We start from the raw sequence: 144,179 nt of genomic DNA on the forward strand, positions 1-144,179 counted from the left end.
AGGAGAGGGGCAGAGAGAGCGGGACACAGAATCCAAAGCAGGCAGACATGGGGCTCAGACTCACAAATCACAAGATCATGACCTGAGCCGAAGTCAGACACTTAACCAACTGAGCCACCCAAGTGCCCATAAAGAACCATTTTGTTTTTTACTTTATGAATTCCCTTTTCTGTACCTTTCTGCATGTTACTTTTTTTTCTTTCCATCTTCTCTTTCTTCCTCTCATCTCATTCTCTCTCTCCTCCTTGCCACACTTCTTTCTTTTTTTTAAGGGGAGTAAAACAAGAAGCATAATGGGAGAAAACACACAAGTCAGATGCATTCAATCTGATGATTTATCCCTAATTTAGGACACAGTATAACTGTAATACAAGCAAAGAAATAAGAAAACAGCATTTAAGAAAGGACATTGTGCTCTTCACAAGAGCCCCTTAGCTAAGCCTATGGTCCCTCACTTTATGCGAATGGACTTGGGTGGAATTCTTCACCTTGCTTCTGTCCTTCGGCTTTGCCCTCAGGGCAGTACCGCTCACTTCTTGGGAATTCTTCTGAACTAAACTTGGCTCCTCCTTCAGTAGTTTAATCTCATATTTTATAACAGGACACACCCTTGGTGAGCCATGCACATTTGTAAAGCCAGTGATAACTCAAGAAGAGTTTCTTCAGCAGGTGAAATTTCCTCACAGACATAATGGTGCAAGTACAGCTATTACTGCTTGTTACTAAAGGTAATATTTTATTTTTTTTAAGTTTATTTATTTTGAGAAAAAGAGAGGGAGAGTGGGAGCAGAAGAAAGGTGGAGATAGAGAGGGAGAGAGAATCCCAGCTCGGTGATGTCAACACAGAGCCTTATGCAGGGCTCAATCCCATGAACCATGAGATCATGACCTGAGCCAAAATCAAGAGTCAGATGCTCAACCAACTAAACCACCCAGGCACCCCTACAATTAATATTTTAATCTTAAGAGAGGCTGAACAGTACAGTTCTTTGGGGAAAAATATAAGAATCTCTGGATCAACACTTCAAGGTTTGAGTGGAAGCTGCACCACATATTCTTTGGATAAATATCTACAAATCGTGTTCTTACACTTCAATTTTCTGGCCTCTAAAATATGAGCAATAATAGTAATGACTGAGGGTTGTTGTATGGATTCAGTTAATGGATATAAAGCAAATACAATAGTGTGTGAAATGTAAGCTACATAGAAGTATTTGCTATTATTACGAAATTAGTTTTATTTAAAATACATTTAAGTCCTTTGATGCTGAAAAATACTTTATGCAAAGACAATAGTAATCTAACTAAACCTGTAGTAGATTAATGAGTAACTACAATAATTGTTTTTATTTAATGTTCTGATTGACTCATAAAAGGGTTTTTCTTTGTATAAAACTGTTATGATTGGATTTGTCATCTTTTGTCAATTACAGATTGAAAGTGCTGACTTTGGTTTTAATAAGTTGTCATTAAAATGTTTTCTTAGAAAAGCATTGTCAGAAATCAGAAAGCTAAAGTGAACCTATGACTACATAAATGACAGCATGACATAAAATTGTCTTTTTAAGACTATAGGCTTTTCTCTTTAATGCTACTAGTTTGCTTTTGAAATGCTTAAAACACATCAAACCTTTTTTTTTTCAGGGAATAAGTTTAAAAATAAAAAATTATATTGCATCTGCCTCATTTCTCAGCAATTATTTATACTATGTCATTGAATTTTTCAGACTAGAAGTAAGCAAAGCATCAAATATAGAATAATAAAATACTTATCACTTAACAAAATGAAATATAAATTTTAAAATATAGTTTTGAACGTCTGTCCTAGTTCAAGTGCAAGAGTTGTCTATGTTGGCTCACATAAATAATTTTGAAATGTGAGTGAGCTACAGTGAGTCAATAATATGTAAATAATTATGTTTTTTGTCCTGAATATTTCCATATGGTGCTTATTATTGCATGTTATACATGACTCTACTCCACACTCCTGACTTATTTTCTAGAAGTAATAAGAATTCAAAAAGAATCAGAAAATGGATGGCTTTACTAAGTATATAAAATAAATGCAGGTGCTCTCCCTCTCTTTATACAGATACTTAGTGCAATATGTCTAAACATCTTATTTCTTCTTATTGCTCATTTCACAGAATCAAAATAACTTCCCCTTTTAAAAAAGCATGTTTCTTTATTTTTGAGAGAAAGAGAGCATGCGCATTAAGGGAGCAAAGGAAGGGCAGAGAAAGGGAGACCGAATCGCAAAGCCGGCTCTGTGATGACAGCAGAGCCCTTGATTCTGGGTTTTATCTCGGGAACTGTGAGATCATGACCTGGGCTTAACCAACTGAGCCACCCAGGCGCCGAATTTCCACTTTATTTTCTAAAAGTAAGACACATCTAAATCATTTGGGCCCAACCAAGAAATCATCAAAAGTGGTGATAACTGGGCATTTTATATAGCACAAAGTAAACTGTTATTTTAATAATGGAGTGCCTTTTGAGCTATGATATTTGACTCACAAGTGGCATTTGTTTGTGTGTGTGTGTGTGTGTTTAAACTGAACTTAGAATTTCAGAATTTGATTGACAATACTGATTTTTATGAAACAATTTTAGTCTGGCTTAAAAAATGTAGAATTTCAATTAAGCGACTAGGTAACAGAACTTAGGGAAAACCACCTTTGGTCAAAATCTAGACCTAACAATTATTAGTTAGAATTTGTACCATGTTTTATAACAAGTTCAGAAATTCTATCTCATTCTTATATAAATATATGGACATATATATTTACATATATTTATAATAATGTGTTAATTTTTTTGAACAATGTGACAGGAAGTGAGATGAAGGGAGAGATGACAGAATATATTTTTAAATAACCAGAGAGCAAAGAAACCATTCTTTTTATTAACTATGATTTATAAAAACAATAAACAATGGTTTTATTCTATTTCTCAATGCTTGGGATAACCAAAAGGAAAAGTATAAAATAAAATAAGTGACTTAGGTCATTATAATTGATTTGCAAGTCTAAACTTCTACAAATTTAGGGGGCGCCTAGGTGGCTCAGTCGGTTAAGCCTCCAATTTCGGCTCAGGTCAGATCTCACGTTCATGGGTTCGAGCCCTGCGTCAGGCTGTGTGCTGACAGCTTAGCTCAGAGCCTGGAGGCTGTTTCCGGGTTCCATGTCTCCATCTCTCTCTGACCTTTCCCCTCTCATGCTCTGTCTCTCTCTGTATCAAAAATAAATAAAACATTAAAAAATTTAAAAAATAAACTTCTACAAATTTAGCTTACTATTTCCAAATGAAAGACACATTTTTTTGTCACTTGGGAACATAGTATCAAATATTACAGTGTAAAATGCCATCATTTTATCAGCAATCACTTTGGAATATGTAATTTCTTTCAAACACAAATACAAAATAATAATAGGATAGGTAGCCCTTACTGTAAGTAAATGCTGATTATACTGATATCTGACAAACTTGAGTTACTCTGATTTCAAATGTAGGGAAACTTTTCAGACCTGAAGATTCTCTTCACTTGTGATGTCTAAGAAAGAGAAACTTTGCCTTACCCAAATGCAAAGGGAGAACTAGAAGAATGAAAATCTGAAACCTAAACAGAAACCTACAGCTTTTCACTTCTTGCTGTTTAATATTAACATGTATATTTGAGAAGACAGGTTATAGATTATAAAACTAATTAAGTAATGTCTAGATTATTAACCAGCTTTCATTCCACTGGATTCCTCCAGTTTTGCATAATAAAGGTAGATTACTAATTATAGTAATAATATATGATTTTAAACTTTTTTAAACATTTTATTTATTTTTGCGAGACACAGAGAGAGGGACAGAGCATGAGCAGGGGAGGGGCAGAAAGAGAAGGAAACACAGAATCTGAAGCAGGCTCCAGGCTCTGAGCTGTCAGCCCAGAGCTGGATGAGGGGCTCAAACCCATGAACTGTGAGATCATGACCTGAGCCGAAGTCAGATGCTTAACCGACTGAGCCACCCAGGTGCCCCAACATATGATTTTAAAAACCAATCTAGTAAGACACAGAAAGGGGTCTTCCAGGTAGCTCTTCTTTACTGTATGTCCTTTATGTATGTACATAATAGAAGCATAAGAGATTATTAGGGAAAAAAATCTGTGGAGAGCATCCATGATGTAGATAACTTAATTTTAATTAGTTACAAAAAAAAGAAAAACTTGAGAAATAAACAAAAATATTCCTGATGTTCAGTGAATAAGTATCTTCCATTTCTGGGTAATTCACTTGACTTGTACATATGGAAGTCAAGGGCACAGAGATACCCAATTTCTTAAAGTTTCCAGGGTTACCAATGTTACAGGTTTTGAAATAATAAAATAATAAATTGTTCTCCTACTGTTCAGTTTATTTATAATTATTGGGCTAATAATAAAAATCTGACAGGTGTAAGTTCACCCTCAGATATCTTTCCCTAAAGTAAAAATAGCTACCTAACCATAGCTAAGCATTGGGATTTGAAAAATATAAAAAGAAAAAATTACTTATGAGAATCTTCCCCAGAAATGTAATAATTAACACCTAATAATTTATACTTGAAACTAATCAGCATCTTTTCTTTAACAAAGTTACTGTCCCAGAGATAAAATATTTTACTGATATAGCCAAGCTTATACCTAATTAGCTCTTCACTTTTTTGGGTTCTAATAAATTATTTATTTTCTCTGAACTTATTAAGGTATGACTTACATAAAATAAGGGCTATTTTATGTAAGAATATTGTTTGATAAATTTTAGCAATTGTATAAAATTGTATAATCTTCACCAAAATGACACAGAATTTTTCCTTTGATGATTTGCCATCAATCTCTTCTTCATTGCTTTTTAATAAATTTAATTAATTATCTATAAATGGAATAATATTATCTAATCTTTGGCTTTGACTACTTTTGCATAGCATAATATTGTTGAGATTCAGCCATATTGTTGCTGTATAAATAGCCCATTGGTTTATACTGACAAGAAGTATTCCATAGTATGTGTATAGCACAGTTTGTTTTCTTTATCCATTCACAATTTGATGAACACTGCATTACTTTCTTAAGAATTATGAATATTGTTTCTACAAGCATTCACATAAAAGTTTTTGTGTTAAAATAAGCTTTAATTTCTTTGAAAATGTCCTAAGAGTGAGAATGCTGAGCTATATAATAAATGATTATTTAACATGCAAAGGACGTCCAAAGTGACCGTACAGGGGAACCTGGGTGATTCTGTTGGTTAAGCGTCACATTCTTAATTGCAGCTCAGGTCATGATCTCACTTTTCTTGAGACAGAGCCCCATACTGGGCTCTGCAGTGACAGTGAGGAGTCTGCTTGGAATCTTCTTTCTCCCTCTACCTCTATCCTTTCCCCGCTCTTGCTCCCTCTCAAAATAAATAAATAAGGGACACTTGGGAGGCTCAGTTGGTTAAGAATCTGAGTTCAGCTGAGGTCATGGTCTTGCAGTTTGTGGGTCCAAGCCCTTTGTCAGGCTCTGTGCTGACAGCTCAGAGCTTGGAGCCTACTTCTGATTCTCTCTTTGACCCTCCCCTCTTCATGCTCTGTCTCTCTTTCCCTCCAAAATAAATAAATACTTTAAAAGTGAATAAAAAGAAACATTTTTAAACAATGGCTGTACAATTTTGTATTCCAAACAACAATGTACAAGGATTATATTTGTCTCATATTAAAGAAAGTAAAAAACAATCTATATATTAGCAGAAATATTTGAAAATTATATATGTGATAAGGGTCTATTATCTACAATATGTAAAGAACTTTTACAACTCAACAGAAAAGACAAGGCAAATAAAAAAATGGGCAGAGAACTTGTATAGATGTTTTTTCTAATAAAATATACAAATAGCCAACAAGAACAAGAAAAGATTCTCAGCATCATTAATCATTAGTGAAATGAAAATCCAAATGGCAGCAAGACACTCCTTCATATCCACTTGAGTAACTATTTAATAATAACAATAATTTAAATGGAAAATGACAAACCTAGCAAGGGTGCGGAGGAACAGATTGCAACCCAGTATGTACCAGTATAAAATGGTGTAAATGATGACAGAGCATAAAGTAAGCTGACTGGCGGCAAGCAACCTCACCCCCACCCCCAGGGGGGATATGTGTGACAGTCCTTGTGCACTCCTGGCTGCCCAAGAACAAAAGAAAGAGGGAAAACAAAGGGTTAATTGATAAAGCTCATAGTCCTGCAGGAACTGAGTCTCCATCTATTTACAAATATTTTCATAAATTACAAGAAAAAGGCAATCTTATCAACAGCTTTATCTCCAGAAACCTATACACTCAGTTTGCTGGAGCCCCAACATCACCCCTCCATAGTGATGTGGGAAACAAAGGCAGAAGGAAATGGCAGATAAAATTAAATTTCCTTATACTCTGCAACCCATTGACAAATACTTGAGGCAGGCAGAGTAAAATGTTTCTCCAAGAACTCCCTACTATCTTAATGCTAGATAATACTTTGTAGAGGGAAAAACAACCTTAGCTTGACAATAGCTAGCCCTCCAGTATCCTGTGTCTTCTTTTCAGCATATGAAAATCTCATTGGAAACTTCCCTTGGACTTTACCTCTTCCAACTCCATAGTATACAACCAATCTGTCCTCATGGTCTCTGGGCAGATCTTTCTGCCCAGCCATCCTGTCCTTGTACTTTTTTAATAAAATCACCTTTTTGCACAAAAGACTTCTTTGAAAATTCTTTCTTGACTGTCAGACCTGGACCCCATGAACTCCACTATCATCCCCAAAATCTAACCACAAATATTGTTGGGAGCTATCTGAACTTAGCAGTAGAGTGAAAATTCCTGGTGAGGGTATGGCAAGTTTGCATGGTCTCTTGCCCCTGGACAGCTCCCAAAATCTACCCTCTTGAAACTTTCATTTCTGCTTGGGCACCAAACCTCCAAGTGCTTTGCTGACTAGTGTCAGGAGTGGCCTGTCCCCATGCCTTGTCCCTGAGGTGTGATTGCACCCAGTCAAGAAAAAGATGAGTAAACTAGACACACCCTAATGCAACGTATAATTTCCCCCTGAGCAATCAGCTGGTTAACTGACTACCTTCTGGGCCTGAATGCCTTTGTAAGTCACTACTGCAATAAAATGTATCAATCATCTTTGGGATTGTGAGAGCAGGCATTATGTCTCCTAAGAATCCAGTTTTCTGGGAACTTTCTCTTAGAGTTATAAACAGCCTAATGACCCTTACTCATAAAAAACTGACCTTTACTAAACAGTGCTGTTGTCTCTTGGCTAAAGGTTGCTTCCTTAAGACTAGACCTGAGGTTTTGTAAAAAGTACCTATGATAACATGCATGCCTGTAGCTAGTTTTTTATGACAATCATTACTACTAGATTTGTAAGTTCTTCAGAACCCATGTCCTGGAAAATTGTAAAAATTATCTATGAGAAATCATTTACTGCTCTTTCCTTGTACCTTTTGCCATAAATAAATCTTGAGAACCAGACAGGGCAGAGATACCTACCAGAATGGCAGAGACACTTGCCAGAAGGGCAGGGGTGCCCACCTGGTGATCAGAAGGAAACTCGAGGCTCTCTCACTCTCTGTCACCAACACTGTCCATCCTTCAGGGGAACCCTGGACCTGCTGGAGCTGGACTCCAGCAAAACACTGTTGAAACAGTTTGGCAGTTCTTAAAAAAAAATAAACATGGTATTACATCTACCTCTGCAATTGTACAACTAAAAAAGAATTAAAAACAAGCACTCAAATACTTGTACATCAATGGTCATAGCAGCACTATTCATTGTAGCCAAAGGTGAAAACAATCCAAATCTGCATCTACAGATAAATGGATAAATAAAATGTGGTAAATGGGGTACCTGGGTGGCTCAGTTGGTTAGGCTTCCAACTTTGGCTCAGGTCATGATCTCCCCATGCATGAGTTCAAGCCTTGCATGGTCTCTGTGCAGAGAGGTCAGACCTGGATCCTGCTTTGGATTCTGTGTCTCCCTCTGTCTGTCCCTTCCTTGATCACACTCTGTTTCTCTCTTTCTCTCTTTCAAAAATAAATAAATTTTTAAAAATGTGGTAAATGCATACAGTGGAATGTTATTCAGTGTAAAAAGGAATGAAGCATGGATACGTGCAAACATGTACATGAGTGTTGAAAACATTTTGCTAATCTCAAAAAAAAAAGACATAAAAGAGCACGTATCACATAATTATATGAATATACAAAAGAGTTAAATCTGTAGAGACAGAAAGCAGTTGTTGTCAGAAGCTCAGGAAAGAAGAATTGGTGAGGGACTGCTTAATAGGTAAGGTTTTCTCTGGAGGTGATGAAAAGGTTTGGGAACTTGATAGAGCAGGTGACTGTACACTACTGTGAATACACGAAATGCCACTGAACTGTGTACTTTAAAATGACCAGCTGGATTTTTTTTCACAGAGTGTTGGTCTCAAAGTTTGCCACAGTAAGATAAGGCAAGTGCAGATGCTCAAGAACATTTGCATCCCATGATGGGATCCTCTTTTCTAACATCTTGTTGGAAAATGCAAACCACTTGAGCAGCTTACATTCAAAAGATGAGGAACTAGGCTCCATACCTGATGGATGAAACTGTGAACTCGCTTTGCAATGGTGCATGAATACAGGAATGTGAGGAAGCACTGTGGCCATTTTTTAAAAATCCACCCACTACCGTAAAATGGTTTTCCCAAAATAAATATTATAGTTGCAATGAAAATAAAATAAATGTTCATAGTATACTGTATAGAGAACTTGAATCGCTGTGTTGTACACCTGAAACTAATGGAACTTTGTGTGTCAGTTACATTCAAAATTTTAAAAATACAGGGCACCTAAGTGACTCAGTTGGTTGAGCATCTGACTCTTGATCTCAGCTCTGGTCATGATCTCTGGGTTCTGGGATCCAGCCCCGTATTGGGCTCCATGCTGAGTGTAGAATCTGCTTGGGATTCTCTCTCTTTCTCCCTTTTCCTCTGCCCCTACCTTGCTCACACTAGCTTGCTCTCTCTCTCTCTCTCTTTCTCTCTCTCTCTCTCTCTCTCTCTCTTTCTCTCTCTCTCTCTCTCTCTCTCTCTCTCACTCAAATAAAGATAATACAATGTTGTAAAGTAAATATCTCCTATTTATATATTATTTTACACATCACACACAAAGTGGACAAATAGTTGTTATTTGAGTAATTTTACTCATACATATTATATATAAATGAATCCAACAAATAGAATCTCCTCTTAATTTAAGTAATTTACTCAAGCCAATTCAGTATTAATTTTATTCCTCGACCTAGCTTCTCCTTTCTACACATCATATGTATAAATATCCATAAAGAAGTGGATCAATAACTCTGGAAAATAATCAGAAGCTAGGTTAACGATATAACAGTTGTGCTGGTTGATTTTATATGTCCACTCAATTGGGCCACGTGGTGCAAAGATTAAACATTGTTTCTGTATGTGTCTGTAAGCATGTTTCCAAATGAGATCAACATTTGAATTGCTAATATAAATTATTTTCCAGGGGATGGATGGGCATCATCAAATTCCTTGAAGGCCTGAATAGAACAAAAAAAAAAAAAAGGAAAAAGGATTCTGCTTCCAGCCTGCCTCCTAGAGCAGGGATACCGGCTTTCTGTCTTTGTCCTGGGATTTATACCATGAGTTCCCCCTCGCCCAACCCAGATTCTCAGACCTTCTGACTCCCCCTAAATTACACCACCAGATTTCCTGGGGCTCCAGCTTGGAGATAGCAGATCATGGGATTCATATATTATGTATATATACATATGATGTTTGTCATACATCAAATGTATATCTCCTATTGGTTGTTTCTCTGGAAAACCTTAACTAATACAATAGTTAAGGCCATTTCTGCCTCTTAGCTTATGGAGTTCAAAAACTGTTCCTAGTAAAGCTACAAATGAGAACTAAAGCGCCTGAGAATTAAGTAACTGCTCAGATCTTTTAGCATTTAATGGGTGGAACAGTTCCCTGAGAAGCCATGTGTGGAAGCCAGTTTGTCTTTTTCTCCCAGACTTTTTTATGCTTAGAGCTTTGAAAATTTCTCCAGGCAGCCTCTTGAGCCCTGAGTGAAGGTGGCATTTCCTGGAACTTAGTCTGTTGCCAGATATCTATTTTCAATCTTGCATCAAATAGCAGTTTATGGGGGGGTTTCGTTGTTTTATTTTTGCATGATTTTTATTTCGTTGGTTGGTTTCTGCCGTTTTTGTTTGGTTTGGTTTGCCTTGCTCTTTTGTTTGTTTGTTTTGCTTTCCCAAAGGCATTTTAGTGAGTTCAGAAGGGATTATACATTGTTTAGAAAATTCTACCTCAATGAGGGGATATTTATATGACTAAGCCCCCAAATACCTCCTTCTATAATTTCAGGGCCACTTTTGCTTCTTTCCAAGAACTCAGGGAAAAACAATAGAATCATTGCAGACAGAGGCTGAATCACTTCCATTTTCTTCTCCATCTCCTCATAGGGGTCTTTGAATAAGTATGCAAATGACATCACACAAATATTTAAAAATGTTTCTAATTGTAGAATTTTGTAGAGTACTCTATGACAAAGTGTGCTCTTGTATGCAAGTAGAACTCCTTGTCACCAATCTCTACATCATCCAGCCATATGGTTAGTCAATGCCCATAGACAGACATGGATCGATATCCCTTGTCTCCTTCTGGTCAAAGTAAACAGGCATAGACAATGCTTAAAGTTTTAGAAATTGGAAGGATTTCCCTCTCTCCTTTTCCTTCTGACCGCTCCTGAGGGAGTTAGATGTCTACTGCCACAAATTTGGCAGGTGCCAATATATGTCGCAGAGTCAACTAAGCTTGAGGTTTTCTTAGTCATTCATACTGTTCACTGGGAAATACGAATAAAGCTGTGGATGACAGCTCAGAGCAAGGTGGCAATATCAGCAGAAGGAAAGTCACTGGACTATGAACTGTCAGCTCAGCAAGGTACCTGTGCATTCAGGAACCCTAGGAGCCCTACGCTTTATGTAGCTCTACCACTTTTGCTTGGTAATGGGATGTTGATGGATGTGCATAACTTTATGGCTTAAAGGTCCAAAGAAATGCAGTTTATGAAGAGCAGCTCAGATTTTCAGACTTTCAGGCCTTATAGAAGGCCATCAAAGAGGAAGGCAAGTATCCTCAAAGGGAAAATAGTTATTTGAGAAAAGGGGCAGGTTTGTGCTCCAAAACCATGGGACAAGTGAAGAGACTTTCTCAACTCTATGATCACTCAAAAAAAACCAGGCAAGCTTATTATTTCCTACAATAAATGGGTTGGGGAGGTAATTTCTAAATGTGCTAAATTATTTCTTGTATTTCTTTGTACACACACACACACACACACACACACACACATACACACGGTAAAGCCTTGGATTACAAGTAACTTGTTCTGCAAATGTTCTGCAAGATGAGCAAACATTTCTAATAAATTTTGACCTGATAAATAAGCGATGTCTTGCAATAGATGTAGGACATAATGCAGAATATCACATGATCACAACTGAGCCAATGGCTCTTGAAATTCACTTTAATATACAATGCAATATACAGTGAAACCTTGGTTTGTGAGCATAATTCATTCCAGAAACATGCTTGTAACCAAAACACTTGTATGTCTTGTGGCTTTGAACAGGTCTCTAACTTTCCCCTATAGTGGGCCATGACTTCCCCATGGCTGACCTCTGGGCATTCTGTTAAAGCCTAACTAAGTGTCTAGTCTAACACTTTTATCCATTTTACTGTGCATAAATATTTGGACTTTTTCTCCACTTGGCTCTAAACATGGCCCCCTTTCCCATCTTATGGGGAAGAAACAATGTAGGAATTTATTGTGGGATCATAGGATTCAACATCATCAACTTTACTAGTTATTGCCAAAAGGTAGATGCAATTTATAGTTATTCTACATCCTATACAGCTTCTATTGGTTTTGGAAATTATAGTGTTTACTTATGTGATGGTTGTGAAATGGCATGACATTGTAGATTTGGTTTGTTTTCTCAGTATAAGTTTCAGTGAAATTTCAAATATTAATGAAGTTTATTGTTTATCTTCTGTGAAATGTCATATTAATCCTTGTGCTTTTGTTTATTAAAACATTGTTTGTTACATCTGTTTATAAAAACATTGTTCTGTTTATTAAATGAGTTTTATTCCCCATATCTTTTTCATGGTATTCCTTAAAGTTATATGTTCAGATACTTTCACCCATCTCCCAGTGATGCTTACTTGGCTTTTGATCAGCGTGAAGACTTATTTTAAGAAATCAATTGTTTCTTTAACCATTTGCACTGTCTAGTTGAAGAAATTCTTCCTTACTCTGCAATCATAAAGACATTCTCCCACATTACCTTCCAAATGTTTTAGAGATTTGAATTTTATACTTAAGCCTTCAATCCTCCTGGAATTGATTTTTGAGTATGGTGGTATGATGTAAGTTTTCAATTTCATTTTTTTTTCATATTGTTAACTACTTGTCCTAGAATCCTTTACTGAATACTTAGTCTACACCAGGACCTGGGTACCTTCTTTCATAATTCAAGTTCCCATACATTCCAGGACCAGGGAATGATTTTGATTCATTATGTTTCATTTGTCTATTTGTTGATCCTGGAATATGACCATATAATCTTCACTACTAATTCTTTATAATGAGTTTCTTTAGGAGCTTGTCAAAAAATAGTCTTGATTTTTCTTTTCTGGATAAGCTTTAAATTCTTGTATAATTAATAATTCCTGTTGTGTTTCTGTGTGAAACTGCAATGATCTAAAGAGTTTTTCATAGAACAGGCATTTAATAGTATTGAAACTTCTAGTCCAGAAATGGTATATTTCTTCATTTGCAATATTTTTAATGACCATGTCTTCCATAATCATTTTGCTATATTGAGAAACACATTTTATAGATATTTAGTAACATTTTTCTAGGGTTATGACATATATACATTTATACAATGTATATTTATATACACACATTTATATAATATAAGTAGGTATGTGTCTATCTAAATATGTTTTTCAAATGGTCTTTTATAAATTTTACTTACAAATTGTTACTGGCATATAGAATTACAAGTCTATTTAATCTTCTTTTTTTTTAAGTTTTATTATTTTTGAGAAGGAGCATGAGTGGGGAGGCACAGAGGGAGGGAACACAGGATTTGAATCCAGCTCTGTGGTGACAACAGTGAGCCCAATATGGCATCTAAACTTGAACTGTGAGCTCATGATCTGAACTGAAGTAGGACATTCAACCGACTAAGTGACCCAAGTGACCCTACTCAATCTATATTTAATTATAGATTTTGTATTCAGCAATACACTAATCATTATGATTAGTTCCAGTTTTTTAAACATGTTTTTCTTTTTAGTTTTTATGTAGTTTTATCAAATGCATATAATGAATATACGTTTATTTATCTTTTCAATTATTAAGACTTTTTTTTATCTATTATTACAGTTTACTGGCCAAATTTGAGCCAAACTATAAATATAGGTGCTGATTTATTGAATCATTATCCTTTTTGAAATCTTAAGAATGTGCTTTGGACATTTCCTTTAAGTATGCTATGACGTAGGGGTTTTATGGATAAACATTATTTGAATAATTTTTGTTTATTTATAATTGTTATTATGATAGGTTGTTGAATCTTATTAAAAGTTTTAATCCTATTTAATAAAGTTAATGTAGTGACTATAGTAACAGATTTTCTAGTGCTGAAATACCAATACATACTAGGAGAAAATCTATATTTTTAAGATATACACTCTTTTTGTATTGTTATTTTGGTTAAAAAAGCTTGTTCATGATTTGAACATCTGTGTTTAAGTATATTTAATTTTTAATATTTCTTTCCCATAATGTCTTTAATGGTTTTGATACTAGGCATGCTACCCTTATAAAGTAACTTGAGAGGATACATTGCTTTCCTTTGTAAGAGTTTGTGTACAACTAGAATAAGCCATTCCTTAAGTATTTGATGTGATATGTTTATAAGTCCTTCTGGAACCTTGATATTTTTAGAGAGTTTTTAACTACTACCTCTATTTGTTTAGTTATTATGTTTGTTCAGATTCTAAATTTTTTCTTGAATTAGTTTATTAAATTATAATATTAGTAATTTTTCCATCTATTTTACTTACATTTTAAAATTTATTGCCTAGGGGCCCCTGGGTGGCTCAGTCAGTTGAGTGTCCAATTTTGGCTCAGGTCATGATCTCACAGTTCATGAATTCAAGCACCATGTTGGGCACTGTGCTGACAGCTCAGAGACTGGAGCCTGCTTCAGATTGTTTCTCTCTCTCTCTCTGCCTCTCCTCCACTCGTGCTCTCTCTCTCTCTTTCCCTCTTTCTCTCAAAAGTAAATAAACATTAAATAATAAAATAAAATGTATTGCATAAATAATTGTTCATAATATTCACTTCTCTATTTAGGTTTGTAGCATCTGTAGTCATATCCCCTATTTTGTTCATAAAAGTTGTACATTTGTTTTCTTTCCTTTAATTGCTTTGGCAGGGGTTTGCCTCTATAAATACTTTTATAAAATAACTACATTTTCGCTTAATTTTTATTATTTTTTCCACTTTCTGTTACCATATTCTGCCTTAATCATTTTAACTTTGTAACTAATATGCTTAGCTAGTTATCTTTATCCTTTCTTCTTTTAAAATTAAGTATTTAAGGTTATAAAACTCCATATATAATGTTTCAGCTGTATCCTTCAAGTTTTAATACCAATTGTGATTTTTAGCTTTCTATGACAAATCAGTTACAAAAATTGCTATCATTTATTTCTAAATTGATTTCAGTAGATATTAAAACATTTTGCTATCATGGTGAGTATGTCTACTTCATTCATCAAACATTTATAGTGCCTCTAATGGACTAGATTCTGAGCAACAACAGTGAACCAACACGGGAGGACAATGATCCTTGCACTCATGGGATTATTATGATGAACAGAAATATAAAATAAAAATACTACAAGAATAAAATATATCATTTTTTATGATACCTACTTTGAGTTAAATAAATAGATAAAGTGAGTGGCCAAGAAGATGGGTTGTAATTACTGTACTCAGAGCAGATTTTCCTAAGAAAATGATAAGATCTGTGAAGATGACAGAATAAGCCATTGGGTTAAATGAGCAAAAGACATTTCAGTCAAATAAAAACAGTGCATAGGTCCTGAGGCTTGAGTATACCAGGCATATTTGAAGGATAATAAGAAGGCCACCGTAACTAAAATAACAGTCAAGATGGAAAGTAATAAGAAACTTGCAGGTCAGCCGGGAGCAGGGGATGGAAAGAGGATATAGTTGGCCCAAAATATTTGTGCATTTTTTTAGCATAGAATGGCACTCAATGACAAAATAGATGAAAAGCCCCAGCATGGAACCTAACCAGACACTTGAAGATAGAATACCTGTGGAAATATAGAAAAAATGATCATTTGAAAGAAATTCTGGGAGCCCCAAAGTTTTTAGCAATACAAAGGGTTTGTTTTGTTTTGTTTTTAAATAGATCTGAAAAACTTGAAATTTTGAGAGAGAGCTGGAGACAAAAAACAGTAGTCCCTTTTTTCTGAATCTTATATCTGAAAGTCATTTGTTTTTGTGTCACCACCATCACATGGTGTCTTGCCCACATGCAATCAGTATAAATTATTTTATTACATTGGCCATTTGTTGAGAATTGTTTTGGAGAGTTGAATTCCTTGTCAATTATATGGTGCTCTGAAGAGAAATATTAGCTTGTGGTATCTGGAATGAATGGAAAATCATACACAATTATTAAATCATATACGTTATATTGCACAAATAGTGTAAACAGAAGTCAAGTTACTAAGAGTTCTTAACTTTAGATTTCTCATTTTTTTATTGGAATTTAAGTGATTTCAAAGCTTTCAAAACTGTTTAGGGCATCATATAAATAATGTGAAGGGGTTTTATGTTTAAAAAATTTTTATAGTTATTTATTTATTTTGAGAGAGAGAGAGAGTGAGGGAGGGCCAGAGAGGAAGAGAAAGAGGATCCCAAGCAGGTTCCATATTGTCAATGCAGAGCCCAACTCAAGGGTCAAACCTATGAACTGTGAGATCATGGTCTGTGCCAAAATCAAGAGTCAGACACTTAACTGATTAAGCCACCCAGGTGTCCCAATGTGAAAGAGTTTTGTTATTATCTATTATATGTTATTTTTTTAGATGTTGGCAATTTTTTTTAATATTTATTTTTTTCTCTCCATAATATTTTATTGTCAAATTGTTTTCCATACAACACCCAGTGCTCTTCCCCTTAAGTGTCCTCCACCATCACCACCACCTCTTTTCCCCCCTCCCCCTTCCCCCTCAACCCTCAGTTCAATATTTTTATATAAAAACATTTTAAAGTATGTTTGAATCTGATCACCACTTTTAATACCAATGTATGTGGTGTCTAGAACTTTATTGGTCTTATTAATATGATAATCACAGAATTTATAACACTCTTTTTCTCAGTGTTTATTTCAGATAATTACTGTGGTAATTTTTTAAATAAAGAAATTGCTTCAAATTTGACTTTATAATCTATATCTATATATCTATATATACATGTATATAAAGATATATACATTATATCTGTATTGTATAAAGACAGAGCATATTGTATGCAAATTTGAAAACAGGAAAGAAAAAAGGTATAATGTTGATATAAAATCAGGACTAGAAAAAAAGATTAAACTAAAAATTGAATTGAGGAGTCTTTCAAGAGCTCATTATTTTCCATAATCACAGCCTAGTCTGTTTCCAACTGACTGCTCAGACTAGATTCTTAAGTTTGCTTGCTCTTGGACCTGCAGGTAGATTCTACTGAAAGGAGGCCCTGGGCAGAGATTGCAAACAAATAAAGGGAGAGGAAAAACTTTATACCAAGCCCTCTTCACATACATGCCTATGTCTTTCCTCCCAACATGGTCTGACTTTGTCATGTGGCTGTTTTCTTTACCCAGGGCCAAGTTTTCTCTCTTGAAGGCTCTCTCCTGGCTACAGGGCTTGCCAGGCGATATTAATACCCCTCCCTCCCTGTGCCCTGACAAACTTGAGGAACTAACAATTTCCTGATGTTGCTGATCCCATCAGTTTTTATTTTCTGAACTCTGTCCACATCTTTGTTAAAAGATCTCTGCTATTAAATGTTCCATCTATTTCCCATCAGTATCTTGACATACACTTGGATCAACGATTCCCTAGTATAGCTGTTATCTGAAACACTTTATATGCTTTGAAATAATACAGAGTTTAAAATATATATTTAAAAAAATTTCTTACTCCCAGACCAATTAAATCAGAATCTCTAGGGCTACTTATACATAGATATATTTTAAAGTTTCTCCATGCACTATCAAGACTGAGAAAAGTTGTTCTCAAGTCTGGAATCTCAAGTAGACACTTTGTGTATTAAACTCTGAAGAGAGAGTGGAAATCAAATGTCCTTCTCTTGCTACTCGTTTTATCAATTGAAAAGGGTGTTGCTTCATTGTCACTGAGTAAATATGAATGTGTGAATTGATTATCAGTAGATATACAGAGGATAAAAGTATAAAGATATATAAGTAAGATTTGACCTCATTTATCATGGAGTACTATAGCTAAATATTAGAATGATGAAAATGTTGCAGAATCTTCTTTTTTAATATTTACTTATTTTTGAGAGAGAGAGAGAGAGAGAGAGATAGAGAGAGAGCAGGGGAAGGGCAAAGAGAGTGAGACACAGAATTCAAAGCCGGCTTCAGACTCTGAGCTGTCAGCACAGAGCCCAATGCAAGGCTCGAACCCACAACTGTGAGATCATGACCTGAGCTGAAGTCAGACTCTTAACTGACTAAGCCACCCAGGTGCCCCCAAAATGTTGCAGATTCTATGCTGAATAAAGTATAAGATAGAGGCTGTATGGGTAGCAAGCACTGGAATGTGTTTTTTTTAATAATAATTTATTGTCAAGTTTGTTTCCATATAACATCCAGTGTTTCTCCCCATAAGTGCCCCCCTCCATGGCCATCACCCCTTTTTCTCTCCCCCTCCCACTTCAGCCCTTGGTTCATTTTCAATATTCAATAGTCTCATGATTTGTGTCCCTCTCTCTCTCTCTCCAATTCTCTTACCCCCCTCCCCCTCCCTATGGTCCTCTGTTAGGTTTCTCCTGTTAGACCTATGAGTGCAAACATATGGTATCTGTCCTTCTCCGACTAACTTATTTTGCTTAGCATGACACCCTTGAGGTCCATCCACTTTGCTACAAATGGCCATATTTCATTCTTTCTCATTGCCATGTAGTACTCCATTGTGTATATATACCACATCTTCTTGATTCACTCATCAGGTGATAGACATTTATGCTCTTTCCATGTTTTGGCTATTGTTGACAGTGTTGCTATGAACATTGGGGTACATGTGTCCATATGCATCAGCACTTCTGTATCCCTTGGATGAATCCCTAGCAGTGCTATTGCTGGGTCATAGGGGAGTTCTACTGGTAGTTTTTTGAGGAACCTCCACACTGTTTTCCAGAGCGGCTGCACCAGTTTACATTCCCACCAACAGTGTAGGAGGGTGCCCGTTTCTCCACATCCTCGCCAGCATCTATATTCTCTTGATTTGTTCATTTTAGCCACTCTGACTGGTGTGAGTTGGTATCTCAGTGTGGTTTAATGTGTATTTCCCTGATGATGAGTGATGCTGAGCATTGTTTCATGTGGCTGATGGCCATCTGGATGGCCTCTTTGGCGAAGTGTCTGTTCAGATCTTCTACCCATTTCTTCACTGGATTATTCGTTTTTTGGTTATGGAGTTTAGTGAGTTTCTTGTAGATTTTGGATACTAACCCTTTATCTGAAATGCCATTGGCCACTATCTTTTCCTATTCTATCAGTTGCCTATGAGTTTTTTTTTTTTTTTATCATTTCCTTTGCATTGCAGAATCTTTTTATCTTGATGAGGTCCTAATAGTTCATTTTTGTTCTTGACTCCCTTGCCTTTGGGGATGTGTCAAGGAGGAAATTGCTGCAATTGAGGTCAAGGAGGCTGCTTCCTGCTTTTTCCTTGAGAGTTTTAATGGTTTCCTGTCTCACATTCAGGTCCTTTATCCATTTAAATTTATTTTTGCATGGTGTAAGAAAGTGGTCTAATTTCATTCTTCTACATGTTACTGTCCAGCTCTCCCAACACCACCTGTTGAAGAGGCTGTCTTTTTTCCATTGGATACTCTTTCCCATTTTGTCAAAGATTAATTGGCCATACACTTGTGGGTCCAGTTCTGGGCTCTCTATTCTATTTCATTGGTCCATATGTCTGTTTTTGTGCCAATACCATACTGTCTTGGTAATGACAGCTTTGTAGTATAAGCTAAAGTCTGGTATTGTGATGTCTCCCATTTTGGTTTTCTTCTTCAATATTACTTTGGCTATTCGGGGTTTTTTGTGGTTCCATATGAATTTTAAGATAGTTTGTTCTAGCTTTGAGAAGAATGCTGGTGCAACTTTGATGGGGATTGCATTGAATGTATAAATTGCTTTGGGTAGTAATGACATTTTAACAATGTTTATTCTACTGATCCATGAGCATGGAATGTTTTTCCATTTCTTTGTGTCTCCTTCAATTTCCTTCATAAGTCTTCTATAGTGTTCAGCATACAGGTCTTTTACATCTTTGGTTAGGTTTATTCCTAGGTATTTTATGGTTTTTCATGCAATTATGAATGGGATCCATTTCTTGATTTCTCTTTCTGCTGCTTCATTTTTGGTGTATAAGAATGCAACCGATTTCTGTTCATTGATTTTGTACCCTGCAACTTTACTGAATTCATTGATCAGTTCTAGAAGGCTTCTGGCAGAATCGATCGAGTTTTCCATGAAGAGTATCATGTCATCTGTGAAAAGGGAAAGTTTGACTTCTTCTTTGTCAAATCTGATGCCTTTTATTTCCTTTTGTTGTCTTATTGCTGATTCTAGGACTTCTAACACTATATTAAACAACAGTGGTGAGAGTGGACATCCCTGTCATGTCTCTGATTTCAGGGGGAATGCTCTCAGTTTTTCCCCATTGAGAATAACATTAGGTATGGGATTTTCATAAATGGCTTTTTTAAAGTAAGTTTCTTCTATCCCGACTTTCTCGAGGGTTTTTATTAAGAAGGGAGGTTATATTTTGTCAAATGCTTTTTCTGCATCTATCAGCAGGATTATGTTTTTTTTTCCTTTCTTTTGTTAATGTGATGTATTACATTGATGGATTTGTGAATATTGAACCGGCCTTGTAACCCAGGAATGAATCCCACTTGATCATAATGGATAATTGTTTTTACCTGCTGCTGAATTCGATTTGCTAGGATCTTGTTGAGTATTTTTGCATCTGTATTCATTAAGGATATTGGCCTGTAGTTCTCTTCTTTTGTTGGATCCCTGTCTGGCTTAGGAATCAAAGTGATATGTGCTTTGTAGGATGAGTCCGGAAGTCTTCCTTCCATTTCTATTTTTTGGAATAACTTGAGAATGATCAGTGTTAACTCTGCTTTAAATGTCTGGTAGAATTTCTCTGGGAATCCTTCCACCTTGGGCTTTTATTCTTTGAGTGATTTTTGATAACTGATTCGATGTCTTCACTGGTTATGCGTCTGTTCAGATTTTCTATCTCTTCCCATTTGAATTTTGGTAATGCATGTGCATTTAGGAATTTGTCCATTTCTTCTAGATTGTCCAGATTGTTGGCGTATAATTTTTCATAGTTATCGCTGATGATTGTTTGTATTTCCAAGGAATTTGTTTTCCTTCATGATTTTGTCTATTTGAGTGTTCTCTCTTTTCTTTCTGAGGAGCCTAGCTAGAGGTTTATCAATTTTGTTTATTTTTTCAAAAAACTAACTCTTGGATTCATTGATCTGTTCAATTGTTTTTGTGGATTCTATCTTGTTTAATTCTGCCCTGGTCTTTATTATTTCTCTTCTTTTGCTGGGTTTGGGGTGTTCTTGCTTCTCCCTTTCTAGTTTCCTTAGGTGCTCTGTTAGGTTTTGAGTTTGCACTTCTTCTAGTTTGTTGAAATAGGCCTGGCTTCCAATGAACTTTCCTCTTAGGACTGCCTTTGCTGCAACCCAGAGAGTTTGGATTGTTGTATTTTCATTTTCATTTGTTTCCATATATTTTTTAATTTCCTCTCTAATTGTCTTGTTTGCCCAATCATTCTTCAGTAAGTTAGTTTTTAACCTTCACATTTTGGAGGTTTTCCAGACTTCTTACTGTGGTTGATTTCAAGTTTCATAGCATTGTGACCTGAAAGTGTGCATGGTATGATCACAGTTCTTTTATATTTATGGAGGGCTGTTTTATGATTCAGTATGTGATCAGTGTAGGAGAATGTGCCATGTGCACTTGAGAAAGAAAGTGAATTCCCTAGCAGAGTTCTAAATATATCTATTAATTCCATCTGTTCCAGTGCACCATTCAGGTCCATTGTTTCTTTAGTGATTTTTTATCTCATTGACCTATCCACTGTTGTAAGTGGGGTATTAAAGTCCCTTGTAATTAGCACATTCTTATCAATAAGATTGCTTCTGTTTGTGATTAGTTGTTTTATGTATTTGGGAGCTCCTGAATTCAGCAGAGAGATGTTTATAATTGTTAGCTCTTCCTGATACAGAGACCCTGTAATTATTATATAATGTCCTTCTCATCTTTTGTTACTGCCTTTATTTTAAAGTCCAGTTTGCCCGATATAAGTATGGCTACTCCAGCTTTCTTTTGTCATCCAGTCACATGGCAGATATTTCTCCATCCCCTTACTTTCAAACTTAAGCTGCGTTCAGGTCTAAGGTGAGTCTCTTGTAGACAGCAAATAGATGGATTTTGGCTTTTGATTCATTCTGCTACCCTGTGTCTTTGACTGGAGCATTCAATGCATTTACATTCAGTGTTATTATTGAAAAATGTGGGTTTAAATTCACTCTGTTCTCTGTAGGTTTCATGTTTGTATTGATGTCTCTGGTGACTTATATTCCTTGCTACCTTTCTCTCATAGAATCCCTCTTAGGATTTCTTATAGGGCTGGTATGGTGGTGATAAATTTTCTCAACTTTTGTTTATTTGGGAAAACCTTTATCTCTCCTTCTATTTTGAATGACAGGCTCACTGGATAAAGAATTCTTGGTTGCATATTTTTCCTGTTCATCACATTGAAGATTTCCTGTCATTCCTTTCTGGCCTGCCAAGTTTCAGTAGATAGGTCTGTAGCCACTCTGATAGGTTTCCCTTTGTATGTTAAGGCCCTTTTATCCCTAGCTGCTTTAAGAATTCTCTCTTTATATTTTGCCAGTTTCACTATGATATGTTCGTGCTGAAGGTTGGTTTACGTTACATCTTAGGGGAGTTCAGTATGTCTCTTGAATTTCAATGTCTTTCTCTTTCCCCAGATTGGGGAAATTTTTGTGTATAATTTGGTCCAGCACCCCTTCAGGACCTTCCTTTTTTTCTTCCTCTTCAGGAACTGCTATGATACAGATATTGTTCCATGTGATTGTATCACTCAGGTCTCTGATTCTCCTTTCATGCTCCTGTATCAATTTCTCTCTCTTTTTCTCAGCCTCTTCTTTTGCTATAACTGTGTCTTATAATTCACCTATTCTCCTCTCTGCTTCTTCAGTCTGTGCATTGGTAGCCTCCATCTTATTATTCACCTCATTTATAGCCCTTTTTTTTTTTAACTTATCACAGCTATTTTGAAGGTTCTTAGTCTCTGTATCAATATCTTCTCTGACAGCTTCTATGCTTTTTTCAAGTCCAGCGATTAATTTTATGATAATTGTTCTAAATTCTTGTTCAGTTAAGTTGCTTGTGTCTATTTTGAACAGTTCTGTCGCTGTGATTTCTTCCTGTAATTTCTTTAGAGAAGAGTTCTTTCATTTCATCATTTTGGCTAGCTTTCTATCTCTTATCAGTTTTAAAAGCTCTTTCTGCATTGTGTGCCTGTTAGTATGGCTCTATTAAAGGAGGCTCTTTGATTGTCCAGGGCCTGTCATTTCAGGAGATGTTTTTTTAATGGTGTCTCTCAGTTTCTCTTGTTGTACCTGTAATTAATATGTTTCCTTACTCAGGGATATTTGAGACTTTCCACTATGCATGCTTTGACCTGTTTCTTGAAATAGCCCTGAAGATGCAAACAGACAGACAAACACACAGGGAACACAAGCATGCAAATGTATGACAGATCCGGTAAACAAGCAAACCAAATGGGAAAGGGAAAAAAAGGAGCAGGAAAGAAAAGGGAGGACAGGAAAGGAGGGGGGAAAAAAGCCGGGGGCACAGAGACAACCAGGGATAAAGGATAATCTAAGAGCCTAAAACCTGAGAAGGAGAGAGATTAGAATGGATAAAAGGAAAATATCTGGATGGTAAGGGTTGATCTAATCACAGCAGTGCTTAAACATTGGTCTTTCCCAGACTCCAGGGGGGAAAGGGAGAAAAGGAGGAAATAGGAAAATAGAAAAGAGAAAACAAGGGAAAAAAATAATAACAAATTAAAACTTAAAAATAACTAGGAAATAAAAAATTGAAAAAATAAAGTAAAAAAATTAACATGAAAAGAGGAATCCAGCTCTCCAGCGCGGATGGGCTTGGTTGGATGTAAGTATGTCTGGTCTCCAGGCCTGGTCTCTGAGGCCCCACCTTAGTGGATGCAGGGAGAAGAATGGCGGTGCCTCAAGTCCCTCTCAGACTGAGAGTTAGTTGCTAGCCATTCTCTTGTGTCCAACACCCCATGCCACGGGCAGGTCAAATTGTTTCGGTTTTCTAAGTTCCGCTCTGCCTTCAAATCTTTGTCCACCCACTTTAGTGTTTCCGCCACCATTAAAATAACCCCTAGCAGCCAGGGGGCTTTCTGGTCGGGACTGCACAGGGGGATTGGAGAGCCAGCTCTTCCCTGGCTCCACCTGAGGTCTTTGGGCTGCCGGCTGCCAGGCCCACCGAATAACAAGCCCGCTGAGGGGGTCGGATTTCTCTCCCTGTGTTCAGGGGCTGCGAATGGAAATTTTGTCCCTCTACCGCCGTGCCACAGGCTGAGGTCTCCTCTCCCCCTAGGCTCTGTACCTCCCTGGGGGACAGTTCATGCCCAGCGTCTTGCGCTGCCAACTTGCGTACAGCATGGCTGTCTCACGTTCAGCGCTGCCAGCTCGTGTGCAGCTCTCAATATTCTGTGCCAACCTGATGGCCGTCCAGTGTGCTGCGGCCCAGCTCGGTGCTGTGCAGCCTCTGGACCCACACTCTCTGTGGCCTGGGGCTACATCTCTGGGCACTCTCTTTCACAGCTCCTCTTCGAGCTGGCACTCCCTCCCTCAGAGTTTCCGCTTCCAGTTTGCACTCACTCACTCAGGCATGGGTGAGGCTGATATCAATAAGGAGTCAGTGTGCGCACTTCCGCTCCTGGAGATCAGAAAGTTGTGGCTCTTCATTCCTTTCAGTCTGATGGTTGCAGGCCTGCGGAAGTAACAGTGTTCCCTACTTTTCTGCCATCTTACCACCTCTGGAATGTGTTTTTACAAATGATTGAAAGCTAAAAAGCATGTGAAGATTAAAAATTGTTAGTCACTATTGGGCCCCTTATTTAATAAGTTTATTTACTTAATTACACTCAGAAAGATATCAAAACATAACATACAGATAGTGTGTCGGGCTATCATTTTAACAGCAAATCCCTTTGGGCTCCTCACCCTTCAAATGCCCAGTTTCCAGGCTTAGGCATGTACACAGATATTATGTGTGGATCTAGTAATGCAGCAGTCCACTCATGTTTGTGTTTAACCTGTGCGTTGGTATGGTACTTCCCTTTCTTTTTAAACTATCAGTGTTAATAGGAGGATTTCGTATTATATGCTCATTGGAGACAAAATTATGCTTGTTTTTGTTGCTTTGCACATTGCTTTGCAGTGTGTGAAATACATGAAATGCAAACATCAGTTACTTATCAATCTTATTTTAACTGACTTATTTCTTGTACCTGAAGTGGAATAACTATAACAGCCAGTATGTATATTAGCTTAATGTATAGATTTACATGTATTATATAGCACAATATATATTATGTAGCATTAATATATATGTTTTATATGTTATGGATTAGCAATAATTAGCATTAGCAACAATATACATATTTTAGGTACACATACCATAAAATACATCTTACAAAGAAGTGTCTTTGAGTAAAATAGTAATTAAATTATCATTTTTAATTTGAAGTATTTTAAACAGTTTCATAAAAGAAGAATACAGCAACATTGAATTAGAAGTGCCCTTGAGAGAGTATAGTATGCTTTAATGCCTGAAGTTTCATATTATAGTCAAATGTCCTAAGAATCAAAAAGAAAATTCATTTCCTAAAAATATTTCAGAAAAAAAATAACAGTATGTATGTCGGATCTTTTCTGGCTGGATCAAAATTAAGTTTTCTAAATGTACAAAAGTAATTTAAAGATAAAAATAAATTGTTGAAAGATTGATATGATGAATGAATGGATGTTTGTACTAATCAGGAGAATGTGTATACAGGACTCTAAAATTCAGGTCACCATATAGGGCTATAGACCCATGTATCAGTTACAGACATACAAATAGAAAGATTCATATTAACATCCAGGATGAGATTCCAAGGATAAAGAGTATAAAGTACAAAATTACAGAAAGAAAAGAAAAGAAAAGAAAGAAAAGAAAAGAAAAGAAAAGAAAAGAAAAGAAAAGAAAAGAATAAAAGGAGCCTAGGAGCAATTATTCTCTGAGACAAACTATATATAGAAGTTAAGAAAAGAAATAGAATTTAAAAAATTGAATTCAGAAGGACATAATGGTAAGGCAGAAAGAATACCAGGAGTCAATAAGTATCAAAGAAGGCCAGAGAAGTTAGAATTTGAAGAAGGAAAGGGTGTTTGATGTTTTCAATGTCTCTGAGAGAGTCTGTAAGGCGAGGAGACTCAGGACTATTGTTCTTCAAAACAGGGAAGTCACCGGTGATGGATACACGAACAGCCTTACTAGAGTGCTGATGCAGAAGTTCAGCACAAAAAAGACATTCATAAAGGTAAAATACATTATTATGCACAGTGCTTTGTGAAAAAAGATAAGACAAATACCTGAAGGTAGATACAACCAAGAGATGTGGAGAGAGAGAAGGAGAGAGAGAGAGAGAGAGAGAGAGAATTTAATAGGACTTATGTCTAGGTTTCACAATAATTACACATTTTAAATCACATATCTGGAAGAAGCTCATTTTATTTAATCACTATTAATTAATAAATGACATCAAATTCCTTTACTCTGTTATAAAAAGGAAAATTATTATGTGGTGGAAAATGCAAGCTATGAGTATAGATAGAAGTGGAAAAACAAATAAACATCACTTCACAAATATAAGTTAAAGCATACATTGAACACTTGCAATTTATTATCATGCACAAGAACTACTTAAAAGCACTGAAAGCAACATGATGATGAATTAAGGTGACTAATCAAAAAATATTTTCCCTCTGAATGTGCTGTTGTACCTTCCATAGCTCATCAAGACAACATATAGAGTTCTACGTCTGATTATGGTGCAACTATTTGTTTAATTCTTGACTTCTGTTACTATATTATAAGAATTCTTACATCAGAAACAATTTTTAGTATAGCATCTGGAGTTCTGACCAAATTCAAATTGTGCTATGTCTTTGATTAGCTGTAAAACTCTACTTAAGTAAGTTACTTCACTTTTTAACCTCTCACTTTGCTTTCCTCTACAGTGGGCTTAATTAATATTAGCACAAACCTCATATGATTTTGCAAGGTATATCTGAAAAAATAAATGTAAAGCTTTTAGTTCAGTGCATATAGTAAGCCCCCAATAAAGTTGGCTGTTGTTATTTCTGAGCCCTTGAATGTGTTTAGCACATAGTAGGCACTAAACTAGTTTTATTAATTAAACAAGCAATGAATGAATGACATCAGACCTTAAATCCCAACCCAAAAATCATTAAAGCATCAGACACCAAAAGTGAAGGTGATATTTCTTTCTTGCAGATCAGTGCCAATGTGTCCATTTTCCTGGGAAGAACACCAAAGGTCTTTATTGCCCAATGTAGTGATTCTGAATTGGGAAAAAATTTAGGAATATCATAAATTTGCTTAATCTATTTTTTGATACCTAGTTCAGGACCAAGAAGGAATATGTGCTCATGATAATTACAACAAATGTGAAATCTTGATCAAAACAAGAGATGGAGAATAGCTTTTTGTTAAGGAAAGCAGTATAGAGCTGAGCCTAGGAATCCAGTAAAGAGCAGGTGGTTTTGTTCAGAATAAAGCCAGGCTTCTGGGACAATAAGACATAGACATTCTTAGGAGAGATTGCATGAAATTTAGCCACCAAAGAAATTTAAGTTCTTATTTATCATTGTGGCAGTTCCTTTTTAAAGGAGATTTTACATTGCCATTTGGTATCCATAATCTACATATGATTGATTATAAATAATAAACAGAATATCTGATTAAAAATGCATTTCATGCTGATACATAGGAGCACATGTACCCCAATGTTCATAGCAGCACTGTCAACAATGGCCAAAACATGGAAAGAGCCTAAATGTCCATCACCTGATGAGTGGATCAAGAAGATGTGGTATATATTCACGATGGAGTACTACATGGCAATGAGAGGGAATGACATATGGCCATTTGTAGGAAAGTGGATGGACATTGAGGGTGTCATGCTGAGCGAAATAAGTCAGGCAGAGAAGGACAGATACCATATGTTTGCACTCATAGGTCTAGCAGGAGAACAGGAGAAACCTAATGGAGGACCAGGGGGTGGGGAAGAGGGACAGAGAGTTGGCGAGAGAGAGGGATGCAAAACTTGAGAGACTATTGAATTCTGAAAATGAACTGAGAGTTGAAGGGGAAGGGGGAAGGGGGGAAAAGAGGTGGTGGTGATGGTGGAGGGCACTTGTGGGGAAGAGCACTGGGTGTTTTATGGAAACCAATTTGACAATAAACTATTTAAAAAATGCATTTCACATTCTAGAGAAAAATAGAATTAATTTTCTTAAAATACAATCTCCATGCGTTATTGTATGTATGAGTTTGGTGATTCATAATAATATTGCCTACATTTACTTCCAATAGGTTTAACTTCTAAATCTATTGGGGGAGTTTAAAGTATAGAACAAATACCATTATTCTCCCATTGTGGGGAGCGGCAAAGATTCAGCTCTTTGACCATTTGCTAGCTGGATATGTCACTCCCTGAGGGGAGTTACAAAAATAGGGAAGCACCACTCCCTGTCAGGAGAAGCCAGAAGATCAAAGATCAACCGCCTGCAGGCAGGGTAGCATCAGCCCCTCAGGCGCTGTGCTAAAACACTTTAGTCTGGTTCCTCTTTTACTCCAGCCTTAATCCCTTGACCCTGTTTCCTAGCAACCGACCTAGGTCAGCTGCCTTGTTTTCCCGCCTTGAAACCTTTATAAGATAGGGTGTTTTCTCAAAAAAAAAGAGGCTTGATCGGATTCCGTGTGCTGTCTTCACTCTCTGCATCTCCCTCCTGCCCTGCTTTCTCTCCCTCCCTCAGGAAAAGAACCCATGAGGATTTTCTGCCCTGCTGGCCAGGGCAGGACATGACATCCCATGATTACAAACTCTTAAATAATGTTGGTACTGTCTTAAGATCTTTGATCCTCTGATAGGCAATAAGGTGGGATTTTACAATAAATGTTGCTGGGTGCCTGAGCAGCTTTGCCGGTTGAGCGTCCTACTCTTGATTTAGGTTCAGGGCATGCTCTCATGGGTCCTCGGACTCAACCCCAAGTCTGCACCACCACTGCAGAGCCTGCTTGGGATTCTCTGTCTCCTTCTCTCTCTGCTCCTCCCCCACTCACTCTCATGCTGTCCCTACTTCTCTTACAAAAATAAATAACCATTAAATAAAATAAATAAAATAAAATAAAATAAATTTTGGAAAAGTTGTACGTACATGGAAAGAGAGGCTTTGGCCTTGACAGAATTACCAAGTTGAATCTTGCAGAATGGGGAAGGAGGGCTTATGTTAAACAATAGATGCATATGGCAGTTAAGAAACTTTATTTTTTATTTTTCAACTTTTTTATTTTAGAGAGAGAGTGAGTACGCACATGCGTGTGAATAGGAGGGGGGCAGAAGGAGAGAGAGAGACAGACAGAGAGAGAGCAAGCGAGCACCGTATGCAGGTTCTCCATGCACAGTGTGGAGCCCAACATGGGGCTCAGTCCCACAACCCTGGGATCATGTAAGCCGAAATCAAGAGTTGGAAACTTAGTTGATTGAGCCAGCCAGGTGTGCCAAGAAACTTTAAAAACAAACCTACTTTTACTAATTACAAAATGTATTTGATAGATTCACCTGAGAATATAATACTGGTAAATTTCCTGCTAGGCTTATCCTTGAACAACAAAAAAGGGGTGAATTTCCATTCCCACAGAGACACTACAAAATCTCCTAATTATTTCCTTCTCTTTTTCTTATCATAGTAAATTATTCTTTGATCTTAGCTGCAAATATCTTTGTGATTGTCATGAGTTCTTTTTTAAAATGTGCTTCACATATGAGAAATTTAGTCTAAATATTTGGAGCCCATTTACAGAGTTAAACTCTGTCAAAATACAGTTAGGAGTTAGTAAAGAAATTACATCTTCTCTAAATTAGTGAAAAAAGCACTACCTTACTGCTATCATTGATTAGCTCACAGAGATATAGGCATAAACTATTTCTAAGCAAATGACGGCACTCAGGGCACACAGCACTCATAAGGGGTATGACATTGGATGACATTTTCTGGCTTTTATTGGTTTTGTTATTAAGAGCTATAAAAGTCAGTTAGGGTTTGGTAAATATATTTGTCTCACACTGAGAAAATGTATATTCTTGCATGCTACTGTTCCTTATGTAGCATGCATATCATTAAGATGGAAATTACTGCTAAAAAATATCCTACAATATCTAGTTCAGCTGCCTCTTCTTTTTATTGTTGTTATTGTTCTTATTCCTATTTCTGTATTTGGCATTTGGGGAAAGGGATGGATGTTGTTTGTTTGTTTAATTATGTCCATATGTCTTAAAATAAGAATTTTAGGAAAACAAATCAGAAATGAAATTGGAATAATACAAATATTCATTATGGATTTTATATATTATTTATTGTATGAAAAATCTTGTACTATTATATTCTAAGTATTTGAATATTTAATTATATGGCAGATTATTTAGGTTTTAAAGTAATCAGCTATATAAGAAAATATGTGAACTTCGTTTTTATTTATTTTTTAAATTAATTTTGTAATGTTTATTTATTTTGAGAGAGAGGAAGAACACAAGCGAGGGAGGGGCAGAAACAGTGGGGGACACAGAATCCAAATCAGCCTCCAGACTCTGAGCTGTCAACACAGAGCCAAGTTGGGGCTCAAACCCACGAACACAAGATCATGACCTGAGCTGAAGCTTGATGCTTAACTGAATGAGCCACCCAGGAGCCCCTTTGTGAGCTTCTTAGTAAATAATACTTACGTAAAATAGAACTAGGATTACTTCAATTATGGTACTTAAAAATGAAATCCATTGTGCACAGTATACTAGAAGTTTCAAAATCTATTACAATTTTACAGAATGAATTAGTATCTTGGATACATATTGAAGAAGGAAACACCCAAAGTTAAAATATGCCTACTTTTACAGGACCAGATAAAGCTCTTTCATCTTCATGGAATCTCTTTAATTTCTCATAAACAATCTGGAGCCCTTTAACTACTGTTTTTCCTGTTTAGTTTCATATCTCACCTTTGTGGTGTTGACACTTTATTTTGATGCAGCAGATGTTCATTTAATTTTCCTTCTGTATCCAAATGCTCCATCTTCCTCCTTTATAATGTAAAGACCCAGCTCATTCTTCACTTGTCATATTATGTGATTCCTTGCCCTCTACTTCTCCCTGTCTCTGAATTGCAGTGCCCTAATTGTTTCCTGCCTATCATGCTGCCTTAATTTTTAACGGCTTATTTTACTGTCTTGCTTCTTTGGATCTGAATCCTTTTGCTCTTCATCCACCTTTTCATTTGAATGTGGAGGTACATGGACAAATTTATTTTGGGATCCAAAATTGAAAAGAGTGTGGAATGTTTACAAGGACACAAGAAAATATGAGATAATGTGTGCCTTTCCTCTATTTTTATTCTTAACATTTTTTTCTGTTTTACTATTTAAATGAAATGCACTGCTATAGAGCTTTCAAATAAAATAGAGTATTTTTAAAATATGTAGAATATTAATGGAATGATTGAAATACAAAGGAAAAGGATATGCTTTCTAATTATTTTATTGATCAGGAGGTCAGAGTTTCAAAAAAGTTCTGTTATTTCTGGCCAACTGAATTTCAAAAGTATGTAGACCACTTTAAAGAGTTCAAGTGTGTGTTTTTTAAAACAAAACACAGAAAAACAGGTAGGAACCAGACTCTTTTTTAAAAATGTTTATTTATTTATTTTGAGAGAGAGAGAAAGAGCTTGTGAGCAAGGGAGGGATAAAGAGAGAGGAGGGGGTGGAGAGAGAGAATTCCAAACAGGCTCCACATTGTCAGTATAGAGCTTGATGTGGAGCACAAACCCACAAATGATGAGATCATGATCTGAACTGAAATCAAGAGCCAGAAACTTACCCAACTGAGTCACCAGGCATTCCCCAAAAATCAGACCCTTAAATATAGACACCTAACTGGTGATTACGGAGAGGAAGGGGGTGTGGGGTGGATAAAACGGATGAAGGGGATTAAGACTATGCTTACTGTCATGAGCACTGAGTCACGTATAGGATTGTTGAATAACTATAGCGTACACCTGAGCCTAATAGAACAATGTGTATCAATTCTACTGTAGTTACATTTTTTTAATAAAAAGAATGTGCTTTAAAAATATTCATATAGATATTAACATACTATTTATTTTGGCATTAAATAAAAAATTATATTCAAGGATGATAAGGGAACTTCTGATAAAGAGTAGTGAATACCTACTCAATTTAAATTTTAGAATCTTAGATGTGTTCAAACTAGTGAATTGGAAACTTGTTTTCTGAGACAGGAAAGTGAGTTATGAAAGTTCCAAGAGAAGTTTATGAGAAAAACCAGGGTTTCAGAGCATCCTGACTTCAGAATGTCCTCTTTGCAATAAAGTATGTGGTTGGACTTTATTCCTCTACCTCTATGATTCACACCCAAGAAAATAAACAATAAGCAACAATAAACAGTCATTGTGGGCATTGTTTAGTTCCATAATAAGTTTTAATATCAAAGTTGATATTTTTTGAGCAGTAACGTACTCAATGAAGTCATTAGAATGTAGTGCCACGATCTTACCTCATATTCCAGACCATGGGTGTGCAAGCTTTATCTGTAGAAAGCGAGATAGTACAAATTTTAACCTTTGCAAAGTATATGATTTCTACTGCAACTACTCAACCAGGTCATTGTGGCGCAAATATAGCCATACACCATATCTAAATGTATGCGCGTCTCTGTGCTCCAAATATATTTATGGGCATTCAGACTTCAATTTCATCACATTTTCATCTGTCATAAGACATTTATTCTCCTTTTAAAATATTCTGCATTAAAAAGTGTAAAAATTATTCTATGGTCATGGGCCATAGAAAGGTAGTTCATAGAGTGAAAGGTAGTTCCCTGAGTGAAAGACAGTCATATACTGGTGAGAATTTGAGTATGGTTGGAAAACTCAGTGGCATCTTCCATTAAAAATATAATCTTTAAGGGAACACCTGGGTGACTGAGTTAGTTAAGCGTCTGACTCTTGGTTTCAGCTCAGGTCATGATCGCATGGCTCATGAGTTTGACCTCTCTGCTGACAGTGCAGAGCCTGCTTGGGATTTTCTATCTCTCTCCTTCTCTCTCCCCCTCTCCTGCTTCCATGCTCTCTGTCTTTCTCTCTCAAAATAAGTAAATAAGCTTAAAATTTCAACAAAAATAATCTTTTAAAAAATTTCAAAACTGATTTTATTCTTCGGAAGTGTGCAGAGAGGTGGAGAAGGGAGACTCGAGTGAACACGATGTGCCAGGCACTCCTTAGATACATTACAGGCATGTGAGCAGATGCGGTCCCCACCACCTGTGAGTGAGAATTGAGAATAACAGAGCTAATAGGAAAGGGTTGATTAACTTAGCCAGAGACACTCAAGTATTAGGGGGCTGAACTCAGTGTTGTAATCCAAGTCTGTTGGAATAGGAAATCTAGGTTCAATCCACTTACTATACTTAAATAAAGTTGATGTTAAGTAAAAAAAAAAATGTATGCAGTTTGACACTCAAGTAATACATAATAGTTCTTCACAAAAGTCTGAGATCGATCAGTGGTGACAGCTTTTCAGATATCATTATGCAGAAAAAGCTCCTGAGACTGTTCCCTGCAAAGCAAATGCAAGCTTGGGGAAAAGGATAAAAGGACAAGTTTAGCTAAATCTACTCAATAAAATTTGACTTGCACTTTTATGTTTAAGCATCGGAAGGCCAGGCGATGGTCTGAGTTCAAAATCGCCACTTACCCCAAATAAAAATCAGTCTTTAGGAATGGAGGAAACCTTTGTATTTCTACTAGGTCTATGTTTATGAAAGCAGAGAAACGCTGTTCTAGGAAACTGGCAAAAACTTACATTTCTTTAGTTTTGCTTGCTCTGCAAAACAGTGCACACAGCTGTACTCAAACCCATTAGCTCAACCTTTCAGAAAGTTCTCTCACAGAAATTGCTTAGAGGTACAGAGCCTGACAGTTGCTGTGTGTTTTGAGAGCTTTACCTGTCAGAAGCCGGCTCAGCATTCTTTTGCTTAATTGGTCTGTAGAGACTGGTCATTTTAGAGACAGAAGTTCCACACCTCAGAGAGAATGACATCTACCTCAGCCCATAATCAGCTAATTTAAAGAATGGGAATACCACCAGCTCCAGGGGCCGCTTACCCTCCACCCTATGTTGAGATGCGGTGAGAGAGCTGCAGAAAGCACATCAAGCGATGTAAAATTAAGGGGAAATTGGGAATAGAAAAAAACAGTTTTCCAAATACATGAATTCTATTCCTTCACATTCCAGCCATATAGTCACCTCTGAGCATATCAACATTTTAAAGTTTAAAACTGAAGATCTGATTTTGTTTACAGACTACAGGGTGATTTTCTGAAGATCAGTAGTTTTTAGTTGCAGAAAATGATCACGAGGTTAGAGCAAATTGGACATTGAATGTATGAATACCCCAGGTAATGCTCTAGTGAGTAGAGAAAGGAAGTGAATACTCACTTCCAAGCAGCTAGTGAGGAGGGAGCGGTGCCTAGTGTTAGAAGCTTGGACCAAGGCGCACAGAGATCCTGAGTCAGGTCCTTGGTATGCCGCCTTCTAACTTCGCACCTGAAGACGACCTACTTGACCTCCCTGTGCTCCTATTTCTTTAAACTCAGCATCAAACTTGATTGAGTTGTCATTTATGGCAAAAGACAGTTAAATTTTGTCATCTTATCTACTTCTTAAACCAGGACTTTCATTTGTGATGAACTTGGTACATTGACAAGAGTTCATTGCCGTGGATCAAACTACAGATAGTTAGTAACATGAAAGGAAAAGAGAAAAAAGCCCAGAAACTTACATTAAATAACATAGTCTTAATGCTTTAAGATATAACACTTAAGTCTTAATATTTTGAATTAAAAGTAAAAGATAGTCTTTAAAGCATTCTGGTGGCAAATCAGTAAGAATGTGTTAAGATGAAGAATAATCAATTATAATTTATCTTGATTATAAAAATCTCCTATTATTTACTATGTGATTATGACAGAGTCCATAATTAATATATAATTCCATTTTAGTTTATAATAGATCCTCTTTTTAAAAAATATAGTCAATAAAAATTATAAATTTTCACAAAGAAAAAATCACAAGAAGTGTATAAAATAAATGGCTGATTATTTTTTTTCAATTCTCACTTTAGAATATTATAAAAGCCAGTTAAAATGTCAAAAAAAATTCTCAGGGAGTTAAGTCCTTATCATTTGAGCCAGGGCTGTTAAAAATTGAAACAACCAGAGATATTTATGAAATTATGGCACATAAGAGAATAATGATAGACATCATTTCAGAAGAATCATATGGTGCAGGTGCCTGGGTGGCTCAGTCAGTTAAGCATCTGACTTCAGCTCAGGTCATGCCTGATCTCATGGTTCATGGGTCCAAGCCCCATGTCGGGCTCTGTGCTGACAGTTAGCTCAGAGTCTGGAACCTGTCTTTGGATTCTGTATCTCCCTCTTTCTCTGACCCTCCTCTGTTCATGCTCTCTGTCTCTCAAAAATAAATAAAAAACTTAAAAAAAATTTCTTTTAAGGAAGAATCATAAGGCAAAACTAATGCAATATAATATGGCAAATGTGAAATGGAAAATATCAGAACATGTTCTATTAAGCTAGGCATATGAGTATAGAAAAGGGGGAATAGATACTAAAAAATATACCTGGAATATTATTTCATTAGCATACAAATTTAATTATATTTCATAATGTGTATAATAAGGAAAGTTGAGGGTTATAAAATAATATTCTATAGTTTGACATACTATACATTATAAAATAAAGTTATAAAATAAACAATGATTTTAAGGAAAATACTTTTATATTCTTTAGTAATCTTTACTTATTTTTTTTAATGTTTATTTATTTTTGAGGAAGAGAGACTGTGTCAACAGGGGAGGGGCATAGGAGAGAGAGGGAGACACAGAATCTGAATCAGGCTTCAATCTCTGAGCTGTCAGCACAGAGTCCAATGCAGGGCTCGAACTCAAGGACCATGAGATCATGACCTGAGCTCAACCGACAGAGCCACCCAGGCACCCCTTTAGTAACCTTTAAATTACTGCTGGAATATTTTAGTGTTCTCTAATATTTAGATTAACATATGACAAAAATGTTAGTCCAATCAAGGGGAACATTGAACAGGACAAAGTTAAAGATGACTTTACTCCAGCTATTATAATGTGGTGGGTGGATCATAGACATATTTGTGTGTTAATAGGCCTTATCCAAAGGTCAAGTAAACTTTCTTAAGATTGTTCCCCAACTTGAATCACAGCACCTACTGCAGTTAGGCTCCTACCCTGGGAGATAGGGTGCCCTGGGAGATAGGGTGCCCTGTTCCTTGATTACCCTCCAAACATATGGCTCAGAAGTCCTTAAAAAGACAGTTCTGTATTGTAAAGCTGCCAAGACGCTTTTAAAAAGATTTAAATCTAAAAGGGACAGAGGATTTTGCAACTACAAGTTTTCTAAAGCAAATGCTCCAAGAAAAGGGAGATAAGAGGCCTTGGAGACAGACAGAAGGCTCTCTAAAGTTTAGACAAGTTGAGCAAACTTAAGGCCCCTGGGCTCCTGAGTGACTCAGTCCGTTGATCTCTGACTCTTGATTTCAGCTCACATCATCACCTCATTATCCTGTGGCTTATGAGATGAAGCCCCATGTTGGGCTCTATGCTGACAGCACGGAGACTGCCTGGGATTCTCTCTGTCCCTCTCTCTCTGTCCCTCCCCACCCCTCTCAAAAAAAAAAACATTAAAGATTTTAAAAATAAAAAAGAAATTTAACACCTTCTTGGTAAGTCCAGATACGAAGAAAATCTTAATTTTTTCTTCCAAAATCCCTTATTGCTCTACAGATAGGTACATCTTTAGGAAAGTTGCAGGACATTAACAGAAACTTTGACAGTGTGTTAGAGAGTGTCAGCAGGCCAGTTTGTGGCAAAGGCTAGACCAACCAGGTGATTGGCTCCAAAAACCATTTTTGTTAGAAGAAATCTCAATAACTCAATAAACCAGTGGAAGACATAGCTATGAAGGCAAAGGTTAAGACCAAAATGTAAATAAATAAAAATAAAAACAGTTTAGAGATACTAGATGAAGTAGAGACAAAGAAATGTGGAATTGAAAGATCTGCAGGTTACATCTGGAGGCATTCAATAATCTGCACACATACCTGAATCAATTTTTACATTTACATAATAGTAGTCATTACTAAAATCTTTGGGAGAACTTATGGGCCCCACTCATATATGTGGTTGCCCAAATCTTCAGACACACAGACAGAAGAACTTAATCTGGCTGACATGCTGCTACTTTTGTTAGATCTGGGCATTCCAAAGTTTTATTACCCCCCAAATCTTCTGAGTGAGTATGAAGGCTAACTTCAGAAAAGGTGCCTTGTGTCAAATCATCCTGTTTATCAAAAGGTTCATCCAATGGTGAATTCGTTTCCCCAAATGACTACATATCAGAATGCATTGGGGATTGGTGGTGTCCTGAAACTCAGCTCTGTTTCAGGTTCTTGAACTAGGATGTCTTTGTGTGAAGTCTAAGGAATATAATTTATGTATGAAATAAATACACTTATATATTTTATCTATATATTCATATACCCCACAAAAAGTGAGCTAAATCATATGCTGCAACCCAGAATTTAGGGACCATTGCGGTAACAATCTCACTCCTCTGATGCACTGCAAGCAAATTTGGCAAAGCTACGGACTAGCCACGAATCAAATTCTGGTAAGACACTGAAGATTCTGACGTCAAATGAGCTCAGTTTAGGATCTCAGTGTCACTATTTTTTTAACAGTCATTATATGATGATCATGAAGTGAACATTAGAAGTTCTTTAAGAAGATACACATTATTAGAGTCACTGCTCTATCTTTCACCTGAGCTAATCCCTGATCCTCTGACCTCTCCTGTCAGATCCTTAATCCTTTATGCTCAATGCCAGTTGACCTTCCAATAACAAATTAGACCAAAAGCAGCTTAATGGACTGCAGTGCACAAGAAGGTCAATCTGGAAGTTGCAGAAGGAACAACAAAGCATGAGGTTTGCTGCTTTCCATGAATAAACTTATATGTAAGAAAAAGAAAAGTAGACTGGAGAATGTGTATGAAACCAACTAGACCAGGAGTATTTTCTTCTTCTTCTTTTTTTTTAAAAATTTTTAATGCTTTATTTATTTTTGATACAGAAGAGACAGAGCATGAGAGGGGGAGGGTCAGAGAGAGAGGAAGACACAGAATCTGAAACAGGCTCCAGGCTCTGAGCTAGCTGTCAGCACAGAGCCTGACACGGGGCTTGAACCCACAAATGTGAGATCTGACCTGAGCTGAAGTCGGAGGCTTAACCGACTGAGCCACCCAGGCGCCCCAGAGTATTTTCTTCTTAATATGGAAAATAATAAATACAATATATCACAAGTGAGTGGAGTTTACTGAAAACATTTAAAGTTATTAATTTTATATTGTATATTATTAATTATTCTTTAGCTAACTTAAAGAATCTTCTAGAACCCTGAAAACCAATGCATTCGACAACTCTGCTAATAAAACTATGATCTGTGAGCCTGGATCAGTCCACAATGAGAAATTGAGTGTAACTATTATGAATTTTCCAGAAATGTGGAAGTATTGTTTTATCCCTTTTGAAGCAAAAACTAAGAGTCTGAATTTATATATATTTTTTTAATTTTATGTTTTCAATGTTACATTTCGTAGTACTCTTTAAATATTATACCATGATGGCTCAGAGACAAAATAACAAAAACACAAAGAACCTGTTCTTCAACAGAGATATTTTGAAAATACTACTCTAAAGAAATATAAATAAAATGTTAGGGAAGTTCTAACTTAAATATAAAAGAAACAAGTTTATTTCCTTCAGGGATCGTCAGAACTTTTAAAATTGAAATGTGCAGGGGCTCCTGGGTGGCTCAGTCAGTTAAGCATTTGGCTTTGGCTTAGGTCATGATCTCATGATTTATGGGTTTGAACTCCGCATCAGGCTCTGTGCTGACAGCTAGCTCAGAGCCTGCAGTCTGCTTCAGATTCTGTGTCTCCCTCTCTCTCTGACCCTCCCCTGCTCGTGCTGTCTCTCAAAAATAAGTAAAAAACAGAAAAAAATTTAAAATTGAAATGTGCAGTGTGGATCTCCAAATGAATGATGAACAGTTTTTCCCCATGTATTGGAACACAGACTTTTAATTTTTTAATTTTTGTGTTTTTTACACCACAATTTATGATCTCATAAGACTAGAAGTTCTCAGAACATACGGAAAATATTTTTTCAAAATTAATTAACAGATGCATCGGAAATGTCTTTTTAGTTAGTACATAGACATGAAGTAGGCATCTTCCAGAAATCCCCTATGAGTTTCATTTTCTAGACAGACAATTAGATTCTAGAAAAAAGTTCTAGTCAGCTAACCAAATAATAAGTAAGATAATAAAATACATAAGAAAAAAACCTGAAATTAAGTACTCTGTATCTTTACAATCAATGAATATGGGCTACTTGAAAACTTAGTATGTGCTATTTTTCAGTTGGAACCCACACCTATTCAAGCAGCAACAATTGAAGCAATAAACCTATTTATAGCTTCCCTAAAGGAAACTCACCTGCTAATGGAAAATAGTCTTAGTGTTACTTTGGAAATAGTTTTATGTGGAAAATATTTGAAAACGTAGGTTTTTTTTTTTTTGGTCTTTTATAACTTTGACGAGTCCTAGAAAATGATAAACTATATATTTTTTCATGAAGGGGCTAGAAACAAACTGACTTCAATATATTTCATACATTTAATAGGATAGAAACAAAGACAATACATTATGTAAGAGAAAAGCTGAGCAGTACCATAGTCTATTGAATAAGGACATTTTCAGTGGTGCCAGAAGGGCCTGAAGGTACCTTTCATCTTAGAACAATTCTCTGATGTTCTCAGTTGTTGATTTCCTTCACCTGCCTGTTAACTCCCAGTGAATCAAATCACTCTGTGTTTCTACCTCACAGCCCTAGCTCTTCAGAGAGCTTTCTATAAACCATGCCAGTGACTTATAGAATGTCAAATCTCTAAAATGATAGCACTCAACAAACAAGATATTAGTTATGAACTGTATATGTACACAGTAGTTTTCAGAGTATCTAAAAGTGTTTATGACAAACTCTCTCATCATGAGATTTTGCATATCTAGTATGGAATAAAAAGGAAATGGAAATAAACACAGAGAAATGACAGTCAATGTTAAGATAAAACATTGTGCATTACAGATAAACATGGTCATTGAGTCTGTTACCTTCAAGATTTAGCTCACCCTGAGGATTATATAACTTTGGGAAGATATCAGGGAAGAGGAATTTGAAATGGGAATTAAAAGACAAACAGAACTGAGAGAAATAGTATACTAAGCAGGGACAATATGTTATTAGAAATGAAGTTTATTTCTGTCTTAAAATATTTTTTTAAGTTTATTTATTTTGAAAGAGAAAGATAGAGAATGAGCTGGGAAGGGGTAGAGAGACAGGGAGACAGAGGATCTGAAGAGAGCTCTGTGCTGACAGCAGAGAATCAGATGTGGGACTCGAATTCACAAACCATGAGATCATGACCTGAGCCAACGTCAGGCACTTAACCGACTAAGCCACCCAGGAACAAGTTTAAAAATGCACAGCATATTCTAGGAATAGCAAGTGGGCCAGTGTGGGCCATACATTAAACAGAATTGTTTAACTAGAAATTAACTAAGATTCTCCAGGGACTTACTGTAAGTAGATATACATATTTACCTAAGGTGATGAGATGTTAAATTATCTGCAATTCCACATCACTGAAAATATTTTAAATAACAAGTTCATAGCAAAATTTAAGGAAGTTTAATCTGACATATCATGTGAAGGTGGAGAGAAGTATATAAGAGACCACAGAAAAATACATTTATAAAAATCAGACACCAATTAATAGATTAAACTATATTCTGAGCCATGGGAATGAAATAGGAAGGTTGTCACAGGAGACACTTCAACTGTTGTTGCTAATTGGAGCTAAAAACTGCAATGGGATGGAAGCAAGGGTTGTTAGAGAAAACAGAGTTAAATTTATTTCTAAAGCATCAGCTCATCCACCTAATAGAATCTTCAAAAGAACTTTTAAAAAACACTAGAAGATGATGCCCATTGGTCAATATTTAGAAATACAGACAAGAATATGAAGATGGAATAATACCTTATAAATGTGGACTAGTTTGTATGTAAGAGTGGATTAAATCTTAGGATAAAGGTCACCCTAAAAATTAATATTCAGGAGTTAACTGAAAACAGATTATGTTTGAAGATGTGACAATGCATGTTATACCTGATTGAATAAGGGCAGAGGAAAAATTTTTAGGCAGCTTAGGACTGAATTCTGATATATATTGAACATATGGAACCCCATAACTTTATTCTGTAAAGGAAATAGAAAAAAAATACTAGTAATAGGAGCTTTAGAATGATGTAATGCAAAAACACATGAAAACTGAAATCTGAATTGAGTGAAGCTGTAATATACAGAAGTAATGATAGTGCAAAAATAAGAAAGGAGCCCATGTGTCAAAAGCAAACAAAGCCTTAATAACTAAAACCAAATAATTTTCTGTCCCTCTGTTAAGATCAACTCTGGTAACACTTCCCGGTCTCTGTGTTAAACAATTCTTGGATGAACCGCAATTTCCTGTTCTTTACTAAGCAATACTGAGAATAAGCAAAAATAACTCAGATGCTTACTGCAGGAAATATCAGTTCCTAGAAAATAAGACACCAACACAACTGAACAGCTTACTTATCATGACTTTTCAAGTTCCTCATCTTGCTGTGCCCAGAAATCTAAAACCATTACATCATAATAGTAATCCAGCTACTTGCCTATCCTGTAAGAGTCACCTCAAAGTCACTCACTCAATGCAAGCTTTAAAACCTTCACTTTACCATGCCTCCAATGTTTTTTTCTAAGAAGACCTTACTTAGGAATTATTCTCCCTTGCTACAATAAGTCTAATAAGTTGTATGACATTTCATCCATAGAGTTTCTGGTGGTCTTCTTCAGAGTAAACAACTGACACTTCTGATGAACAAGCAGGAAGAGAAATGAATTCATTCTTAATTCTACAAATATTTGCATTGGGCCTAGTAGATGCCAGGATAGATAGAGCATGGCAAGACAAAGTCTGTTCTCTCACGTATAGGCGTTGGAATTGGAAGTGATTTATAAAACAGTAAATAAGGAGGTAGATAATACAGTGATTTTAAGTGCTAGGAGAAGGGTAAAATCATGTATTTAGATAAAATTACTTGTTGGAACTAATTTAGATTAGTAATTCAGGAAGACTTCTTCAGGAAGGTTATACATGAGAATGAAAAGAAAAGTCCGGGGAAATTGAAAAAAATAAAAGAGGTTGCAAGATTTTCAGATTTCTGATTCTATCATAAAAACCTAGCAAAAAGAAGGAAGGAGAAGAAGAGAGGAAAAAGGAGGGAAAAGAGAAGTGTTAAGATGCACTACATTCAAACTATGCCAACTCCTTTATGTATATTTTCTTTTTATACTTTAAACAATCAGGGGAGGTAAGTACGGTTAGTTAATATCCCCAATGTATAAAAGAGAAAACCAAAATACGTAGCATTTAGTACTTAACCAAGTTTCATAATTTATGAATGACGGACCTCAGACATTACCCCTAGAATTACTTAATTAAAAAGCCTGTATTCTTAAGTTACGTATGTTATGTCAAGAATGCATTGCCACATATAGAATTCCTCTTCAATCTATAGTATGCCTTCCACACTAGCTCTTTCTCCACCCTCCATAGGCTTCATTTGAGAGGCTAAAGACACTGGAAATTTATTCAATTATTTGTTTTATATTTAAGCAGTAGATAGATAAAACCTATACCAGGTGGGAATAATTTTTAAAGGCCTCTCCCTTCTTAGGAGTTTTGTTGTCATATTTGCCTAACCAATCAAATGTCACAAGTGCTTCAGTTATTCACTTTTAAAATATTGACACTGAAATGTAATTACAAGGGAGTAGGGAGGACACGGGTGTCGTTGACAAGATGCATTTGCCATTCTCAGTGTGTGGTAGCTCTAGGGTGATTGAGTACTTCTGTCAGAGATACCAGTAAACATATTCTGGAACAGCCTTTTCAGTTTGCTTTTTTCTCACACTGAAAACTGACTATTTATGGCAATTCCTGCCTTAGGGGCCATGTGGAGCAGTTGTGTTCATTGATTAAAGAAACTAAAGACATATCAAGACAGAGTGAAACACAAATAAGGGCTTTCAAAGGCATCTAATGATGAGATTTCTTCAGGGCACTTGCAGTATCTTAAGCTGCTAAACTTCACATAAAAGATCTTTAAATAATCTCAACCTCATTTAATTTTTAGAAGCTACTATCACTCTTTGTAGCCTGCAATGAAAAGAAATGGAAGTTTTCCTAACCTAAATTGAACCAAGAAAGACTATCCTGGTGAGAATAAAGCAACAATTTAATTTGGTTTCACAAATAAATATAAATATGACTAGTTGCAGTGCCTTTGTTTTGTTTAACACTGCAGGTAAATGAATTGTCTCATTATTAGAGAATACTGGATAGAAATTTCTCATCTCAAAAAACCTGACTTCCAAACTACGACTTCCAACCCAACCTAGTGACTTACCCAAATAACAGACTTGAATTAAAAATTACTTCATCAGTCTTGTAGGTGGACTGTTACCATATTTTAGTATGGATTTAATTTTATATCATTTGTTCACTACTTCTTACATAACAAAGCCAAATCCAAGGAAGTAACTCATCCATGGCACATCAATTAGATGATGGCAGTAGCAGTATAGGTGGCTGGCTAGGACACTCTTTTTTTTCTTGAAGGCAGTGTTGGGAAGCCATTATTGGGAAGGATGGTTACTTAAAAGTGCTAAGAACAGAAATGACATCAAGAAAAATGTGATTTAGAAATATTACACTGGGTGGCAGGGTGGCTCAGTTGGTTAAGCATCCAATTCTTTATTTAGGTTCAGGTCATAATTTCATAGTTGTGAGTTCAAGCCCCACATCCGACTTTGTGCTGGTAGTGTGGAGCCTGCTTGGGATTCTCACTCTCTCCCTCTCTCTCTGCCTCTCCCATATTCATGTTCTCTGGCTCCCTCTCAAAAGAAATAAACATAAAAATAAAAGTAACATTACAAAAAATAATGACATTGTGAGAAAATGTAAATAATGCTTTCTACAGTGTGGTCATTTTGTGGGAAGGTCATACTTCTGATAATATGCATGGCTTATATCATGACTGTTGTAGTGGTTTGGGTGTTCCAGAAAGAAGATTAAGGGAAGTGTGGTGGGCAGGGAATTTACTAGAGTACACAGCAGAAGGAGAAGAAGGAAGCCAAGATGACTAGTGAGAAGAATTGTAAGATGGACCAAAGACTCAGACTCAACTGGTGTTAAATAGCACTCCAGAGTAGCCCCACATTGAGCTAAAATGTCCACATACTTTTATCCTTCTTTCCATCTATTGGCCAAACTAGAAAAATGTCGCTGTGAGACAGGTAGATCTTTCATGAGATCTCAAATGCTGAAGCATCCCCAAAGAGGCTAAGAGCTGAAACTGTCTGCTGCAGCACAAGAGGAATAGAGGCAGCAAGTACAACACTGAATGGAGATCTCCTGGCCCATCAGTCAATTTCTTCTTCCATTTAGATCCACCTCCATTTAAATACAGGAGAAACACAAGAGAATTGTTCGGTTTTGGTATATACTTCCCTGCTTTCTGAAATATATGAGCTGTGGTCACCTCTTCCTGCCACACTAGCTTTTCTTCATACTTGCTGGTCTCTCCATAGGAGGCACCTACCATGTCCAGGTGGCAGCCAGAGCAGACCATTCAGTGGAACTATGGCTTTATTCTCAGGCATAGGTTTCCTTCTTTGAGAACTTCATGGTTCTTTATGGAATCCTTTATGATTCCATACATATTCAACCATCTGCCATGTCCCTTTATACATAAGGTAGGTGATGAGGCCCACCATGAAAGCTCTGCCCATTTTGGAAAGTATTCTTTTCTATGTCTTGTTCAGGGCTATTCCTGAGTGAGGATGTAACACAGCTGCCTTCCATGTTCAGCTTACACAGACTATAGGCTAACTTATATGTAAATTATAGCTTTTTCTTTCTCTGTTAGTTGATCACATGTGATTTTCTACAGAACTATCAGTGTGAGCTAAAGGAGAGAAAATGGTACATGAGAATGAGTTCCGAGCAACTAGTTGATGCAGACTGCCGTTGCTCTCCTGTCTTGTTTGTGCTGTCCCAGAGGTACTGACTCCATCCTATCATGCCTTTCCCAAAGGCAATGACTTGATGAACAGAAATAATTTAGCTCATAGATAGAACTCGACAGTTATGGTCACTTAATGTTCTGTGTTTATGTGCTTCATTTACACTAAAGCCCAAAACATGTCAGGGGTTGTTTTTTGAAAGATGGTACAAACTTACTCCAGATCTCTGGGATCCTGCATCATTGTTCTGTCACTCGGGATTGCCATAAATGTCACATATCTTTTTCCACCACTGATATATCTACTCTTACAGATTTGAGCAGATTACAAGTTCCAAGTATGAGAGCTGCTTACATCAACACATGGACCTGAGTAATATTCTTTTTTTTTTTTTTAATGTAGATTTCACATGCCCAGCACAGGGCTGACACAGGCCTTGAACTCACGACTCTGACATCAAAACTTGAGCTGAAATCAAAAGCTGGGTTTTAAAAGACTTCTTGGACTGGAGCAATATTTTTAGAAGTAAATATATTACCTTTATAACGTGAAAAGTCCTGCAAAGAGTTATACACACTACTTTATTATTATGAGCAAAAATGCCATAATTGCTTTTTAATTTTATTAAAAAAATATTTATTTATTTATTTTGAGAGAGACAGAAAGCACATCAGGGGAGGGGCAGAAAGAGAAGGAAAGAAAATCTTAAGCAGGCTCCACACTGTCAGCACAGAGCCCTACACAACTATGAGATCATAACCTGGAGATGAAATTAATAGTTGGACACGTAACCAACTGAGCCACCCAAGTGCCCCTATCTTTTATTTTAAGCACCATGTGTCAAAATGCCCCTAACCACAGAACTCTTAAAGAAGTAAATTAACTGTTAATGTGCTGTGATGATTTTCATAGGGTTCATCCTCTACTCTCCACAGTGGATGTATCAACCAAGGCCTCTAACATGCTAGGCATTTCTTTTCCTTGTAACCAAATGTTATTAAGGGAATGGGTTATTTTAATGTTCTGTAGGATGTCTAGATGGTCTCAATCTCTTTGGTCAATATTGTTATAATTGAAGAGTTTATATACTACTCTGTGCTAGTTGGAAATGTACATTGTTGTCTTGTCCATGTGAGTGCAAACAATGCCTTATCCTTTTTTTTATGATAAGGATAGAAAAGAATGTATTCACAAAATCAATGTACATATACCATGTCCTAGTGATCATAAAAATCTACTTTAGCAGTTACCACATCCAGCAGGGTGAGTGAAATTGGTGTTACTAAGTTAAGTTTGTAGAAGGTTAGTGTCATCCAAAATTTGTAACTCTACTTCAGGAACCCACGGTGAATTAAGTGGGGAAACCACAGGGATCCCAAGCCTTTCATATACTTCATGATTACATTTAGTTTTACAACCTTCCCACCACACCACCATGATATGATTTTTGTTTTCTTATTTACTGTCTTGGCTGCTGAAGGAAGCCATCCTGAGGCTGTCACTCACTTTCACCACTATCATAGCTTTTATGCACAAGAAAATGATCTAATTGGTAGTTTGGGAGTTGTGCCAAATCACAGGTGTGATTATCCTAATTATGTATTTGGTATGTTAATTTCTTATTATTGCATAACAAATTAGCATAAACTTAGTGATTTACTATAACACATTTGTTATCTCATAGGTTTCAGGGGTAGTATTCTGGGTTTTTTTTTTAAAGTTTATTTATTTATTTTGAGACAGAGAGTAGGGGAGGAACAGAGAGAGAGAATCCAACACAGGCTCTGTTGCTGTCAGGGCAGAGCCTGACACAGGGCTCAAACTCATGAACCATGAGATCCTGACTTTGGCTGAAATCAAGAATCAGATGCCTTGCCACCCAGGTGCCCTTCATGCATTAGGATTCTGGAAAAAGATACCTAGTTCAAGGGTCTTACAAGGATGCAGTCACAATACAGATCATACTACATTTACATCTGGGAGCTTGGCTGGGAAATAATTCACCTCCAAGTACCCTGAGGTTATTGGAAAAATTCATCACCTTGTGGTTTAGAACTTAGTTTCTTGTTTTGTTGCTGGTTGTTTGCCAGGTATAAGCTCAAAACCTGGAGGAGATGCATAGTTCCTGTCCCTGTAATGATCTTCATAGACCCTCTTTAGCATTGTAGCTAACTTCTTCAAATTTAGCAGGAATGTCTCTCTGTCTTCAGTTTGATAAGTTAGGAGTAGCATTCCTTAAACTTCACTGTGGAGCATGAGCTAATCAGGAGTGTGACAGTTCATCATTTTTGTAATTGTCTTTTAGAAAGGGGGGGCGGGGGGGGGGCGAGACAGGTACCGCCTAACGCTGGGGACTAGCGCGCCAGGACCTGGCTTTGGCTAAGACACAGATTTATTTACATTTTCTTTCTATTCTCAAAGTCACAACCATAGTCCATCCTTCACTCCGTCTGTAGACTATTGCAAAAATTTCCAACTGATGCCAGCCATCTCTTCTTTTTCCAATAGATTCACTAGGGTTCTTAGGATAATATTCTTAAGATGCAGCTTAATACATGTTAAAGTATTGTCTAAAACCTACAAAACATCCCATTTATAATAAAATACATTCTGTACTTCCATCCGACATTTGATACTCTTCATGATTCATATATAATTAAGTCAAATTTATCACCAGTTTTTCCTTTAAGCAACTTCTCCACTAGCCATTACCTAATGTAAATTCTAACATACCAAACCTTTCCTTCACTTTGCTTCTTTCATGCCTTTTCCTTTGACTTACTATACCATTTGTTAGTATTACTTTAGGAATCATGTACATGTTTATTGCATATCTGTTTCCTCATCTGAAAACATTATATGGGGGAAATAAGACCTATATTACAAATGGAACTATTCATGTAAATTGCCAAGTATAACTCCTTTCATATATTAAATACTGAAAAAGCTAGCATTCATCCTTTCTTTTTAATGGCATATGCTTCTACCACTGGCAGAAAATAAAATTATGTGAGTGACCAGACAATTATGGGATATAAAATACAAAATGGTAAAACAGAGAGAAATAAAGGAAAAAAGGAGAAATGCAATTGTTGATTTTGATATCAATTAAAATAAGCTTTTCTTGCTCTTATTGTTTGGGCATGCACTTTCCATGGTGGCAAGGCCAATAGATGTTTACGGCTTTAGCATGAATACAGCTCTTTTACACCTAAATGCATTTGGCATTTGCAACATGATGATGAATTAATAGGAAGTATTATGATCATTACATAAAACATGTTTTAGTACAATTGATGCACTAAGTCAAATGTAGTATATGGATCAATATGAATGCTCAGAATGAAGTCATCTATAATATATTTCAGGTTCTTTTTAAAGATTCTTAGGTGATAATTTGTGGGAGGTCGCATCATCAGAAATTTAACAGTAGCCATTTATGTTAAAAGAAAGGATTTATGATAGGTATATTTTTATTCATGAAATAAGATAAATTGGAATGATCCATCTTTACTGTCTAGAAGAGTTTAGTTTCTTGTAATTTATTTTATAGAGTATTCTGTAGGAAATAGAGTTGGCTAGCTTACATTTTATTATTAGATTCACATCATTTTTATTCCATAAGTATAAGCTGCCAAATATGTAATGTTATGAAAAATAGACTTGGAATCTATTAAGAAAAGCTTTTATTTTAATATTTCCCACTTTTTGTATTAAAAATCAAAGTTAAAATATCAACTCAGAAAACACAGTTATAAATTATTTTCTTTAATATTAGGTCCTTAAAACATCAAATCTGAACAGTGATTACTATGTAACAATGGGTAGATACAAATACAAGGATCTTTTCTAATGGCAATAATTTGTATAGTGTTTTGACTTCAATATACCAAATACCAACATCATAAAGTGTTAGTCATTCACTCACTAATGAAAGCAGGCATTTCTGAGGATCTGTAGTGTGCCTAATACTGTGTTGGGAACCACGAACAAAAAAAAATTAATAAAAATAAGGACCTTTGATTCTTTATTTGAAGAGATTTTCATTTAATGGGCTAGAGAAAAATTAAACTATACACAGATATAGACATTACACACACACATACACACTGTGTATATGTTATAGTAAGGTATGAATATTATGCTATGCATTGAGAACCCCTCTTGTTCTTCTAACACAAGGTGACATATTCCAGAGAGAAATGAGATATTGTTGTTCTTAGCAGAAAGAATTTGTTCAAAGATAGAAAAATGAGAAAGAAATAAGAGATCCTAGGAGATGCAAAATACTACATATGGCTAAAGCAAGTACTTGTTTTGGAGAAAATAAAAGGAAGGAAGCACTAGCAAGATCTGGAATAATCAGTGATTAGAATAGATTTTGATGGCTTTTGTTGTCATGGTGTTGTTTGCAAATTAAGTATTATCATCTGTAATTGGATATAATATTATGAAACTCCTGCAATTGTTCTGAGAAAGAAATTGAGATACTATATTTGATTTCTACCAGAACGGTGGATATGTACCACTAATAGTTGCATAGTAAATGTTAGCACAGTTATAAACCAAAGATGTCTTCTAGTCAAAAGCAATATAATTATCATTTTAGGAAAATAAAGAATAAATTGTTAGTGATAAAAGATGGGCTAGAAGTCAGGGAAACAAGTAAAACAAGTTACTTGTAGAGTAATAATATAAAATAAGCATGAAACTACCACAGTGTAATATTCAAAAGGAGCAGAAAGAATTGATAGGAACATAAAGAACAAATTACTCTCTTGAGGCTGAATCAATGGTCATGTTGTGTTTTATTTTCCAAGTTTTAATTTAAATTACATTTAGCTGACATACGGTGTATTGTTAGGTTCAGGAGTAGACTCTTGTGATTCATCACTTACATACAGCACTCAGTGCTCATCATGACAAGTGTCTATAATCCTCATCACCTGTTTCACCCAATCTCTCTCTCCACCTCCCCCTCTGGTAACCCTCAGTTTGTTTTTATAGTGAACAATCTATTTTCTGGCCAATGGCAATGTTTTCTAAACTTATTTTTAATTTTTTATTACTTATTTTGAGAGAGACACAAACAGCAAGAATGGGGAGGTGGCAAAGAGAGAAAGAAAGAAACCCCAAGCAGGCTGTCTGCTGTCAGCCCAGAGGCTGACTTGGGGTATCATCTCATGAACTATGAAATCCTGACCTGAGCTGAAATCAAGAGTAAGATGCTTAACTGACTTAGCCCCCCAGGCACCCCAAACATAATTTTTATAGCAACAGCAATAATATTACTTTATTAATACTTTAAAATTATTCATTGAAATACTTAAATGCTTTATTGTAATAAGAAATATACTACTACTTATATTGTTCTTGCTTGAATGTAGTATGTAATGTAACCCTTGCAAAAATCCTGTGCAAGAGATTCTATTATTAACTCCATTCTTCAAATACAAAAATTAGTGTTTAATGGGCTAGTAAATGATGGAACTACCCCTTAGTCCCCTACAGTGCCATTTTCAGAGCCTGAATTTTTAACTCCTACTTTACTGCCTGCGCACTAAACTCCACTAAAAATTATGATAAGCTTAAAATTCAAAGGCTGAAAAATTCAAATTCTAAATAATTTCTATTTGTTATTCACTAATCACTAAAACCTTGTTGTTATTGAATCATATCATATTGCTATAGTTTAATATTTTAGACACAAAAATTTTATGAATTCCAAAGAATTTTTGTGTTTGTTTTGGGTCTATATATTGATAATTTCTATACCTGTGGTTTAATGTTGTTTCCTTATGGACTTCTTGGACTGGTTTATGTTTCCAATCTCTTTACTCTAGATTTTATTATTTCTCTGCTTTTTAGGATTAGAGAGAGAAGGAGAGAGATTTAAAATAACTTACAAATTTTTGAAGGTGACTTCGCCTCTAATGGATGTTACTTTAAAACTTCCCAGTATCCTCATGGCATCTTGAAGAACTTGACAATTTTCAGAGTGGTTAGATGCCGTGCCAGTCATGATCCATTTGGCTTGGAAATTTGTGTCAGGTGTGAATAGGTACAAGCGAGCAAAAATTCTCTGCCTTTACAGTTTGCATTTTGGTGATTAATTAAAGAGCAAGGATGCCAATAAATTATGTAACACATCTGTTTTTATAACTATGTCAAATTAGAGAAATATGGGCCAGTTATGTGTGATTTATAGAAATATATTCTTGGGAATATTTTACCTTGAGTTTTCTTTAGTTTCCTTTTGTTCATAGAGCACAGCATTTGCATTATCTCAGATAGATTGAAATATATTTTGGTAGTATATTAAAAATATGGGGCACTAATATATACTGAAAATATAATAAAAGTACTAGAGAGGATGGCGTGAGACATGTTCACCCCGTCTATAAGAAGGTACTGATTATTATAACTTGATTCAATAGAAATAATTACAGTTTATGACAAGGTTTCTAATGTTTGCATTTGTAATATGCTTATTCTGAATGTCTTTGACCTTCATCACATGGATTCTTGTGTACCAGCTCCCCTCCTCATGTAAGCACCACTCTCCCCACAGCCTCCAGATTCTCAAGATAGATATAGAGAAAAAGCTTTGACAATGCAACTTATGGCAGAACAGATGACAAAATTTTATTAATGCATAGAAATATTGATAATCAGTATCCACTTATTGTTATTTCCTAGTCTCCTATGAGAACATAGCCTTGTGATGACTCCTCTCTCTTCCTCCTTAGGATTTGGAATCAGTGAGTCTCAACCAACAGCAAAACATGAAGGAGTTGGCAGTCTTGACTGCCTTCCCTGGAGGCTGAGAACAAGAGAAGGTGAAAACTGAGGTTGGGTAAAGAATGGGAGAAGTCAATTGATGAGCAGAATAGACTGATGATCTCAGGGGTGGGAGAAGACAGGTAGTACATAAACACAGTGAATATCAATGATGAAAGCAGAATCATCTCCCTGCCTCTGTCTTTCAACATTTCACTCTTCTTTTTCTAAGAGGAAGTATAGAATTGTTTTAGATAATGCAAATTTAGAACAAAACTGTCTGTGTTTGTATTCCAGTTTCACTACTTCTTAGTGACTTGGATAAATGCATACTCTCTCTTTGCCTTGGTTTTCTCATCTATAAAATGGGTAGAATATCATACTCATAAAGTTGTTGCTGTGACTAAATGAATTAATATTAGTAAAATATCTAAAATAATACCTGGCAATTATAAGTATTATAAAAATTACAATTACAATTATTATTTTGTGTAGTTTTTTCCATTTGCTTGTCCAGGTTCTAATTTTTATCTTCCCCTACATATTGGGAATTTCAAAGTATTTGTGACAAGTCCTCTCAAATCCACTGCCTGGACAAACATCTCAGATAATAAGTAATGCTGCATAGGGTCTTATAACTTTAAGGCAATCAACTACCCAAGCATTGGATTTTCTGGGATCATAAATCATGTAAAGATGAACAATTCTAGAAAAGACTCCTTGTCTTATAATATTATTTAAGGTGCAAGAATCTGACAGTCTTCTCTCTCAACAATAGTATTTGAAACTTCCATCATTAGAGGCATTTTTTTTTAATACAGAAGGCATCCATTTAAATTTATGTGCAGACTGTGCCACTGTTGGGGGTAAAAGGGCTTATAAGTAATAACATTGACACAATTGGACCTATTAACTGCACTGCGAAAATCAAGGTATTTGGTACAGTTACCCTAGGATTAACTTTCTCTTTCTAGAGGTCAGTGGTAAAACACAAATATGGTACCAGTAAAGGCAACATAATAAGCCCACTTGTTTGCATAACTCAACAGACTGACTCATCAGTGAACAGAACCTAGGAAGAATAGAATGGAGTAGAGAGGACAGAAATCATGAGAGAGTATTGAATACTTATAATGAACCAAGGACTGAAAGAGGAGGGGGTGGGGGGAAGGGGGTGATGGCCATGAAGGGGGGCACATGTGGAGAGAAGCACTGGGTGTTACCTGGAAACCAATTTGACAATAAACTATTATAAATAAAAAAAAATAGAATGGTGACTTCCTGAGTAGGTAAATTCAATTAAGGTGTTTAAGGTCCTGAAATGAAGTCTGGAATAAGGGGTCATGAAAAGGAAGAGGAGTTGAGGAATTCATCTCAAAATAAGAGAGCCTGAAGTCCACTTCCATCGCTTTATGATTTAGCCTATAGCAGAATGCAGATTTGGTTGGTAGCTCTCTGACCAAGAGCTGCCTCTGAGTCCAGACCTCGCCTAAGCTCACTTCCAGATTTGTGCCTCTCTGACTCAGTGTTTGAATAAGTTCTTTTCTAAGTGGGTTAACTAATTTGTATTTTATGCAACACATTTTAGGTCAAGTCTGAGAAACTCAAATTGCTTTCCTCATTTAAACTGCCTTCAGGCATGTACTCACATGTATTTCCGAAAAACTTAAACTTCCCATAGCCTTATTTAAAGATCAAAAAAAATTTTAAAGAACTTGGTTTAAAATAATAATGAAGTAAAAAAAAAGGGGGAGAGAGTTGTTCCATGTATTTTACTTGAAACAGAAACTAGACAATATGAATACTAATCACCCCAAATTAGGAAAATATGAAGTAAGATAACACAAGTGAGAAAAAGAGTAAGAATGGTGACAGATTTTGTTTATTTCTTGGACTAAGAATTCTGAAAGAAAAATTGTATCAGACCAGTTAAACAGGCAAGGAAGCCTTTATTCAAGACTATCATAATCAGGGAGGAGAAAGATTGAATTCAAATCTGCACTCACAAAAATAATATTTCTAAAAGATGGGATAAGATAATGGAAGAGTACTGGAGAGAATTAGGGGGGAGGTTAGTCAAGGTGCTGAGGCCATTTGTGTTTGCTAATTGTTCTCTACTCAAGTTAGACCCCACCCTCCCAGAATCTGGGGTTTAAGGACTACCTTTCATTATGATTACATTTCAAAGGGATGAGTCTGGGGTCCTATTCTAAGTCCATGAAAAAGACATTTCTGGATTGCAAATGATATACATCTCAAAGAGGCAGAGAAAGAATTTATAACAAAGTTTTCTAAAGCAAATTTTCTAAGAAAAGCTGCCTAAAATTTAGCAAAGGTCAGAGGAACTGTAAGACCATCTCGGGCAGATCTGCAAAAGAAGTATCATTACATAATAAACTAAACATTTATGAGTCCACATTGCCTCACCTTTCTTTACTAATGGACCAGAAAAATAGGGTGAGAGGGGACAACAAATGCAAATAAACAAATAATAACACTCAATTTAAGAACTATTAACATTTTATATCATTTAGACTCTCTCTATATTCTGTGATCATCTCTGAAACTAGCTTCCCTTTTTAAACTCCCAAATCATCTTTTGCTCACATTGCCTGTATCAAATTCAGTACCATCTTGTATTCTTTATTACTAGGTGGTGGTGCTAATGAATGGATGTGAATTAGAAAGGCACCTTATAGTGAACCTCTCATGACAAAATCATTTGTCAAGAAAGCACAGCAGACACATATTTCACTAACACAAACTTAAGCTTTTATAAATTTTTAAAATAAACAACTTATAAATAAAAAATGGTACAGTATACAAAGGGACACTAACACCATACACAAAGGGACATCAAAGATAAATAAGTATGTTGTTCCATATGTGGGTACGATTTGACTCTAAATTAAATCATGATTGTATTTTAATATTTAGGTTTGAGATAATATTAGTTTAGAGCCATGTATTATCAAATCAAACAAAATTAGGCATATTGAACCCTAACTTTGTATTTTACATTAATTTATGACTCTAAATAGTTCCAGTTTCATTTATGACTGTAAATAGTCATCTTCAATAAAATTACCTTCAAGTATCTTTAATTTGAAACTTACAAAGCATAAGACTTGAGGCCTTACATCTTACATATTTTTATACAGAGAGGGTACTTATTTTGTTTCCAGCATTAATATAGGCCATTAAGGGATATTAAATAATGATAAGTCTCTATCTTATACTGATCTTTCCTTGAAAGAGTTTAATTTTGCTTGGAAAATAAGACTAATATTTAGTTATTCAAAACTTATTGAGTACTGAAATTCAGACATAGATATTGATGAAAAGGAGAGTCAAATATGAGATACTTCAGTCGAAATGAGTCTCTATGATTAAAAAAACAATGCAATAAATATCTCCTTAAGTGTTACATAAAATTTGGAATCAATCGCTTACTGAATTTCTCTCAGGTATTGTACGAGGAGCCAGAATTGTGAATATGAATGTGATCTCTACCTGCAGAAACTCTTAATCTTGCAACAGAGGATTCCATATAATCTGTTAAACATAATAAGACATAGAGGGGAACATGATCTTTGCATAAGGAGTAAGGATATCTATATCAGATTAGAGGCAGAAAAGTATGAGAAATTTTCCCAGCGGAATTGATTTTTCAACCAAATTTTAAAAGATGTTTACAATTTTTCTAGTTGGTTGAAAAACAAACAAAAAACAAGAAAAGGAAACAGCTTACTTTAGGGGCAACATGAGTCCAGGGTAAGAATCTGCCTTTGTTTGTGGCTAAGAGGCTGACATGTTCTGTAGTGTCATCTATATGATGGATAATTAATGTGTGATGAATGAAGTCCTGCCTGGATGGACAAATAGATCAATGAAGTGACTGCATCTGCAAAAAACTTGAGACATGTTTTGATACTAACCTATAATTTGTGAGGTTGGTTCTGGCATGGGTAAGGCTGGAGAGGAAGATAGAATCATACCACTGACATCCCCATGTGAATGAGGTTAGGATCTACTGGAGAAGGAGGAGCCAGTATAGAAGAGATATATCTGAATGGTATGTTCTTGGGTGATTAAGTTTCAGTTACATCCATAAAGTGGAGAAAGCTTTCAATAAAATTGTGGAGGATTTAAATTACTTATTAGCAATGTCATGAAGTTTCCAGAGGGCATAGCAAAAAGGGATAGAAATGAATATCAGTGATCAATGAGCCAGGATTGAGTGAATCAGGACAGTCTGGTGGTGAGATTAAGATATTAGTAGTAGACAGAAGAAAGAGAAGATGGTGCTTTTCTTTTCTTAGTGATGTGAGGAACAAAGAGAAGATGAGTTTGAGACTGATCTCAAATATCTTCAACGTAATTCAATTCCTCCATGTTCAAGAATTAATATGGTCCAAGCTACAGAGAATGTTAAGTACCAGAATAAGGGACTTGGACTCAAATATCTTTGATAGGAAATATGAGGTCAGAATTTGCAGGACATTAAAAAATTATTAGACCAACGAAGAGATGACATTATTCTAATCGCAATAGCTAAGCTTACTTGGCATTTACTACGTGACATCCTCTTTTCAATTATTTTACCCATATCAATTCATTTCATTCTTGCCCCAACCCCAGATAATATAAATTATTTCTTCCATGTTACTGATTGGTGAATTTAGTACAGAGCTGCAGAGCAACTGGCTCAAGTTTATACAGGCAGTAAATTTTCAAGATGGGATTTAAACACTGCTTATTTGAAAACATTGTCCCTTTGAATATTACCCCTTGTTGTGTGTGGAAGAAACTTTAACCTACCTTTGTTTTTGTTAATAAAGACTCAAAAGTATTAAAATTAAAAAAGATGTTTCACTACATTCTATTAAGAAAATCTTTTTCCCAAAACTAAAAGCTAAAATATATGTTCCTATTTCCTGTGCAAGCTCTACACTTTGGAAGTCCCTTTTACTATAATTATGTTTCTAATATCTAGATCTACATTCCAAATCATGCATGCACAACATCTTTGTTTGCTTTGTTGTTAAAATGAATCAATAATCAATAATATAAACATTGGAAATTATGGCTGCACATGGGGGATTTCAATCACAATATAGGGGCTTTTTCCTAAACCACCCTCTCACATACAATATGGGATGGATTGTGCTTTAGGAATTTACTCTCCTCTGTCACACATAGCAGTTGCTTGGGGTTATGCCAGTATATTATTACCAGCACTGCTGCAATAGCTGTAAGCAGAAAGTGCACCTTGCTTTGCAATAAATTTTCCACACTCTGTGAGGAAGGCAGCAGTATAGTTGAATTCAGACTTGTGGGGAAAAGATTGGCTTTGTCGACAGTGACTATGACAGGCTGCGAAACTGGAGCAAAGCTGCAGCTCATGGTACATGACATTTTCTAAAACAAAGAAAACCAAAAAAAGTTATAGTCTTAAAAGGCAGCACTGAAAATGACATCTGGCACATCCTGCAACTCCGGAGATTATCTTTGCTTTTCTTCATTCCTCTTTTGCGTATCTTTCTATTCCTATTCTCTTTTTCAGTTGTGGTGCATAAATCATCAGTTTATCCTTGAGCACCATGTCAGAAAACCCAAAAAACACACAAATATACATACTTGAGATTTTTAAAGAAAACATCCACTTCTCCTTGAAAAGTGACTATTCTTTTTGTTTGTTTTAATTTACTTATAATCTTGATATATTTTGCCAGGTTTCTCGATTTATAATGAACAGAGCAACTTATGAATCTTTAATTTAAGGCTTTTGCTCAGTGCTTAGGCATTTTCTGAATCATGTCTCATGTTTTCCTTTGTGGTTTATTAACTAAGAGATGATTAACTTTTCAAAACTGGGAAAAAATTCTATCTGTAGCATCTATTGACCTTTATTGTACTAAATGACAAAAAATTTAAAAACAATGAATGAAACGATATCAGTCTATTTTTAATAAGGTATTTTCTACTAGTGTGTTTTACTATTTTGGGAAAAATATGTTGGCTTTTTAAGGAGCAGTAAAATGCAGATCAATACTTTAAACTTCCATTTTTACAAGGAAATATATTAGAAAGAAGTCTGAATGGTCCTGATTTTTCTCTTTGGAGACTAAGTGTGCATTTGAAAATTTTATAATTCTATTGCATTTGTTTTTTTGTCCCAATTATAACATAAAAATAATATGAATACTTTAAAATTTTTGTTATGTTATACACATGTACTTAATGCAGCACAGCATTAATTTATATCCCCTTCTCTTCTTGGGCACAAGTGGGTATATATGCCTTCACACCCTTGAAATAAATACTGCCCCACATTTCCTTTGGGGACTGAAGTCTGTCTACCAGTAACAACCTTCACTCTTCCTTTTTTGCAGTGGTCAAGGTAGCATATCTTGATAGAGAGTGACCACAGGTTCAAACAGTTTGGAATGGTGGGCCATAAAAAGGAGGTCAGCTGTCCTGAAGATTCATTCAAACCTGACATGGAATAATAGGAGCAAGAACTACATTTAGGTGGTAAAGCCACTGGGATCTAGTATTTCTTGTTATCAAAACACAACATGGCCTATTCAGAGATTAAAAAGTAAACCATTTCAGACTTACTTTAAATGTTGCATACAAATCTAAAGTATAACAGTTATATTTCTCTATGACAGATATCAATACATGTATTTGTTAAAATATATACTCAGACATACTTAAAAAACACTTCAATGTACAACCAGTAATGGTTAACATAAGGTGTGATTATTCTTTTAAGAGAAAAAAATGGAACTACAGAAAATACAGAAGCAAATCATTCGATAATTAATGAACTAAAACACATACAAACATGTGTGCGCACATCCATATACTTTTTCATGCCTCATTCTTGAACAAAGGAAGGATCACATCAACTTCAGTAAGTGGTGGTAACTCTGTGTGTGTGTGTGTGTGTGTGTGTGTGTGTGTGTGTGTGAGAGAGAGAGAGAGACAGACAGACAGACAGACAGACAGAGACAGAGAGACAGAGAGGCAAAAAGAGAATTGAGGCAATATTAACATAGTGTGAAAGCTTCTACTCATATTCCTATATTTAGAAGCCATATTGATACATAGAAAAAGACCCTAATGAATAGAATCCAACCTGAAAATCAACAGTCTTCATGGATATCATTAGGCAGTTGAAGAAACAACTGTGTGGAAAAAACTGGTAAAACATGAAACGTGAATAACTGGTACTAATCAGTCATGTAAGTCAAAACTCTAGAGCCATAGATTGAGTTGTTTCAATCCAAAGCCTTGAAATCCATATTTGAGCAGGACATACATAGTCTTCACTAAACAAATGCATCCTTGGCCTAAATTATGTAACAAATTTTCAAAATCAAAAGGAAATCACTGATAATATAATGAAGAGTGAACTGAGACTGACAACAGAGAGCTCTTCTTTCACAGCAAGACTCAAAGCAAAGCTCCAAACATCAGAATACATGATTGTTAAGGTTTTACCAAACATAAACAAAAAATGTGACAGATAGCCAGAGGTAAAAAAGAATAGATGAAAAAGAGAGAAAACAAAGTAAGATAGACTCTTGATTTCTGTAGGGTTCTTTGTGTAAACTCAATTAAAAGAGATAACAGAAGATTCTATAAAGACCAAAAAATGTCCAAGAATATTATGCCTTAAAGTTGACATTCAAATAAAAAGGCATGCATTCTGAAATTTGAAAACATTCAAGAATAGAAAATTTACATGTTCTTTAAACAAAAACAAGAAGCAACACTTATCAATTAAACTTAGCCAAATATGACAGAAATTAGAAAAATATTTTGTAAAATTGTAAATTGTGGAATTGTAAAGTTACAGTAGGAAAAATTGTGGTGAATGAGGAAGGAATGAAATACCAAAAAATAAAACAAAGTAATCTTTGTAAAGGGAAGCAGCCTGAGTAAATTTTGAAAAGTAGGAGTAAATGCCAAGTTCAGAAAGGACATTGCAATGCCCATGTCCAAGATCAGTTTTGGAGAGTTCTGGAGATTACTGCTAAATTTGGAGAGCTATGTAAAATATATTAAGAAATAAAACATGAAAAAGTATCTCTGAGCAAGAATTTGAAATAAATTTTTGTTTACTCTATATATCCTGAAAAATTATGCAGAGCTGTTTATCAAAGAGAAGAAACAGAATTAAGGAAACTGACTTTACTATCAGAGTCTCCATGCTGAGGTTTACCAAGGGTAATCAAGATAAGATGAACAGAATACAATGATGGGCACAATTAAGATCTTGAATTGGGAAAATAAAAACAAGGTAGAAGAGGTGTTGTACTAATGAAAGAGATAAGGCGCAAATTTACTTCATTTCACAGTGCTGTGTTGGTATTGCAGAACATCCAAGTAGTAATGTTGAGAAAGAAGCTTGAAATAATAAAACTAGAACTCATTTGGATTTGAAAATTAAGAAAAACAATGAATAAACAAGCAAACAAAATGTGGAATCAGATATATAAAAACAGAGAGCAGGGTCACCTGGGTGGCTCAGTAGGTTGATCCTTTCAACTTGGCTCAGATCATGACCTCACGGTTTGTGGCTTCCAGCCCTGCAACAGGCTCTGTGCTGACAACTATGAGCCTGGAGCCTGCTTCTGAGTCTGTGTCTCTGTCTCTCTCTCTGCCCCTTCCCCACTTTGCACTCTCTCTCTCTCTCAAAAATAAACATTAAATTTAAAAAGAAAACAGAGAACAAACTGATGGTTGCAGCGTGAAGGGCATGAAGGGCAGCAGAAGGTACAGGTTTCCAGTTATGGAATGAATAAATCATGTGAATAGAAATTACATGGTAGAAAATACCATCAATGATATTGTAATAGTGTAATATGGTGACAAATGATAGCTACATTTGTGGTGAGCATAACATAACATAAACTTTTTGAATCCCTGTGTTGCTCACTTGAAACTAATGTAATATTGTGTGTCCACTGTACTCAAATAAAAACAAAAATTTTCAATAAATAAAATAAAACAAAATTGAAATTTGCAGTTCAGGGAATGGATGAGTTCCTTGGGGAGGAAAATGTAAAGAGAAACAATGAGCCAAAATTCATTTGTACTCAGAATATATAAAAAGAAAGAGACATAGGCAATCAATGAGCGTAAAAGCTGCTAAAACGGTTACAGCAAGCAAGGAAGAACAAATGGAAGGGAGGAAGGAAGGAAGGAAGGAAGGAAGGAAGGAAGGAAGGAAGGAAGGAAGGAAGGAAGGAAGGAAGGAATGGAGGGAGGGAAGGAAGGAACGGAAGGAGGGAAGGAGAAATAAAAGAAGGAAGGAAGGGAGGAAGGAAAAAAGAAAACTGTAATTTAGGGCTCAAGTTGGGAAGCAGAAACTCTATAAGTTAAATAAAATGAAATTTTAAAAAATAAAAATAGAATATGCACAATGGTGAGAGATGAAATTGTAAAGGTCTGAAAGGCATAAGGGAATCACTAGCTACTCATTCTGAGAAGCTAAGCATCATCAGCACTAAAGTATAGCCCCAACATTTCTAGAAAAGTCCACAGGACTAGTCTCTGGATCCAGAGTCAAGTGTTGGGTTGGAGCTACTGTCAGTTATCAGGGTCAGAAGTCAGGAGAAGAGCTGGGTGCAGAGTAGAGGTGACCTGTGTCTCTTTGTCATTACAACTATTTACTTACACTTTCGTGAATCAATGGCCACTGCTTCACTTCTATTTTCCCTGTGTCTTACAAGTATCTCTATAGACTAATGTTCACCAGCACTGTTCATGGAAGAGGATATGTTACTGATGTTTTTAGTGGTACTGATATCAATCCTAGTTTTTACATTTAAATTATATATACACCTATACACACACACACCTACATTCATCATATGTTCATTAAAATGAAGGATTTATCAGATTTCAGAAAATATATGTGGTCTGGATCTGTATAGGTTCACTGAATATGCCATGTAAGCATACCTAAAATGTGGAGATACATGGTAGCAATGATTTAAATCAACCAAGTGTTTACCATTAAATAGTAAAAACAGTTAAAAATATTGATGAACATAACTCCAAAAGTTTATTACATTTTGTAGAGATATGATAACTTGTCTGCTTTGGAAAGAATCCTTATTTTCATATAATGTAAATTTGATATCACATATGCTATATCCCAAGACTGTGTTTTCCTCCACTCAGTTCTTAGAATATTCCCGTGGGTACCTTCAAAATCTGGAGAGATTAAAGAATTCATTAAGTGTAATAGTATGAGACCTTCGTTTCTAGCAACTTACTTTGCTAATTTTGGTTATTGTTCACATTCATTTGATAGTAATTCTAGAATATTTGGGGAAAACAGTGATATATTATTAGCAATATTAATCAAAATCAATTATATTTATCCAGCACTCTATGATTTCAAATTTTTATGTACTTTATTTCAGTTGATTCCCACATCTGTGCTGTGATGTAGTCAAAATATATATTTAATTAATGATAATATTGGACAAGAAAATACAATCCCTAATGAAGAATACCTAGACATTTAGTAATGTCATTATAACTAAAATGTTCTTCTGGATTTAGAAAGCCAAAATGATCTTGAAAATCAAGAACAAAAGTGGACGATTCAAAGTTCCTGCTTTCAAAACTTATTACAAAATTAAAATAATCAAGATAGTGTCGTACTGGTGTCAAGGTAGACATACGGGTAAATGTAATATAATTGAGAGTCCAGACATTAACCTTTACATTTATAGTGAGTTTATTTTCACTATAGGTGCCACAACAATTCAATAGATGCAGAAATAACTGGATTTCCAATGCAAAAGATTAAAATTGATCTTTTCTTTACACAATGCACAGAAGTTAGCTTAAAATGAATCACATATCTAAAGAGAAATTCTAAAACAATAAAATTCCTAGAAGAAAATAGGAATCTGTCTTTCTACCTTGGCTTAGGCAAGGCTTTTTGGATATGATAACCAAAAGAGAAATAACAGAAAAAAAAACAGATATATTAGAGTTTATAAAATTAAAAAAATTGTTTTTTAAAAGGGCAACATCAAGAAAGTGCAAAAACAATCCACAGAATTAGGGAAAATATTTGTAAGTTATATGGATAGTGAAGGACTTGTACTGAGAACTTATAAAAAATTCTCGCAACTCTAAAAAAAGGTCAAATAGCTCAATTTAAAAATTAGGAAGTTATTTAAATTAAGTTTTTATCTAAAGAAGACATATAAATGGCCAATAAGCACATGGATAGATGGTCAACTTCATTAGCCATTAAGTAAATGCAAAACTAAACCATGAGGAGAAACCACTTCTCATTCACTTACAAGGCTATAATAAAAAATACAGACAATAACGAATTTTAGAAACCTTGTAAATCATTGCATAACTTATAAATTCTTGATGGGAATTTAAAATGGGGCAACCACACTGCAAAACAGTTTGGCCATTCCTCAAAATCCTAAACATGGAGTTACCACATATGATCCAGCAATTCAATTACTACATGTATACCCAAAAGAAATGGAAATGTATGTCTACCCAGAAACATATAGCTGCATTATTTAGAATAGACAAAATGTGAAAATAACCTAAATTCCTATTAATTAATAAATGGATAAGCAAACTTTAGTATAAAAATGTAAGGAAATGTTATGTAGCAGTAATATTATGTGTTACCTCATGTTAACATTGAAAGCATTCTGTTAGGTGAAAGAAGTGAACCACAAATAATCACAAACTATATTATGCCATTTGGATAGAATTTCCAGAATAGGCAGATGCATGGAGACAGAGATTAGTGTTACCCTTGAGCTGGTGGTAGATGGGAAGAGGGATCAGAGAGGGGAATGAGATGAAGAATGACTACCAAAATGCACAAGATTTCTTTTGGAGATGTTGAAATATTCTAAAATAGATTATGGGGATGTTTGTACAAATTGGTAAATATACTAAAAGCTATTGATTTGTATACACACCTTAACTGAATAAATTTTGTGGTATGCTAAATATATCTCAATAAAGCTAAAAAGTGTCATTGTTAGGGTTATTCAAAAAAAATTGAAATTGGTGTATTTTGTTTTATGGTTTTTTAGCAATATACCCCATTCTTCCCTCAGTATGAATGTATATGTGTTCATATAAAATAGAATGTCACACTTAACTGACTTAGTCACTTATACCTTGATTCCTATTCTCACCACTGTCTCATAAACTTTATAGATATGGTCCTTTAGCTTTCTTAAGTGAAATACTTCTACCCTAATTATTGTTTTGTTTTGTTTTGCATTTGTATATAATTACATTCTTTTTTTTCCCTTAAACTAAAAATAATATGTAAGTAGAATGACATTAAAAATACATAATCAGTTACTATTGGGTTATTATGGCCTATTCTAAAATTCTATTATAACCCCCATGGCCATTTGAAGAGTATTCTTAGGATGAAGGCCTGTAAGTAGCAAAATTCAGATGTGCATAGTAATATTACTCAAGTAAAGCTGATATTGGAATATGTAAGTTAATAATGGAAGTGTTAAAACAAGTTTTTTATAACAAAATTTCACATATAATGTGTAGTTGACAGAAATAGAAGGTAACATTTAAAGAAATTTTCTTTAACAAGTTATGATTTATGGAGAAATTCCAATTAGTAATTTAAAAGTGCTGACACTATATTCCATTATACACACAGTATAGGAAAATATAAAATTACCTATATTTCTTATAAAACTGATTTTTACATTTAAAAAAGGTAACATAGTCTTACAAGCCATAAGACTTTATGAAAAATTAAATAAAATACCACAATATTATCTCCATCTGCATTTATAAACATTTCTAAAGTCAACTGAGTTGACATTTTTATATGTAGTAAATTTTTCATAACTATAATCTCACAAAAATAGGCTAAATGAAATAGTTAACCTAGCATCCTTTAACTATTGTGTTTTTTTAAAATTATTTATTTTCTTGACCTCACTTTCCCTTCATTTTCTCAGCAAATCAGTCCCCACTGCATTTTTATTCAGTTTGAATGGGCTAGCCTTTAGAACTTAAATATAATTTATAATCTCTCCAGAGTAGCCATCTTAACAATCATGTGGTGGCAATTAATCTGCAGATTATTAATGACCCTGGGTGCATATAACCTTAATTAAAAATGTTCTTTGGCATAGAGAAATGAGAGTAATAAGAAACAGAATTTCAATGAAGTTTAAAAATGAGTATTTTGGACCATTGCAATGGTCCCTTCATTAAAATAAAGGGAAAACACCTTTAAAAAGAGTAATATTGCATTACATGTATGTATAATGTATACATATACATATATGTAATTACAGGCATATTACACGTATACCGTGTATACATGCATATAAGCACACAAATATATCCATTAACATTTGCATATAACAAGAAATAACATTCCAGGTTTTTAATGTTGTGGATGAATAAATGTACGCATAAAATTAAGTAGGCTTTTCTAAATGAAGAAGGCCTCTCTCTTTCATTTCCTAACCTAGCATTTAGGGGAAATTGAAAAATAAGAAAAGAAAAAAAGACCCAATGGCTACCAAAAAAACAAAAACAAAAAAATTCTATTAATCTTAAGAGCTCTTCTTTGAAATAAACTATGTGACTCACTTTAATAAAATTCATAAGTGTACTGTTCTCAGTGTTCCCAGTTTTGAACAAAGCCCAGGGTTTTTTGAGAAATCAAGTGAACTTATGTCAGTCAAATATTTGTAATGTACATAGATCAGTCCTAGGTTTTTTATTCAGACCATGAAGAAATGAAATGATCTTCTTTCTTAAAAAGTGCTTATAACCTGACAGAAAGATGCCCAACACACACACACACACACACACACACACACACACACACACACACACATGAGTGAAGCAGGAAAAAACATTCTAAACAGATCTGGTTCTGTAGGTGGTCAATTTTCTTTCTATAATCCAAATTTTGTAACACAAAGTAGTGCTTCCTTCAGTTATCTAAACACAGTAGAGAGTGTAATAAGAAGAAATTGATATTTAAAAGCCCAACACAAATCTTGATTAAATTTAAGTTGGAATTTTTTAGAAACTAAAATACAAAGGTACATTGAAGATTCCACTATTATAATTTTTGAGCATGGTAATATTTAAATACTTTGCATTATAGTTTAGTCAGGGCCAAATATTTCTTTCCTGAAGTAGTGCCCTAGACAACTATTTAAGGACCAAAACTAAATAAAGGCAACATAGTTTTCCTTAGTTTCTTAATTTATGAGAGGGTAATAAATATTTTATATTTTAAGGAACACTCAATATAGCTTGAGACGTGACACCTAATAAGAGAGCAAACAGAAACAAGCACAAATTCTTATTAACACTAGCTCTACTTGTACATATTTATTATAATAATTACAAGTAGAATACATTTGTGATATTATAAGCTGTAACTTTTACCTCTTCAAGATCAACATTTCAACAGAATCTTCAAATCAAACTTCATTTGGTTTACACTGCCCACAATTCGTGGTATGTCTAAGAAACCATGGGGGTTAAATGAAGAGAGTATCCTTATTTCCAAACACTTATCCACACACAAGTGCTTATGAAGTAAGCTTATTATCACAAGAAAAATTAATACCACTGAATTTCTAATCTTTTTCATGCTTAAGCTCTCCCTTCTCTTATCAGAAAAGCTGAGAATGAATATTTCACACACTTTCCAAATTTTGTAGATATATTTAATATCTGTTACTTGCAGAGCAGCTATAGAAACATATGGGTACTCACTTTTTTTTTTTACCTGAATTGCCATTTCTGTCATCCGATTACCTTTTTTACAACTCATATTTGTTAGCATGTTTAGAATGTGATTTTTTCTTCCTGATCTTCTCATAACTTTCTAAGTGTGTGTGTGTGTGTGTGTGTGTGTGTGTGTGTGTGTGTGTCTACCTGGGTGTGTATTGTTCTCCTTTATATATTAACGTCCTTTCATGTTAGTGATTGGGTCTATTTTCCTTCTTCCTACTTTTCAGTTTTCCATTGAGTGCTAGAACAGAAATCCAAAAGAGAACAGACTTCCCCACCAATGTTGGCATTTTTAGAAAATTTAGCAAATCAATTTTGATTAGAGACCCCAGTAACAAACAGCCTTCCCTTGTGTTGTTAATCAGTTAACTGAATATGCATGGGCCTTCGCTTATAATAAAAGAATATTTTTCTACATGAAAACGTCTTTATATATTCATTATTTTTTAAATTACATTTAAAACTAATATTTTTAAATCTTTCTAGGTGTCAGACACAGTTGAATTACAACTGAATATGGCCTGTGGGGCCTTTTCCCTTTCAAAAAGATATGAAGGAGAAACCTTTTAACAGGTGTCTCATGAAATTTAGCTCAGCAACCTTGAGGTCTCTCAAGAGCCGGCAGTATTAAGAGAAAGTGGAATACTGATGGAGAAAAGAAGGAGGGTGGGAAGAAAGAGTAGAACTGGGGCTTACATGCCTGTCTGTTCTCATAAAAGACTAACAGCCCGACAATATGTGTGTGATCAGACAGCAAAATTTACTATGGACCTTTAATTTAGTTATTTGTTAAAAATATAGTTATTTTTGATGGGGTAGTTTTGCATTATCATTCATTCACAAAAATGAAAATAAATGTAAAAATATACATATTGTCCCCTTTATTATCAGAGTAAAAAAGAGGACTGCCCTTTCCATTCCCTCCCCTGCACAATTATAAAGTTAAATGACCCATATGTATCACCACCCTTGGGGAAGATCCTTTTTTATGGAATGATCTTCATCTTGACCCACTCAGTAAAAACTGAATTTTACTGTATTACCATTTACATTTTATGGGCATAGAAACTAAAAAGCAATTATGTCAAGCAGCTTACAGCAACTGCTAAAAGTATGTCTAGAAATAAGCTGCTCTTACCATGATTTATAAATTAGAATTATATAGAGAGAAAATGTAGCATAAATGTTTATACTATATTATATATACATAAAATAGGCTAATTGGTCATGGATGAACTGTTTAGCATGCTGTGGAACCACAACGAAAACATAAGGACTCATGGACTGAAGCTATGCATTACTGGTTTCTGTCACAGTCCAGCTTTGGGATTGGATCAAGGGGAATTGCTGCTTTAAAAAAGCTCTAGTTGTGCTGATGGGAAAATCCAATATTTATGACACAGAAGTGATTTTTCTATTTTTAAAGATATATTCCTAATCTGTAGACCAATGTTTCCTCTACAGTTTGCACTCAATACATACGGTTAAATAAATACATACATCATCAACCCATTCTCTTTTGTTCTGGCTAGAATAATGACTGGCTAGAGTCATAAACAATAAAGTATGATCCACAATGCAATGCTCTCTCTTCAACAGTATCTCCATAGTCCTGCCCTGCAGTGCTTTCTTCAAAGCACTGGCTCTCATCTAGCCCAGGACTGTGCTTGCATGTTAGCTTTGAGAGTCAGACACAAGCTAGGGAAGATATCAGAACTGCCTACATGTTTTTTTGAGAGGAAGAGAGAGAGAGCAAAAACACAAGCAGAAAAGGGGCAGGGGAAGAGGGAGAGAATCTCCATACTCAGGCTCCATACTCAGTGTGGAGTCCAACACAGGGCTCGATCCCACAACCCTGGGATCATGACCTAAGCCAAAATCAAGAATCAAATTCTCAACCAACTGAGCCACTCAGGTGCCCCAGAGTTGCCATAATTTTTTTTATTTCCTTCTCATTTCACTGCACAATATTTATCTCCTAGAGGGATCTTCAAAAGAGCACCATAGGTATCATGCAGTATTTTTTAATGTTAATTTATTTTTGAGAGAAGGCATGAGCAGGGGAGGGGAAAGAGAGGGGGACAGAGAATCCAAAGCAGGTTCTGCACTAACAGCAGTAAGCCAAGCGTGGGGCTCAAACTTACAAACTGGGAAATTATGACCTGAACTGAAGTCAGACACTCTACTGACTAAGCCACCCAGGAACCCCACATGAAGTATTTTTTTTAATAAAATCTGAACATGGCTGTGTTGGAAGAGATAATTGAAAGGACAGGACCAGTAGTTGACACTGAAGCTGGACCCATTCAACAGGTGTCTCCTTAACCCTACCCCTGTCCTTGGAACACGTGCTACCCTTGTCTTTCTTGCACTAGAAGGACACAACCCAAGGACACAACATTGAGGGAACAATGTGTTGCTGAGACCATCTGGATGGTAAACATGACTAAACCCAGTTAAGACCTCTGTATCAACGTTTAAGATTTTGGCAGGTAGGTGTGTGAATTTACCGGTCTTACAGCTGTCCAAGACAAGCTTCATATGTAATTCTCCTTATTAAAACCAGCCACCTACCAATCTAGACTGATCAGCCTCTTTCTTTGGTCCCTTATTGCCATGCCTGTATGGGGCCAGTTTGCAAACCAACAGGATGATGCACTGATCAGGAAGAAAGAGAGAGAAAAAAATATTAATAATACCAATAACTGATATTCATATTATGATGCATTATAGTAAACCCACAACATAAAATTATTTCATAGTAAATATGAATAATTGCATTTCTTTATAAGATTGTTTTATCTCAAAATGGCAGTAACAGCAAGAAAAACATAGCAAAAATCTATTGGAACAAAATAGAGGTCATGGGAAGTAATTTAATTAATGACTCAATATTCAAAAATTTATATTAAATGCACTCTCCTTTTTTGAATTTTATTATTGTTCTATGGTTTGTGTTTATTTTTATAATATTTTAATGTTACTTTCAACAAAGTATAGTTTATTAACTATAATAATAAGTTAATATCTAGTTATTTTTGAAAAAAGTTCTAATGGTCAAATATTCATACTTTACAAGTATTGCCTTTCATTGGATTAACATCGTTTTTCTGTCTGGGGACATATCCTATTTGCCCTCATCAGAAGAATCACATAGTAATGCAATTAAATGAGGCAATTTGAATGAGGCTAAATGAAACACACACCCATGCTCAGTGAACTTCATAAACCGTGTGGTACAGTTTCATCAGCTGAAGGAACTCATTCAATACCTTTTGCCAGTCTTACAGTTATATAGCTTGGCAATCTACGTTACTTTGATACTGTAATAAAAGCAGTCTCTTGGGTGGTGAAGTTTATGAAGAGTTTATAAGTTTTTATTCCGAAGGTTAGAATTTCAACATGACTCTCAACACCAGATCTCCATTAAACTAATTTAAAAAAGGGAAAAAAGGCACAGTCTGAGGATTCCATTTAGAGAGGAACAAGAAAGAATACACTAAGGATTGAGAAACATTCACAAATTTTTGAATTGAGCAGAGGAAAGCAGATGGACAACTGGGGAGATGAAAATAGAAAATTAAAATGAACAGGTATGACATAGCTTGAGAGTGATATTTAGGTTGGTAAAAATAGTGTGAGCCACAGTGTTAAGTTACTAATGAAAAGAAGCAGGACTCAACTTCCCAGTCTCTGGGTCTTCCTCTGACTTCCTCATCTCCTGCTACCACCATGACCTACAGAATTAAGTTTCTGCTTAGTTTCTAAGCCAAGATGGACCTGGGCAGTAACTGCTTACATAGTCCTAGTCAAATCACTCTTTAGGGTTTATCTTGGCACAGTCTTGCTGCTTTGGACTTGTGAGTAATGTCCTGGGCTACATTTGCAGGTTCCCTGGCCATTGATATGTAGGTTTTCTTATACAATTAATCTTCTGTTTTGATTGATGGGGGTATGCTAGTTTCCTAACGAATGGGGGTCTGTGGGCATGCACCACTTCATTTATTGAGTAATTTATTAAGAAAATATGAATGAGCAACTACTATGTGGTAGGCTCAGTGCTTGGTGCTGGGAGGTGATGATGAACAGGACACTGATCCGGCCCTTCATGAGATAAGGATGGCAGCTGTCAGGAAACAGGCATTTGTATTGCAGTGTGAGAATAACTCTAGCAGGGCTGAGAGTCAAAAACAATGGGAATAACAACAATAACAATAACAAAGCAGATATTCAACCCAATTAAGCAATCATCAGAGGATTCTTTCTCAAGTATGGGTTGAGATGTGTTGTAGGAGGAATTATATTGGAAAAATGGGAGAAATGACTTTCCAGTCATACTTGAAGTCATGTGCAGTAATAGAAACATAAGGGAAATACTCTTATTCTTGAATTTGCTACTCATTCAACATGGTTATGAAGTGAGACAAGAGATTCGTGGTGGATAAGAAAGATAATGCAGATCCATTTTTAGGAGTGTCCAAGAAAAATAAATCCAGAGTAAGGAAAGTGAGGCTTCCTTCATTCCAAAGACTATTGCAATAGGGAGAACGCACTGATCTCAGCATTGGCAAGGATCACAAATGAAACAAAACAAACCAAACTGGAAAGAGGGAAGGATAACCAGGGATGGCAAGGCCTTTGAAGGGAAGCTGGACAAGTGAGGACGGACCAGCAGACAGCATGCCTGGACCAGTTCTGCAGAGAATGCCTCTGTGCTCGGCCAGTTCTTTGAGTGAGTCTTCTGCACCTTAGTGCTGGCTTACAAGCCAACATTTTGGGGGGAGCCAAAATTCAGAGGCCTATGGAAGGGAGAAAGGTCAGACTAAAGTTTGGTGAAGCCAAGTCAGTGGGTAAGGAGTGGGCAGTTGTGAGCTTGGACAGGACTTAAGCAACTTGCCTGTCCATTAGTTTCCAGCTAGTTCTCCTTGGAACTGAGTCCTATTGTCCTACTCTGCCTTAGGGAGCTCTCAGATCTGGAAAAGACTGGTTCCTCAGGCCTATCATGCCACCGCCCATAGGACTCTCATCTTCTCCCTCTAGAGCTCTGACATAATTGGTTTGACAAGTTCACGTGCCCTGTAACACCCTGCGCCGGAAAGCGTGATCCTCCCGTAGCAGCCTGTCGGTACACCGCCCGGCGTGAAGCTTCTTCCTTTGGCTCTAGGCCAGCCCTCCCTGCTAGATTATTAGACTGACTTGAGTCGTGTCAGGGAATTTCATGCTCAGATCTGTTTCTTATGCTTCTCTGTAGCTCTCTATAGTCAAATGCCTGTATTCTGAGCAGTTTGGGGAGACTTTAGCAAGATTCTCTCTGGCTGCCAAAATTATTTCAGGATTAGCAATTATAAGAGCAGAAATTATTGAATGCCTTGAAATGTGATGATTTCATATTTTTTTTTCTTTTTCTTCCATTATATTTTATTGTCAAATTGTTTTAATGATTTCATATTTGATATATGCATTTTGTATATTGGTCTGGATTAGAGCTGGAAAAAACATCCAGAAAAATGCATGTTAGTCTAGAGTCACATTTTTTTACATTGTCTATTAAGATAAAAGTACATTTCAATCCTAATGATTCAGACCACAGGCATATTTTAAAGGCACATTTTGCCCAAACCTCAGGCTACACTCCAGGACAAGGTATTCAAATTTTGTTCTTAAAAAATTTATAACTTGCCATTTTATTCTTAGTTTTTTTTTTTTAAAAACTAGCTTTTTAAAAAGCTAGGTCTAATTAATTAAATTAATTAAAGTCTAATTTATTTTTTATAATTTTAGCAAGGTTTATTCCTAGCTAAAAAAAAAAAAGCAATGACAGAATAATAGGCCATATTTTTAAAAATTCAGCTTTATTCCTGCACACTGTGGCTAAACTAGGCTAACAAAATATTGCCTAGCAGAGGGAAACTGCTTTAATGATCAAGTAAGAGAGAATTGTAATTAGCACTGAAAAACTTTTACATTATTAATTTGCTTAGCAAACCACTTCTTCCAAAGGAGAAAAAAAAATCTCTTCTCAGTCTTCCTCACTTCTTAGATCTGCAGTCGGGATTTCCAGATATCCTGCCAACTCAGTTACGCCTGAAACACTGACCTAGTAGATACATAATGATGAGCAGCCTAAATGTCAATTTATTGCAATTGTGATAAATAATAGCTGATATTTTTCTTGCCTTTGTCTTTGAAATTTGTACAGGGTAGAAAATAAAACTGAGTTTATCCATTTTTTTTTTTTTTACTCAAAAGGTCGTAGAAGCAGCAGTTGCAGAATATCCAGAGAGAAGAGTCACTTGAGGACAGAAGCCAGGACAGAGCCATTGTTTCCAAGGGCAAAGACAGAGCAGAGGCCCGTGGCCAAGGACAAGGGCAGCTCAGGCACTAATCCTCAGCAGAGGGCCAACATCAGCAGAGGACAGGATGCACTACTTATTTGGGCATCTCTACCCTCACTGCCATCTTCTTCTAAAACTTCACCTTCAGAATTGAAGAATGACTGGACTGGAGGTGCTGTTGCTATATAATATATGGCCATATGTGATATATAGGGATATATAATAAGAAGCAGGACTTGAGGTGTTGTTGCTATCATTCCAAACTGTAATATAAAAAGGGTTCCTTTCTGTGATCCTTACAAAGCCACTGCACAATAGAAATATCAGGCAAGCCCCCTTTGTATCTTTATGCTGTCTGGTAGCTATATTTTTCAAAACAATTAAATAAAAATTATTTTAAGAATGTATTCTGCTTAAGCCAACATATCCAAAAATGTTATTTTTTCCAGAATGTAATAAAAGTTATTAGCTGACATCATACATTATTTTTAGTAATGTCTTTTTTAGTGTTTATTTATTCTTGAGAGAAAGAGAGACAGAATGTGAACAGGGAGGGGGAGAGAGAGAGAGGGAGACACAGAATCTGAAGCAGGCTCCAGGCTCTGAGCTGTCAGCACAGAGCTTTATGAGGGGATGAACCTATGAACCATGTGATCATGACTGAGCTGAAGTCAGATGCTTAACTGACTGAGCCACCCAGATGCCCCAATAATAAGTCTTTCAAAGGCTGTTGCTATTTGATACCTGGAGCACATCTCAATTTGGACTACCCACATTTTCTTTGTTCAGTAAGCCACATGACCAATAAGACAAATTATGGAAAGATTTCCCACTGCCCCCCCCCCCGCCGCCCCCACAGCTCTGCTCTAGATTGTGGGCCATTTATTGGGTTCTGTTCAGTCAACTGCTAAGAAACAAAGCCAAGGGGGGACTAAAATCTGGTAAAACTTTACTAATTAGCAAGTTAATAAGCTGATTCAACATTCTCTGGAGTATTCTACATTACTTGATGACCGTCTTTTTTGTTTTGGGGGGCTTTTGTTTGTGTGTGTGTTTTTAATTAAAGAAATGTCTTATTGTATTTGCAAAGAAGCACTTTTCAAAACCTTTTAATTTTGCTCCCTGTAGATTCATTTCCCACATTCTCTCAATTTTTTCTCAAGTTTAATTTTCTGCTAAAATATTCCAAAAAGATTCTAATATTAAACTTGCAATTGTTAATTATTTTGCGTGAGGAAAGGCACCTGTTCATGTGATTTCTTTTTCTTTGAGGATGGCGAGATTACTGAGATTGCTCAAACTATATGAATAGTTCCATAAATTATGAGTTCTTTAGTTAGACTATAATGATTTTATATTAAGTTAATATTATGTTAAATCTACTATTGAGAACATTATAGTCTATTTATTCAGAAATAACAGAAGTAAAATTAGTGAGTCATCAAAGTAGTAATAGCAAAGGTTTATTTTGCCCCTACCCAACAGGTAGTTTGCAGAACTGAAGCATTCAAAGTGAAACATGGATTAAAGTCCTAGTGTGTATTGATATAGAGCAACTTAGATACCGAGAAAGCAGTGACTATTTATTGTTACATTGATTGGTTATAACATTAGAATTTTCTTAAATGATAGGAAATAGGTCAATGGTTATTTCATATCAACTTTGGGAAACAGTTCAAGCTTTGCCTATGATTTCCAGAGGCAGAAGCAAGAAATGACCTGGGTCGAATTAGTCTTGCAAAATAAGCAAAATTAAGCTTTGTTTGTATGAATAAACTGGTTTTGTCTGCTCAGGGAATTTCCAGGACTACTCTCCATTTGTTTTTGTTTTTGTTTTTATTTTAAGAGGATGTTACAGCATCTATATTCCTATAAGAAATTCTGTACCTGTTTTAAAAGTGTGCCTTCAAAGCTAGGGCATGGATAAGTAACCATGGGCTAGATGCTATGGGGTGAGGTTTCATTGAACTGGATAGGCCATTTTCTTCTTTGGGGTTGTTTAATGGTGTAGCAAATAAAGTGTTATTGAGATATCATTCTCCCCAATAAGGTATCCAGGTTCAGTTTTGAGTCAAAGTAGAAAATCAGTCTGCCAAAAGATGTTAATGATATCCCTACCATCACTTCAAGAGAATAAGAATTTTCCAGAGAGAATGCAACTGCTCAAAAAAGAAAACAAAAACAAAAACAAGACAAAAAATATAACAGAAATCTAGTGTTTCTTTTTCCCCTCCTAAAAGTGTTGTCTTCATTCTACCCGAAAATGATAGTAGCTGGTTGAGAGAAAGAGAGATTGATTCCTTAGTATCAGAACAGAATTACTGAATCAGATTCTCTTGAGATGGGGCTCTGTAATTTGCATCTTAAATAAGATTCCCAATTGATTCTAATGTGCTTTAAGTTTGAAAACCTCTAGTTAAAGAGACTATTTGGGGGCATCATTCAGCCATTTTTTGCAGGTCCTGAGAGGGGTTTAATTTAAGTAGTCAGTTGTAATTTTCAGAACACATTTGAGTTAACAAAAACTGATAATTGATTCTGTACTTACAGTACTTGAAACGCTTGTGTAATCAAAGACTAAAGAATTAAATGGAGACACCATGGTCCAGGCGTATGTGGGGCTTCTCAGAAGAATTTCCAAAAACTTCAGGTAGATATTTTGGTCAATATATAATTATTTTATAATGTTGTTTTATTTTCCTTTGTCCCTATTCCCCTAAAATTATTATAACCATAAAAATATTTAAAATATTTTAATGTTTATTTATTTTTCAGGGAGAGAGAGAATGTGAGGGAGGGGCAGAGAGAGAGAGAGAGAGAGAGAAAAGATTAGATGTGAGCTTTGTACTGATGGCATGGAGCCCAATGTGGGGGTTCAAACACACGAACCTTGAGATCATGGCTTTATCCAAAGTCAGACACTTAACCAACTGAACCACCCGGGAGCCCTGGTAAAGAGACTTTAATATACAAATGGAAACTTATAACTGCTTCACTCATACTTGCTTGTGTGAGAGAACAAGTCTTCTTCTTTTAGGGAGCACAATATGGAATGCCCAGAAAGTTAAAACAAATTCCAAACAAAGTCCTTGGGTGATACCTATTGTCTGTGGAATTATTCTTTTCTCTCTTTGACATTTACTTCATACAATCAAGCCCCAAACTATCTCCCTAGACTTTCTCCTTGATATTCTCTTAAACCCTGAGTCAGCCTAACAACACAGGCCTTGGCCAGTCTCTCCCAGTATCTCCATGCCCTGTTTTCTTTATTTAAGGTAATCTTCTTAAAAAAAAAATGTTTAACAGTAGTATAGATGCACACATTCTAAAGAACTAAATAATTCTATAAAGATTTAAAGTTTTAAAAAGCTATCTTCTGTGATACTTCTCCATTTTCTGCTTGCCAGAAACAACCACTTTGAACAGTTTTAACTTTATTCTTTTTGTTATGCTACATCTCTATTTTCAAACAACATGACTATTGTCTTTTAACATATATAACCGGGAAAAAATAATTTTAGCACTCCTTCATATACCTTATTTCACTTTAATCATTGTTCAAAATGCTTCTGCTCAATCACATCTACAAAAATACCTATATCATGGTGTCGTGATTATATACAAAAATAGCCATATCATAGTATCATGATTACATACAGAAATAAATGTTTCTGTAATACATAATGAACTTTGCATTATGCATGGCTGGAATTATATTGTTTATGAAGGTAATCCCAGAAATATCATAAGATAGAATGCTAGATTTAGAATATTTTTAATGTAGGGGTGCCTGGGTGGCTCAGTTGGTTGAGTATTCAACTCTTGATTTTGGCTCAGGTCATGATCCCCAGGGTCTGGGATCCAGCCCTGCATTGGGCTTTCTGCTGTGTGTGTAGCCTGCTTAAGATTCTCTCTCTCTCACCCTCTGCTCCTCTCCCCTACTCGCTTTTGCTCTCTCTCTCAAAATAAACAAACAAGCAAACACATAAATACATAAATAAAAATTACTTTGCATGTAAAAAACATGAGATGGCAAATACCCTTCATATTTTGCTTGGTGATCAATCCACTTTTCAATCACCAACTCTACACTGCTTATAGAAATGTTATGTCATATGGTAGGCTGCTGTGGAAAAGGTTGAGTAGTTAATGGTAATATTTTTTGTGTACTGTGTATTGTTTTAAGTTCAGAGGATATAAGAGATTTGTTGCATTTATAGGTCTATTTTTGGTTTTTGTTATTGTTCATTTGTCTTGTTTCTTTTGTTTTTTATATTCTACGTATAAATGAAATCATGTGGTATTTGTCTTTCCCTGAATCATTTCACTTATCTTCTAGATCCATCCTTGTTGTCATAGATGACAAGGTCTCATTTTTTTTTAATGTACCATATCTTCTTTATCCATTCATCTATCAATGGAAACTCAGATGGCTTCATATCTTAGCAATTGTAACTAATGCTGCAGTAAACATAAGGGTGCATACATCTTTTCAAACTAGTGTTTTTATTTTCTTTGGGTAAATATCCAGTAATGGAATTACTGGATTGTAGAGTATTTTTATTTTTAATTCTTTGAGGAACTTCCATACTCTTAAATTTCCTGCCGTACTCTCCTCAGCTACAAAACTGGTCTTTGCCACTTTGAAGCTGACTGAAAATTTATCTTTAAGAGAAGGTGCATTAAAGGCATTTTGAATTAGGAAAACTAGAAAAACTCAAGAATAGGGAAATACATTGATATTTGGAAAGAAGTGGGAAGTTGAAAGAGACAACAACAAATTCAAAATTTATGGAGCCAATTATTTCCAATCTAGACATTTTCAGATATGTAAGATATCAAAACAGTTTCTATTTTCAGGAAGTTACAGAAGAATATGTGCAGTAAAATGAGAGATTATAAAAAGAAACTATATAGTGTGTAGAATCAGGGGATGAAATATAGGAGAAAGGAGAAGCAGTTTTCAGGTTGATGCTGAAGAAAGTTAGGATCATGAGCATTGTACAACTTATTTCATAGATCAGAAGATTCTAGAAATACTGACAAATTAATAAATTAATAAATCATTCTTGATGATTGTGAATATGTTGTGTATGTTTACACTGAACTACTGGGGTGTGACTTAAAGTTGCTGCTGGGAGAAAAAGAATGCTATCCCAATACACTACATATTTCTGCTGCAGTCAAAACATAGAGATGTGCTCCAAGGATGAAACACCAACAGACTTTGAAAGATTTATTATTGGGTGCCTGGATGGCTCAGTTGGTTAAGCATCTGACTTCAGCTCAGGTCATGATATCACACCCCTACATTAAAAATATTCTAAATCTAGCATTCTACCTTATGATATTTTTGGGATTACCTTTATAAACAATATAATTCCAGTCGTGCATAATGCAAAGCTCATTAAGTATTACAGAAACATTTGTTCCTCAAAAAAAGTAGCATGATGCTCCTAGGGGTCTGTTTATGTTTTGGTGCACCATCCCATATCCCTGGGAGTAGTGCGTCTAAGGTGGTTTCTAACATATGCAAACAATTTCAATTCAAAATTAATATATATATAGAGAGAGAGACTTATTATATATATTTTATATACTAGTTACTATTTAAAGGTAGTTATTTTTAAAAGATTTTTTGAAAAGTTTATTTTTACTTATTTTGAAAGAGAGTGAAAAGGGAGGGGCAGAGAAAATGGGAGGCAGAACCCCAAGCAGACTCGATGATGTCAGTGCAGAACCTGATGTGGAGCTGGAACTCATGAACCCTGAGCCAAAAGTAAGAGTTGGATGCCTAACAGACTAAGCCACTGAGGCACCCCTAATTTTTTTAAGTTTATTTATTCATTTTGAGAGAGAGAAGAGTGCAAGCAGGGAAGGGGAGAGAGAGAGAAAGAGACGGAGAGAGAGAGAATCCCAAGTAGGATATATGCTGTCAGTGTAGACTCTAATGTGGAGCTCGGTCTCACAAACCATGAGACCATGACCTGAGCAGAAACCAAGAGCTGGACGCTTAACTGACTGAGTCACCCAGGTACCCTGAAGTGGATATTTATTTTACTCAACTTATTATTATTATTTTTATTATTATGACTACCATAGTTCACATGACATATTTCTAGGCAATGTAGTCGTATTTCCTTTTGTTTCTGCAGATATTATTAGAGTAGATGATAATAAATAGCAATTCATTTAATTACTAGTTATAAAATTATAATATAAGAACCATAAAATAAAATAAAGAACAAATGCTAAAACATCTTAATGTTATTCACTTTTGTGCATGTTTTACATTAAAAACCCTGTCATATAAAGAGCAACCCATATAGCTTATATTAGATATATGTAAACAATAGATAACAGAAAGCCTGAGAGAAAAACTGAGTCATGCTGAAAGTATTTAAATCCTGGACCCAATATGCAATATCTGCCTGATTTAGACAATTGCTCAATACTTCTCAGTTCCCTCATCTGTAAAATGGAAATAGGACCAGTCAATTAGGATGTGATGAGCATGAATCCAAACACATGCTTGAAACTACCTGGCAGATAGTAAACTGAAATATATTTATTATGGGTATCATACAAACTTGGATATGCTGTGCAGACATGTGCCTTCCAGAATATGATACTAGCTGGTATGCTAATATAGTAATATCAACACTTAACCTTGAAGAGATCATACTTTATAAATCAAAGAATGCTCATTAATTTCTTGAAGATTTAGCACTTGAATTCAGTATCTTTGTTTATAAAGCAGCTTTCAATAACATGTAAGTGGATGATGCATTACAACAATTGTCTAGATGGCTTTGGAAAATTATCTGTGATGAAGTGAATAAGTCCAATAAGACATATGGACAAAAAAAGTTGGGTGATTTTTTTTTTCATATTATGAATGGGAATCCAATCGACTTTTCTTAATATACATAAATCAATAACCAGAGAAATGTTAAAGAATAATAAGATTTATACCTGAATTTAGCTGCTTAAAATATATAAATACTAAGAAAAGAATGTGAGGGAAAGATGTATGTATTCTTTGGTCATTTCCAATTCATTGTTATTTCTAACTCACTAAAGGACAGAAAAATACTTGCCTGGCTTTATGCAGCTCAATAAATATATATGTATATCTTTTGAGATCTGATTTTTAAAATTCTAGAATCTAGGTCATATGCTTCTAGCTCTCATCAATGTTACATTCTAGTGATTTGAGGGAAAACAGGTTTAATTACAGAGGATGAAGAAATGGAATAATGGAATGTTAGAATTTACATCAATGTTAGAGATCACTTAATACATATGCTGCATTTCACAGATAACAAAACTACAACCAAAAAAGTTGCTGGGCAAACCAAGGGTAATATTAAAATTTTAATGAAAATTCTGAACCATGTATGCAGTTAACTGACATAATATTAAGGAATTAATAGCAGGACTGGTTTCTAATTATATACTATCATACTTCAGTGTTTCTAGAAATATATTTTACATTTTCAAAGAAATTTTTCTCTGTAGATTACTACTTGAGTTAGGATTGATCACAAGACAACGGAGAATTTAGGAGGCATCGTGAGAAATTCACAGTAGCCACACGGCCAATCCCTGCAGTGAACTGAATTACCTCAGGGTCTGGACTCAATAATGACTCGTGTATGGTAGTTGACCATTCTTTCAGCTCATTGTGAGATTAGTGGCATTGTTAATATGTTAGCCTGTCAGAAGCACCACCAAGTGCTCTGTGGCCATCCATGTTCATGATTTATGTTCTCCCTCACCTTCTTTAATATTGCTCATCCTCCAGCTTCTGTTACCATTGCCCTCCCTCTGTGCTTTTGCTTTCAAGTCCCCTGAGTGAGGAACTGGAAGGTCTATGACTATTTAAGGACATTTTTGTGCAGAGCTCTCCTGCCCTCCCCTTAATTCATTTATATTCTGAGGAATATTGATAGAAGGTAGCTTTCGTTGTAGCCTGAGTGCAAATAACTGTGGAGTAAGTTAAAAATAAATAACCTACACCCATAACATCTTTGGCTGCTCCCCACAAAAACGGTAATAAGCCTGGGGGAAGTTCTGAGAAACCACAAAGACAATCTCCAGCTCTGGGATAATCTGACTCAATGTCACACATTTCCTTTTTTTCAAACATGACCCCCTAATACCACTTATAATCTCAGCAACTAACAAAACAATTTTTGAAATTTATTTTTGAGAGAGAGAGAGAGAAAGCAGGGGAAAGGCAAACACAGAGGGAGAGAGTGAATCCCAAGCAGGCTCCACCTTGTCAGCGCAGAGCCTTAAGTGGGACTTGATCCCATGAACTGTGAGATCATGACCTGAGCAGGAGTCAAGAGTTGGATGCTCAACCAACTGAGCCACCCAGGAGCCCTAAGAGATACTTGCCTCCAATTGGAATGTAGAAAGTCACAAGAAACGGTTCATAATCCCATCATAGAACCAAGAGCAGTAAACAGAATGAGATGTAGTTATGGTTTTTTATATTTGACCAACAATGGAGCTGAAGATGTAAAAACATTTAGCATTAAAACATTAAAAGACATTTAAAAAGCAACATTTAAAGTGAAATAAAACCTAAATGAAAACAAATCCAGAGAGTGACATGCACTTGCTAGAAGAGAGAAGAACCCACAGCGGCTTTCATTCCTGGCTAAGTGGTGGAAGAAGAAGAAATCTGGTAAATAGGTAATGAAGAAACCAACGAAGCCATCCACAAATATTAGCAGTTTTGTGCCGGCATATGTGATGCTTTGGAAACCTGAGAGGCACAGAGAGTGTGTACACGCCCCTGAAGACTATTTCCCCCAGGGCCTGGCCTTCCTAGGGGTGTAAGAGCAGTAAGCGGTGCACAGAAGATAGGATTGAGGGAGTGATGGCTAAAGCTACATGATCTTCCCCAGTTGAAGGCAGTGGCCTATTGAAATCCTAGAAGCAGCAGGAGAGAGAGGCCAAATCCCTCTAAGGTAATGGAGACTGTAAAGGGTGCAAGGCAGCTGCAGCAAAATGCTAGCAGAAAACCTTCTCAGGCACGATGGTCTTTACTGAGGTCAAGGCAATGTTCTCCCAAGGCTAGGCACAGGGCAGGAGGGTGGAGACAAATTCTTGTGAGGAATTCTGGTCTTTTGTTGCAAGGTGGTGGCTGCTGAAGACCCATGTAAGGCCAAAAAGCTGAAAGACATTTCTACAAGGCATCTGGGTTTTCACGGACTCCAGGTAGAAAAGCTAGAGAAATTTCATTTTATTGCCACTGTTGTACTTTTTTTCCCTTTGGATTTTAGTCCAACACTTTGAAGATAGAATTGGGATTTTTCCCTCAGCAGAGCTTGGGCCATGAGCACGAGAAAGATTTTGGATATCCCTTGTGATTCAGTCCTGATGCTGGTGTGTAGAGTTCTGAGCTATTCTCTTTTGTCTCTTGTTCTACTCCCAGATTTTGGTGTTTCAGAATCTCTCTCTTCTTCCTGTTATCCTGTTGACCTTGAGAAGAGCCTCAAATGTTTCAGAGGTATTTCTTTCATGATTTTTCTGGGTACTCTACAGAAATGTCCACAAAACTGGTTATAGCATCTTTATTCATAACATTTCCGAACTGTACATTTCTAAATGCCCATCCACAGCTGAATGGAATAAACAAATTATGGCATGTTCATGCCTTGAAATATTACTCACTAAAAAAAAAGAAAGAAACCAATCAAGTTTACCACCACATGGATAAACCTCAAAAACATCACAGTGAATAGAAGCCAGAGACAAAGAATACATAATACTGTATGACAGCACTTATTTTAAGTGCAAGAAAAAGCAAAACTAAACTATCATGTTAGAAATAAAAATAGTGATCATGCTGATGGTGAGCGGTCAGGGGTGAATGGAAAAAAAACATGAGAAAAATTTTGGAATGAGGGAAAATTTCTATTTTCTTTTAATGGTGTTTGCATGAGTGTGTGCCATTGTCAAAATCCATCAAACTGCACATTTATGATCTCTGCATTTTATAATGCCAAATTGTACCTCAAAGCTCATGTCATAAACAATAGTTGTGAAAACATTCTTATTTGAAAATACTAGGATTTGATGATAGAAGGAATGGTTCTTAAGAATCAAAGGTATTTCAAAGTAATATGGCATAGAGCTCATAATGCCCAAATTATTTGACAAGGCTTACAGACCTAACTCCCAGGCAATCTAGATCGATGAGGAATTAAATTAGGCATGAGGAGGATTAGGCATTAGAGGAGAATTGATGTGGAGGGAAAAGACATGCAGACAAGCAGAGAATGCATTAATAGGTGGCCTAGAATATGCTAAGAATGCCCTAGAATATGATCAAAGCTCAGGTGAGATACTTGCACATATATTCACGACTCATATCTATTGCTCTGAAGTCATTTACAGAGAACAGATTCGGACCCCATCCCAGAATGGCTAAGCAGATGGGGATTTATTATAAGATATTAATAAGCTTTCAAAATATTTGAGATGGCTAAGAAACAGACCTTAGGCTGAGATTTTAGTAATGACTTCCAAAGCCCACAACATACATCCGGGCCCCTCAGGGAGCCACTGCTTCTGCAACAATCAGGAAAATGCCTGCCCAACCAGAAAGCCACTGCAACACTGGACAGAGCCAGAGGCTGCTATCTGTTTTTCTCTGAAGCAGCTAATGTTTCTCAGAAGTGAAATTGATTCAACAAACCAAATCATATCTAGATACTTCAAGGGGATCTGGAAAACTGTTTTTGTTTTGTTTTAGCGTTTTAGCCTCTGCAATACGGGAAAGCACTCAATAAGCAGTTTGAAATAGATGTTGAGCAAACCAACCCAAATATATCATCACTCACAGCTTTTCGTACTTAAACTTTCAGATCGTAGTAGCAAAAACACGAAAGTTATCCATTCTAACATAGCAGAGCTATTATAATAGAAACAACATGCTTATCCCTCTCTTAAAAGCAGGGACCAAAACTCACATACTGCATGCTTTTCTGGGTGATGTTTACTCCTCTTTGATTAAATCTTTCTTAACATTGTGTAATCTATGAAATAAATTATCATTTTCATCGCCATCAGCACTTTCTGTAAAAGAGTAGGAAATGGAGACAGGTAAAGGTAAATTAAAGAATATTTATAAATCTATAGAAATAAAAGAGAAAAAAATAAGTAGATGGATCAATCCTTATTTCTACAACTGAACACTAGTTCATAATCAAAATTTATAACTTGACCTTCAAAGATGGTGACAACATAGAGCTTGGAATTCAGTAAATTTTCCATTTGATTTTGGAATTTTGATTCTGTGACTCTATGAAGTAATATATAATTTTAGAACTCTCGTGGAAGGTCTCTGATTCTTAGACTATGAATTGAGCTGAAGCTGAGATTCCAGAGCTTGTCATATCTTTCTGTATATGCTCTGTCACATTAAAGACATTCTGACAATCTTTACAGTAGTCACTCTCCATGCCACACACTGATGTGCAGCAGCCAAGGAAATTCCAAGGGACTATATTCAATCATTCCTTTATCACAATCAACCATAGGTGATATCTGTTGCATGCCACAGATTGCAAGTACTTAGTTTCCTTTAGGTGAGAGTCTCCACCCAAAATACTCAAGCCCAAGAGTATGAATAAACCAATTCCCAAATACCCTCTTTTCAGATCTATCTCTATATGTTGGCCCTCTCTACTTCTTTATCAGTTAGAGTCCAGTCAAGAAACAGATACCACATCCTAATTTGAACAGGAGATTAGGAACTATGGGAAAAAGAGAATTCTAAATAATTCAGGGATAGTTTATGGAGGGAATAGCCATATCCCTTAGGGCTGAGGCAGAGTATCTAAAAATGGAACAGATCTGGAAGACTTCCCTACCTGCCCAGAACTGAGACACAGATCTCCTTGCAAAAAGCTGAACTATGACTCATCAAAATATAGATTAATTCCTTTACTGGGTGGCTCAGTCAGTTAAGCATCTGACTTTGGCAGGTGGCTTTGATCTTGTGGTTTGTAAATTTGAGCCCCGTGTTGGGCACTCTGCTGTCAGCACAAAGCCTGTTTCAGGTTTCTGTCTACTTCTCTCTGCCCCTCCTCTGCCTGCACTCACACACACACACACACACACACACACACTCTCTCAAAAACATATATTTAAAAATATTTTTAAAAATAATAAAATTAAAAAAAAAAACTACACAGTGGAAATTTTGGAAGGTTCTCTTTCAGGAACTGGGAGAAAGTACTGATATGGAGATACCATACTTTTGCCCAGCTATATTTGGGCACCTTTACACTGCTCACTACCACATACTCTTAGCTGCTCTACACTGTTGAATTATGCCCAAAGAAGGATACTAGAATGATGAAGACTAGGCCGGCACCTTTTATTAATACTTTATGATCATGTCACTTGGCAAAAATAAATGTTTACAAATTCAAGACAATTATTAGAGACTTGACAATGAAGGGTGAGCTTGGAGCTGAGAGGTAACAGATTGATAGTCAGCCACTAAGTGGAAAATTATGATGTTGTATATGCACCAAGAATGTAAGCATTGGTTGGAAAGAATAACTGCCTCTTCAAAGCACTAAAGTTTGCAAAAGGCAAATACTTGATACCTCAGATATAGAGTTTCTTTGTTTCATTAATTACAGAAAGATACAAATAAAATAGATATCTTTATATCTCTTCTTTCTTATGTAAAAAAGTAAAGAAAAAGTTCACCAACATGATCCTACAAATTAAAATGTGAAAATTTAAATAATGGAGGTTGTTTAATAACAAAGTAGTAGAAGAAGAAAAGAGGCAGGAAAATTTAGGTGGTGTCATTATTTCCCCCTATATGTGATATGTGTATGTGATTCTTTTTGTCAATATGGAATATAACCAGATGGTTCCCATTTTTTCATGGAAAATTCTGAAGAAATTGAATTTTCTCAAAGAAAATATTGGGGCAACTTACTATAGAATTACTAAAAAAAAATCAAAGTTTCTAGTTCCATTTTTCAAAGAAGCTTGAATATACTCTGGGAAAATAGGAATGAATTTGAATTATCACATTTGATTTTTTTAACATTTATTCATTTTTGAGAGACAGAGAGAGACAGAGTACAAGGGGAGGGGCAGAGAGAGGGAGACACAGAATCTTAAGCAGGCTTCAGGCTCTCAACTGCCAGCACAGAGCCCAGTGCTGGGCTCGAACCCATAAACTGGGAGTTCATGACTTGAGCCTAAGTTGGATGCTCAAACAACTGAGTCATCCAGGCGTCCCTGAATTATCATATTCTGAATATTTGTATTAATACAGGTAGGTACCATGTGCTCTCAGTTTAACATACCTTAAACTGTTTGAAAATATTATTATTTCAGTATTGAGTTAAAGAATAAATATTATGGGGGTGCTCTGAAAGCTTACAGCCTGGAGCCTACTTCAGATTCCATGTGTCCCTCTCTCTCTCTCTGCCCCTCCTCTGCTCATGATCTATCTCTCTTTGTCTCTCAAAAATAAATAAAGATTAAAAATATTAAAAGAAAAGAATATACATTATGAAAACCATATCTATGCTTGAGGTAGAGATGCACTAACTGTCTTCATATGCCTTGTGGGTTTCCATTCATTTGAAAGATTGTCCAACATTGCTTCTGGGATCTGTATAATCTTTCAGTGGATAATAATAATCATTAACATTTATTGAAGCAAATATGGTGTGCCACACACTGTTAGTAGAGCTTTCCACATATTAATGTATTTAATACTCACAAGAAGCCAATGAGATTTTAAAAAAACATTACTATCATTTCCATTTTATAGATAAAGAAACTTGCCAAAAACTGACTTCTAAAAGTCAATTTGCTAGAAAATAATAGAGAAATTCCATTAAATCTGGTTCCAGAAAGTGATATTTCTAACATATCCTTTTTATAATTAAAAAAATCCCTGAAAACCTGAAGACCTTAGAAGTGTACCTCTATTTTGACTACAAATTCTTTCTAATTCTGGAGGAAAAGATCAATGACCTCAAACACCATAGATTTAGAAGGGTAAGGTTTGCAATCTGTGATGATATACTTTAGGTATATGAAAAAATTTACTTTTGTCTATTGGCACCCATTTTTTGAGAATAAAATTTTTGTGTGTAATAACAGGAGAAATCTGTGATTAGCATTTGAGGCATTGATAAATTCACTAATTGAAAACTCTTGATTTAGCCTTTTATATTACTATTAAATTCTTTTCATTTCCTGTATAGAGAAAAATATTTTTCATAGTCTGAGTCATTTAAAGTGGGATTGCATTCCAGTGTTAGAGTTTCAAGAAATAAATTTTAAAAATCCACTTATATCCCTTTAGATTTTGAAACAAATACAGGCTCCCCACCACTAGTACAATATATATAAAGTGCCAAAATGTATTTATCTTGAAGATAGATTGGCTCTAAATGAGAACACTCAGAGATGCTAAACTGAGCATGTTCTGTTTTCTCTTAAACTTATCACAGTGATAACTCACTCCTCTTCCTGGGAGTAATTAAGGGATCAGAGTAAATATGAAAGAGCTCATATAATACTTGACCTCATGGAATGCACATTTTCTCCCCTAAATAGAAGCATGATGATCAGACTATAAGCCCAAGGTGGCAAAAGGAAGAGCCAAGAGTCCTTCTGTCTAAGAGAGTCAGATTTTGATGTGAGTCTGTAGGAAATTGCTTCATTAATGACATGTGATATTGAGGATTGGCAGTGCCCTATTCAAGAAAAGCAGATAATTGATATTTTCAAACGTGTCTTTAGTCAGTGGAAAAATAGGAGATCTTAGCACAAACTGAACCTAATTTTTATTGCCTGGAATAAAACAGATGTCTAGTCCAGCTCTAAGAATTGTATACATTCTATTCAATGGATTAATCCACCCACATGGCACTTTACTTAGAGTATATTCAAATTATCAAATCACTGCTATCAGTATGCCAAGGTTCTCTGCCCTTGGGACTTGACAGTCAGAATTTTGGGACATAACTACTTCATCTGAGTTCAGAATAAATAACTGAGTTTCTTTAGAATATTGAGAATGAATGAGAATTACTCTTAGAGTTTACTCTAATTGGATGTGAGATTTGGAATGTCACCACCTTCAGGATATACTCTACCTAACTAGTCTATGAAAGCCAAACCTATCCCCTACAGTCCACAAAGGAACATGGCTACCAATTTCTCCAGTGCAGAAAGGACAGAATTCATACCTATAATGTTATGAAGACGGATGATACAGGTTTTGCTCATGATGTTTAGATTGTATATTGGATTTTTGCTCTGTGTGTGAGGAGGTAAAATATCAAGGATGACAATTGGTCTTGGAATTTATGTTTTTTACTGTTCTCTGCATTATAACCCATTATTTAAGATGAGGCAGTTTCTTAGTAGAATTACAAGACTTTGGGTGTGGAAATATATTGTTCCCCTCTTTGCACTGACATTTAATTAATTCTTTGCCTACACCATCATATGTCATAAGTCAAGGAAGTACTTTTAATATAGGAATTGGGAAATTTCACGGAGAATTTATAAAGTAGAAGTTGATTTTGGTATATATAATTTGAGATTTTACTTCCTCCCATCTTTCTTCATGGAAGATTACTAATTAAGGAGTCCCCTTCCATGATATTCTTTCCTGGTCATGCTAAATTTTTTATTTGTTTCCCTTGCTCTCAGATGTATGTCTTCCTTAAACTCTGGGAGAAACATGACTGTCAGAGATGTAGAGGAGAGTTTTGTCTAAAGTATTCAGAATACTAAAGTATTCAGAATCCTAAAGTATTCAGTCTGAATTAATATCTGGGTTCCTTGATAGTGATAGGATTTGATGCCAAGTCTAGCGTAATCATTGCTTACAAGTTCTAGCATTCTAGATTTTTCTCTCAATATAGTTTCAGTTCTTTTATGTCATATTTCCTTACCAATACTGCCAATGTCAGATTCAGACAAAATAGCAAAATATGTTCTTTTACTTTTGAAGATAGTAAAGCAAATACATGCAAATCTCCTAGGGACAAGAAATGATTAGGGAGAGATGGTAGGAAAATACCATGTAAACTCACTGATAAAGGGCGTATTGCCTTAGTTAATAATGCTCTCCTCCTGAATATATTTTATTTTATTTTATTTAATATTTTTTTAACATTTGTTCATTTTTGAGAGACAGAGAATGAGCAGGGGAGGAACAGAGAGAGAGGGAAACACAGAATCCGAAGCAGGCTCCAGGCTCTGAGCTGTCAGCACAGAGCCTGATGCTGAGCTCAAACCCACACACTGAGGCAGGAGTCCAGTTCCAGCAGCTCCAGGACTCCCTGAAGGATGGACGGTGTCAGTGAGAGAGAATGAGAGAGCCTCGGTTTCTTTCTGATGACCATGCAGGCTTCTCTGCACTGCCCAGAAAGTCAGCTTTATTTATTGAAAAAATGTATGGGGTACAGAACAGAAGTGGCAATTGCCTTAGACAATGATTTCTGATGACAAATTCTTTGGTATGTAAAAACTTCCCCAAACATAGATTGGTAGAAGACTCATGCATAATATTTATTAATAGTGATTGATGTAGGTGACTTAGATGCTTATCATATGGGGAAGAAAGGGATCTTTAGCATTTAAATACAAGGCAATGGTTTTAGCATAGCAAAGGCCAAAGTTAGTTCTTTGTACACAGGGGTTAATAGCCTGTTTTCTTGAGGGGAGGGAAAACAGGTTTTCTCAGGAAATGTAATATTTACTCCTATACTCACAAATGTAATATTTATGCCTATAATAAGTTCTTTCACAAGATACAATTAGCATATTTTTAGCATAAGGGGACAAATCACTCCTGATACCAAGGCCCCTTGAGGGTCGGTGCTCAAGCAAAATAACTGAGTGGGGGATAGACATCAGTGGCCATCTGGCGGCGGGAGGCCCCCAACTTGCAAACCCACCTTACCTCACAAGGAGTTTTTTCCCCTCAACTTAGTGAGTTCGGAAATGGCTTCCAGCAAGCTGAGAGATCATGACCTGAACCAAAGATGGACACTTAACTGACTGAGCTACCCAGGTGCCTCTCCCCTGAGTGTATTTTAAATGGCCACATGCTAAGCAATAAGAAGAAAAACCAAGTAATGAAATCATTGTTTTAAGAATAACATCTGTATTTCAGATCTCAAGCACCTATTTTGTTGTCTATTTTTTTTTAAGAATAAGAATATTGCAAAAGCTAATGATTATTAACAGATGCTTAGGTACTGAGTGCCATATCCAAACTCAAGGAATTTGATAATCAACATTTTATTACCAAAAATACTTTTTCTTTTATATTTCACATTTTGGTTTTAAACGACTTGCCATAACTTGATAATTCTTTATTACTCTCATCCACTGCTGAGGAGGATAGAAAGAGGGGTGTGATTAATGCTTTAGTCAATGAGCTGTCAAATAGCAAACAGAAGTACAGTAAATGTAAAGCAAACTGTTACCCTTATCTCAGTCTTTCTCTTCATTATTTATGTACAATATTGGTACACTACTGATAATCGTTAATAAAAATTATTATATTTTGTAAATAGTAAAAGACAATAAAACCAAGCTATGACACAGCTGTGTATGTTGTTTAATACAAAACTTATCACATATGCATCTTATATTGTTGAATGGTATAGGGAATTAAAAAAAAGAATAAAGCAGTAAAATAGAATGCAAAAACTTGCTAGCAGCAACTAATTTTCTAAAATTCAAATTTAAAAGTCAAGGGTTCCTATTTCAAAAATTTAGCAACCAACTCTTCTGCTGCTAGAAAAAAGAAGAATGGAAATGTTTTTGAAAAGTCATCCCATGCACACACACTCACACACATACACATCATCATCATCATCATCATCAACATCATAAAATCTGAGGTTTCTTATCTGAAAATTTAAAAAGTGGAAGAATTTTGCATTTCAACATAGTTGAACTTTTAAGAACAAATTTTAGTCAAAAATCTGCTTCCACAATTAAGAATAGCATGAGAATAAATTGTAATACTTTTAAACCATGGGATAAAACCACTGCCCAGCTGACTTGACCCAATCTCAAAAGGGCAGAAGAGAACATTTGCTCAGATACCAGTTAAAGTCTAAATTCCAGTCATAAAAAGTTTATTAGACAAGTAAGGCATGTCTAAGGCCAAGCAATATTTTACAGTAAGCCACCCATAGGTATTCCAAGTTAATCAAAATATACTGGGCTCACTTTTGTGAAACCAAATATTTACTTAAAAACAAAAGTAAGGGGAATCAAGTGTATATACACTTCTAATATATATCTGCCCAAGAAATAAAATGTTTCGAGACTATAAAGACAAATAGTATGATCTTTAGATGTAGTTTGATATTTTGTTTATTTCGTACAAGGGCATTTATGTAAACAAGTACATTGGGATCGATTTGGGTAATCCTTAAAAAAATAGATTAGTAACCCCCAAACCAATTCAAATCAATTATATTCTTTGGGAGATAAGTAAATTAAATGTAGATTTTAATAAATTTTCAAGGAAATTCTCGTGTTCCTTGAAACTCTAAGATTCCTCTTTATACTATATTGTATATATCCACTCTGATCTGATACTTTGTAATTTAATTAAATTCATACTTTTCATTAGAAATCACTACCATACACAGCTGTTATTTGTATTAGATAATTATTTCTGCAATAATACTGCACAACAAGCGATTTTAAGTTATCTGTGGCTTACCAAAGCAAAAGTATATATTATTTATTTGGATATAGTTGTGCCCATGACTGGGGCAGATTTGTTTCAAAATATAGATAAATTGAGCTTTGTTCCAGTCTTCAGATCACATCGAAATGTGTTCCATGTGCCCATTACTGAGGGCCATACTAAAGGGTCAGTAGATCTCTATCATATGTTCTGGACAGCCTGGGTACAGAAGAATAAGTGTGCATGTCCACATACATTGAATGGCTCTTCTTGCTTCACAAATTGGTTTTCTTGTGTGTTCCATTAGACTTGTGCAGACCTGTTTTTCTAATGATCTACAATGACCCACTTCCAGATATTTTCCTACTGTTTCTTTTTCTCCTCAGTTTTAAATCAAATGTCATCTCCTTAGAGATGCCTTCCTTACCTATCTTCACTCTTCCAGTCAACTTTTTACTGTATCTTCCAATTTTATTTTCTTTCTACTGATAGGGAAAATTTGTTGTAAGATGGCTGACAGGACTAATAAGAAAATACCTGATTGATAAGGAATGTGGAAGTAACAGGCTATAAATTGTTCCCTCTGCTAATGCTCTAGGCTCAGAACTCAGGAGAATGATCTCTGAGTTCACCAATATAAAATAAACCTCTTTCTTTTCAAGCTCTCTGAGTGGCGCTTTATTCTTTCTGGATGATCCAGACCAGATTCCGTAACACTATGACATAATTATCTGAACTTTTCATAGTCATCATTTCATTTTAAAGCTAACATTATTTTGTTGAGGTATAATTTACATAAGCTAAGTTGTGCAAATCTCAAGAGTACACACTTAATTTTGAGAAATGTAAAATACCTGTTAACAATTATAAAGATCAAGATAAATATTCCCATAAGCCCAGAAAGTTCTTTGTTCCCTGATCAATGCATCTGATTTCTGTCACCATAGATTCATTTTGTCTATTATTTTACTTCATATAACTGGAATCAAACAGGAGGTATCATTTTGTAATTGGCTTTTTCTCAATATAATGCTTTTGACAAAACATTTAAAGGACAGATATTTATAGAACAATTTTTAAATTTTCGCATTGATTTTTAACAGCACTTTGCACAGTTTCAGCTTACAAAATCAGGACTGCTATTGATTCTTTTTACAGCATCTTCAGCCCTCAAAGTCTGTGCTATTGTTTTCATATATTTTACTTCTATGTATATTATATACACCAGAGTGTATTGTTATTACTTTTTAAATATTTAATACTATTTTAAATAATATTTACTATCTGGGATTCTCTTCATCTTTTTCTCAAGATCTCAACTTTCACCTTTAACCCCTAAACCTAATTTTTTCTATACTTTTTAAAAATTTAACTAGTGCCTCAATCCTCTTATCAAAAATGTAAATTTATTTCCACTGAAAATTTGTAGGACATTTTGACTGAATACAGATTTCTAAATTGACTTTTTTCCCCTTTAGCATTTTAAGGCTGCTTTTTTTTTATTGTCTCTGGGTTTTCACTGTTTTAGGTAAGGTAGGAGTTATTATTCATAATATTTTTCCATTAAATGTATATGGATTATTTTCAAGAGGTTTCTTAGAATATGTTTTTAATCTTAATTGTTTACAATTTATCTGTACCTGGGTGTGACACCTGTATCTTTCCATTTTGGATTGTAATGAGCATCTTGAATCTGTGGGTTAATGTCCTTATTAATTTGAAAAAAAGGATAAATGGTCATTATTTTTTCATATTTGTTTTGATCCATTCAGAATGTTTCCTCTGTTCATTCTTCACATGCTATTGCCCAGTGCTTGAAAATAGCTGCTTTGTGTATTTTGCCCAAGTATATGTGTATAGGGTATCTTGGATAACAACTATTTTGTCATAGTGTATATTATGTTTTAAAGAGTGTATTTTCCTTCTATCCTACCAGGGGAAAGAGCTGATCTATCTTATTTTTACCCCAACATAAGAAAACATATTTATTGAAGAAAAGATTATAAACTCCTGTTGAAGGCATTGTTTCATGGTCCTATCATCAGATGACTCCTATGATTATAGGTGTTGGAAAATATATCATATTATCAATATCCCAGGACTAGAATTTGGTTAGTATGCACTGATAAATATATCATCTTTAAATTCCTATTCTCATTTAAAAGTATTTTTCCATCATATTGCTCATGTAAGAACCATAGATTCAATGTAAATTTTCATTCATTTATTTATTCCTCTTTTCTAATATTTAATATAAGGGATATATTTTCCAGTAGTGTACAATTTTTATTTACACTGTTGATTTTACTATGTTCATTCATGATTCACAGTGAAATTAATTCCAATGAGTTGTAAATTTTTTGTTACATAGCACTTATGGCTTAAAATTTTAAGGCTTTTTACATGGATTTAGGCTACACTTACACTTTCTAAATCTTAAAAAATACTTTATAATTTATTGCAAATTAAAATAGGAACTTTATAACCACATTATAATTTTTTTGAATTGCAAATTTAAGAAAATGTTACTAAACTTAAGATAACATAATTACCAAGTTTAGCCAATGAGAATATACGAGATAATATAAACTTAAGATAATATAATTACCAAGTTTAGCCAATGAGAAGATAACAATTAAAGCTCTTTTCATATTTGGGACTTAATTAAATAAGTTTAAAAAAATTTTTAAATAAAATAAATACAAAGCACATATTTTTAATTTCGTCATACTAAACTGCAAAAATGCCAGTTTCCTTGATAATTATAATTCTCTTCACTCTTAAAGTTTTGAGGCACTTCAAACTTTTCCAAACTTGTTCTGATTTATTTGTTCATCCTCAAGTTGCAAATGATTTTACATTTGTTTTTTGAATTATAAAACCATTGTATCATTGAAAACAAATTATTAAGTGGTTCAGAAAGGATGAAAGAAACCAGAGAAATATACCAATTTTCTCTTATATTTATTTGGTCTACAGTATCCTTTTTTTTTCTTAATTTTTGTCAAGTTTTGATATCAGATTTAAACTAAATTGATAAGTAGAAAAGCTGCCTTTCTTTTCTGTTCTAAAACTTTTTAAAACAACAGAAAAAATATCTTTTCTTTAAGGCTTGAAAATACTCATCTGCCTTTAAATGGTCTTTTTGGTTATCTTTTATATGATATCTGTAATGGTATAAAAATATCTTCTCATTTTTATGCTGAACAGTCAACTCAACTCAACTGTGACTTACTTATACAAAATAGGTGCTCAGTAATAAATTAATATAATAAATTAGGAGTCTAATCAATAGTTATCTCAGTAGAATACATTAACTTATTATTCTTATCTTTACTATAGAGCCAGAAACACATTTTGAGCATTTTGTCTTACTAATGCACACACGTCAATCATTTTTTAAGAATATATTCTGTAATTCAGATTGTCACCATTTTAACACTACAGAAGTTCCTATTTCTCTTCTCTTACTCATAGTTTTCTTGGAAACATTACTGAGCCTTTACAGTAAATAAGTGTGGTAATATCTATTTTGGACTTTCTGAATGTAATCACCACAGCTGTGTTTTATTTTTGAGAGGGTTTCATTTTTCAGCTTATGAAATTGTAGGGAAGATGATGAGATAAGTAGAAAGCAAGTAAAAGCTCCAACTTAAGGATGGGAAACATTTTTCTCCTGCTTCCTAAGGATAATGATAAAGAAAATTTGTTTTACTTCTGATGGGATGAAATGTGAAGATAGAAACAATAACAAAGGTATTCATTGATAACCTCCTTCATGCATATTACTGACTTGAAATTATTTCAATAACCATCCTCTAACCATGATGTTCAGGGTTTATGTGGATTTCTCTCTCTCTCTCTCTCTCTCATATATATATATATATACACACACACACACACACACACACATTAGCACTTTGTGGATTTGGTGACAACACATTATGACTTGTACATACCTCTAAATTAATAAGTTGAATTGTATGTAATGTATAGATTAAATAATTAAGCACAGAAGATTTATGGTTATTATTTTGCAGAAGAAAAATAAACAATATGCTAGAACATATGTATTTATAAAAATGTTATAACATCTACCTTTCTCCTTTCATTTCTGTTTATTTTTATTATTTGATTTAATGTCTAATTGCTTAACCATATTTTCTCCTGTCAAAGTCTTTAGAACATAATTATTTATGTTCAATTTTTAGTTTAACTAGTAATGAAAATATTTTTTATTTTAATTGATCTTTTGGAAACTTGTCATTCCCTGATCAAGAAGTAGAGCATATGTTCCTTCCCCTTGAGCCTGGGCTGCTCTTTGTGATTATCCTAATTAAAGTCTGACAGAAATGAAGGCATATAACTTCCAAGGCTAGGTCATTAAAATCAATTGAGTTCCCACCTTTCTCTCTATCTCTTTTTTGGGATAACTGCCTTTAAAATATAGCCATCATACCCGATGAAGTCCAAATTATGTGGATTGGAACCAAAGTCCCAGTCCTTCAGCTCCATTTGAGATCCTAGCCAATAGCCAACACTACCTTGCCAGTCCCGTAGGACAGCCATCTTATAAGTGAATCTTTCAATCTTCAGTCAAGTGCCTCCGCTGACACTGAATGAAATAGACATGCCTTTCCCCCATGTTGTGTCCAAATTGCAGATTTGCAAACAAAATAATTAACTGTTGTTTCAAACCACTAAACATTGAGATGATTTGTTTTTCAGCAAAGGATAGCCAGAAAAACTGAAACAAGGAAAGTAATAATTGCTAACTTTCAGCAAGCTATGCAAATAAAGACACAAATAAATTCGAAAGATGTTTTGAATCCTACCATCAGTCCATTAAATCTCAGTGTTGCCTTTGAGAATCTACCGATCATTTTTATGAACAGTCCACCATCTACTTGGGTGATATGTGAACAATGTGAGATAATGAAAGACCCTTCATATCAAACTTGAAAAATCCAACTCTGTTAACAAGAAAAATTTTGACTTGACTTCAAATTTGTAAAAATGGATCTGATAGGGGCACCTGGGTGTCTCAGTTGGTTAAACATCTGACTTCAGCTCCTACCATAATCTCTCAGCTCATGAGCCCTGCATAGAGCTCTGTGCTGACAGCTCAGAGCCTGGAGCTTGCTTCAGATTCTGTGTTTCCCTCTTTCTCTGCCTCTCTGTCCCTCCCTCAGTCTCTGTCTCTCTATCTCTAAAAAGTAGTAAATAAACATTAAAAAAAAATGAAACTGACAATGTTTAACTTTACCTGAGACCTGTGCTCCTGTAAAATAGGTATGGTCGCCAAACCTGGCATTTTGTTTTTTTCCCTACACACATTTTTATCACAATTACCCTTCCCATATAACTTTGATAAGACATTCTTGAAATAACCCCCTTGTTCACTTGTGACAATACCAGACACAGACCCTCCAAATACTCACTCTGTGTCTCATAAGTGATTCATTGAATGGTTTGACTCCACCAACTGATCTGGACAGAATTCTGGCAGTGGAACTTGAACAACTCTTCCTTATAGGTGTCCTCCTGAGAACCTTTTGACAGCGGAGAAAAATATTTTTTCATCAACTGTTCAATAGTACCACTCCCACTTCTCCAGATCTGGTTCTTTTGTGCTTTGTTTACTCCTCCTCAAAAAGTAAAAGTCTTTTTTGGCCTTACTTTTGATGCTTCTGCAGATCTTTGGGTAAGCTGGAACTTTCTCCTACTATAATAGCCCATTTCTTCCATTGCAATATGTTCTTTTGAATAAATTCTCTCATTTAACCACATCTGGATTTGCTTTTGCTTGATAGAACCAATAGTGATGATTTGAGAATCCTTTTCTTTTACATGAAGAAACATAAAAAAATGATCCTTTCTATCTGATACCACATTCTACCTGCTTCTATCTAATTCTATACCTGTGACAGACTGTGAACTTCTTAAAGGCAGAAGGAGTTGAGGTTTCTAGCTCTTGTAACTGAATTTTATGATACATAAATTCAAATAAAACCATTGTTATGAGACTCGGGAAGGAAAAATAGAGAAGATAAATGTGGTAGCTCTCTAGATTTTCTCAGCACCACTGAACTGGAACGATCATGTCCATGGTTAAAATTGGTTTGTACATTCAATAGAGTAATTTGTCTTAAAAAAAAAAAAAACAACCTTGAAAACCAGGCAACATTATAGACCAAGAATAACCTGTGAGAAGCTAAATAACCTAATCAGAAAGAGTAATAATGCCTTGAATAATTTCTTTGGTATTTAAAATCTGCCAACAACGTAATGAACTCCTCTGAAGAAATACCTAATAACCCAATGTCCCTTGACAGGTGGGTTGCGAATGCATAAGCTGCTATACAATAGGAGGCAGATGAGCATAAGAGAAGTTGTGCTACCTACTATCCACTGAAAGCAGGATTTGAGCCCAGGACCTTGAGCCACTACTTGCCAGATATTGGAAATCAGAAAAGTACTAAATTTACCAATTATTTTATGCAACAGTTAATGTTTATGATCAGAAAGAGACCTTAATTTTAAATAAATTCTAACACAACTCAATGCGTACAGTGGCAGGCTGGTAATGTTTCACTCACAGCTTTCGGAGGAAAAAAAAGCCTAACACAACTCTGATTTTTTTAATTAAAAAAATGTTAATGTTTATTTTTGAGAAAAAGAGAGAAAGAACATGAGCAAGAGAGGGGTAGAAAGAGAGGGAGACACAGAATCCAAAGCTGAGCTGTCAGCACAGAGCCCGATGCAGGGATCAAACTCTTTTGCATTTGACTTCCAGACACACACATGCAGAACTTATAGAACCAGGCAACAGGTTGTGGCAAATAGAGCTTTACTGCATGTAATTAAATCAGCAGTCCCATTACTATGGCCAAGTGCTTTGGAAAAGTGAGTGGACTTTTTTTTTTTGAGAGAGGGAAATTGATAAATCTTTAGGAGGAATATGATAATCAGTACTCTAATAAAACATATTCATCTAGATGATTGATTTTAAACGGATTTACAAAGAATGGCTATAATTCCATGGCACAAAGCCTGAGCAGATGTATATAGAGCTAAGACGCCTCATGAAAAATTTACACTTATGATGCAAAAAACAAGCAGATTTTTTTTCTATTCCATGTCTTCAAATAAATTAGGATAATCTGATTACATCTTTTTTGTCTCTTTCAATCTAAGTAAACCTTCAAAGGACTAACAGTTGAAATCAGTCTTCATTAGAGGGAAACAAAAAGGTGATCTAAAATAAAATACTTCTTCAATCACTAAAGCACAAGGAGACAGTAGGTGTAAACAAAAGTTCTTAAGAAACTACTTTTTATAAGAAATTATCAATAAATAGATTCAAGGAAAGGCAAAGAAAATGTCTTTTTGCAAGATTCCCTGGTTTGCATACACACACACACACACACACACACACACACACACACACACACATATTGCTGGATTGTAAGGTAGTTCTATTTTTAATTTTTTTCTTTATTTCTTCCTTCCTTCCTTCCTTCCTTCCTTCCTTCCTTCCTTCCTTCCTTCCTTCCTTCCTTCCTTCCTTTCTTTCTTTCTTCCTTTCTTTCTTTCTTTTTTTCTTTCTTTTTCTTTCTTTTACTTTTTTCTTTCCTTCCTTCCTTCCTTCCTTCCTTTTCTTCTTTCTTCTTCTTCCTCTTCTTCTTCTTCTTCTTCTTCTTCTTCTTCTTCTTCTTCTTCTTCTTTATTATTTTGAGAGAGAGAGAGAGAGAGAGAAAGAGAGAGAGAAGAGAGAGAGAATGAGCTTGGGAGAGGCAGAGGGAGGAGAGAAAGAACCTTAAGCCTTCTCTACACCCAGCACAGAGTCTGATGCAGGGCTTGATCTTACAGCTGTGAGATCATGACCTGACCTGAAACCGAGAGTCAGATACTTAACCACTTTAGCCAACTTGGAGCCCCCTATTTTTATCTTTCTGAGGAAACTTCATATTGTTTTCCAGAGTGGCTTCCTCAATTTTCATTCTTACCAACAGTGTAAGAGGGTTCCTCTTTCTCCACATCCATGCCAACATCTGTCGTTTCTTGTCATTTTGATTTTAGCCATTCTGAAGGATGTGAAGTGATATCTCAATGTAGTTTTGATTTGTATTTCCCTGATGATCAGTAATATAATGCAATTTTTCATATGTCTGTTGGCCATCTGGATATCTTCTTTGGAAAAATTTTCTATTCAGAATCTTTTAAAAGAGTCATCAATAAGCAGAAAAATTCAAATGGAAAAGGAAAAAAAAATACTTGAGTGCCTCAGTAAAGGCTTCTCTCTCTCTATTTTAACTTGATATTGTGAGAAAGTTCCAATATCAAGTTGGTTACATATAAAGGTCACATGCTACCACTTAGGTACTAATTCCTGAAACATAACTTAGAGTCATTAGGACTTGACCTCTAGGCCTTTACTTCTTTAATACTGTTTGATTTCTACTGGAAAGTCGACTTTTTCCTTTTATTCACATGGCAGCATTTGTGAGTTCTGAGCCAAGTGAGCATAGGGCCTCTTAGTAAACCATATCAGAATCATCTGAATGGTTTAATAATCTTTTGGCCTCCATTTTTATTATTATTATATAATAATAACATTATTATTATATTATATAATATTACATATAATATTATTATGTAAATATAAATGTTTAAAACCTCTAGCCTAGAGGATGATTGAAGTTACCTGTCCTGCACTCATTACAGAATTGTGGGAATGCCACCTTACCCTTCTTCTACAAACCAGCTTTAATGCTAGCAAAATAATTTAATTAATACAGAATATGGCACAGATGGAAGACTATGTTTTCACCTCATTTTAACTTGGGTATAATTCATATTTAATGTTTTCTCATAAAATTCTTAATGAAAATTGGTCATTTGCTAGAATATAGCATAAGAAAATTAGTGAACATCTTACGTGTCAGAATTCCTAGGTTTTAATCTAGATTGGACACTAATTAGCTTTTTCACCTTGAGCAATTCGCTTAAATTTTCTCTTTTCAAAAATTAATTTTGAGTATATAAATTATATATTAACATTTTACTCTTTAAGGAGGAAAATTTAAATATATATGAAACTCAATTTTCCTTTGACAACCACTCACACTTTTATTTTCTTCCAAGAATTAGTCATGGTAATTACTTTGGTTTATATCCTTCCAGACAGATAGATAGATAGATATACAAATACAGATAAGGATACATATGCAAATATACAAATGCGTAATTACATCGTATGCTTTATGGAAGCCATGTTACTGTAAACATTGCTTATGACTTGATTTTCCATTAAATTTGTTTCTAAACAGATTCTAAATGTTTCTATGTTAGCCCATTGAAAGTATATTTATTCTGTTTAACTGCTAGCTGCATAATATGCTGTAAAATGGATACCATATAAGTTATTTGTTCATTTCATTTCTGACAGCATTTAAGATTTTTCTTTATATATTGCTTTGATTTGTTTTAACTTTTTGTTATTACTCATATAACTACTGTTTCACATAATGTTGTATGACTTCCTTGTTAACATATATAAATGCTTCTCCAACACATCACAGTCTGAAATTACTGGTTCAAAGAATATACTCATTTATTTTCCCCCCAACATTGTTTAAATTATAACTGACATGTAAGTTCAAGTTGTGCAGTATGTTAAAATGATACATTTATAAATTGCAGAATGCTTTATTTCACCTAGAACAGTGTTTTCAAGGTCCATCCCTGTTATCCCAAAAGGCAGAATTTCCTTTTTTCTTGTGATTGGATAATATTCTCTTATATATTGCATCTTATTTATTTGTTCACCCATTGATGGACACTTAGGTTGTTTCCATATGTTGGCTATTTGAATAATGCTGCAATTAATATGAGCATGCAAGTATTTCTTTGATACCCTATTTTCAACTCCTTCTAATGTGTACCCAGAAGTGGGATTGTGGAATCATACAGTAGTCCTATTTTTACTCTTTTGAGAACACTCCATATTATTTTTCATAGTTGTTACACTAATATACATTCTCCACAACAGTGCGCTATGATCCTTTTTCTCCACACTTTGACCAACATTCCTTATTTTTGTCTTCTTAACGGTAGCCACTATAACGTGTGAGGTGACATTTCATATTGGTTTGGATTTACATTTCCCTAATGAGTAATATTAAACATCTTTTCATGTACCTGCTGGTTATTTGGGTATCTTCTTTGGAAATATGTCTATTCAGTTTGTCTGGCTATTTTTAAAAATAAGACCAAATTTGGTTGTTATTGAGTTGTAAGAGTTCTTTATATATTTTGGATATTAACTCCTTATACAATAAATGTTTGGCAAATATTTTCTCATATTCCATTGGTTACTTTTTCATTTTGTTGATTGTTTCTTTTGATGTGGAGAAACCTTGTAATTTTATATTGCACCACTTATTTATTTTTGCTTTTGTCACTTGTGATTTTTGTGTCAAATCCAAAAACTTGTTGCTAGGACTACTGTAAAAGAGCGTTTTCCTTATGTTTTGTTCTAGCAGTTTAATGGCTTCAGATCTTATGTTTAAGTTCTCAATATATTTCAGGTTAATTTTTGTGAGTGATGTAAAATAGGGGTCTGATTTTATTCTTCTTAATGTTATTATCCAGTTTCTTCAACACTATATATTAAAAAGAATATGCTTTCCCCATTGAGTATTTGTGATTCCCTTGTCCAATATCAGCTAACCGTATAAGTGAGGGTTATTTGGGGGTTTTCTATTCAGTTCCATTGCTCTAGTTGCCTGTATCTTCATTACTACAGATATGTATTATAGTTTGAAATCAGGACGTGTGACGCCTCCAGCTTTGTTTTTACTCATGATTGCTTTGTGGTTTTTTTTTTTAGGTCTTTCATGGTTTTATAAAAATTTTAGAATTGCTTTTTGCTAGTTCTTTGAAAAATGACTTTGGAATTTTGATAACGATTGCACTGAATCTAAGGATAGTTTTAAGTAGCATGGAATAACAATATTAATATATTTTAACAATATTAAATCCTCCAATCCAGGAACACATATCCTTTCACTCACTTGTATTTTCTCATTTTTTTCATTAAATTCTTATGGTTTCTGGTATACAGATCTTTCACCTCATTGATTAATTTACTTTTAAATATTGCATTGTTTTTGTTTTGTGAATGGGACAATTTTCTTTATTTCTTTTTTAGATATTTGTTTCTAGTGTATAGAAATACAGCTGTTTTGCATATGTTGATTTTGTACCCTGTAACTTTACTGAATTCATTGAATAGTTCTTACAGTTGTTTATTGGACTCTTTAAGACTTTATATGTGTATGATCATATAGAAGCTACAAAGGCAATTTTACTTCTTCCTAGATAAAAGAGTCAATTTTTCTTCCAATGTTATTTTGAACTAATTAAGCTCCCAGAATCTTATCTGTATAACTACATCACTCAAACTTATTCTTAGCTGGATCAGCAGCAAAAATTATTCCAACACAATCACGTAATCCTTGCAAAGAAACTTCCCTGGTAGGTAGCTTCTGAACTTTTTGTGGAATTAATTTCCAATTCACTGGCATGTATATGTCTTACTATGTCAAGTTGTATGCCTGCTACTTCATACTTTCCATATTCAGTTCTAAGCACTATATTATCAATTGAATAGATCAATAGAACATTATTTTAATTTAGGCTAGATTATAGGAGAGTTAAGAGATCTCTTCTTATAGAATTTCCTCAACCAAACACTTCCTCTAAGAACTGTTTTAAACTCTGCTTCTAGGGAGCCTAACTACAGATAGTTGGGGCCATGAGGATTCTAAGAAGCAGACTCGAGCAATGGGATTCTGAACATGGCCACTCAGTGGCCATATGGCAATGAAGACCTCATTTTTGATGGTAGGTGGATTATTGATAGTTCTTGGAAAGTTGTAGCAGTGGGACTTCTAACATTTTTATTTGTGGTGAACAGAAATGGGAAGCAGGGAAAGTGATGTATGTAGTGGAATATCATTGTTAACATTTGAGATTTAAAAGGAAATCCTAACCAAAAAGACACTGAAATTGGGTGGCTATTGTTAAATAACATTAATTCATGAAACAATCTATTAATTAGGGAAATGGAGAGTCAGAGAGCATCTTAGACAACATTTAAGGAGGCACTCATTTTCTACAGATGGAACTGAAGACCTAGGTTTTATACGCAGTGAGCCTTCAAATAAGGCTGAAATCTCAGAGGAAAGCAACTCTCTAAACCAAAGTTAAAGTCCTTATAAGAGTCATGATTTTAGGGTTCTTTTTTCCTTTTGGCTTACCTGAGTTTCTTAATTTTTACACAATGCAATAAAAAGTTTGCTTTTATTCACAGTTGCAATACAGGTCTTTTTTATTTATTTTTTAAATATTTTAACACATTTATTTTTGAGAGACAGAGAGAGACAGAGTGCAAGTGGGTGAGGGGCAGAGAAAGAGTGAGACACAGAATCCAAAGCAGGTTCCAGGTTCCTAGCTGTCTACAGAGAGCCTGACACAGGGCTAGAACCCACAAACCATGAGATGATGACCTGAGCCGAAGTCGGACGCTTAACCGACTGAGCCACCCAGGTGCCTCTGTATGTCTTTACATTAAAATGAGGAGGAATACTTTTTCCCAAATAAGAACCATATGTTTAATTACTTAAAATAAATGAATATTACTATAAAACAAGGTCCTAATTCTGTCGAACATGATACAACCATCCTGCATACAACAAAAACTACAAACCCTTCCTCACTAAAAGAGGTAAAGTCTACAAAAAATGGTGGTTACACTACCAGATATCCTGTAACTTATAACTATGATGTAAAAGTAACTGAAATACTATTTGGAAATAGTATTTATAAATTATAGAAGTATTTATAAGTGGATCTTGTTTTACATGATAAAGGAAAAAAATAGAAGAAAGAAAATATTTTCTATGCACACATGTATAAGTGCACAAATATATTTATAGTAAAATGAGGAAAGGTATAAACATATTTGTAGTAAAATAAGGAAATACCGTGACAATAATGGGTCTTATTTCTGTAACTGGTCATGTGGTCATAGCTGATATTTCTAGCTTCATTCTTCTACTACTCATATTATATTACCTCTGTCTTCAACAAGCACCTCACCTGGTCATTGTTCCTTACTAATCTTCATTCCTGAAGGTCCTGGGCCATTGGAAGTAGTGCCTTGCCTGAATTGGGTTGCTTTAATTTTCTATTGGCTTTAATCACAAGGTATGATAATACTTAGAGACATGTTAAGGGACCTCCTATATTTTACAAATACTCTTCCTTACCTCCACTGTGGAGTGGTAGTCCAATTTCTCTTCAGTAGTCAGGATCAATCACCTTAACCAACCCTGCAATGCCCTACTTTCACACAACATTGCTTCGAATCAAGTAACCCACAGTGAAAAGTGGCATAAGGACTTTTATGTGGCCAGGTGGCAAATTTTTTAATTTTTATTTAAAAATTTTTAATGTTTATTTATTTTTGAGAGAGAGAGAGAGAGAGAGAGAGGGAGAGAGAGAGAGAGAGAGAGAGAGAGAGAGAGAGAGAGAGATGGTGCATGAGTGGGAGAGGTGGGCAGAGAGAGTGGGAAACACAGAATTCAAAGCAAACTCTGGGCTCTGAACTGTCAACACACAGCCCAACATGGGGCTTGAATTCATGAACTATGAGATTATGACCTGAGACAAAGTTAGATGCTTAACCCACTGAGCCACCCAAGCACTCCAGAAGAATAAAATTGTTGTTGTATCTCCTGTAGTAAGGATTCTTTCCTCTAGAGCTAAGACATCTAAGCCAGAATAACATAAAGTCATGAGAACAGGAAGCAAAAATTTTGCTTGTGAGTGGTTTCACTCCCATTTCTACCCCTGGGTTCCTAGAAATCCTGACTAATGGAGAAACACCACCATATATTGGACACTTATTCAGAATATATGCAGCTTTCTAGGAAACCTTGCCCCAGCCCTGAAAAGTATGGCCACTCAACTTGTTCTGTAACTAAATCTTCAAAATGTTATTACACTGTTTATCTCAAAAGAGCTGCTTCAGAATAGTGGAAAAATTATAAGAATAGTGAATTCTTTAAACATGGACCCATTGCAGGACGCCTGGATGGCTCAGCTGGCTAAGCATCCTAGTTTAGCTCAGGATATGATCTCATGGCTTGTGAGTTGGAGCTCTCGTCAGGCTCTGTGCTTCAAAGTCTGTGTCTCCTTCTCTCTCTCTCTGCCCTTCCCCTGCTCATGCTTTGTTTCTCAAAAATAAATAAGTGTTAAAAAAAAAACATGGATCTATTGCTGCACTTCTTTTCACTGTGGGTTACTTGATTTGAGGCAATGTTGTGTGAAATACCATGACTGTGGATAAGGCATTCTGTAAGTCCACAGATAGTAGTTTAGGAGAAGCACTGCAGTCAGGAAAAGAAAACCCATAGCCAGAGTATCTTTCCAATAAGAACATGTGTTACACTTTCCATGATGGAAGCAATCCATTGTAATCTATCTGCCACCAGATAGCTGGCTGGTCATCTAGGGAGTGATGCACTATTGGGAGCTTAGTGTTGGTTTCTGATGCTGGCAGATTGGGCACCCAGCAGTTGCAGTAGCCTGGTCAGCCATGACGAGTAGAAGTCCATTTGCTGTGCCCATGCATAATCTCCTTCTTTGCTACCATGACCACTTTGTTCATGAGCCCATTTGGCAATGACAAGGGAAAAGAGGAGTGACTAGCATCTATACAAGAGAACATCTTATCTACTTGATTAGTGAAATATGCCACTACTAAAGTTACCCTTTCATGAACCTACTGAAACATAAATTTCGTCCTGATTTTGTCCATTCAGAGAGATCTTTCCATATATTTCTTACCCAAACTTCATCATTACTACATTTTCAATCATGTTCCTTCCAAATCCCTGGCCATCCAGCCAAACCATTAGCCAGAGCCTATTCATCAGTATATAATCACATGTCTGGCAGTTTCACCGTCCAAGCAAAGTGAATAATCAGATGCACTGATAAAACTTCTGCCACTGGGAAGATTTTCGTTCAGGGGGCTGGAATGATGCCACTTTCAGGTAGTGCCCACATATTATGCAGAACCTGAATAAACTAGGCTTGAGACTTCTCTTCCACAGAGACCTCCCCATCAAGCCATAAGTACAAGCTGGGAGAAGGGAAGCAGTGTAGCAGGAACAGGGACCATAGGCATCTGGGCCACTTTTGTATTTAATTCACTTGTGCCTTCAAGACTTATTTGGGCATGAACATGGATATACCACTTCCATCTGATATTGGAGTGTTTCTGTGCATGCCCAGATTTATGGCTTGATAAGTTAGATGATACTCAGTTCATGATAGAAAACTCAGGTTGCATGGCAACTTGGTGGCCCATGATTAAACATCCAGCTCATTCAGTCTCTACTAAGGCATAGTAACAGGCCAAGAGCTATTTCTCAAAAGAAAATTAGTTATCTATGGAAGGGAGGAGGGATTTGCCTGTGCTGTGATTCACATACAGGGGACTGCAAAAGACTCCAGTGTTGTCACTTCAAACATCATTGCATTTCCTGGACCATGCGGCTTAAGGAGCCAAAGAGTTTATACAGCAGCCTGGATCTATTGCAGAGCCTTGTCTTGTTCATGGTCCCACTCAAATTTAGCAGCTTTGCAAGTCATCCAGTAAAACAGACCTGAGTAACACACCTAAATGGAGAACATTATGCCAACCCACTAGGTGTTGTACTTCTTTTTTGGTGAAAAAGGAGCCAGATGCAACAGCTTGTCTTTCACACTCCCTCTCAACAAGACCCACATTACACAACCCCTAAAAATATCACTGAGGTCAGCCCTTAAATTTTAAATTTATAACCCATCCTTTGGCATGTAAATGTCTTACCAGTAAGTCCAGAGTAGTTACTATTTGTTGTTCATTTGATATAATTATGATAACATCACCAAAATAATAAACCAATGTGATTTCTTTGTGAAAAGGAAAGGCAATCGAGATCCCTACAAACTGAATTATGATGTAGGGCTCAAGAGTTGATATACTCCTGTGCTAGACAGTGAAGCTATACTCTTGGACTTGCTGTCTGAAAGAAAGCTGGTTTGGGTGAAGTTTATTGACAGGAATGGAGAAAACCAGTATTTGCCAGATGGCTGCATACAAGGAATGGGGTATGTGTTAATTCACTCAACAATAAAACTTCATCCTTTATAGCAGCTGCAATTGGAATTACCACCTGGTTGAGCTGGTGATAATCTACTATTATTCTTAAAAATCTGCCGTCTTCTCCAAAGGCCAAGTAGATGAGCTCGATGGAGATGTGCTAGGAGTCACCACCTCTATATCCGTCATGTCCTTGGTTGTGGTGTTAATCTTTGAAGCCCATTCTGAAATATATTTCTTTTGGAAATAGGTTCAGGACACCATTGGACCTCCTATGAGAAGGCCTGAGCAAAAATTCCATTGGTCACCTGAACTCCATAAGCCCCTAACTTCACTGTGGACTACAGTGAAATTTTTATCCCCCAGAATTACCATCAGGTCAGAGCCATTACCCAGTAATCCTGAAAATCTGATTACTTCCAGACTTCTGTTTGTATAAATTACTTCTTTTGGAGTGCAACACACCTTCTCATGGGTTCTACTTTGTACCTCACCTTTAGGGGCCTGCTGGGATTTAAGTCCAGTTATAGGCTAGAAGCAGACAGTTGAAACGAGCAGGTCTTGAAGAGGGAATCAGAATCCCTTGCAACTGCTCTCAGCTAGAGACATTAAAGTTTCCTTAGGCAATGCAGAATTCATCCTTTCATATGGAAAACAACAAATACTACTGAGGCTGGGGAGGCCACTTCCACTAGCCAAGAAGACTCAATAATATTTAGGGGATCAATATCCCCAGCTTTATCATAATCATCCCTCATGTTGCCATTCTAACTTGTAAGATCCCATTACTACACAATCAATGTTCTTACTGTAATAGTAGACACCCTTGGGAGCACATGGATGGTTTAGTTGGTTTAAGGTCCAACTCTTGATTTCTGCTCAGGTCATGATCTCACAATTCCTGGGATCAAGCCCTTCTTCTGGCTCAGTGCTGATACCACAGAACCTGCTTGGTATTCTCTTTCTCTCTCCCTCCCTCTCTCTTTGCCCCCTTCCCACTTGCACATGCACACTCTTTCTCTCTCTCTTAAAGTAAATAAATAAACTTTAAAAAATAGTAAACACCTTGGCTGGGAGTTTAATTTACATTTTAATGATAGGATCCTGTGTTTGATTATTACCAATCAGAGCTCTGTAGCTACAAGGGATAAGGGTCTCCTGCAGAGTACATGTAGATGTCTTAAGGTCATTTATATGGCACTTGAGCTAGGAATGAAAATCCCTGAGTTCATACTTTTTTTTTTCACTGCTTTGTCCATCATTATTAAGAACAATCAGCCACCTCATTATATTTGTTAGTTTTCTAAACATCTTCAAAAGTACACAGTCACTAGCTCTCTGCTTCTTACAAGTGGTTGATTAGGAGAATCCAATGCTGATATTTTGTGTAACTCTAGTGCCAATTCATATCACAGGCTATCGCTGTTCTTTTATTACCAGCAATGGAATCATTAAGATCTTTACATTTAATCAAATGACTAGTTCCAGAAACCAGGAACTAATTCAGAAAACTTATGCTTAAAATTCTATTGCTCTAGAACTACTAGCATACCAAAACCTGTGTTAGCATTCTTCAGAGAAATAGATATTAGATATGCCATATAGATATAAATATAAATATAGATGATATAGATAGATATAGATATTTATAAATCATTTATCTATATTTTATCTACCTATCTAGAACAAAAGAGTTTTTTATTGTTTATTTCTGAGAGAGAGAGAGAGAGAGACAGAGAGAGACAGAGAGAGCAGGGGAGGGGCAGAAAGAAAAGAACACAGAATCTGAAGTTGACTACACGCTCCAACCTATCAACACAGAGACCAATGTAGGGCTTGAACTCAAGAGCCACAGGATCATGACCTGAGCCAAAGTCGGATGCCTAGCCCCCTGAGACACCCAGACAACCCAAGAGAGTTTTAAAAGAGAATTGGCTCATAAGAGTATGGAGACTGCAGGCTGGAGTCCCAAGAAAGTACATGGTGGAGTTCTAATCCAAGTCTGAAGGCCTTAGGAGTGGAGCCAATTATGTAAGTCCTAAATAGAGTCCAAAGGCCTAAGAAGCAAAGGATCCAAGAGTGTATGTGCCAATCCGAGTGCAGGAGAAGTCTGATGTCCCAGCTTTGAGTAAAGAAACAAAACAAAACAAGGTAAAATTTTCCTTCCTCTACCTTTCTGCTTTATCCAGGCCCTGAACAGATCCAGTGCTGCCCACACACCTTCAGAAGAACAATTCAGGGGCACCTGGGTGGCTCAGTCGGTTGAGCCTTCGGCTTCGGCTCAAGTCATGATCTCGGGGTTCGTGGGTTCAAGAACCATGTCGGACTCTGTGCTGACAGCTAGCTCAGAGCCTAAAGCCTGTTTCAGATTCTATGTCTCCCTCTCTCTCTGACCTTCCCCTGCTCGCGCTGTCTCTTACCGTCTCTCAAAAATAAATTTAAAAAAAATTTTAAAAAATAAAAAGAATAATTCAAATGCTAATCTCATCAAGAAACACCCCCCAGGCATACCCAGAAATAATATTCAGCCAAGTATCTGGGCACCTCTTGTCCAAGGCAAACTGATACATAATATTAACCATCAGAGAATCTCTGAAAAGTTCTTGATGAAACTGCCTAATTTAATCATGCAGTTGAGAAAATTAAGAAATAGGATTCCCTTTAGGAAAATATAATGAACCTTAATTAAGGTAAAACTAAATGCTTAATTAATCTCACACTTAAAAAGCCAAAGACTTCATGATTTAAGTAGAAATATTCTAAAGATGCATTATTTGGCATGTAAAATATTTAAGATTTTTGATTCAATACTTTCTCTCTCAGCTTCTTAAATTTGGGCCATTTTACAAATTATCATCTGCAAATGAGGCAAGTCAACTAAAAAAGAGATAAAAATCATAAAGTAGCTAATATTGCCATCTTTTTGAAGATGAGGTAAATTAAAAAGTCTTCTATAATTGATAGATGACATATTTATGCCTTCTTCTCAATCAAGTGTTATTTCAATTAATCACTAAATCATATTCATTATATTTGTAAGTGCAGCAAAACTTTATCAGAGAAAATAAACTTGAACTATGTCAGAGATGGATGCAACTTCATTAAAATTCTGTTGATAAAACATAAAAGCTAAAGACCACTGTGTCCTGCAGGTTAAGTCATTAACAAGGTGGCTTCCCCGTGTTATACCTTGTTTTGATTGACTAGTAACCACAGCTTCCATGAATTTCATCTAAATAATAGTGTAACATTAGCTGCAATACAGTAATGTTGCTCATCAATTACATTTTATATACAAAGATATTTATTTATAACATACTTGCATGATTAAGGGTAGTTTAGTCACTAGTATTGCAAAAATATAAAATGGGTCATGATCATCTAATAAAGTGCACTTGGATTTGTGTATTTAAATTGCTCTTCAAGAAGATGGCACTAAATCTTCATCTGTGGCATACTCCTAAATTTTCTTGATTATGATTTTAAAATTATTGGATATGTAAAACTCTATATGTAAATTGGAGAGATTTAAGTATATCTGATTTAAATGTTTTATGATTATCATATGCATATTATTTTTCAGATATAAGAATGACTGAAATATAGTATACTTAATACCAATTAAATTGGATAAGTTTGCACAGAAATTTTTCCATTTAGTTTTGTTGTAATTTTCTACATTGTTTTAGATAAGATTTAGTGGGTTATTACTTTAAGTAGCTTTTATTTAGAAAGCAACTATATTGGAAAATCATTTTCAATCTATACATATTCCTAGGGACAATATATATGTTCATTGCACTGGCACTAAGATTTTGTACTTTCCCAGGTTACTCACTTCCAGCAGCTCCCCAGATATCAGCCACTCCTTCCAGCTTTTTGGAATGGCTGGGATGACCCTACTAATGGCTTATATTCTCACAGCAACTATTCCTTCCTCAGAAAGTCCAGGTCCCCTTCAGTACAGATTTAAGAAGTTATGCCATCACAAAGACAAGCAAAGAAAGATAGTCAAATCTGCACAATAGACACATTGTATCTGCTGGATTATGGCTTCCCAGAGGTGCTCAGGGAACCAGGTAACAGAGTTTAAAGAGTGGATGAGTGGGAGAGTTATTGCCTCATTGGGAAGAAGGAGGAGGAGCCCATCAGACAATTTTTTGTATTTTATTCAAGAATTATCCTTAGAATAGTGCTCTTTTGACATCTCTAGAGACACTGCATATGATAGCCCCCAATTTTACTTGCTGCAAACCTCTGATGGGCTCTTTAACTCTCTTGCATTTGATCACCCTATCTCCATGCTCCACTTCCCTGTTGCTTTGACAGGTGTTTCTTAGAATTTTCAGTTCTAAAAAAGTGTTAGCTTATAACCTTTGTTTCAGAATTTGTTCTCTAGGAACCCAGTCTTTTAATGGGAAATACCATCTCACTTCTTTATTTCCCAATGAAAATTCAACTTTATAGAGTTGTGTTCCACACATTGATTTCTTAAAGATAATAGTTTGATGGTATATTTTTTGATCTCAAAAATGAGAATTGTTTTCCTAATTTCATAATAAGTAGGAAACCAAACCTTAAATTTAATATATATTTAATGTATTCCTATTCAGATCACATATATAATCATGATATAAGTAGCAATGTATTAGACACTCTAGTAGGAGTATATGATTTTGTGAGAATTAAAGGAATGTACATCCTCGCAAGATGAGATAAAACTATCTTACATGAAGTAATTATTAAACAATTAGACATTAAATTTGAGATTTTAGCTATAACAATTGTGGAGATTAAGATAAAGTAATGATCACTGAACTTATTGGAAATCACTTAAAAGGGAGTAGAATGGGTCAAATCTTTCTAAATTAATAGTTGCAAAACAACCAGAATGAGAATAGTTGAATCCCTTTGCCTCTAATGATAAGAGACATGGATAAGGAAGGATGGATTAAAATTAATAGGAAACAATAGCTTACTTGCAAGAATCATTTAAGTATATGAAATAACTATGACCATTTAATTAAAAGAGACAATTAAACATTTAATTCTAATAAAGTAGTATAGATAAGCTAAAATCTTCAAACCATTGTTTAATGTTATGTATATTCATATTGATTCTGAACTATCTCAAATTGATTTATATTAATGCTGAAATCAATTATCATTAGATTCTGTTTTTATTCAAATCACTTAATTAGTCTTAAGCAATAAAACTACATGATTAATTATTTTTCATTAATAATAATTAGAGCACCATATTTGAGTCCCTGTTACAGTCTTTTACTTAAACTGATAATTCAAAAAATAATTTCTGATTCTAAATACTCACTTAAAATGCTCATTATTTTTGAGTAAAACATTGAGGATGATAAAAGTAAATTAGTATTTATATGTAAAAGGTCTAGTTTAGCTTCTATTTTCAGATTTATTTAATTTCAAAAAACAAATACTTCATCAATATTCTATATGAGCCAGAGGTTCAAATTATGTCAAATACACCATTCTTAAACATGACAAAAATTAATGTTCTTAAATGAAATGAACAAACATCTTCAAACAATAAAGAAAAGATTAACAATGCTAAAAGAGATTTCAAATATTCTTCATATAATATGGAGGAGATAGTAAAGGTTGTGGGCTAGAGTAGATTTATATACCAGAGAGACAAAAATTCTCTTAGTAGAATACCTCCTTTAACCAGAATAATGTTCCCTGAGTATCATGTATGGTGTGGTTGTCATCTGTGACTAGTTTTGGCACAGTGTGCTACCCTTTAATGCTTTTCTGAAACCCAAACTGTCTTCAGATTGGCCATTTTGAAGATGCTGTCTCTCTGCAAGGACCCTACAAGACAAATAAACAAAATGGTAGCATCAATAGATTAATTTCAACATAGCCAGATGATTGATAAACTCAGGAGCAAAGAAACTTGGTAGGATTTTAGAATTTAAGTCTCAAGAAGAAATGAGAGCATAAAAAAGGAGGCAATAACAGAATTGGGTGGGGTTTATTCTAGATGACCAAGGCAAGGAAGACCTTTCTGAGTGACATATGCAAAGAATGCTACATTCTGAGGAAGAATAAGCTATTTGAAGATATGGGCTGAAAATATTCCAGGCAAAGAGAATGGCAAATGGTTCCCGAATAATGAATAACCTGGTAATTTAACAGCAGGAACTGAAAGATCAGAGGCAGAAACATAGCGAGGGAGAAAAGTAGAAGTTAAGGTCAAAGGCTTACGCAGAAGCATATCAGACAGGTTCATGTTGGCCATAATAAAGAGCTTGGAATTCTAAAAGTAATGGGAAACTATTAAAGGTATTTAATTACAGAAGGAGGTGCTCTGATCAGCATTTTAATAGCTGGTTGCTATTGGACTGAGAGAGGGAAAGACCAGAAATACAAAGGTGAGCTAGGATGCTGATTCTGTAGTAGGAGAGACGACGGTAGAAATAGGATGCTAGAGACAGAGTAAGGATTGTACAATTTATTTTGTCAGTAGAGCCACAGGACTTTCTGATGACAGTATCTGCAAGGATAGGAAATAAAGGCTTGATCACCTAAACAAATGAGGATGCCATTTCCAGAGCAGGAAAAATTGGGGGGACGGGGGGAGAGTTTGATGGGAGACAAAGATGTTACAGGTGGGAATTATACCTTGGTCATGTTAATTTTTATAGAATCATACTAGAATAGGTAGAAGAAATCAATGGTGCACCTTTGTTACATAGGAAAGAATTTCTTGGCATGGGGAGTGGAAGAAATTCCAGAAGAAACCTATTTAGAGGCTTTAAATAGACTAAAGTTAAGGTTAAAATAAATACCAGTAGTTGCAGTTGAGTAAAACGCTTCATCCCTCTGGCAATTCTGGCAACTACACCACACGCATTGCTTAGCGTACACTATCCTGGTTTAAGGAAGCGCTGGAAAAGACATTGCAGCAAGCATCACTATAGCTTCAGACAAAAAGCACAGCTAATGTGTAGCTACCACGGCAACAAGGAAAAAAGGTTCTCAGCTCAGAGACACATTCCCTGATGTGAGTGCCTCTATCTCTAGCTTCCTTCTAATAAACCTCTCAAGCTTCCAATTTGCAGAACTACACAATAGAACTATGGTAAACTTTCTTTTCAGCTTTTCTTTGGGCCTTAAAGATTCATAATGCAATTACCAATTCTAATCCATTATCTTCCCCGTTTTCATTTAGAATCCTTTCCCTGCTGATGTGGAGGGTATTCTCAGTGTCTTCAATACTGTTCTTTGCCCCTTGAGTTTCAGATAACCTTTATATTCAGCCTTGTTCTCATCAGCCCCTTAGGACTGAATCTAGCAGCCTGAGACCAGTCTGGTCCACTGGTATATGCAGCCTCAGAACAAGCACACTTGCAGGAAAAGATAGGTTATAATACAGCTGCCGGCTCTAACCATCTGTGATTCTGTGATCTGAGCTCCTGCCTCTAGCACGCTCTATGTCATTATGAACCTTTGTGCTATTGTTTTTACTCATACCAGTGAAGTTCACTATACCTTTCTGGTAAAGAAAAAGTTTACTTTAAAATCCACACACTAAAGCTCTGTTCACTGTAGAGAGGTACAATTTCAGCCTCAGTTGAATTACAACTTTATAAGAGACCCCTGGGTGGGTCAGTTGGTTAGACGTCCAACTTTGGCTCATGTTATGATCTTGCTGTTGGTGAGTTTGGGCCCCGCATTGGGCTCTGTGCTGACAGTTCAGAGCCTGACCTCTGCTTCAGGTTCTGCGTCTCCCTCTCTCTCTGCCCGTCCCAGGCTCATGCTCAGTCTCTCTCTCTCAAAAATAAACAACTTTATATAGGTAAGGATTTTGAGCTTTGTGGTGTGTTCCTATTAATTACAGACAATGACAAGACCCCAAATTTGTTTTGCTCCTAAGTTAGAATTCTGAACTAAACAATGTTCATATTTCAAGGTAAAAGTCAGGTTAATATTTGCATTATTCAATTTCTTGTGCCTGGATCTCTTTTCTTTTTCACATGAAACATAAAAATGGATCTCAAAAGACTGATCTCCACAACCACTTATACACTGAATGTGTGAGCACAGACACAATCCCCAAGGTCATCAATCAGTCACAGCTTAGCATTTTATCAACATCAGGGCAAATTTCTAAGTACCTGAATCTTATGCTTCCATTCTCCAGGATTAATATATCATGGTGATCCTGCTAATACTCCAAACGGATGGAGAAAATACAAGGGTAGATTTTCAGAGGGAAAATAACAGAGGGTGGGGGGAAAAGCAATAGAGAGTTAAAAGAAGTGAGTGAAATAAGAACAAGCAAAGGATAAAATAAAAAAAGACTGAGAGCTACGTGAGTCTTAAGGGAAAAAAGCATAGATTCCCCTTCACACTGAGATGGAATTGGATGACTTTTTCATATTGTGTGTTGTCTTTCTGTCCCAATCCCCACATAAAATATTTCAGGGTGACACATTGCTCCTTTGAGTAACATTTTAAACAGGTGTCTGACTTTCAGATACAGGCAAGGTTGATTCTAGGAAATATTGTGATGTAAGAGAAATGTGTTTGAGATGAATTCTTGCCTCTCGGCTCTTTCCCTTGGGTCCCTGCACATTTTTATTTCCTTCTGACCTGTAGCCCTCACAACGAGTCTCCCCTTGCCCTGAGCTCAAGACACAAGACACTTACTACCCTCAAGCAGGGACTCATGGGGAGTCCATAAAATTAAATACAAAATATGAAAGCATGTATGTGACAGCTGGGGAAATGTGTCACTCAGATCTACTGTGTGGATAATACTTTCCCAAAGCCTCCAGCCGCTGTACCTTTGGATTCAGCACCGCATTCCCACTGAGCTTATGCTGCCTCCAGGCTTTTCTGAGCCAGTGACTGAGCACAACAGGGATACTCAGACTCATTACAGTGAGTTGTAGGAGTTTTCCAACAGGAACCTGTGGCTCAAGAACTCCTTTTGAGTTTGGCCAAGACTTTTTTAGGACAGTGCCACATCCAGAAATCTTCCTCCTGAACCCTCCATCCTTCTTTCTGTCCTTCCACAGGTGTCATACCAATGTTATGTATAAACACTCTACTCCTTTCCTGCTTCCTTCTACAGTAAAAGACTTGAATGTCTAATTCTATTTTGTTTTTTTGCTACTTGGTGGTCCTAAACTAATGCAAATGGTACCAAAATACTTGCAAAGAAAATTTAAAAAAAAAGAAACAGATAGATGATAAAATGAAGATTTTGGACTAGGTCATTCATTGCCTAGAAGACAAAGATACAATCCTAAATGCTAGGAAGGGAACCAAGAGCAGGTGATGTAAAATCGCACCTCGCCTGCTAAAGATTTCTCCTGCAGCTACATGGGGGAATGTCAGAAGGCTTCACTCTTGCAGGTCCAATGATTCAGATATTTTAATATTGTTGGATGGCAAAGGTGACAAAGCCTAACAAAATAGGAAAATTCACTAGCTACTACTAACTTGAATTAACTCACTGGAGAAAGATAATGAGAAACTGATGATGGTTAATAAGCAGTTAAAGGTTGGCTATGAGAGCCAAAGGATCTTTTTGGTCAAGAACAGAAACTAGAAAATATCAGATTGAACATCTGATAGAATCACAGATATCCAGAAACATTTTAATGTTCCTTCAAAGCAGATCTCTTATATTAAAGTCAGGACCCTAGTTGGGCCCCTAACTCATGGGATGGGGACCTGTGTGTGGCATAACTATGGATATTGGATTTGCATATTCTCTTGGGGCCTCAGAGCTTGCAGAAGTAAGACAGCAGTATGCCTTAATAGTACCCTGTGTTGGAAAATGTCTCTCTACTGCTATGAAACTTCATCCATCAAAATTAGAGTTAATTCCAGGAGCATACTTTGACTAAGGGCATGTTGAGCCTGATAAAAGAAAGTGATTATAAAAAAAAGATAAGGTAAGATTTAGCTAAATTGTACTGGCAGAGAGCAAGGCCATTCTTCTGAGACTGAGTTTTAATGTGTGACTAAGGAAACAAGAATTTAATACTGAATTAACAGGAAATAGTTGACTTAGGCACACATTATCAAAGAAGAGACTCCAGATGCTGGTGCAAACTCACTACCAGGTGTCACCTAGAAGTTGGGTGCAGTAGAGTTGGCTAAGGGGTTTTGGCAGACAGGAGAAGTAGGACTAAAGAGGTTAAAAGAAGGAATCATCTTGGAATGGTATACAGGATAAGGCCAAAAGAGCAATCAGATGATTACATTTTACAGGATAGGCCAAGAGGACACATCCTTCATCAGGGCTGTCTGCCCTTGCAAAAATTTTTAGTTCCTCATAGGAAGGAGATCAACATCACTAAACATGTCAGTGGTGATTGCCCTCTGTATGTCAGTTATGAAGGTAAAAGACACCATCACAAAATGGGGCTCATTTATGTCCACTGAAAGTGATATGTCCTGAATTAACAGAGGCCAGGTGACAACAGTGATCTCCAGAGATGGAAGAGTCGAATTACTGCAATGACCAGCCAAATTGGAGGGACAATGAAGAGACATGACTCATGTGGCGTTGTGAGGATGTAAATAGAGCATGCCATGCCTAAAGACAAAATAGATTGGCAGTCAACAGGGTGCTACTTAACATAAGCAATTAAAATTGAGAATGAAGAAACAGGGGGCTGGGGCAATTGTGGGGAAAAAAAACACACACAATCCTTTGCTCAGTACCTGGATCTGATCTATTATTTTGGATCTGTATCTCAATGACTGAAGGGGTGGTTGGATCCCTAGAAGGAAGGATACTTTAACACAACAACAATTACAGACAGAAAAGGGCTTCATCCATGTGCTCCAGTAAACTTGAACTTTGAGGAGAGGGAAATAGCCAGACATTTCAAAAACAATGCACAAGGGATCAGAGTTGACATTGATAACCTGAAACTCACACTATCATCATGTCTCCAGTAAGAATGACGACTAAGAGGGTCTAGATTATTAAATAGATTTCTCACTAAAGTTTGGCTCCAAGTGGAGTCTCTGGTGTTTCAGGCCCATCCAGTGATTCCAAAATACATAATGGAATTGAAATACTGAGAAAGTGAGTGACTTGAGCATTGGCTCCTTGGAATGGGGAATAAGTTATCACAATGGGAAAGACCAAGTAGAAACCTCTGAAATGTGATGCCTCCTTCTAGCCAAGATAATAAAAACAAAGAAGAGAAGAGGAGAAGAGAAGAGGAAAGGAAAATAAGAAAAGGCAAGGCAAGGCAAGGCAAGGAAAGGAAAAAAGAAAAGAAAACCCTTGTTTCATCCTCTGGATGATGGCAATGATTGTTCTACAATTAAAATCCTAGTCAATTCAGGGGTGATTCTATCTATCATACTTTGGCTTAATTTATCAGTCTGCCTCCTGGAAAATGCAGATGACCCCTACCACAAGCTCAGCCAGGCAGTAGCCATACTTGTAGGTATGGTGCCAGATACTTTACATGTTATTCAGCAATTTGTTAAGTAATACTTTTTTCTTCATTGCAATCTCTTAAGAGGATCAGAAACAGCTGACATTTATATGGGACCGGACAAGAATATCCATTTCCAATTTTGCTTCAAGTCATATTAATTCCAATGGGGTATATCATAATACAACCAAAAGAGATCGGAACCACTTGACCATACCACAGAATATCATGCTGATCTCCTGCTACCTGATCCTCTCTTTGTGAATGTGTCTTGAGGATTCTCAACTAAAACTAACACAACATACAAAGTATTTGTGTTAAAGAGGGTCATTTTAACTCATAACTTAAAAAAATTTATCAAAATATTAAAAAATGGTCCAATTTTGCATGTCTAAATCAGGTGTTGTCCAAAGATTTTGTTCATGGCTCAAATCTTCAGTTAAAAGATAAATAACTAAGTAGGGGCACCTGGGTGGCTCAGTCAGTAGCATCCAACTTCCGCTCATGTCACGATCTCACAGTTTGTAAATTTAAGCTCCATGTCCACTTCTATGCTGACAGCTCAGAGCCTGGAGCCTGTTTCGGATTCTGTGTCTCCCTCTCTCTTTCTGCTCTTGCCCCATTCATGCTCTGTCTCTCACTCCTTCAAAAATAAATAAACATTAATACGTTTTTTAAAAAGATAGACAACTAAGTAAGAATAAAATCAAATATACTGGAGCCTGCTTCAGATTCTGTGTCTCCCTCTCTCTCTCTGACCCTCCCCTGCTCGCGCTGTCTCTCTCTGTCTCTAAAAATAAAATAAAAGACATAAAAATTTTTTTAAAAAATCAAATATAAATGGTTTAGAATCAAAATAAGAAGTAATAGTCAACATGTGGCTAACACTTATGTCATCATGCTATAAATAAATCACTTATAACACGACTACTAAATTCTACTAAATTGAATATATCTCAGTAATTTTCTTAATTTTACCATGATTGTATGTTGTAAGTTATACAAGTAGGTCAAATCTACAAGGAGAATATTACATATTAAGTGAAATTTAAAGAGAACCATTTAAAAAGTGTCACTGATCAGGAAAATTGGAGGGACTGTATTGAATATGTGCATAAATATACCTATCAATATGTATATATCTTATGAATATAAATATAAAGCAATTGTATGTTATAAGTGACATAGAGATATTTTACTGTTTTTGGAAAAGCATAAATCTGAAATACTATAATGTAAAATATACTACAGTTGAAATATTTGGTAAAAAATGATGAATATTTATTAAGGTATTCATTGTTATGAGACCTAATCTCAGTACTATGTATATATACTGATAAAATTGCTCTTCTCAAAAATATTGAAGATAAATACAATTATTGTATTAAACAGAGTCCTGGCAAGAAAAGATGTAACACTCAAAAGGGAATAATTTATAGAATATATATTAAAGGGAAGTGCTATTTAAAAGGCTATGGGTATAGTAAAACCATAAGGAATGGTGCTATATCTTTGAAATTCATGACAGTGGGTTAGAAATTTTGGGAATGTCCGGAAACTAAAATTAATAAGGTGATGTGTTAGATATTAAAGATGGGTGAAAAGAAATGGTTCTCAAGTGTTTGCCTTATGTAGTTGGAGGGATGTGTATCTATTTACTTGAGGTGAGTAACATTGGACAATAGATTAAGAAATTTTGATTTGAGACAAGAGGGAGGGGAGATATTAACAACAAGTTGCACAAGGAGTTTGGAGCTCATACAATTCTAGGTCAGAGATATAATTTGAGGAGCTAACCTGAATTTTAAAAAATGGGGTAAAAGTTAAAGAAAGATTGATCATATACTTCATTCTATCCTAAAGCAAAATACTATTTGCAAGATTTATTTGTTTATTATTTGAAAGACGGAGAGAGAGAGAGAGAGAGAGAGAGAGAGAGAGAGAGAGAGAGAGAGAGAATCCCAAGCAGGCTCCATGCTCAGTGCAGAGCCCAACACAAGGCTCAATTCCACAAATGATTCTGGGGTCACAAACTGAGCTAAAACCAAGAGTCTGACTCTCAACCAACTGAGCCATCCAGGTGCTCTTATTTCTAAGATTTTTTTAAAAAAGTATTTTGGCTATCATTGAGGTTGACTTTAAAAATATTATAAAATATAATCAATTCATGTCAATGATTATATTCTTCAAATCTGTAAATTGAAGTTTCTGGAAATATTTAGGGATGGATTTATAATGTCTAGCTTTTTAAAAATAATAGAATCTATCATTTTTTTCTTCATATTATTATTAAGATTTAGCCATGCACAACTTAAAATTAGACACATTGGTAGGAATAGTATTATTACAGTTACAGAAATTCTAACAGTTTTTTGAGACATGATTAGTCTATAAAGTAATAAATATGTCAGATCTTAATGATGTGTAATGAAATGTATCATTTTGGTTTCATTATTTTTCCCCACTTTTTTCAATCAAATTTTTTGTTTAGACTGAGATAAGTTGTATCTATTTCTTTAAAGAATGGATAACTTTGTTCTCTGCAAGTAGTTATATGTGTAGTCCATCGGGACCTCTTAATTCAGCATAAGTACAAGTGCTTCAGATATATATCCAATGTGATAAGGAAATTGACACTGAGATTGTCACTGAGATGTTCCAAGATTGATGATCCTTCTTAAACATAAGATATCATTATCAATTCAGGGTCACCCAAAAGGAAATCACAGAACTGTCAAAAGCATCACACTACTACTTTTCTCAAAAGAGACATTGCCTAAGTTTTGTTGAAGTTAGTAAGTCTTCTATTCTGTATGTAAAAAATAAAACCTTCATAATATTATTCAAAAAAACTAAACTCACTGATACTCTTAAGGAAGAAATCTTTTTTCATTCTTGTTTCTACATTTAAACTGAAAACTATAAAATGGATTTAGAGTTATTATTATTACCCTTTGATTTATAGGGGTTATATGAGACCTGAACATTTGATAATAAAATAATGTCTATTACATGGCACAGGCACTTTCTTAAAAAAAAAAGTCTCACTTTCCACTGCTGTAAATCTTGCAAGTGTGTATTAGAATTAATATTTTTAAATATTCAGATTTCAGTTATATATGGAATCTTAAAAAACAAACAAACAAAAAACAGAGTGAGACCTATAAATACAGAGAAAAAACTGATGGCTGTCTGAGAGGCAGGGAGGGAGGGGATGGTTAAAATAGGTAAAAGGAAGTAGAAGATACAAGCTTCCATTTATGGAAGGAATAAGTCATGGGAATACAAGGTACACCATGGAGAATATAGACAATGAAAGTATAATAGTGTTTTATGGTGACAAATTATAGATACAGTTGTGGTGAGCACAGCACAGCACACAGAGATGCTGAAGCACCACGTTATACACCTGAATCTAATGTGACAATGTGTGTCAACTGTACTCAAAAAAAACTAAAAAACATTAAAAAAGTAAAATTAATAATTCAGTGGAGAAACTTAAAGAATCATATTCATATAATATGTGTATATGTGTGTATATACACATTTGTATAAATATTAATTTGGGGTTTAAAATAAACTGAATTTATTAATTGAAAAATGTAACACATGGGCTATTTCAGCATATCCATGTTGTATGGGAATTGTTTTTAATGCTATTGTGGAGAAGATGCTAGATTATCTCTGACTTTACTAACTTTCAGCCAGTAGAAATAATATAGTATGTGAGTGTGTGTGTGTGTGTGTGTGTGTGTGTGTGTGTGTGTGTGAGAGAGAGAGAGAGAGAGAGAGAGAGAGAGAGAGAGAGAGAGAGAATGATCTCCCAAGTAAGTTAAGGTTAAATTCATTCCAGGAAGAATTTGAAGAATTTGCTACATAAAACCCTTGATTCGCCACACTGAGTATAAGTTATATGCTCTAAGAGGCTCTTTTGGGTCATTTATAGCCATTATATTGATAAAGTTTAAGTACAGAGTAGGATGATAAAAAAGATTTTTTAAAAAAAGACGATTTTCAGTCCCAGGCATTGTAGGAAGCTCCTTAAGATTTCTATAAAGTAGAATGGTGTCTTGGAATATCGTTTTAATAATAAGGCAAGTATGTCTTTCACCAGCAGGTAGTTACAGATTTGTTACTGCCTTGAATATTGTTTTAAAGACAGTTGGGTCTTTCATCAGCAAGAAGTTACAAAAATGTCCTATTTTTTACATTATTAATGCTGCCACTCGGATGTGCTAAATTGTATCTTAGTGATTTAGAATTTCTGGACTTTCCTAATTTGCTAACACTCTATTTGAGAAGTGTTAGTCATGGAGACACTTTTCACTCTACTAGACAGATTGAAGAACAGATGACTTACAATCAGATATTTTGAGGGAGAGATATCCCAAGGAATAATCTGATCATTTTTGTTTAGGCATGTTTCCTTCTTATTTAATCAGCACTTTGAGAATATTTTAATTAAAACTTAACAAAAATGGTTTTACTTAAAAATAATCAAGACATAGGTTTGTTTAATTCTTTTATGACAATATTAAAAAAATAATTTCTGAACAATCATTGTGTACCAAGAAATTGAATAGATACAAGGTATTCCCTGCTCTAACAGACTGGACTTCTGCACTTGGAATATCAAGGCTAACTTCCTGAATTACAGATATAAGATTCTAAGCAAACAAAAGGAATTACTACCCAATTTTATGACCAATACTCTGTAATGCTTCTAAGGCTCTCAGAGTACTATCACTGCAGATTACTCAAATCTACCCTACTGCATTTTGAAAAAAAAGAATATTGTTTCCATCATTGCTGTCTGGAATTTCACTAGTGATATATTTAGTTGGTTACATTACATTTTAAAGACATTATGAATAAAATGTTTATCTCATAAAACCTAATGGTTTCTCAACTTAACAGTCACATTTCATCTTCACCATCAATAGATCTGTACTATGTCTCATTTCATGAAAAAGAAACAGACACTATTAAAAGTAGAATGACTCCCCTAAGATTCAACTTCTTTTACCCGTTCCACCCAAAACATGAAATCGGGTTCTCTGATTCTTGATCCTGGGTTGTTGTTGTTGTTTTTTAATACCACAGTGAATATTCTATAAATGGGTATAAAATGTGAAATCTATTCTTGTTTTATCAATCATTTTCTATTTACTTGTACAGACCATGGCTTTTTAAACTACACTACATTTGTGCTTATATATCTGGCAATAACATTATATGAGGCTAATATTTTTGAACCATTTATATCTAGGTGTGTATTTTATGTCATTAAGCTTTGGAAGAAAATAGGCTTGTATTGCTGTCGTGGGAATGTATTGGATGAGTGTAACATACTTAAGTTTTTTTCCATTGCATCATTTTCACCTAACCATTAATAATTGTTATCTAACCCATAGCCTAGCCGAGAAGACTTTAAGAGTTTTCACTCATGTAGTAAGCGCCCTGTGTCACATATACATGTTTGTGATTTATAGGGTAATGAATTGTCTTGGGGGGGGGGTTGGGGGAGTGGACCATTGTGCTGAGGCAGGACCTAAGGCAGTCTCTGAAATTACTATTTTCCCAAGACTGTGTGGACTGGTTACTTCTACTTCTTTCTTGAATTCCACCCGGCTTTGTCCTTGAGCCAAAAAGATAAATCCTGTTTAATCTATAATAACAACAGCTACCTTATCTTTTTTATATCAATATTTGGTGTATCTGAGGAAATATAGGGTCTGTCATGGAGTGTTGAGAGTAGGATAATGGACTTAAATGGCCCTGGGCTCCTAATGTACTTCACAATATGCTTGCGTCCATTGTCCGGTTCTTTTCCTTCCCCTTCTGCTCTTCTTCCTTCTTCTTCTTATTTATCCATTTCCCTCTCTCTTTCCTCCTTCCCCTTCCTGCCTTCGCACCCTTCAGTCTCTTTCTCCTACAAATTCCAGACCACAGGGTTAGTAAAACTATGGCAAACAAGTTGAGTGAAGTCTGTTGATGTGTTGAAAGGACGATGAACTCTGATTCTTAGTGTCTCTAGCCCATTCATCCCTCCTCTCCTACAACTCCCTTTCTTCTTTTGTCACCTCTCTACCTCTTGGTCTCCTTTCTTATACTGTCTCTCTGAATGTTCTAGTCTGAATTAAGGGTCCTCCTAACAGAAGAGGATTGAAGAGTTGACCTTCACAGATCATTATTGGCACGGAGAGACTGTAGCACAATGTCATAAAATATGTGAACAACTTTCAAGTAAAAAAATCATTTATTGTGAGATAAGAGGTGTGTGTGTGTGTGTGTGTGTGTGTGTGTGTGTGTGTGTGTGACAGAGAGAGAGAGAGAGGCAGAGAGAGAGAGAGGGAGAGAGAGAATCCCAAGCAAGCTCAGAGTTGTCAACACAGAGTTCAATACAGGACTCAATCTCATGAACCTGAGGATCATGACCTGAGCCAAAATCAAGTCAGATGCTTAACTGACTGAGCCACCCAGAGGCCCCAAGAGTATCTTTTTATGTTGTGTTTTGAGAATTTCTTTAAAAAATTTCTTTGATACTACTTATTGCTAAAATCTCATGCTGTTCTTATCTCAAAAATCATCAATATGATAAGAATTAATGTTTTGTGGATACCAAGGATAAGATAAAACTGATGAAATTTGATAGCAATCCTTGCAGGATTGGATTTTTCAGAAATTGTTGGTGGTTAAGTGCCTTTTTTTTAAACATCAAATGTACTTTAGCCACTTATAACCAATATTTATATACGTTGTCTATATGGTGAATGCAGGGTTTTTTTTTTCTTTACATGAAAGTCTTAGGTCTATTTTTTAAATAATATTGAAGAAGCAGTATATTTTTTATCTATTGGAACTCAAAGAAACCTTTCCACGAAAAATTTTAAAAGAAAGAGGAAAGCAGAGAGGGAGAGAAAGATAATGAGCCTGCAAGTACAAAATGGTAATTTAAATAGTGCATGCCACGGGCGATTGTATCCAGTGAGTAGATGTCTCCTAATGAATATGAGATAATAAAGGTGAAGATACTATTCCTTCATCCAGCTTTAGTACCCAATTACCATTCTCAAAACTGAATTTAGGGGTGCCTGGGAGGCTCAGTCAGTTGAGGTCTGACTTCAGCTCAGGTCAGATCTTCCAGTTTATGGGGTTGAGCCCCACATCAGGCTGTGTGCTAACAGCTCAAAGCCTGAAGCCTGCTTCAGATCCTGTGTCTCTCTCTCTTTGTGCCTCTACCTCTATTCTTTCTCTCTCTATTTCTCTCAAAAATAAATAATCATTTAAAAATTTAAAAGTGGAGTACTACATGGCAATGAGAGGGAATGACATATGGCCCTTCGTAGGAAAGTGGATGGACCTTGAGGGTGTCATGCTGAGTGAAGTAAGCCAGGCAGAGAAGGACAGATACCATATGTTTGCACTCATAGGTCTAGCAGGAAAACAAGAGAGACCTAATGGAGGACCATGGGGAGCGGAGGAGGGAGAGAGAGTTGGGGAGAGAGAGGAATGCAAAACTTGAGAGACTATCGAATGCTGAGAATGAACTGAGGGTTGGGGGGGAGGGGGGAGGGGGGGAAGACAGGTGGTGGTGATGGTGGAGGGCACTTGAGGGGAAGAGCACTGGGTGTTGTATGGAAACCAATTTGACAATAAAATATTATGGAGAAAAAAAAATAAAAATTTAAAAGTGGAACTGAATAGTATTTGAAGATAATGTATGTCCTTTTTGCTTCTTGGCTTTCCAATACAAGCTAGCCAACTGCTTCATGTAGTATTCAACTGGAAAAGTAGTATGGAAAATTTACTATGTTGATTTAGTTAAGAACTAATATACAATCCCCAATATTATGGCTTACTAAAAAATTTCCAAAAGTAATTTTCACTTATGAGATAGTTGCCTTACGTTGTCTATAGATAGAAACTTCCACCAAAATTCACTCTATTTCTTCCTCGATGCCCCTGAGTTCTTTATTGATTTTGTTTTTGTTTTTGTTTTGTTTTGTTCAGACTATAAATTATATGAAACAGGAGCTGTTTTCTTTGTCTTTATTAGTTCTAGAGAATATAAGATTATGATGAACATAATTTGTGCTCAATAAAAATATTGAGTGGATAGAGTTATCAATGGATTCAAATACTTTGCAACTTGTTGTGAAGACACATAATATTTTATTTTTAAATAACAATAAGTCAGATAAAAATGGAAAATCAAAGTAAATATTGCATATATACTCAATAGTACAGTATGTAACTAGATACATAAAGAACTATTATAATTAATTTATTGCTAAATAAGGAATACATAGAATATATATTTTCTGAATTTAAAATAGCTAAGAGATATTTAGCATGGATATTTATAGAATACAAATCATATTTCCCTGACTCTGCAACCTGGATTGAAGAAATATCAACTCCATTGTTTGGGTCAAATAAAAAGTGACTTTCTCATCAGTGTCTTTCAGCTTCTACCTTATCTCCTTACTCAGCAATGCGGCTTTCATTTTTGTAGTGACCTTCCTGTGTAGAGAGCTACAAGCTGGGGTGTGGGGGACTGGAAACTGAAGAGAACTCTGAGGACCCTTACGAATTAGTTGAGTGCACTTGCAGGAAGCACCAGAGAGATTCCTTGTCACTTCTCCCATGTGAGGACACAGTGAAAGATGACCATCTTTGAACCAAGAAGCAGGCCTGTACCAAAAAATCTGCCAGTGCCTTGATCTTGGACTTCCCAGACTCCAGTTCTATGAAGAATAAATGTCTATTGTTTTTTTTTAATTTTTTACATTTACTTATTATTGAGAGACAGAAAGAGACAGAGTGAGAATGAAGAAGGGGCAGAAAGAGAGGGAGACACAGAATCCGAAGCAGGTTCCAGGCTCTGAGCTGTCAGCACAGAGCCCGAGACGGGGCCCGAACCCATGAACCGTGACATCATGACCTGAGCCTAAGTCTGATGCCCAACCAACTGAGACACTCAGGCGCCCCAAATGTCTATTGTTTATAATCCCACCAGTCCACGGAATTTTGCTACAGTAAATGAAACTAAGGCAAATTCTAATATGTTAAACGTAGAGCATTTATACTAGAAGATCCCTCTACCATATTTACCATGGTATTTATTTCTTGTCAGAAATTGCTGCTTCAGTGCCTATGGTAGATTGACATATGATATCAATCTACCCTATGTCCTTTCTTGTTTCTTACATTAAATACATGAAGGGTCATCCATTCATCATCAAACTTCATCACAGGAATAGTTAAAATAAAGAAAACAAATGAGAAATTAAGTTAAAGTAGCTAGTAACCAGCAGACGAACTAGTAACAATAAGCAGTATTTATTTCTGTCTTAACCAGATACTGTTTATTCTGGGCCTTTTAGATAATGGTGAAGTGACAGGGTTTCTAACTGGGGCACAACAGGTAGCTACACGGCTTCTCGTGTTTCCCAGCATTCCACAGCTTTACCATATGGTCAGGGGTATACCAGGGCCTTTTAGAGCAGATCTAGCCATCCTGCCTGTGGCTGGCTCACTGAGGCCCTGCAGTCTGCAGATGACTAAGGGGCCTGCTGTGTCACTTCTTCCCATGCCCCCAGCACAGCCCGTTTGCAATTCAGGAAACATTGCTGCAAACCTAGGGAACTGGCTGCTTTCCAAGTCTTCAAATTTACTCCTCAGGCTGTATCATTTATGGAAATTGATTCTTTTTTATTTATGTCTGGGAGGTTCTAGCAACTCCCTGTGGAATGTAACCATTGGAATAACATAAGAGAGGTAATAAGAGAGGCAGAACACTTGCATATGTATGGAGAAGTACAAGGAAAGGGGGTAATTTTCTATGCAAATGCCAAACAATCCCTCCATTTTATTCAATACTTCAGAACTAGGTAGTATTAGACCAAGGTTTACTGATTATAAATATAGTGCTGTTTCCAATATACCACAATCTTGTTGCTAAAGATCTTTCTACTAACCATTATCATTACTACCATTTGAGTTAAACCTTCTCCAAATGTGAGATTTAAAATGCCGTGATTTCCTAAGTCAGTAAGACTTTAGATACTCATGTGAGTAAATAAAATCATAAGTTCTCCCTTCCTGGACACACACACACACACACACACACACACACACACACACACAGGTTTGTCCTGAAAAATAGAAAGAGGGAGAGAAATGGTGAATTTTAGGAACAATCAAAAAGTCAATGGTCACGCAGAGTTTCCAAAATACTTTTCTCTGCCCCTGAAATTGTTTAAATTTGTCTAATACACACAAAAAGTAGTTTAGGCACTGAATTTGACAGGAAAAATATTGAGATAACAGAAAGATACATTTTTTTTTGCTCTGAGTATCTTATAAGTTTAGAAAAAGAAAGATAAATGAATACTAATAACAAAATTTGGCCCCTCTAAGACTGAAGTAAGCCCAGAATGCATATAAATGGCCATTAACCAAGACTACAGGAATCCAGTAAACATTCTGGAGAAAATAACATAGATTTCCTTTCTCCTGTCTCCACTAGCAAATAAAACATAAAGTTCTATTAAAATATTCAGCAAGCCCTTACTCTCTACCACCACTCCAACATCTTAGTTCAACTCATCATCATTTATCTGAAGTCTGTAATAACCTCCTAATCCATTTCCCTATATTCACTCTTGTGTATTTGTAGCCTATCTGTTCTCTGGCAACATTTCAAATTATGCTTTAAGAATTTACATTTGATCATGTGACACATTTGCCTAAAAACATATAGAAAAATTTCCTCTAATCTTAGAAAAAAGAACAACCATATTTTATTTTGTTTTTTATCATGACATAAATTGCTACGTAATTGTGTCCTGGTTTATATGTCTCATCTAAGTTTGTGCTAGTCTTTCTCACGGTTAAATTTCTTTTTGGATGCTTTGGCCTTCTGTTCATTTTGCCAATGCTCCAAGGTCTAGTTTCATCTTTGAATTATATAGTTTCTTCTCTTGATGTGCTTCTTCTAAACAATTCTTATTTTAATTTTCCTTGTCAATCAAGTTTCATATTAAGTACTATTTATTTCTAGAGGATTCTTGAAACTTCACAAAGAGCTAATGCATTTTGCTATACATTTTCATGCTACCCTGTAATTTTACCTAATTTTAATAGTGCTTATTGTTAAATTAAATATAATAATATGTTTATAAAACTTGTTTTTTTCTTCACTGTATCACCAACACTTATTACTGTGCTTCATGCATTCATAACAAATATTTGTTGAATAAATGAATAATCTGGATCTTAAACAATGAACCAACCAGGTGAAGAAGGGAAGAAAAAAGAGTTTCAGGAAAAATAAAGAGCTTGTATCAATGTTTTTAAGCTCATACATACAATCATCTATAGACAGTTTCCTGAAGGCATGTCTGAAAACAGGATGCTAAAATGTATCTCTGAAACATTAGTAAGAGACGTATTAATGAAGGACCTTTTATTCCATGGTGATAAATTTGAATTTTATTCCAAAGTCAATGAAGATTTTGTGACAGATTTTATAAATTGGTTAGTTTTGTGTTTTAGAAAATAGCAACATTTGAGCCATTGATTGGTATGAGAAACCAAAAGGCAATGGATAGTAAAGGAAATAAGAAGTCCCAGAGTAGCCATGTTTTCTGATTTAGAATATCTGGCTTATTTCTTCCTTTAGAAATGTAAATATTCCACATTAATCTAATTATAAAAGAATAAATATAAAAAATATAAATAGAATAAGCGAACTTATTTTGACCCTAAATACCCATTATCTATAGTTCTATTTATCTCCTCCAATAGTCAATTTCATGAACTATAGCCCTATACTTTTATCTTGCATTCAATCCTCAAATGATTTCCGTTCACCATTAATGAAAATGCAACTGTCAAGATGTTAACGTTGCCCTTAAAACAATCCAATGAACATTTTTAATCCTTTATCATATTTTATCATCTAGTGTGTTTTCCAATTCTCAGAATCTTCACCACTGGAAATGCAAAACTATATTGCAAAGGCATTAATAATGAGTCATCAAAGAAAACAAAGCCACCCAAGGAAACAGAAAGTTTGAATTTGGGAAAGGTTAGGAGAGTTGGTAGCTACATATACCAAATAATAACTGCAAATATTTAGCTAAAAATATGCTATTGTTAGCAATGCAAGTTAGTTTCAGGAAACCATTGAAGTAGGTAATTGGTATATAAGCAAGTAAATGCATTGGAAGCTCAGTCTTAAAAGGAGGATTGTAATAGGTAATAGCTAGATAGTGAGAACTAGAGGTAATCAAATATAGGTATTTGTGATGGTTATTATTATAATTATTGTTATCTCTATATCTTGTCCAATTGAGAAGATTAGAAAAGATAGAAAATGAAGAAATCCTTGGAAGAAATATAAGCCAATAGAGGAGTCAGAGAATAGATATAGCAACAGGCCTTCAGTAAGAAGAGAAATTCTGCTTCTACTAAACTCTAAGTAAGGAAACATGTCTACAGACATAGATAAGCGTTGTTAAACATGACAAGAAGTATGTGTAGTTTCTCAACTGGCTAATTTCAAAGAGAAATTACACATGGATATATGTTCTAAGAGATGTGTTGGTGTTGCATTATAATGTTGAGGGTGAAAGCTAGAAATATTTGTTGAAAAGAAGGAATTTATTCAGAACACATGTTAATTCCAAAGCAATATTGAGATCTCATTACACTACAGGGTGCATTTTTTTTTGTTTGTTTTTTTGTAGTGTTTTTCAGCCCTCTGTGTGCAAAAGTGAAGTCACATGGTAATGTTGAGTTCAAGTTCATGTTTTTCCACAGAGAAATAATAAGAAAAATATTGTGTCTGAGTCTGTCTAGGTTGCTGTAATCAGTAGGTGTAATGTCTGATGAGATCCCACTTCCTGGCTTATAGACAACCTTCTGCTTGCTGTGTCCTAAGATGAAGGGGCAAGGGAGGTCTCTAATGTCTTTTTTATAAAAGTGCTGATCCGGCTCATGAGGACTCCACCTCATGATATCATCACAATCCCAAAGGTCCACCTTCAAATACCATCACATTTGGGGGTATAGACTGAATATGTGAATTTTAGGGGACATAGACATTAAGTCTACAGCATACAGCTTAAATGATGAAATGAGTAAATGGGACAATAAGAAAGAAGAATGAAGGGGACCAACTTTTCAAAGAAATAAATGAGAAAAAACCAATTTGAACTGATCTGAAATCAGGGAAGTAATTATTATTATCTATTATCAATGCATCTGGAAAAGCTGTCATTTATCTTTACATCTTTTTAGTAGAAAAAATAAATTTTTGTTCCATGAACAAAGGAATAAAATAATGACTTGCAGAATGAACTGGATGTCATTGGAACAGAGATCAGAATTGTGAAACCATTAGTGGATAAAAGTAATAAGAAAATATTGCTTTTAGAATTGGCAAATTTTTCTATCAGATTATTGACAGTGTTCTGAAGATGGATTTTAAGTCCCTTAAATGAAAGGGCATAGGAAACACTTGAAAAATTATGTGCTGGGGTGCCTGGGTGGCTTAGTTCATTGAGTCCGGCTTCGGCTCAGGTCATGATCTCACGGTTTGTGGGTTTGAGCCCCATGTAGGGTTCTGTGCTGGCAGCTAGCTCAGAGCCTGAAGCCTGCTTCGGATTCCCTCTCTCTCTCTCTCTCTCTCTCTCTCTCTCTCTCTCTCTCTGTGACCCTCCCCTGCTTGTGCTGTCACTGTCTCTCAAAAATTAATAAATAAACATTAAAAAAAAGAAAAATTATGTGTTGATTATAGAAGTACAAGAGATAAAAATTAGATTAACTTACACAAAAAATTTATGCCATAGAAATTAGTAAGAAAAAAATGAGACATAATTAAAATTGAGAGGGAGAAAGGTAAATGAAACCTGCTTAGGAGGGAATGTAAAGTACACAATAATAAATTTATATAATGTGGATGAATCTAGTGAGTATAATGCTAAGTGCAATACCAATAGACAGATACCATGTGATATCACTTCTATGTGGAATTTAAGAAACAAAACAAATGAACAAAGGAAAAAAAGAGACAAACAATAAAACAGACTTTCAAATACAGAGAAGAAACTGGTGGTTGTCAGATCAGAGGTGGGTGAAGGGATGGGTAAAATATATTAAAGGGGATTAAGAATAAATATATCATAATGGGCATTGAGGAATATATACAATTGTTGGTCTTTATATTGTACACCTGAAACTAATATAACACTGTAGGAAAGTGCATACCTATGTCCATATGAATCCAAATAAATGTCTCCCTGTAGGTTTAACAACTTTTAATCTAGTCAGAGTACTTGTAAATTAGTTCATAGTACTGTTAAATCAATTAAGTATTTGATTTATATTTCACTTATTTATTTCACACTTGCATGCATTCTTTCGTCAAGTTCAATTGGACTTACACAAGAAATAAAAACAAAATAGTTCTCAATTTTAGGCCACTCATTTGCATAAAAATGTGCTGTAAAAATGATTTTGTGAAACAGAAAACATGACAGTGCTACAATGAATTAGCACTTAGGTGGAAACTAATTAAATCACTCATATTTGGTGATTGATTAAAATCTCTTATTCTGAGTAGTTTCAAGAAAGTAGAAACATCTGCATCTCAATAAAAAGCTTTTTAGTGTTTTCAGAAAATATGCTTGTTCCATTTCAGGGATTCAAAATGAAAAAAGCCTTTCCTCTGGATATGTGAAACATAATTTAAAATCCTGCAAACAGGTTGTACAACTAAGGAAGAAAATACATTAATATATAATGTTTGAGTTAAACGTGCATTATGTATATTGTGCGTTAATAGAAGACAGTTATTATATAATATAAAATTATTGTCACTTCAGTGTTGAAAACCCTATAAAACAAGGGTACATTTAATTTAAAACCATTTTGCTTTGATTTTCTACCATAAATGTGAGGTGGTTGGGATTCATTTCCATGACTGATTTTTAGAGTTCATTATTTTCAGTTTTGGCAATATCACCCAAACACTAATAATCAAAAGTTATGAAATTAACAAGTATTTTCTCTGCCAAAATTACCATTGGATGCCTAAAAAATGCACCATAAATATTATATAAAACAAATATTATATCACTGATTTATATGATATCAACAAATAATTATTAAATACCTGCCATGCACAAGAGACTTAAGTTTTTATTTTTTGAGAGAGATGGGTTTAAAATTTAAGAATATAATTAGTAAGATAAAATTAACAACAGTAATTCAATAGAATTTCAGAGTAATAATATATTTCTTCAAGAGAAATATGTAAAATAAAATTACTGATTAGCTGTTCAAGACTATATAGAGATTGCTGGAGTCACTGGTGGTTTGCAAGTGTGTTTTAGAATTTATACATTTATTAACATTCTGTTCTAACTGGTACTGAAAATACTGTCATTAACTGGGGATATACTGTTAAAGCAAATGACAAAAGTATAATGTTCATTTTATCCAATATTTACCATGCTGAAAAGCAAGTATTTTTGTCCCAAAGATGAAAGAAGGAAATGGATTTTAAATGACTTTACCAAGTTCATTGCTCCTAAGAAGTTAAAGTGGAAATAAAAAAACAGATTTATCTAATTTCAAAGGTTATGTTCCTTTTCTTGCACTATGATCTCTGTCTAAGACTTAGAGGGCGCCTCGCTGGCTTCGTCAGTGAAACATCTGACTCTTGGTTTCAACTCAGGTCATGATCCAGCTCACAGTTCGTGAGATGGAGCCTCGAGTTGGGCTCTTTGCTAACAATGCAGAGCCTGCTTGGGATTCTCTCCTTTTCTCTCTCTCTCTGCTGCTTGTGTTCTCTCTTTCAAATAAATAAACTTCATATAAAAAAGAAAAGATTTTCTTTCCTTAATTAAAATTATCTTTTTACTATGACAAGTCATGCCTACTGCACCTCTAAACATGAACAGGCACTTCTACCCAATTTTGAACAGGGAAATTTACACTGATTACTATTTTGTGTATGTATTTTTGCATTTGTCGATCACTTTAGTAAACATAGTTATACATATACATTTTTATTAAATATATCTTACTGTTTTTCCAAAGTAGTGCACAAAACCAGATGAGCAAGTTTCATTTCCCACAAAAATATGTTGATTAAATTAAAGTTCACAGGGTGTTGTTCTTTTTAATACTGTAATTAAAGGAATATGTCTTAGGGTTTCATTAACTAACAGTTAGAGACTGGTAATCTAATGATACTTTGTATTATGTCCATTTTCTTATTGTTTTATGTTTAATATAAAGCAGTATGAAATCCTATTATCAGAATACTTTAATTATAAAAGCACGCAATTTTCAAGGGTAAAGTATATCTCAGCAATTCATAACTTTCATTAAAATACTAAGGAAAACCAGTGTAATGTTTATGTGCCCACAATAGTGGGTTAAATTTATTTCAAAAGTCCCATTTATTGTCTCTTCTCCCTAATTTTTAATGATATTATTTTAGTATATATATAACTTTCAAATTGGTAGAATTATATTTTTAATACATAGGATTAAAATTTCTCACTGATAACTTTCTGGAAAGTAAGTATAATGATAATGCTTACTTTAATCTTCTCCATCTTTGATCTACAATACAAGTGAAATACATCAAATAGACCAACCCAAAAAAGCAGAAAAAATAATACACTTTCAATAAGATCTCAGCTGGCAATTTAAATGGAATATTGGTTTAAGCCATCTCCCTAAATACATTCTCAGGTGGGAAGCCTTGACCCAACATTGCACTCATAACCTTATCCTCTTCTTGCATTCTAATATCACAATCTCACACCTGGATGCAAAGCCATATAATCTCTTAAATAGGTCTTTGGTTTAAATCTGTTATTTGGTACCAGACAAAAATAGAATGAAGTAATATGATGGACAAATACTAAGTTTCTGACTTTCAATTTATCTTTGTAAACATTCAACTTTGTAACGTTCCTTAGCTTTACCTCTTTAAAAGTTGGTATCCTAAAATAATCCAATATCATAGCTTATAAATCAGGAATTACAAGGGTGTCTGGGTGGCTCAGTCGGTTAAGCGTCTGGCTTTGGCTCAGGTCATGATCTCACAGTTCATGGGTTCAAGCCCTGCATCGGGCTCTGTGCTGACCGCTAGCTCAGAGACGGGAGCCTGCTTCGGATTCTGTATCTCTGTTTCAGATTCTGTGTCTCCCTCTCTCTCTGACCCTCCCCTGCTCACGCTCTCTCTCAAAAATAAATAAAAAACATTAAAAAATTTAAATCAGGAATTAAAGATTTATAAAGAGATTTCTTAGCTCTTGGCTACCACTTTGTTTCTCAAAAATTTATTTCATCTCTTCTATAGATAAAATTCTGTATAATTGGTTATGACATAGATATTTAGTCATATGTGGCTATACCCACAATGAATAGACCCTCAAATAGTACAATAGATTGTATGCATGCATGTCTGTATGAAGATTTTAACAACGCTATAATAAGCCATACTACAAACCGTCCTGTTTAGAACTATGTTGTTAATAATGATACTGAAAGGCAAGATAGATATCAAAGACATTGCATTTCTGAATTTCTAACTCTTAAAAGTAGGATAATATTTTCTTCATTTTCTTTTTTGGTATAAAACTAAAAATAACAATTTAGTGCCTTAAGCTGTATCAAAAAGTTCATGAAATTGTCCTTAATCTTTAGCTTACCAGCTTCTTCACCAAACTGTAACCTAGTAAGTGTCAATTATATTCCTTAAACTAGGTTTTGAAATCTAGTGAACTCACAAATTTTTTACTTATTTATACTTTTGTGGTTTCATAGACAGAGTCTCTCTCAGGCGTTTTATTTCACATTTAAGGATTCTTGGTCATTGATCTTGATTTTCTTAAGACTTCTTCTTAACAGGTTTTTAAAAGATGTAGTTATCACATATTGAGTTACTTTTGCTATTATACTTCAAAGATTGCAACCAGAATTGTGCAAAATATTCCACATGTGCACACTCTATAATATTATCCAACAATAAGTTAGCTTTGTTTTTTCTATTGTCTTTTCTCACCATGAGCAATTTCAGATTGATTTTTTATTTAGAGTAATTCACCATCATCTTGTCTGAAACTGTAGGGGTCCCTGGGTGGCCTAGTTGGTTAAGCATCTGGCTTCAGCTCAGGTGATGATCTTGTGGTTAGTGGGTTTGAGTCCCGTGTCGGACTCTGTGCTGACAGCTAGCTCAGAGCCTGGAGCCTGCTTTTGGATTCTGTGTCTCCCTCTCTCTCTGACCCTCCCCTGCTCACGTGCTCTCTGTCTCTGTCTCTGTCTCTGTCTCTGTCTCTGTCTCCCTCTCTCAAAATTAAATAAAACATTAACAAATTTTTTTAAAAACCTGAAATTGTATAGGTAATTCCCAGGAAAACCTTAAAAATGTATGCTTTAGACAAAATGAAAATATGTATGATAAAATTTGTATTCTAGAAATATGGCACACAACATCAGAAGTTCTAGTAAACTATAACAAAATATACGTAAATGAATGTAGCTGTGCTTACAAGTCAATGATAAATCACTGTATTCCCAAATTAAAGAGAATCCATGATCCAGAGGAATGAGTACAATAAGATACTCAGTTTGCTCTAAAAGGAGGGTGGGTATTAATACTCACTCATGAACAAGAAGACAAGTTATCAGACAGGTGGCAACATTATGGAGTGATCAGAACAGGCTTCATTGAAATAATCACAGTTGAGCACAGACTAGATGGTAAAGAGATTATTAAGAAGATCTTGAGCTAAAGTATGATAAGAAGAAGATCATATAAAAAAGTTGACATCATAAAAATAAGAGTCGGAGATTATACATAAGATACTTAAAACTATCTATTGTATATCTATGTATTGTATCTATGTATTATAAACACATAGATAGATATGTTTCCAATAAGTCATATTGCCAACAAGAAATATATAAGCTTCTCTCTTACAGAGATTTGGGTTGAGGAAAAAGTCTCTTTTAGTAATTTTTATTTTGATACAATACTACATAGTTATTTACAATGAATTCATTTCACTTTTTTGGCTTAGTAACTCCAAGATATGATTGATTTTTAATGATATAGACAGAGAGAGACTTTTGGTATGGTAGAATGAGAAGGTCTTCTCCTCCCCCAAATCATAAAATTGAAGGAAATATTAAAACAATGCTACATGTTGCATTCATATACCCATTGGTCAAAGTTATACAACAAACTGAGAAGTCAATATTCGTGCAAAATGACTGAGCTTTGAGTAAACAGTAAGGATCCTTGGGATTCTTATCAGAGCTGTTTCCATCATTACCAGTAGGTCAACATAGAAGTTTAATGATGCAGGAGTGTGAGTCAGACCATGGAAGTCAACCACACTATTCCTGAGGGATATTCACTTGATTTTGACCAGAAAACAAAAATACCTATGCCCAGAGGTGACATCAGGAAAACTAACAATTTCAGTGGCAAGTAAAAAGAGTTTTAAAGGCTGGCTAGTTAGATTTTGCATCTTACTTGGGAGGAGTGGTGACCACTAAAAGAGTCAAAAATTTAAAAGGGAGATCTTATAAATGAGTCAGTCACGGAGGGGCTGGAGAATTTCTCACACATCACTGACAGATATGATAGCGATATGCAATTGCAGAGCAAGGCAGAAAGCACAAACTCTCAAGCTTTCCACATGTTATTTTGGATAACAAGGAGACTGTGAGCATGTATATAGGAGAGAATAAAGGGCCAAGAATAAAGAAGCCATAGTAAACATGAAGTCTGCTTTGGTTTTAAAGCCTCCATAACCCAAACCCCATACATCCATCTATCAACATAAGGTAGAAGGAAGACTTACTAACACAAGATGTTCAGACACAGTCTCTGAATAATTATTGGCTGACCATTCAACTATGAAGATATAGAAACAACCACTAAGAATCAGACTTAAAAAATAAAAAAAGGATAAAAAGAACTAAGCAGAGATATTAGCTAGAACACACCAAAATAAAGTTGGATTATACTTGTTAGTCTAACAACATACTAAGCAAATGTTAAAACAAACAAAATGAAAAGAAGAAGAACCCGCAGGAGGAAAACTAAGGAACTAGCATTACAACAATATAATACCTAAAATGTCTGGATTAAAAAAATGTTTAATGTTTATTTTTGAGAGAGAGAAATATACACAGAGTGTAAGTGGAAGAGGGGCAGAGAGAGGAGACACAGAATCCAAAGCTCCGGGCTCTGAACCGTCAACACGGAGCCAGACGTGGGGCTCAAACCCACAATCTGTGAGATCATGACCTGAACTGAAGTTGTAGACCTAACCAACTGAACTACCCAGGTGCCCCTGATTTTTTTTTTTAATTAAGAGCAAACAAAGAAAAAAGTAACTTATAGTTTGAAAGGAAAACCATCAATAGAAACTGTCTCTGAGTGTGCTAGGTTGTTGAATTTAGCAGGCAGTAACTTTCAAATAGCTATTAAAATATCTTCAAAATAATAGGAAAAAATACATGTTTTAACAATTAAAGAAAGCATGATGACAGTGATCCATCAGATAGAAAATATCAGCAAAACAATGAAAATTATATAAGATAACCAAATAGATACTGTAAAGTTGAAAAAATAGTAATTAAAGTTATGTACACTAGAGGTGCTTCACAACAGATTGTACATATGAAAAAATAAGTATATTAAAGATAAGTTAATAAAAGTTATTCAATTTGAAGAATGAAAAAAACATATAGAAGAAAATGTACAGAAACACAAAGACCTGTGGGCAGCATCAAGCATACTAACATATATGTCATGTGACTTCTAGGAGTAGAAAACCAATAAACAGAAAAACTGTTTAAAGATAGAATGTCCAGAGGCTTTCCTAAATTTAATGAAAAACATTTATCTACATACCCACAAGTTCAATGGAATATATAGAGGATAAACAAGACATACACCTAGACACATCAGAGTCAGACTTATGAAAACAAAGACAGTAAGACAATATTTCAAGCAGTTAGAGGAAAATTGTTTATTATGTAGGGAGAGCTATTCAAATAACACTGACTTCTCATATGAAACAATGGAAACCAGAATATAATAAAATAACATACATTCAAAGTGCTGAAAGGTTAAAAAAAAAGCCTACAAGAAAAATTCTATTTCCAACAAAACTTCTCAAAATGAGGTAAAATGAAAACATTCCCAGAAACAATGAAGACTATAATCATTTGTTACTAGCATACATGTCTTAAAAGAAATTCTTCAAGTGGAAAGAAAAGGACACCAGAAGTTAATACAAGTCCTCAGAAAGAAAAAAAACCAAACACCCAAAAAGTTGTAAATATAAAATAAGCTGCAAATATTTTCCCTTACTTTCTTACATAGTTATTAGCTGGTATAAAGCAAATATTATAACACTAAATTGTTGAATCTATATATAGATGTAATATATGTGAAAATCATAAGACCAAATAGAAGAAAAATATTGAACTACACTGGTACAAAGTTTCTACATTTTATAAGAATTGGCTTACTATTAGTCCATATCAAAAGATGCATACATACTAATATATTTATATATATATTTCACACAAGAATGAATAAAAATAATATCAGACACTTTTTATCACATTTAATTTTAATTTACAACATATTAAAGAAATAAATATAAAAATAATAACTAAAATATTTATTAGTTGAAACATTTCTTAATGACTATAAGAAAATGAAAAACTTGCTTAAAGTTTTAATTAAGCACATTTTTATTGAATTATTTTTATTTGCTGTAAATTCTTCTAGGTGCTTAGAATCCCATAGTAAACTTTACTGGGAAATATCCCTCTCTCATGTGGCTTACTTTCTCATGTATTTAACAATATTTACCAAATTCAACAATATATTTAAAAATTCATTCACTGGGGGACCCCTGGGGGGCCCAGTTGGTTAAGCGTCAGACTCTTGGTTTTGGTTCAGGTCATGATCTTGTGCCCTGTGCCATGGTCTGCATTGACAGAGCAGAGCCTGCTTAGGATTCTCTCCCTCCCCCTCTCTCTCTCTCTCTCACTCTCTCTCTCTCTCTCTGTCCTCCTCTCCCATGCTCTGTCTCTCAAAATAAATAAATAAATAATAAAATAAAATTTTATTATAAAATTGTATTGTAAAATTTTATTATAAAATAAAACATGACTGGATGTTGTGTGCAAGTGGTAAATCACTTTATTATACACCTGAAACTAATACAACATTGAATGCTAACTATAGCATAATTAAAATAAGATATAATAAATAAAAGTAAAATCATGTTCACATAAAAAAACACAAAACAATATTTACACAACTGCACAAAGAAAATGTGGATAAAGTTTTCCCCAATAAAATGAAAGAATTTAAATCATAAAAATAAAACAGACTGAAAAATGATATACGGTATGTACATAGAAATAAAGGATTCTATTTTAGAATGTATACAGACATCAATGTATCACTAATAATAAGAAAACATGTCAAAATAAAAATGAGAATGTCTATAGAGATAAATCTTGACTAACCAATAAGTGAACGAAAGCTTCTCAAACTAATTATTAAAATTTATAAAGTGGTTTAAAACCATCCTGAAAAATAATTTCACATCTGTAGGATTATACGATTTAGGAAGTTGGCTAATATGAAGGTGTTGGTGAGAAGTAGAAAAAAGAAATAGAGTGCATTGCTACTGAGAGTATAATCTGAGATGAAATTGTTAGTATACAATGAAGTCAAGGAGAGTTAACCGTTATGCTCAGTAAGTTGTCCTAGAGAAAGTCTCGTATACACCTGCAGGAGGAGCGTGGCCATTAGTCTCCATGGCAGCACTTGTACACACACTAGAGCAGTTTAAAAGTTCAATTTGTGGGTAAAAGAAAAATGAATTCAGGCTAATTCATACAAAGAATCCATTTTATTCCACTAAATTATTACACTAGATGGAGTAATAATCATAATGTTAAAGGAAAAAATAGTTTTACAATGGTAATGAAACGCCATGTTCAACATCTGTAAATACACAAGACATGCTACATATTTTTCTATGCGTATGTGAGCAATTATATAAACTATCACATTTTAGATCTGGAATATTTAAACGTTCACACCAATTTGAAGTTACTCATGAGGGGGTGCCTGGGTGGCTCAGTCGGTTAAGTGGCCAACTTCAGCTCAGATCATGATCTCACAGGTTCCTGGGTTCGGTGGAGCTCTGAGTCCGGCTCTGTCCTGACAGCTAGCTCAGAGACTGGAGCCTGTCTTCGGATTCTGTGTCTCCCTCTCTCTGACCTTTCCCTGCTCATGCTGTCTCTCTCTCTCTCAAAAATAAATAAAACATTAAAAAAATTACAAAAAAGAAAGTTACTCATGAGGGGGTTGGAAAAATAAGCTATAGGGACTTGGCCGTGAGCTGTGATTGTCACAATTAAAAAGCAAAAGAAAAGAAGCTGCAAAGCTAATAAGTCAAATTTTAATATCTTCCAAATCTATGTGTTCAAAATATTGTGTTTTGTATTATTGTGTGTATTTTTATGTGTTTTTGAATAATGTTATACTGCATTTAATGTTAAAAATTAGTACAAAATTAATTTAGCTTAAATTTTAAAAACGTGATATAGAATCACACTTCAGGAAAAGAATAATATAAAAAAATAAAGCTTAAAAATCAGTTAAGAGGTTTTCTTTCTAAACACATCCAGTGTCATACCACCAGTACACTTTATTTTTTATTTAAAAGATTAGTTACTACTTGACAGAAACTGAGATAAAAAATAAATCATCTTGCATTTTTGTTCAAGAGTCCATTAATTAGCAGCTAGGGATCTGAGAAACTTTAATGAAAATACAAAGAGACATTGACAATTAAAGAACAATCAAAGAAAATAAACCATTTTCAAAACTAGGCCAATATGAGAAAAGATTTGACTTTTAAAAATCAAATGTACTTATAGTTTTCCTCCTTTTGAAAACAGTTTTAAACCCAATAAAAACCTTAACATTTTGTTTCAGCATATGTGAACCAGCCATCCTGAAGTCAGCTCACCTTCCAAGGAAGGAGAATGAATGCATCATTTGTAACTGAATATGTATGTATCCAAATGTATGTATATACATATATGTATATGTATATGAACATGGAGGTATATATTGATTTTATTATAAAACAATATTTTAGTAATTCTTTAATTTCCAAATATAAAACTTTTGGTAAATGTTAAGTGTTACTTCTTAATCAAAAAATTCATTCTTGGGGGCGCCTGAGTGGCTCAGTCGGTTAAGTGTAGGACTTCAGCTCAGATCATGATCTCCCTGTTCCTGAGTTCAAGCCCCGCGTTGGGGTCTGTGCTGACAGCTCAGAGCCTGGAACCTGCTTCAGATTCTGTGTCTCCCTCTCTCTCTGCCCCTTCCCTCCTCATGCTCTGTCTGTCTCTGTCTCTCAAAAATGAAT

The sequence above is a fragment of the Suricata suricatta genome, chromosome 1 (genome assembly GCF_006229205.1).
Source record: "Suricata suricatta isolate VVHF042 chromosome 1, meerkat_22Aug2017_6uvM2_HiC, whole genome shotgun sequence".
Taxonomy (NCBI): Eukaryota; Metazoa; Chordata; class Mammalia; order Carnivora; family Herpestidae; genus Suricata; species Suricata suricatta.